This window comes from Coregonus lavaretus (assembly GCF_964263955.1).
Source record: "Coregonus lavaretus genome assembly, chromosome: 8".
Classification (NCBI taxonomy): Eukaryota; Metazoa; Chordata; class Actinopteri; order Salmoniformes; family Salmonidae; genus Coregonus; species Coregonus lavaretus.
This window is the reverse complement of record NC_139995.1, coordinates 58,898,334-59,005,747: the sequence shown is the minus strand read 5'-3', so window position 1 is coordinate 59,005,747 and position 107,414 is coordinate 58,898,334. Positions and strand designations below refer to the sequence as shown.

Here is a 107,414-nt window from a genome sequence, read left to right as displayed (position 1 = left end):
AGTGGTAATGTAGTTACTAGACCTGACTACCACAGTGGTACTGTAGTTACTAGACCTGACTACCACATTGGTAATGTAGTTACTAGACCTGACTACCACAGTGGTACTGTAGTTACTAGACCTGACTACCACAGTGGTACGGTACTGTAGTTACTAGACCTGACTACCACAGTGGTACGGTACTGTAGTTACTAGACCTGACTACCACAGTGGTACGGTACTGTAGTTACTAGACCTGACTACCACAGTGGTACGGTACTGTAGTTACTAGACCTGACTACCACAGTGGTAATGTAGTTACTAGACCTGACTACCACAGTGGTACTGTAGTTACTAGACCCGACTACCACAGTGGTACTGTAGTTACTAGACCTGACTACCACAGTGGTACGGTAATGTAGTTACTAGACCTGACTACCACAGTGGTACTGTAGTTACTAGACCTGACTACCACAGTGGTAATGTAGTTACTAGACCTGACTACCACAGTGGTACTGTAGTTACTAGACCCGACTACCACAGTGGTACTGTAGTTACTAGACCCGACTACCACAGTGGTACTGTAGTTACTAGACCTGACTACCACAGTGGTAATGTAGTTACTAGACCTGACTACCACAGTGGTACTGTAGTTACTAGACCTGACTACCACAGTGGTACTGTAGTTACTAGACCTGACTACCACAGTGGTAATGTAGTTACTAGACCTGACTACCACAGTGGTAATGTAGTTACTAGACCTGACTACCACAGTGGTAATGTAGTTACTAGACCTGACTACCACAGTGGTAATGTAGTTACTAGACCTGACTACCACAGTGGTAATGTAGTTACTAGACCTGACTACCACAGTGGTACTGTAGTTACTAGACCCGACTACCACAGTGGTAATGTAGTTACTAGACCTGACTACCACAGTGGTAATGTAGTTACTAGACCTGACTACCACAGTGGTAATGTAGTTACTAGACCTGACTACCACAGTGGTAATGTAGTTACTAGACCTGACTACCACAGTGGTACTGTAGTTACTAGACCCGACTACCACAGTGGTACTGTAGTTACTAGACCCGACTACCACAGTGGTAATGTACTGTAGTTACTAGACCTGACTACCACAGTGGTACTGTAGTTACTAGACCCGACTACCACAGTGGTACTGTAGTTACTAGACCCGACTACCACAGTGGTAATGTAGTTACTAGACCTGACTACCACAGTGGTACTGTAGTTACTAGACCTGACTACCACAGTGGTACTGTAGTTACTAGACCTGACTACCACAGTGGTAATGTACTGTAGTTACTAGACCCGACTACCACAGTGGTAATGTAGTTACTAGACCTGACTACCACAGTGATACTGTAGTTACTAGACCGGACTACCACAGTGGTAATGTAGTTACTAGACCTGACTACCACAGTGATACTGTAGTTACTAGACCGGACTACCACAGTGGTAATGTAGTTACTAGACCTGACTACCACAGTGGTACTGTAGTTACTAGACCTGACTACCACAGTGGTACTGTAGTTACTAGACCCGACTACCACAGTGGTACTGTAGTTACTAGACCCGACTACCACAGTGGTACTGTAGTTACTAGACCCGACTACCACAGTGGTAATGTAGTTACTAGACCTGACTACCACAGTGGTACTGTAGTTACTAGACCTGACTACCACAGTGGTACTGTAGTTACTAGACCTGACTACCACAGTGGTAATGTACTGTAGTTACTAGACCTGACTACCACAGTGGTAATGTAGTTACTAGACCTGACTACCACAGTGGTACGGTAATGTAGTTACTAGACCTGACTACCACAGTGGTACTGTAGTTACTAGACCTGACTACCACAGTGGTACGGTACTGTAGTTACTAGACCCGACTACCACAGTGGTAATGTAGTTACTAGACCTGACTACCACAGTGATACTGTAGTTACTAGACCGGACTACCACAGTGGTAATGTAGTTACTAGACCTGACTACCACAGTGATACTGTAGTTACTAGACCGGACTACCACAGTGGTAATGTAGTTACTAGACCGGACTACCACAGTGGTAATGTAGTTACTAGACCTGACTACCACAGTGGTAATGTAGTTACTAGACCTGACTACCACAGTGGTAATGTAGTTACTAGACCTGACTACCACAGTGGTACTGTAGTTACTAGACCTGACTACCACAGTGGTAATGTAGTTACTAGACCTGACTACCACAGTGGTACTGTAGTTACTAGACCCGACTACCACAGTGGTAATGTAGTTACTAGACCTGACTACCACAGTGGTACTGTAGTTACTAGACCTGACTACCACAGTGGTAATGTAGTTACTAGACCTGACTACCACAGTGGTACTGTAGCTACTAGACCTGACTACCACAGTGGTACTGTAGTTACTAGACCTGACTACCACAGTGGTACTGTAGTTACTAGACCTGACTACCACAGTGGTAATGTAGTTACTAGACCTGACTACCACAGTGGTACTGTAATGTAGTTACTAGACCTGACTACCACAGTGGTAATGTAGTTACTAGACCTGACTACCACAGTGGTACTGTAGTTACTAGACCTGACTACCACAGTGGTACGGTAATGTAGTTACTAGACCTGACTACCACAGTGGTACTGTAGTTACTAGACCTGACTACCACAGTGGTACTGTAGTTACTAGACCTGACTACCACAGTGGTACGGTACTGTAGTTACTAGACCTGACTACCACAGTGGTAATGTAGTTACTAGACCTGACTACCACAGTGATACTGTAGTTACTAGACCTGACTACCACAGTGGTACTGTAGTTACTAGACCCGACTACCACAGTGGTAATGTACTGTAGTTACTAGACCTGACTACCACAGTGGTAATGTAGTTACTAGACCTGACTACCACAGTGGTAATGTAGTTACTAGACCTGACTACCACAGTGGTACTGTAGTTACTAGACCCGACTACCACAGTGGTACTGTAGTTACTAGACCTGACTACCACAGTGGTAATGTAGTTACTAGACCTGACTACCACAGTGGTACTGTAGTTACTAGACCTGACTACCACAGTGGTACTGTAGTTACTAGACCTGACTACCACAGTGGTACTGTAGTTACTAGACCCGACTACCACAGTGATACTGTAGTTACTAGACCTGACTACCACAGTGGTAATGTACTGTAGTTACTAGACCTGACTACCACAGTGGTAATGTAGTTACTAGACCTGACTACCACAGTGGTAATGTAGTTACTAGACCTGACTACCACAGTGGTACGGTAATGTAGTTACTAGACCTGACTACCACAGTGGTACTGTAGTTACTAGACCGGACTACCACAGTGGTAATGTAGTTACTAGACCGGACTACCACAGTGGTACGGTACTGTAGTTACTAGACCTGACTACCACAGTGGTAATGTAGTTACTAGACCCGACTACCACAGTGGTAATGTACTGTAGTTACTAGAACTGACTACCACAGTGGTAATGTAGTTACTAGACCTGACTACCACAGTGGTACTGTAGTTACTAGACCTGACTACCACAGTGGTACTGTAGTTACTAGACCTGACTACCACAGTGGTAATGTAGTTACTAGACCTGACTACCACAGTGGTACTGTAGTTACTAGACCTGACTACCACAGTGGTACTGTAGTTACTAGACCTGACTACCACAGTGGTAATGTAGTTACTAGACCTGACTACCACAGTGGTACTGTAGTTACTAGACCTGACTACCACAGTGGTACTGTAGTTACTAGACCTGACTACCACAGTGGTAATGTAGTTACTAGACCTGACTACCACAGTGATACTGTAGTTACTAGACCCGACTACCACAGTGATACTGTAGTTACTAGACCTGACTACCACAGTGATACTGTAGTTACTAGACCCGACTACCACAGTGGTACGGTACTGTAGTTACTAGACTTGACTACCACAGTGGTAATGTAGTTACTAGACCCGACTACCACAGTGGTACGGTAATGTAGTTACTAGACCTGACTACCACAGTGGTAATGTAGTTACTAGACCTGACTACCACAGTGGTACTGTAGTTACTAGACCCGACTACCACAGTGGTACGGTAATGTAGTTACTAGACCTGACTACCACAGTGGTACTGTAGTTACTAGACCGGACTACCACAGTGGTAATGTAGTTACTAGACCTGACTACCACAGTGGTACTGTAGTTACTAGACCTGACTACCACAGTGGTACGGTAATGTAGTTACTAGACCTGACTACCACAGTGGTAATGTAGTTACTAGACCTGACTACCACAGTGGTACTGTAGTTACTAGACCTGACTACCACAGTGGTACTGTAGTTACTAGACCCGACTACCACAGTGGTAATGTACTGTAGTTACTAGACCTGACTACCACAGTGGTAATGTAGTTACTAGACCTGACTACCACAGTGGTACGGTACTGTAGTTACTAGACCTGACTACCACAGTGGTAATGTAGTTACTAGACCCGACTACCACAGTGGTAATGTACTGTAGTTACTAGACCTGACTACCACAGTGGTAATGTAGTTACTAGACCTGACTACCACAGTGGTACTGTAGTTACTAGACCTGACTACCACAGTGGTACGGTAATGTAGTTACTAGACCCGACTACCACAGTGGTACGGTACTGTAGTTACTAGACCTGACTACCACAGTGGTAATGTAGTTACTAGACCTGACTACCACAGTGGTAATGTAGTTACTAGACCTGACTACCACAGTGGTACTGCAGTTACTAGACCTGACTACCACAGTGGTAATGTAGTTACTAGACCTGACTACCACAGTGGTAATGTAGTTACTAGACCTGACTACCACAGTGGTACTGTAGTTACTAGACCTGACTACCACAGTGGTACTGTAGTTACTAGACCTGACTACCACAGTGGTACTGTAGTTACTAGACCTGACTACCACAGTGGTAATGTAGTTACTAGACCCGACTACCACAGTGGTAATGTACTGTAGTTACTAGACCTGACTACCACAGTGGTACGGTACTGTAGTTACTAGACCTGACTACCACAGTGGTAATGTAGTTACTAGACCCGACTACCACAGTGGTAATGTACTGTAGTTACTAGACCTGACTACCACAGTGGTAATGTAGTTACTAGACCTGACTACCACAGTGGTACTGTAGTTACTAGACCCGACTACCACAGTGGTACTGTAGTTACTAGACCTGACTACCACAGTGGTAATGTAGTTACTAGACCTGACTACCACAGTGGTAATGTAGTTACTAGACCTGACTACCACAGTGGTAATGTACTGTAGTTACTAGACCTGACTACCACAGTGGTAATGTACTGTAGTTACTAGACCTGACTACCACAGTGGTAATGTAGTTACTAGACCCGACTACCACAGTGGTAATGTAGTTACTAGACCTGACTACCACAGTGGTACTGTAGTTACTAGACCTGACTACCACAGTGGTACGGTACTGTAGTTACTAGACCTGACTACCACAGTGGTAATGTAGTTACTAGACCCGACTACCACAGTGGTACGGTACTGTAGTTACTAGACCTGACTACCACAGTGGTAATGTAGTTACTAGACCCGACTACCACAGTGGTAATGTACTGTAGTTACTAGAACTGACTACCACAGTGGTAATGTAGTTACTAGACCCGACTACCACAGTCTCCTCCCCTTCCTTCTCTGTGTTTTAACAAAGACTCACCGGCAGCGTGGTAGTCTGTCCCTGATCCTACTCAATCACACTATTTATTTTTAACAATAATTTAAATGTTTGTCATTTAGTAGACACTCTTATCCAGAGTTACTTGGAGGAGCAATTAGGGTTAAGTGCCTTGCTCAAGGGCACATCGACAGACTTTTCACCTAGTCTGCCCAGGGATTCGAACCAACGACTTTTCAGTTACTGGCCCAATGCTCTTAACTGCTAGGCTGCCTGCCGCGGATCAACGTTTGTGGTCTCAGGGAATGCATCCCAAATCACTACATAGTGCACTGTATAGGGAATGGAATGCCATTTGGGCCGTGGTCTTAGTGTCCTGGAAGTATTAATCATAACTTTCAGGTTTCTGAAGCTGCACTTTTCTAGATATCTCATGTCACGCATAGTGCCAAATATGATGTGTGAGTGTGTGGTGAGTGAGTGTGTGTGTGTTTTTGTATTGAGTGTCGACTTCGGTAAAAAAAAAACATGTAATGTCTACGTGAGGTTTATTTGATCTAATAGAAGTTTCATAATGTTTAAGTTGTTACAAGTGTACTGATATAAATAGGAACTTGACATCCTGGAAACTTGGAGAAAAAACACTTTATATCAGAGTTGTGCATCACCAATAGTTACCTCAGCCACAAAGTCATACAGCCTGCCTATTTCTAAAATTTCTCGTCTTAAAATGTGATTTTAAACCTAACCCTAACCACACTGCTAACCTTATGCCTAACCCTAACCACACTGCTAACCTTATGCCTAACCCTAACCTTAAATGAAAACCAAAAAGCAAATGTTTGTTGTCATGAATTTTTACAATATAGCCAATTTCGACTTTGTGGCTGTGGTAACTAGGGGAAACAGTTGTACCTGTTGTCCACATGCGTATCTGCCCTCTCATTGGATAGAATGGTCCCACATGAGCTTGCTTCCTCCTGACTGCCATTTTTGAATACATTTATTTTCCTTGTTAGAGAGGCCACTCAGGTCAATGTAATGGATAATCTGGATAATCTGTGGCTACATTCAGGGCGATGGCTTTCTGCAGAGTCTCTTTTTTGAAATGGAAGCAAACCTGTCCTCTTCTCGCTCTCGCCTACATGTGAGCAGTTTATCTGATGTAAAAGCCTCATTGTTATGTTTGTTTTATTGTCTTTTAGATTTGGGACATGAGTGATGATGAGAGCATCTGAGAGGGAGGACGGAATCCGAAACAACAGAGTTCTAGAATGGGAACGCACGAAACGGAACACGGAACACAGTCCCAAAGGGATTCTACTGCGTTCCGACTATAGCCGTCGTCTCTTCTGGTCAGAGTTCAGCTTAGAACATATATGGGCCTTCTTCACTATAATTATTTTCTAAAACCCAGTTGGTGTTTGTTATGTATGCCACTGATAACAGTTTTAATAATGGCTAACAACATTTGAAATGGTAAATTGAACTAAGAATATGGGCCTTCAGTATTTTCTGAAACTATTTGAATTGTCGTTGGGTATCGTCAGAAGGATGAAAAATGTAATCTTTAAAATGCCGCTGATACGGTTTTAGATAAACATCTAATAACATCTGAAATGCAAAGAATGTCTGCAGTGCTTCTGCAATGTTACATCAGTGAACTGATTTGACTTAACAAGGGTAAACCCTACAGGGGAAAATCCCTTGCATTATAAGTGTCACTCTCATGAGAACTAATATGAAGAGACATTATTTCTGTTCTAGTCATTCGATTTCTATGTTCTGAAGGGGAATGTAAGATGACCTATTTTGAGGGTTGTTGAAAATGTTTAAATGATTTCCAGTGTCTCTTGAATCTTTGTATTCATTGTGTTGTTATGTTCCCAGGCAAGCTGTCCTGATACGACCCAAACCAGCTTTACTGTCTGTCAGCTGACTTACCTTGTAATATATGCTCCTTTCCTGTTACCCTTGCAGTTTCTAATTTGTTACCGGGGAACGTATACATCTCCCAATTTGGCCTTTTACTGTAATATACACAATAAATAGTATATATATGTAACATTTACATCAATCTTCTGACCCCTTTACTTTTGCCCTTACAGTCTTAGGGTCTTTTCACACTTTTACACTCAACTAAACGTCTCTTTTGTTCCTCACCATCAGTTATGTCCTTTCAGATTATCACACTGTGGGGGAATATGGCTTGATGTAGACAATATACATACAGTACAACATACGCCGGTAGATTGAAGGAAATGCTTTACAACCCTGAGGGTAGGTACCGCGGTTTGGGAGACACTGAATGATGCCACCATACTCCGTATGTTTTCATATTTTGTCATGTTTTTGTCTTATACTCTCTGTAACGTCTTTGTCAAGTATATATAAAAGCCACGTACATGCGTGTATATCTGACTCTTACATTGGATGACATGTAAATCAAAATTAAATGTTTCCTGTATGGATGTTGTCCTCTGTGCTTTATGTAATCTACATCAACCACCCACTTACACTGAGTGTACAAAACATTAAGAACACCTTACTAATATTGAGTTGCACCCCTTGACTTTTTCCACATTTTGTTACGTTACAGCCTTATTCTAAAATGGATTTTAAAAAATAAAAATGTCCCCTCATCAATCACCACACTATACCCTATAATGACAAAGCAAAAACAGGTTATTACACATTTTGCAAATGTATTAAAAATGTGAAATATCACATTGACATAAGTATTCAGACCCTTTACTCAGTACTTTGTTGAAGCACCTTTGGCAGCGATTACAGCCTCGAGTCTTTTTGGGTATGACACTACAAGCTTGGCACACCTGTATTTGGGGAGTTTGGATGGGGAGCGTCTCTCCTGAGATGTTTGATCGGGTTCAAGTCCGGGCTCTGGCTGGGCCACTCAAGAACATTGAGACTTGTCCCGAAGCCACTCCTGCGTTGTCTTGGTTGTGTGCTTAGGGTCATTGTCCTATTGGAAGGTGAACCTTCGCCCTAGTCTGAGGTCCTGGGCGCTCTGGAGCAGGTTTTCATCAATGATCTCTCTGTACGTTGCGCCGTCCATCTTTGCCTCGATCCTGACTAGTCTCCCAGTCATTGCCACTAAAAAACATCCCCACAGCATGATGCTGCCGCCACCACCATGCTTCACCGTAGGGATGTTGCCAGGTTTCCTCCAGACGTGACGCTTGGCATTCAGGCCAAAGAGTTCAATCTTGGTTTCATCACACCAGAGAATCTTGTTTCTCATGGTCTGAGAGTCTTTAGGTGCCTTTTGGCAAACTCCAGGTGGGCTGTCATGTGCCTTTTACTGAGGAGTGGCTTCCATCTGGCCACTCTACCATAAAGGCCTGATTGGTGGATTGCTGCAGAGTTGTTTGTCCTTCTGGAAGGTTCTCCCATTTCCACAGAGGAACTATGGAATTCTGTTAGAGTGACCATCGGGTTCTTGGTCACCTCCCTGACCAAGGCCCTTCTCCCCCGATTGCTCAGTTTGGCTGGGCGGCCAGCTCTAGGAAGAGTCTTGGTGGTTCCAAACGACACAATCCTGTCTCGGAGCTCTACGGACAATTCCTTCGACCTCATGGCTTGGTTTTTGCTCTAACATTCACTGTCAACTGTGGGACCTTTATATAGACAGGTGTGTGCCTTTCTAAATCATGTCCAATCAATTGAATTGACCACAGGTGGACTCCAATCAAGTTGTAGAAACATCTCAAGGATGATCAATGGAAACAGGATGCACCTGAGCTCAATTTCGAGTCTCATAGCAAAGGGTCTGAATACTTATGTAAATAAGGTATTTCTGTTTTTTAATTTTTATGAATTTGTAAACATTTATAAAAACCTGTTCACTTTTATTATGGGGTATTGTGTGTAGATTGATGAGAAACAATAATTTAATCAATTTTAGAATAAGGCTGTAATGTAACAAAATGTGGAAAACGTCAATGGGTCTGAATACTTTCCAAATGCACTGTAAACCGTGCCTTCAGAAAGTATTCACACCTTGACTTTTTCCACATTTTGTTGTTACAGCTTGAATTTTGTCACTGATCTACACACAATAACCCATAATTTCAAAGTGGAATTATGTATTTAGAATTGCTTACAGATTAATTAAAAATGTAATGCTGAAAAATGTCTTGAGTCAAAACTATTCAACCCTTTTGTTATGGCAAGCCTAAATAAGTTCAGGAGTAAATATGTGCTTAACAAGTCCCATAATAAGTTCCATAGACTCTGTGTGCAATAATAGCGTTGAACACTAAATGGCTACCTCATCTCTGTACCCCACACATACAATTATCTGTAAGGTCCCTCAGTCGAGCAGTGAATTTCAAGCACAGATTCAACCACAAAGGCCAGGGAGGTTTTCCAATGCCTCGCAAAGAAGAGCACCGATTTGGTAGATTTTGAATATCTGTTTGAGCATGTTACAGTTATTACAAAGATACAGGCGTCCTTCCTAACTCAGTTGCCAGAGAGGAAGGAAACCGCTCAGGGATTTCACCATGAGGCCAATGGTGACTTTAAACAGTTACAGAGTTAAATGGCTGTGATAGGAGAACACTGAGAATGGATCAAGAACATTGTAGTTACTCCACAATACTAACCTAATTGACAGAGTGAAAAGAAGGAAGCCTGTACAGAATACAAATATTCCAAAACATGCATCCTGTTCGCAAGGATCTAAAGTAATACTGCTAGAAATGTGGCAAATAAATGAACTTTTTGTCCTGAATACAAAGCGTTATGTTTGGGGCAACTCCAACACATCACTGAGTACAACTCTCCATATTTTCAAGCATAGTGGTGGCTGCATCATGTTATGGGTATGCTTGTAATCGTTAAGGACTGGGGAGTTTTTCAGGATAAAAAATGAACGGAATGGAGCTAAACACAGGCAAAATCCTAGAGGAAAACCTGGTTCAGTCTGCTTTCCAACAGATATTGGGAGACAAATTCACCTTTCAGCAGGACAATAACCTAAAACACAAGGCCAAATCTACACTGGAGTTGCTTACCAAGAAGACAGTGAATGTTCCTGAGTGGCCTAGTTACAGTTTTTACTTAACTTGACAAAACTTGAAAATGGCTGTCCTACCAATGGTCAACAATCAACTTGACAGCTTGAATAATTTTTAAAAGAATGTGCAAATATTGTGCAATCCAGGTGTTCACATTGGCAGTTTTAAGTGACTCAAATCCTATTTATTTGCATATCTGATTTGAATCTGTTATTTTTCCTGCAGTCTGAACAGCCAAAAAGCACATGGAATCGGATTCCTGGCAATGTGACTTGTCTGAACGGTCAAATATGTTTTTGTCCCCCCTCACGCGGTTTTTAGGCTGTTATGCTGCATATCTTGTTGCTTACTAGCTACTCTGTTGACAGTTTGACAAGAACATGTGGTAGCATGTTAATTGTTTACAAACAAATTGGTGAATGTGCTAGAAAGCTAAACAGCTACTTGGCTATGACCCGTTTTGAAAGTTGTATCATCTTATCCTTTGAGGCTTTAAAAGTGTTCTTACACTATGATTTTGAACATTCAAAGCAACTGGGAAACGTCCATGGCAGGCATTGTTGTCACCTCAGCTTGCTACATAACTTCTGAGTGACAGGAAGCACCCCCCCAAGACACAGACGCAAGCGCTTGGAGTTTGCCAAAAATTAATTAATTAATTAAATTATAATGACTGGAAGAATTTGCTCTGGTCAGATGAGACCGAAATTGAACGCTTTGGTCAGATCCAGCATCGGCATGTTTGGCGTCGAAACAGAGATGCATACAAGGAGAGGCACCTCATACCCACGGTGAAATATGGTGGTGGGTCAGTGATGTTTTGGGGCTGTTTTAATTCCAGAGGTCCAGGGGCACTGGTTAAGTATCAGGCAATTTATTAAAATATGTCAATCATCAACAAGTGAAATACCTCCTGTCTGTATGTGGATGACCTCCTGTCTATATGTTGATGACCTCCTGTCTATATGTTGATGACCTCCTGTCTATATGTGGATGACCTCCTGTCTATATGTTGATGACCTCCTGTCTATATGTTGATGACCTCCTGTCTATATGTTGATGACCTCCTGTCTATATGTTGATGACCTCCTGTCTATATGTGGATGACCTCCTGTCTATATGTTGATGACCTCCTGTCTATATGTGGATGACCTCCTGTCTATATGTGGATGACCTCCTGTCTATATGTTGATGACCTCCTGTCTATATGTGGATGACCTCCTGTCTATATGTGGATGACCTCCTGTCTATATGTGGATGACCTCCTGTCTATATGTTGATGACCTCCTGTCTATATGTGGATGACCTCCTGTCTATATGTGGATGACCTCCTGTCTATATGTGGATGACCTCCTGTCTATATGTTGATGACCTCCTGTCTATATGTGGATGACCTCCTGTCTATATGTGGATGACCTCCTGTCTATATGTTGATAACCTCCTGTCTATATGTTGATGACCTCCTGTCTATATGTTGATAACCTCCTGTCTATATGTTGATAACCTCCTGTCTATATGTTGATGACCTCCTGTCTATATGTTGATAACCTCCTGTCTATATGTTGATGACCTCCTGTCTATATGTGGATGACCTCCTGTCTATATGTGGATGACCTCCTGTCTATATGTGGATGACCTCCTGTCTATATGTTGATGACCTCCTGTCTATATGTTGATGACCTCCTGTCTATATGTTGATGACCTCCTGTCTATATGTTGAATACCTCCTGTCTATATGTGGATGACCTCCTGTCTATATGTGGATGACCTCCTGTCTATATGTTGATGACCTCCTGTCTATATGTGGATGACCTCCTGTCTATATGTTGATGACCTCCTGTCTATATGTGGATGACCTCCTGTCTATATGTTGATGACCTCCTGTCTATATGTTGATGACCTCCTGTCTATATGTTGATGACCTCCTGTCTATATGTTGATGACCTCCTGTCTATATGTTGATAACCTCCTGTCTATATGTTGATAACCTCCTGTCTATATGTTGATGACCTCCTGTCTATATGTTGATGACCTCCTGTCTATATGTGGATGACCTCCTGTCTATATGTGGATGACCTCCTGTCTATATGTGGATGACCTCCTGTCTATATGTGGATGACCTCCTGTCTATATGTTGATGACCTCCTGTCTATATGTTGATGACCTCCTGTCTATATGTTGATGACCTCCTGTCTATATGTGGATGACCTCCTGTCTATATGTGGATGACCTCCTGTCTATATGTGGATGACCTCCTGTCTATATGTTGATGACCTCCTGTCTATATGTGGATGACCTCCTGTCTATATGTGGATGACCTCCTGTCTATATGTGGATGACCTCCTGTCTATATGTGGATGACCTCCTGTCTATATGTTGATGACCTCCTGTCTATTTGTTGATGACCTCCTGTCTATATGTGGATGACCTCCTGTCTATATGTGGATGACCTCCTGTCTATGTTGATGACCTCCTGTCTATATGTTGATGACCTCCTGACCTCCTGTCTATATGTGGATGACCTCCTGTCTATATGTTGAATACCTCCTGTCTATATGTTGATGACCTCCTGTCTATATGTGGATGACCTCCTGTCTATATGTGGATGACCTCCTGTCTATATGTGGATGACCTCCTGACCTCCTGTCTATATGTTGATGACCTCCTGTCTATATGTTGATGACCTCCTGTCTATATGTTGATGACCTCCTGTCTATATGTTGAATACCTCCTGTCTATATGTTGATGACCTCCTGTCTATATGTTGATGACCTCCTGTCTATATGTGGATGACCTCCTGTCTATATGTTGATGACCTCCTGTCTTTATGACAGAAAATAAAGACAGAAAGATGCAAAGATCAGAGAGAGATAATTGAGAAGTAAAGATGATCATCAGGAACCAGCAGCTCAAATAAATGTATCTCTATTCTTCTATGTCCAGTACAATGTTTGTAGTTACAATAAATGTACAATATTTGTAGTTACAGTGAGGGAAAAAAGTATTTGATCCCCTGCTGATTTTGTAAGTTTGCCCACTGACAAAGACATGATCAGTCTATAATTTTAATGGTAGGTTTATTTGAACAGTGAGAGACAGAAAAACAACAACAAAATCCAGAAAAACGCATGTCAAAAATTTATAAATTGATTTGCATTTTAATGAGGGAAATAAGTATTTGACCCCTTCTCAATCAGAACGATTTCTGGCTCCCAGGTGTCTTTTATACAGTTAACGAGCTGAGATTAGGAGCACACTCTTAAAGGGAGTGCTCCTAATCTCAGTTTTTTACCTGTATAAAAGACACCTGTCCACAGAAGCAAGCAATCAACAAAAATAAAACAAGAAAATAGCGCCATCTGGTTTGCTTAATATAAGGAATTTGAAGTGATTTTTACTTTTGATACTTTTGCACAGTACCAGTCAAAAGTTTGGACACACCTACTCATTCCAGGGTTTTTCTTAATTTTTACTATTTTCTACATTCTACAATAATAGTGAAGACATCAAAACTTTGAAATAACACATATGGAATCATGTAGTAACCAAAAAAGTGTTAAACAAATCAAACGATATATTATATTTTAGATTCTTCAAAGTAGCCACCCTTTGCCTTGACAGCTTTGCACACTCTTGGCATTCTCTCAACCAGCTTCATGAGGTAGTTACCTGGAATGCATTTCAATTAACAGGTGTGCCTTGTTAAAAGTTAATTTGTCGAATGTCTTTCCTTTTTAATGCATTTGAACCAATCAGTTGTGTTGTGACAAGGTAGGATTGGTATACAGAAGATATCCCTATTTGGTAAAAGACCAAGTCCATATTATGGCAAGAACAGCTCAAATAAGCAAAGAGAAACAACAGTCCATCATTACTTTAAGACATGAAGGTCAGTCAATACGAACATTTCAAGAACTTTGAAAGTTTCTTCAAGTGCAGTCGCAAAAACCATCAAGCGCTATGATGAATCTGGCTCTCATGAGGACCGCCACAGGAAAGGAAGACCCAGAGTTACCTCTACTGCAGAAAATAAGTTCATTAGAGTTACCAGCCTCAGAAATTGCAGAGTTTAAGTAACAGACACATCTCAAAATCAACTGTTCAGAGGAGACTGCGTGATTGTCGAATTACTTTGAAGAATCTAAAATATAATATATAGTTTGATTTGTTTAACACTTTTTTGGTTACTACATGATTCCATATGTGTTATTTCAAAGTTTTGATGTCTTCAATATTATTGTAGAATGTAGAAAATAGTAAAAAAATTAAGAAAAACCCTGGAATGAGTAGGTGTGTCCAAACTTTTGACTGGTACTGTGCTAAAGTGTCAAAAGTAAAAGTATAAATCACTTCAAATTCCTTATATTAAGCAAACCAGACGGCACAATTTTCTTGTTTTATTTATTTTCGGATAGCCAGGGGCAGACAAAGCATGTGTGTTTAGTGAGTCCCCCAGATCAGAAGCAGTAGGATGACCTGGGATGTTCTCTTGATAAGTGTGTGGATTTTTACCTTTTTTCCTGTCCTGCTAAACATTCAAAATGTAACGAGTACTTTTGGGTGTCAGGGAAAATATATGGAGTAAAAAGTACATCATTTTCTTTAGGAATGTAGTGAAGTAAAAGTAAAAGTTGGCAAAAAAATATAAATTGTAAAGTACAGATACCCCCAAAAAGGACTTATGTAGTACTTAAAAGTATTTGTACACCACTGTCTATATATAGATAGCTCAACATACTAATAACCGTTCTAATGTGGTATTAACAAGTGCCCATACGCGGGCTAACTGATCCACAGTGTTCTAGTTTATATTAAATCTAACATATAAAAGACACCATTGATAATAACCAGTGTAGTATTCTTAGTATAAAGAAACTCAAGACTTGGACTCCAATGCTAGGGACTTAGACTCAGAGTTTAGTGACTTGGTAATAACATTAATAAAACAATAATATAACAGAGTAACATAACTAATAACAGTTACTTATAACGTAAGTGACCAGACCGAGACACGACTTGAGGTTTAAAAGCAGTTTATTGTTCATCGAGACTACTTAAGTACAAAAAAGGTGGCCTGCCAAAACCTTTTTAGTTGGAGGAACAAGGCCCCAAAATGAAGGTTTAACACAGATTTACTAACAGCCTGGACAGCACAATACAGAGTACTAGTATGTATTACAATGTTGGCGCAGCTTCCAAGTTAAGGAGCTTGAATATTTTGTGTCTCATTGGAAATGGCACCTAATTCCCTACGTAGCTACTGTTGACTAGTGCACTACATTAGGGAAAAAATGGTGCCATTTCGGAGGCATACCATTGATTTGGAAGCACACAGCCAGTCTTCCTGGGATCTTCCATTAAAATAACACAGCTAATACAGTAGCATCTTTATCCCAACTGGTTGGATGACTAACTGGATTTACCTGTTATTACTGGATCACAAACAAGATGGATGACAAATATATTTTTGTTCAATTGTCTCAAGAGGCAAATGGGTTGAATAAAAAGCATTGTTGGTCTGTGTCATCAATGGCACTATATAGAGAATAAGGTAACCGTTATGTTCAATGGCTTTGTAGACTGTTGAGTAGCCTATATTCAGCATTATAACCGTCATAATGCACAAGTCAACGCAGCGTTTTCATATTATAACTGTGTTCCTGCACTTTAACCTTTTAAAAGAACAAATCTAAAAACAAACAAAAAAGATCAACTTTTTTTTTTTTTTTTTTACACCAAAGAAAAAAAAGAAATAAAATGCATGATTGGACAGAAAGGGAAATTAAATAGCTACATGTCATTAACAGATTAATTGATCCTCCAAAATACCTATGATTTCTATTTTTCTCTGTACATTCGTTACGCACAGCGTAATGATGGTCTTATAGTTACCTATATAAAAAATAATTTTTTATTAAGTGATTTTCCTACAGTGTGTAGGGAAGTGTGTTACCGAAGCAGAACGAGTGAGAGCCTCCAAAATTCCGGTAACTTTCCCAAAACTCCTATATTTTCCAGAAATCCTGTTTGGACGATTCCTGCATTTCCTGCTTGTTCCCTCCCGATTCTGTGAATCTTCCAACCGGGATTTCTTGAAAATCTGGGGAATTTTGGGAAAGTTATTGGGAATTTGCAACCCTAGTGACGGTAGTGAAATGTGTTTTTATAACAAATGACCTCAGGATACTAGGGCCCTTCCCTCTGCCCTCAGGATACTAGGGCCCTTCCCTCTGCCCTCAGGATACTAGGGCCCTTCCCTCTGCCCTCAGGATACTAGGGCCCTTCCCTCTGCCCTCAGGATACTAGGGCCCTTCCCTCTGCCCTCAGGATACTAGGGCCCTTCCCTCTGCCCTCAGGATACTAGGGCCCTTCCCTCTGCCCTCAGGATACTAGGGCCCTTCCCTCTGCCCTCAGGATACTAGGGCCCTTCCCTCTGCCCTCAGGATACTAGGGCCCTTCCCTCTGCCCTCAGGATACTAGGGCCCTTCCCTCTGCCCTCAGGATACTAGGGCCCTTCCCTCTGCCCTCAGGATACTAGGGCCCTTCCCTCTGCCCTCAGGATACTAGGGCCCTTCCCTCTGCCCTCAGGATACTAGGGCCCTTCCCTCTGTGCTCATGCACATTATAAAATGACGGTTCATTTCACCACATTGGCCTAAATAACAGAACGTTTTCTCATAATGTGTCAAGAAACAACATTTACAGAAAGTACAGACCAATCATTCATCTGTTATGACTCTACTATAGATTAGAGGAGTTTGTTTACATCTAAAACTCAGAAACATTAAAAGTCAATAATAATAACAACATCAACTGAGTGGCAGCTGGACCCCGGCTCTGACAGAATGTGGTTTTATCGGATCCGTCCCAAACGGTTCGTTATTCCCTACATGGTGCACTACTTTTGGACAGACAAAATTTGAGAAAAGCACCAAAAAAATAGAATATTGTCGAGAGTCCATTCCCGTGTAGCCCATCTTGCTTTTATTAAAGCTCATCTGAAGAGATGAGGGGCTGGCCAAAAGTAGTGCACTGCCTAGGGGATAGAGTGTCATTAAGGAAGTGTAGCTTTAGTCAATGTAAATATGTTAATGTCCAAGGATATAGTCAATGTAAATATGTTAATGTCCAAGGATATAGTCCATGTAAATATGTTAATGTCCAAGGATATGAGTTGGGATGATGGAATGTAAGGACATGTATAAAAAGGGCTTTAAAGCATTAAAGATGGACAGTGCTTCAAAAAAAAAAAAAAAAAACCTATAGCTTTACCATGTTCTGTCACCTTCAAGTTATCGATTACCACCAGTGTTGTACATTTCCGGTAACTTTTCCAGAAATTCTGGTTGGTTGGAGGATTCCTGGATTTTCCAGAATCTTCCAACCGGAATTTCCAGAAAATCTAGGAATTTTTGGGAACGTTTCTGGAATTTCGCAAACCCCTAATCACCACCTTTTCCGTTAAATATGTTTGTTGCTATACTGACACTGAGAAGAATGCAACACCTGTACTAATCAAATCAAATCAAATCTAGGGTTCCCTATAAATAGGGAGGAATGTATGTTGCCTTGGTACAGGTTATTAAAACAAGTCAGTTTCACAAAGCTGCTGCAGCCTACCTGCCTACTTACCACTAGCAAACATCATATTAACGTTCTAGATTATAATCCAACTGATCAGATAATCCAACTGATCAGATAGAGCATATTAGTATAGAAGGCCCTGTACAGAGACTGTCCTCTGTGTCGCTAGCTGGCTGCTCCCAGAGAGAATATTACTGAAGAAATGCTAAATAATAAAATGGAGTACAACTGTCCCAGCAGTAAGTATAATCTACGACTATTACTGAACAAAAATAAAAATACATCTAGAAGAAAAAGCCTAGTATTAAAGATTGAAATGTCTAATAAACATGAATAGATACCAGCTATTTAAAAACAAACATGCATCGGTCTTATTCTGTACGGTTAACTCTGTTCTAACCTTCACACCAGAGCTCAAATCTACCTACCAACCCACACTGCTGCAGAGAGAGAGGAGCTATCTATTCTAAACCAGAGGAAATACAACAATGCCCAAAAGGAGGAATAGAAAATAGTCCAGTTGTGAGCACCAACAATAGTAAGAAGTGTTTGAATAAAAGAAAGAGATCTTTCCCCAGAAAGAAAAGGATGTTTTGACCACATGATGCAACATCACAGAACCGTCAGCGGTTGTCATCAGTTTCTAAACATATGAAAGTATTGTTATATCGTATGTTATAAGCATGTAGCGTGTCTCATGTGTATCCATCGTGAGGTTGATATGCAAACCCTAGTCCCTCAACATTAGTGCAAATCAGTCGGCCTCTTTTCAAGTACGCACATACAGACATACAGGACAACTGGACAAAGAGGAGAGGAGGGGAGGACATGAGGGTAGAGGAGGAGAGATGGGAGGAGGGGAGAGGAGGAGAGATGGGAGGAGGGGAGAGGAGGAGAAGGGTAGAGGAGGGGAGATGGGAGGAGAGATGGGAGGAGGGTAGAGGAGGAGAGATGGGAGGAGGGGAGATGGGAGGAGGGGAGAGGAGGGGAGATGGGAGGAGGGGAGATGGGAGGAGGGGAGATGGGAGGAGGGGAGATGGGAGGAGGGGAGAGGAGGGGAGATGGGAGGAGGGGAGATGGGAGGAGGGGAGATGGGAGGAGAGATGGGAGGAGGGGAGATGGGAGGAGAAGGGTAGAGGAGGGGAGATGGGAGGAGGAGGGTAGAGGAGGGGAGATGGGAGGAGGGGAGATGGGAGATGGGAGGAGGGGAGATGGGAGGAGGGTAGAGGAGGAGAGATGGGAGGAGGGGAGAGGAGGAGAGATGGGAGGAGGGGAGATGGGAGGAGGAGGGTAGAGGGGAGATGGGAGGAGGGGAGATGGGAGGAGGGTGGAGGAGGGGAGATGGGAGGAGAAGGGTAGAGGAGGGGAGATGGGAGGAGGGTAGAGGAGGAGAGATGGGAGGAGGAGAGATGGGAGGAGGGGAGATGGGAGGAGGGTGGAGGAGGGGAGGAGAAGGGTAGAGGAGGGGAGATGGGAGGAGGGTAGAGGAGGAGAGATGGGAGGAGGAGAGATGGGAGGAGGGGAGATGGGAGGAGAAGGGTAGAGGAGGGGAGATGGGAGGAGGGGAGATGGGAGGAGGAGGGTAGAGGAGGAGAGATGGGAGGAGGGTAGAGGAGGGGAGATGGGAGGAGGAGGAGAGATGATACTCTACAGTGGGGTGCTAGAGAGATGGAAAGGGGAAGTACAATAATGGCCTTTTCATTATTTAAAAAAAGACAGATTTGCACCAGAGTTCTCTTTGGTAACGAAGGCATGTGGTTGGTTGGGATGCTTCTCCATCCAGAATCCATAGGATAGAAACAAAGGCTTCCTCACTTTCAGCTTTTCTTTTCCTTTCAACGTTTTGGGCATCCAATAACGCAAACCTATTTCAAAAAAAGAATACAATTCAAATAAATGAGAAAAGGAAACTCCCTCCATGGTTATGTACATGGCTTTGTAGCTAGCTACTAGCACAGCTCTCAGAGGGGCCAAATCATTCAGGGTAGACTTACACCAGGGACCAAGGCCAACCCTCTTCCTGGCTAGAGAGCTACTGGAGATGCAGTGTTTTGCTCCAGCCCTGTTATAAAGCACACCTGGATTGTACGCATTAGAGCTAAATAACAACAGAAAACTAAAACCAGTTTGGTACCTGGTGAATACGACCCTGATCCTGCTAAATCAGCTGCTCATCAGGACCTCCATTAGCTTGCTCCAGGTGTGTTAGATGGTCTTAGTGCAGGGCTGGAGCAAAACAAAACCACCCTGCCTGCCTACCCAATAGCTCCCCAGGAGGGTGGTTCAACCAGCCCTGTGTTGGGTATAGCTGGCTCTGATTGGCCTACTGTAGCTCATCTGTTCAGGACACAACCGAGGGGGAGTGGTTGTGGTTGACCATGTGACTGTTGGGAGAGGAGTCAGGGGAAGAGGAGGAGCTTCCTTTGGCTTTGATCTGCAGCCAGGTCTCTCCTAAGGCCTTGGTGAAGTGGTCGTCCACAGAGCCGGTGATGGACACAGAGTTAGTGACGGGTTCCGGCTGCTTGTAGTTCCTCCCCAGGCTGCGACGGAAATGCTCCTCGATCACCGGGTCCACACACACCGTGTTGGCTGGAAGAGAGAGGGAGAGAAGAGAGGGGGAGAGAAGAGAGGACATTTCAGTTTTATGTGAGGGGAGAGGAGGAATAAGCAAACTGGACAGACACTAGTTCATTAAAATCTACAGAGAGACAGGGCTATAAATATATTGACACATCAGACAGAATAATAATAATAATAATAATAATAATAATAATAATAATAATAAGCCATTTAGCAGACGCTTTTATCCAAAGCGACTTACAGTCATGCGTGCATACATTTTTTGTGTACGGGTGGTCCCGGGGATCGAACCCACTACCTTGGCGTTACAAGCGCCGTGCTCTACACCAGCTGAGCTACAGTGGACCAGAAGAAGACTGAACACATGATCTCACCAGCTTGAGATGACAGAAGACGGAACACGGTAAACCAGCCTGCTGTCAGAGAGACTCCTGCGTGTTTCATAATGACTGGCCGTGTAACAGTCCAGTCTGGGGGTTTTCCCTGGACGAACCATAAGAGTTAGACAGAGGTGTCCTTTTTGGATCTTTGTGCCGTTTGGCGTCTGACAGCATAGGTAGCGTCATTGAGACTATATCCACTTTAATGTAGTCAATTTTCTTGTTCCTTTGTGTTGTTTGGAAAAAAGCATAAAGCTTATATTGGTGATTTACTGCCACCTGCAGGGCTGGAGCCCTGAAATAAATATTGTGGCCACTAGATGGTGGTGATATAGCTTAAAGCCATTTGCAACCCATTTTGAAGAAGACAATGCTCTGTTCATTGGCAGATCGCTCCCAATACATAGGAATCCCCACCCGGTTGACTACTTTAAAATGGTGGAAGCCCTCGATGGCAATGTCCATGCTAAAACAGGTTATATCTATGATGAGTCCTCTATTTATCGCTACTCTATGTCCATGCTAAAACAGGTTATATCTATGATGAGTCCTCTATTTATCGCTACTCTATGTCCATGCTAAAACAGGATTTTATCCATGATGAGTCCTCTAGTCATCTCTATGTCCATGCTGAAACGGGTTATATCCATGATGAGTCCTCTAGTCATCTCTATGTCCATGCTGAAACGGGTTATATCCATGATGAGTCCTCTAGTCATCTCTATGTCCATTCTAAAATAGGATTTTATCCATGATGAGTCCTCTAGTCATCTCTATGTCCATTCTAAAATAGGATTTTATCCATGATGAGTCCTCTAGTCATCTCTATGTCCATGCTGAAACGGGTTATATCCATGATGAGTCCTCTAGTCATCTCTATGTCCATTCTAAAATAGGATTTTATCCATGATGAGTCCTCTAGTCATCTCTATGTCCATTCTAAAATAGGATTTTATCCATGATGAGTCCTCTAGTCATCTCTATGTCCATGCTGAAACGGGTTATATCCATGATGAGTCCTCTAGTCATCTCTATGTCCATGCTAAAACAGGATTTTATCCATGATGAGTCCTCTATTCGTAGAACAAGACAACGCCCAAGAGGACCTAGCTCCCTCTCTGCAGGAAGTAGTTCCCCGGACCTAGCACTGACCCGTCAATACAGCCTATTCCCTGTGTAGTAGTTTTTCCAACATTCATTTTTCCCATAGGCGAATTTATAAACACTTAAAATAAGGTCTGTGTTTCGTGTAGGCTTACCCTGGCGTGACGTTTTGATAACCGTGTAAATCTCTCTTGGACAAGTTGACTTTTATCAATATATTCGCCTGTACATACCCCCCAAAAATGAAACGCTTATTAGCAGCTAATGTGGCTATCATAAAGAACTACAAATGCCATGATCTGGACGAGACAGAATCTCTGGATTAACTATCTAATGTAAGCAACATTTTGTCTTGAATAAATTGGCAACATTTCTTTAAATTGACAATTCTGTGAAATAGTCCCATTCTACTGGTCTACACTGCAATAGTCCCATTCTACTGGTCTACACTACAATAGTCCCATTATATTGGTCTACATGACAATAGTCCCATTCTACTGGTCTACATGACAATAGTCCCATTCTACTGGTCTACATGACAATAGTCCCATTCTACTGGTCTACACTACAATAGTCCCATTCTACTGGTCTACACTACAATAGTCCCATTCTACTGGTCTACACTACAATAGTCCCATTCTACTGGTCTACATTACAATAGTCCCATTCTACTGGTCTATATTACAATAGTCCCATTCTACTGGTCTACACTACAATAGTCCCATTCTACTGGTCTACATTACAATAGTCCCATTCTACTGGTCTACACTGCAATAGTCCCATTCTATTGGTCTACATGACAATAGTCCCATTCTACTGGTCTACATGACAATAGTCCCATTCTACTGGTCTATATTACAATAGTCCCATTCTACTGGTCTACACTACAATAGTCCCATTCTACTGGTCTACATTACAATAGTCCCATTCTACTGGTCTACACTGCAATAGTCCCATTCTATTGGTCTACATGACAATAGTCCCATTCTACTGGTCTACATGACAATAGTCCCATTCTACTGGTCTATATTACAATAGTCCCATTCTACTGGTCTACATTACAATAGTCCCATTCTACTGGTCTACATGACAATAGTCCCATTCTACTGGTCTACACTACAATAGTCCCATTCTACTGGTCTACACTACAATAGTCCCATTCTACTGGTCTACACTGCAATAGTCCCATTCTACTGGTCTACATTACAATAGTCGCATTCTACTGGTCTACACTAAAATAGTCCCATTCTACTGGTCTACACTACAATAGTCCCATTCTACTGGTCTACATTACAATAGTCCCATTCTACTGGTCTACATGACAATAGTCCCATTCTACTGGTCTACACAACAATAGTCCCATTCTACTGGTCTACACTACAATAGTCCCATTCTACTGGTCTACACTACAATAGTCGCATTCTACAGGTCTACACTACAATAGTCCCATTCTACTGGTCTACATGACAATAGTCCCATTCTACTGGTCTACACTACAATAGTCCCATTCTACTGGTCTACATTACAATAGTCCCATTCTACTGGTCTACATTACAATAGTCCCATTCTACTGGTCTACACTACAATAGTCCCATTCTACTGGTCTACACTGCAATAGTCCCATTCTACTGGTCTACATTACAATAGTCGCATTCTACTGGTCTACACTACAATAGTCCCATTCTACTGGTCTATATTACAATAGTCCCATTCTACTGGTCTACACTACAATAGTCCCATTCTACTGGTCTACACTGCAATAGTCCCATTCTACTGGTCTACATTACAATAGTCGCATTCTACTGGTCTACACTACAATAGTCCCATTCTACTGGTCTACATTACAATAGTCCCATTCTACTGGTCTACACTACAATAGTCCCATTCTACTGGTCTACACTACAATAGTCCCATTCTATTGGTCTAAATTACAATAGTCCCATTCTACATTACAATAGTCCCATTCTACTGGTCTACATTGCAATAGTCCCATTCTACTGGTCTACACTACAATAGTCCCATTCTACATTACAATAGTCCCATTCTACTGGTCTACACTACAATAGTCCCATTCTACTGGTCTACATGACAATTGTCCCATTCTACTGGTCTACACTACAATAGTCCCATTCTACTGGTCTACATTACAATAGTCCCATTCTACTGGTCTACACTACAATAGTCCCATTCTACTGGTCTACACTACAATAGTCCCATTCTACTGGTCTACACTACAATAGTCCCATTCTACTGGTCTACACTACAATAGTCCCATTCTACTGGTCTACATTACAATAGTCCCATTCTACTGGTCTACATGACAATAGTCCCATTCTACTGGTCTACATGACAATAGTCCCATTCTACTGGTCTATATTACAATAGTCCCATTCTACTGGTCTACATTACAATAGTCCCATTCTACTGGTCTACACTACAATAGTCCCATTCTACTGGTCTACACTACAATAGTCCCATTTTACTGGTCTACACTACAATAGTCCCATTCTACTGGTCTACATGACAATAGTCCCATTCTACTGGTCTACATTACAATAGTCCCATTCTACTGGTCTACATTACAATAGTCCCACTCTACTGGTCTACACTAAAATAGTCCCATTCTATTGGTCTACACTACAATAGTCCCATTCTACTGGTCTACATTACAATAGTCCCATTCTACTGGTCTACACCACAATAGTCCCATTCTACTGGTCTACACTACAATAGTCCCATTCTACTGGTCTACACCACAATAGTCCCATTCTACTGGTCTACACTACAATAGTCCCACTCTACCGGTCTACATTACAATAGTCCCATTCTACTGGTCTACACTACAATAGTCCCATTCTACTGGTCTACATTACAATAGTCCCATTCTACTGGTCTACATTACAATAGTCCCATTCTACTGGTCTACATTACAATAGTCCCATTCTACTGGTCTAATTTACAATAGTCCCATTCTACTGTTGTCCATTACAATAGTCCCATTCTACTGGTCTACACTAAAATAGTCCCATTCTACTGGTCTACACTACAATAGTCCCATTCTACTGGTCTACACTACAATAGTCCCATTCTACTGGTCTACACTACAATAGTCCCATTCTACTGGTCTACATTACAATAGTCCCATTCTACTGGTCTACACTACAATAGTCCCATTCTACTGGTCTACACTACAATAGTCCCATTCTACTGGTCTACATTACAATAGTCCCATTCTACTGGTCTACATTACAATAGTCCCATTCTACTGGTCTACATTACAATAGTCCCATTCTACTGGTCTACATTACAATAGTCCCATTCTACTGTTGTCCATTACAATAGTCCCATTCTACTGGTCTACACTACAATAGTCCCATTCTACATTACAATAGTCCCATTCTACTGGTCTACATTGCAATAGTCCCATTCTACTGGTCTACACTACAATAGTCCCATTCTACATTACAATAGTCCCATTCTACTGGTCTACACTACAATAGTCCCATTCTACTGGTCTACATGACAATTGTCCCATTCTACTGGTCTACACTACAATAGTCCCATTCTACTGGTCTACATTACAATAGTCCCATTCTACTGGTCTACACTACAATAGTCCCATTCTACTGGTCTACATTACAATAGTCCCATTCTACTGGTCTACACTACAATAGTCCCATTCTACTGGTCTACACTACAATAGTCCCATTCTACTGGTCTACATTACAATAGTCCCATTCTACTGGTCTACATTACAATAGTCCCATTCTACTGGTCTACACTACAATAGTCCCATTCTACTGGTCTACACGACAATAGTCCCATTCTACTTGTCTACACGACAATAGTCCCATTCTACTGGTCTACACTACAATAGTCCCATTCTACTGGTCTACACTACAATAGTCCCATTCTACTGGTCTACATTACAATAGTCCCATTCTACTGGTCTACACTACAATAGTCCCATTCTACTGGTCTACACTACAATAGTCCCATTCTACTGGTCTACACTACAATAGTCCCATTCTACTGGTCTACATTACAATAGTCCCATTCTACTGGTCTACATTACAATAGTCCCATTCTACTGGTCTACACTACAATAGTCCCATTCTACTGGTCAACATTACAATAGTCCCATTCTACTGGTCTACATGACAATAGTCCCATTCTACTGGTCTACATGACAATAGTCCCATTCTACTGGTCTACACTACAATAGTCCCATTCTACTGGTCTACATGACAATAGTCCCATTCTACTGGTCTACATTACAATAGTCCCACTCTACTGGTCTACACTAAAATAGTCCCATTCTATTGGTCTACACTACAATAGTCCCATTCTACTGGTCTACATTACAATAGTCCCATTCTACTGGTCTACACTACAATAGTCCCATTCTACTGGTCTACATTACAATAGTCCCATTCTACTGGTCTACATTACAATAGTCCCATTCTACTGGTCTACATTACAATAGTCCCATTCTACTGGTCTACATTACAATAGTCCCATTCTACTGGTCTACATTACAATAGTCCCATTCTACTGTTGTCCATTACAATAGTCCCATTCTACTGGTCTACACTACAATAGTCCCATTCTACATTACAATAGTCCCATTCTACTGGTCTACATTGCAATAGTCCCATTCTACTGGTCTACACTACAATTGTCCCATTCTACTGGTCTACACGACAATAGTCCCATTCTACTGGTCTACACTACAATAGTCCCATTCTACTGGTCTACATTACAATAGTCCCATTCTACTGGTCTACACTACAATAGTCCCATTCTACTGGTCTACATTACAATAGTCCCATTCTACTGGTCTACACTACAATAGTCCCATTCTACTGGTCTACACTACAATAGTCCCATTCTACTGGTCTACACTACAATAGTCCCATTCTACTGGTCTACACTACAATAGTCCCATTCTACTGGTCTACATGACAATAGTCCCATTCTACTGGTCTACATTACAATAGTCCCATTCTACAGGTCTACACTACAATAGTCCCATTCTACTGGTCTACATTACAATAGTCCCATTCTACTTGTCTACACTACAATAGTCCCATTCTACTGGTCTACATTACAATAGTCCCATTCTACTGGTCTACACTACAATAGTCCCATTCTACTGGTCTACATTACAATAGTCCCATTCTACTGGTCTACACTACAATAGTCCCATTCTACTGGTCTACATTACAATAGTCCCATTCTACTGGTCTACACTGTAATAGTCCCATTCTACTGGTCTACATTGCAATAGTCCCATTCTACTGGTCTCCACTGCAATATTCCCATTATATTGGTCTACACAACAATAGTCCCATACTGGTCTACATTGCAATAGTCCCATTCTACTGGTCTACACTGCAATATTCCCATTATATAGGTCTACACGACAATAGTCCCATTCTACTGGTCTACATTACAATAGTCCCATTCTACAGGTCTACATTACAATAGTCCCATTCTACTGGTCTACATTACAATAGTCCCATTCTACTGGTCTACACTACAATAGTCCCATTCTACTGGTCTACACAACAATAGTCCCATTCTACTGGTCTACACTACAATAGTCCCATTCTACTTGTCTACACTGCAATATTCCCATTATATAGGTCTACACGACAATAGTCCCATTCTACTGGTCTACATTACAATAGTCCCATTCTACTGGTCTACATTACAATAGTCCCACTCTACTGGTCTACACTACAATAGTCCCATTCTACTGGTCTACATTACATTAGTCCCATTCTACTGGTCTACACTACAATAGTCCCATTCTACTGGTCTACACTACAATAGTCCCATTCTACTGGTCTACATGACAATAGTCACATTCTACTGGTCTACATGACAATAGTCCCATTCTACTGGTCTACACGACAATAGTCCCATTCTACTGGTCTACATTACAATAGTCCCATTCTACTGGTCTACATTACAATAGTCCCATTCTACAGGTCTACATTACAATAGTCCCATTCTACTGGTCTACATTACAATAGTCCCATTCTACTGGTCTACACTACAATAGTCCCATTCTACTGGTCTACACAACAATAGTCCCATTCTACTGGTCTACACTACAATAGTCCCATTCTACTGGTCTACATTGCAATAGTCCCATTCTACTTGTCTACACTGCAATATTCCCATTATATAGGTCTACACGACAATAGTCCCATTCTACTGGTCTACATTACAATAGTCCCATTCTACTGGTATACACTACAATAGTCCCATTCTACTGGTCTACACTACAATAGTCCCACTCTACCGGTCTACATTACAATAGTCCCATTCTACTGGTCTACATGACAATAGTCCCATTCTACTGGTCTACACGACAATAGTCCCATTCTACTGGTCTACATTACAATAGTCCCATTCTACTGGTCTACACTACAATAGTCCCATTCTACTGGTCTACATTACAATAGTCCCATTCTACTGGTCTACATTACAATAGTCCCATTCTACTGGTCTACACTACAATAGTCCCATTCTACTGGTCTACATTGCAATAGTCCCATTCTACTGGTCTACACTACAACAGTCCCATTCTATTGGTCTACACTACAATAGTCCCACTCTACTGGTTTACATTACAATAGTCCCATTCTACTGGTCTACACTACAATAGTCCCATTCTACTGGTCTACATTACAATAGTCCCATTCTACTGGTCTACATTACAATAGTCCCATTCTACTGGTCTACATTACAATAGTCCCATCCTACTGGTCTACACTACAATAGTCCCATTCTACTGGTCTACATTACAATAGTCCCATTCTACTGGTCTACATTACAATAGTCCCATTCTACTGGTCTACACTACAATAGTCCCATTCTACTGGTCTACATTACAATAGTCCCATTCTACTGGTCTACATTACAATAGTCCCATCCTACTGGTCTATACATAATGACTTTCCAACAACTATTAGATCATGTATGTGTACCACTGAGGATAACTTGTTGAGCACATATTGTTGTGTTGAATAATAACGGTATTTTTTGTTGGCAAGGTCTCCTGTAGTACTGTACTGGTAATAGTATGGTATAATATGGAACTATAGTATGCTACTTACAGCATATATGTACATACAATGTGTATAATATAGTATTATATAATATATTGTGGTATAGTACTTACAGCATATATGTACATACAATGTGTATAATATAGTATTATATCATATATTGTGGTATAGTACTTACAGCATATATGTACATACAATGTGTATAATATAGTATTATATCATATATTGTGGTATAGTACTTACAGCATATATGTACATACAATGTGTATAATAAAGTATTATATCATATATTGTGGTATAGTACTTACAGCATATATGTACATACAATGTGTATAATATAGTATTATATCATATATTGTGGTATAGTACTTACAGCATATATGTACATACAATGTGTATACATAGTATTATATCATATATTGTGGTATAGTACTTACAGCATATATGTACATACAATGTGTATAATATAGTATTATATCATATATTGTGGTATAGTACTTACAGTTGCTGGCTGGTCTCCTGCTGTAGTTGCTAGGGAGGTTGCTGGAACAGCCGTTGTGAGACACAGGGCATTGAGACAGGTTACAGTTACGGTTGTTGGCTGGAGCGCACGTTATCACTGACGGACGATTCTAAACACACACACACACACACACACGTTTGGACTTAGCATGTGGTTTGAAGACCACTTTTTACCTGCATGTTCTGAGCTTTGAAAGACTGTGTGTGTGTGTGTGTGTGTGTGTGTATGTGTGTGTCTCTCTCTCTACCTGCTGGCGTTCCACAGGACTGACGGCGGCTGGCGAGATGGGGAGGGTGCGGGCGGCGTCCATGTTGTTTTTAGTCAGGGCGAGGGGCTGGTCCATGGCCAGACTGGGAATGTGGTGGTGGGGGGCGTACAGGTGGTGGTTGCCATGGAGACCCATGGAGGGGGCGGCGGCTCTCTCTATGGGGCTGCGGTCCCTTGGGTCCTTGGAGGTGCGATAGTCTCCGTTGGAAGGCTTGCCTCTGCAAAGAGTAGGAGAAGATTACTTTACTGTCCAATTGTACATGGACGTCCAACGGAAACTTGTCTTCTGCTTCATTCCAACCCCTTTAAGACAAACATGAGAGAAGAAAAGGTCAATCATTAGGCAACGGAAAACCTTTTTAAAAGTTTGGCTACAGAACACAAAAAAATGAACACTTCTTATTGAACGAGCTCAGGTAGTCCCCTCGCTGTTTGAGTGTTTTCTTCTGTTTGGTGCCTGGTGAACAGGACCCAGAAGAACAAGAGGGGGACTGTACTGAGAGGAAGAGGAGGGGGGAGGAGGAGAAGAAGAGGGGGGAGGAGGAGAAGGGGAGGATGAGAAGAGGAGGAGGAGAAGCGGTGGAGGAGGAGAGGGGGAGAAGGAGAAGAGGAGGAGGAGGAGGCGAAGCGGTGGAGGAGGAGAGGTGGAGGAGGAGAAGAAGAGGGGGAGGAGAAGGAAGAGAAGCGGTGGAGGAGGAGAGGGGGAGGAGGAGGGGAGGAGGAGAGGAGGAGGAGAAGAGGAGGAGGAGGAGAGGAGGAGGAGGAGAGGAGGAGGAGAAGAGGAGGAGGAGGAGGAGAGGAGGAGCGATGGAGGAGGAGAGGGGGAGGAGGAGAAGCGATGGAGGAGGAGAGGGGGAGGAGGAGAAGCGGTGGAGGAGGAGAGGGGGAGGAGGAGAGGAGGAGCAGAAGCGATGGAGGAGGAGGAGAAGCGGTGGAGGAGAGGGGGAGGAGGAGGGGGGAGGAGGAGAAGAGGGGGAGGAGGAGGAGAAGGAGAAGTGGTGGAGGAGGAGGAGGAGGGGGAGGAGGAGGAGGAGGAGGAGAAGGAGAGGAGGAGAGGAGGAGGAGGAGGAGAAGGAGAGGAGGAGAGGGGGAGGGGCGGAGGTAGAGAGGGGGAGGACCTACTACCATACCCCGTTCAAAAGGCACTTCAATCTTGTGTCTTGCCCATTCACCCTCTGAATGGCACACATACACAATCCATGTTTAAAAATCCTTCTTGAAGATGTCTCCTCCCCTTCATCTACACTGATTGAAGTGGAAGGTGACATCAATAAGGGATCATAGCATTCTCCTGGAGTCACCTGGTCAGTCTATGTCATGGAAAGAGCATATGTTCCTAATGTTTTGTACACTCAGTGTATGTACACTGAACAAAAATATAAACGCAACATGTAAAGTGTTGGTCCCATGTTTCATGAGCTGAAATAAAAGATCCCAGAAATCTTCCATACGCACAAAAAGCTTATTTCTCAAGTTTTGTGAACAAATTTTGCTTACATCCCTGTTAGTGAGCATTTCTTCTTTGCCAAGATAATCCATCCACCTGACAGGTGTGGCATATCAAAAAGCTGATTAAACAGCATGATTACACCAGTGCACCTTGTGTTGTGGACAATAAAAGGCCACTCTAAAATATGCAGTTTTGTCAACACAACACAATGCCACAGATGTCTAAGGTTTTGAGGGAGCATGCAAATGGCATGCTGACTGAAGGAATGTCTACCAGAACTGTTGCCAGAGAATTGAATGTTAATTTCTCTACCATAAGCCACCTTCAACATCGTTTTAGAGAATTTGGCAGTAGGTCCAACCGTCCTGTTACCACAGACCACATGTATGGCGGCGAGCGGTATGCTGATGTCAATGTTGTGAAAAGAGCGCCCCATTGTGGCGGTGGGGTTATGGTATGGGCAGGCATACCATAATGAACACAATTGCAAATTTGAATGCACAGAGATACCGTGAAGAGATCCTGAGTTCCATTGTCCTGCCATTCATCCGCCGCTATCACCTCATGTCATATCTGTACACAATTCCTGGAAGCTGAACATTTCCCCATTCTTCCATGGCCTGCATACTCACCAGACATGTCACCCATTGAGCATGTTTGGGATGCTCTGGATCAACGTGAGCGAAAGCATGTTCCAGTTCCCGCCAATATCCAGCAACTTAGGAGATGTATCGCGCTGCATGAGGCAAATGGTGGTCACACCAGATACTGACAAATTTTCTGATCCACACCCTACCTTTTTTTAAAGGTATCTGTGACCAGATGCATATCTGTATTCCCAGTCATGTGAAATCCATAGATTAAGGCCTATTTAAACTATTTCAATTGACTGATTTCCTTATATGAACTGTAACTCAGTCAAATCTTTGGAATTGTTGCATGTTGCATTTATAGTTTTGTTCAGTATATGTATTCGGAATGTATTCAGACCTCTTGACTTTTTCCACATTTTGTTACGTTACAGCCTTATTCTAAAATTGTTTAAATAGTTTTTTCCCCTCATCTATCTACACACAATACCCCATAATGACAAAGCAAAAACAGGTTTTTAGAAATGTTTGCTAATTTATTAAAAATAAAAAACTGAAATATCACATTTACATAAGTATTCAGACCCTTTACTCAGTACTTTGCTGAAGCACCTTTCAAGGCTGTAATCACCGCCAGTTTTCTTGGGTATGGCGCTACAAGCTTGGCCAACCTATATTTGGGCAGTTTCTCCCATTCTTCTCTGCAGATCCTCTCAAGCTCTGTCAGGTTGGATGGGGAGCGTCGCTGCACAGCTATTTTCAGGTCTCTCCAGAGTTATTCGATCGGGTTCAAGTCCAGGCTCTGGCTGGGCCACTCAAGGACATTCAGAGACTCCTGCGTTGTCTTGGCTGTGTGCTTTAATACAGTGGTTCTCAAACCTCTCCTCGGGGACCCCCAGATGTTTCACAATAACTCACCTGATTCATCTGATCAAGGGCTTGATGATTAGTTGACAAGTTAAATCAGGTGTGTTAGCTGTGGAATATATCAAATACATGGAACGGCTGGGGGTCCCAGAGGAGAGGTTGGAGAACGGCTGGTGGTCGCCGAGGAGAGGTTGGAGAACGGCTGGTGGTCGCCGAGGAGAGGTTGGAGAACGGCTGGGGGTCGCCGAGGAGAGGTTGGAGAACGGCTGGGGGTCCCAGAGGAGAGGTTGGAGAACGGCTGGGGGTCCCAGAGGAGAGGTTGGAGAACGGCTGGGGGTCCCAGAGGAGAGGTTGGAGAACGGCTGGGGGTCCCAGAGGAGAGGTTGGAGAACGGCTGGGGGTCCCAGAGGAGAGGTTGGAGAACGGCTGGGGGTCCCAGAGGAGAGGTTGGAGAACGGCTGGGGGTCCCAGAGGAGAGGTTGGAGAACCACTGCTTTAATACACACCAGTTCAGTTACACTTCAGAGCAGCAACACAACAATACAAGGGAAGGTTAACATTGGGAAAAACAAAAGAAAACCTTTACCTTGTAAACAATTAGCCTTATTGATACATGTTTGTTGTTTGTTTTTTTCAAATATATTTCCCTTTATCACTTTCCAACCCCACCACTCCTTCCCTAATTGGAGTAAACTCGCGAACAACAATGCTTAGGCCTCTACTTCCAGCTTATTTAAACAGGTAAGCCAGTTGAGAACAAGTTCTCATTTACAACTGCGACCTGGCAGTTATACATACTATATACATTTTATGGACACAGTCAATTTTACAATAATTCTATTTTGTTTGTTTTTACTCATGAACGTCCCTCAACCTCTCCGATCATTTTCATGATGTCCATCCGGTTTGCTTCTATATGCCATATCTTTCTAACTGTGCTCTTTCACAAAAGCTCTCAACCTATAACCTATATACAGTGGGGGAAAAAAGTATTTAGTCAGCCACCAATTGTGCAAGTTCTCCCACTTAAAAAGATGAGAGAGGCCTGTAATTTTCATCATAGGTACACGTCAACTATGAGAGACAAAATGAGAAAAAAAATCCTGAAAATCACATTGTAGGATTTTTAATGAATTTGTTTGCAAATTATGGTGGAAAATAAGTATTTGGTTACCTACAAAAAAGCAAGATTTCTGGCTCTCACAGACCTGTAACTTCTTCTTTAAGAGGCTCCTCTGTCCTCCACTCGTTACCTGTATTAATGGCACCTGTTTGAACTTGTTATCAGTATAAAAGACACCTGTCCACAACCTCAAACAGTCACACTCCAAACTCCACTATGGCCAAGACCAAAGAGCTGTCAAAGGACACCAGAAACAAAATTGTAGACCTGCACCAGGCTGGGAAGACTGAATCTGCAATAGGTAAGCAGCTTGGTTTGAAGAAATCAACTGTGGGAGCAATTATTAGGAAATGGAAGACATACAAGACCACTGATAATCTCCCTCGATCTGGGGCTCCACGCAAGATCTCACCCCGTGGGGTCAAAATGATCACAAGAACGGTGAGCAAAAATCCCAGAACCACACGGGGGGACCTAGTGAATGACCTGCAGAGAGCTGGGACCAAAGTAACAAAGCCTACCATCAGTAACACACTACGCCGCCAGGGACTCAAATCCTGCAGTGCCAGACGTGTCCCCCTGCTTAAGCCAGTACATGTTCAGGCCCGTCTGAAGTTTGCTAGAGTGCATTTGGATGATCCAGAAGAGGATTGGGAGAATGTCATATGGTCAGATGAAACCAAAATATAACTTTTTGGTAAAAACTCAACTCGTCGTGTTTGGAGGACAAAGAATGCTGAGTTGCATCCAAAGAACACCATACCTACTGTGAAGCATGGTGGTGGAAAAATCATGCTTTGGGGCTGTTTTTCTGCAAAGGGACCAGGACGACTGATCCGTGTAAAGGAAAGAATGAATGGGGCCATGTATCGTGAGATTTTGAGTGAAAACCTCCTTCCATCAGCAAGGGCATTGAATATGAAACGTGGCTGGGTCTTTCTGCATGACAATGATCCCAAACACACCGCCCGGGCAACGAAGGAGTGGCTTCGTAAGAAGCATTTCAAGGTCCTGGAGTGGCCTAACCAGTCTCCAGATCTCAACCCCATAGAAAATCTTTGGAGGGAGTTGAAAGTCCGTGTTGCCCAGCGACAGCCCCAAAACATCACTGCTCTAGAGGAGATCTGCATGGAGGAATGGGCCAAAATACCAGCAACAGTGTGTGAAAACCTTGTGAAGACTTACAGAAAACGTTTGACCTGTGTCATTGCCAACAAAGGGTATATAACAAAGTATTGAGAAACTTTTGTTATTGACCAAATACTTATTTTCCACCATAATTTGCAAATAAATTCATAAAAAATCCTACAATGTGATTTTCTGGAGAAAAAAAATCTCATTTTGTCTGTCATAGTTGACGTGCACCTATGATGAAAATTACAGGCCTCTCTCATCTTTTTAAGTGGGAGAACTTGCACAATTGGTGGCTGACTAAATACTTTTTTTCCCCACTGTACTTATTATGGATACATGTTACTACAGATCCATTAGCAGACCAGGAGACAGCTCCATGTGACTAAATTAGGAGGTATATTCTTCCACAAGGCAACAAAACAACTACAGTACTAGGAAAGCAGACTGACGAGGAAAGCATCTGCAGTCAGTCCACTGTTACCTCTACCACCTGCCCAAGCCCACGGACACATCTTTCTTTCACACAATAACAAATCTGGTCAGCTGAGGGTGGGGGGTGGGGGGTGGGAGGGGGGGGGGGGGGGAAGAGAGAGAGAGATGTAGTATATACACGTGACACTAGAAATGAGAGAATGAGCTGCAGTGTTTCTTTCCGCTCTTCCTTCCTCTCCCCCTCCCCCCCTGGTCTCTACTCTTGGCCTTCTCCCCAGTACACCTCCCCAGCACACCTCCCCCAGTACACCTCCCCAGCACACCTCCCCCAGTACACCTCCCCAGTACACCTCCCCAGTACACCTCCCCAGTACACCTCCCCAGCACACCTCCCCAGCACACCTCCCCAGCACACCTCCCCCAGTACACCTCCCCAGCACACCTCCTGTGTCTTTAGGCTGCGTCCCTACAGGCACCCTATTCCCTACAGGCACCCTATTCCCTACAGGCACCCTATTCCCTACAGGCACCCTATTCCCTACAGGCACCCTATTCCCTACAGGCATCCTATTCCCTACAGGCATCCTATTCCCTACAGGCACCCTATTCCCTACAGGCACCCTATTCCCTACAGGCACCCTATTCCCTACAGGCATCCTATTCCCTACAGGCATCCTATTCCCTACAGGCACCCTATTCCCTACAGGCACCCTATTCCCTACAGGCATCCCTACAGGCACCCTATTCCCTACAGGCACCCTATTCCCTACAGGCACCCTATTCCCTACAGGCACCCTATTCCCTACAGGCACCCTATTCCCTACAGGCATCCTATTCCCTACAGGCACCCTATTCCCTACAGGCATCCTATTCCCTACAGGCACCCTATTCCCTACAGGCATCCTATTCCCTACAGGCATCCTATTCCCTACAGGCACCCTATTCCCTACAGGCATCCTATTCCCTACAGGCACCCTATTCCCTACAGGCACCCTATTCCCTACAGGCACCCTATTCCCTACAGGTCCCTATGAGCCAACAGCCACCAACTAGCTTCAGTTTGGTGGAGGAGACGTGACTTTTGTTTGTTCCATCTTTTTTGGTTAGACTAGAGGCTCCAATACAGACCACAGCCTCTCCATGAAAAGATTTCCAACAACTGGAGTTTGTTGCTGTCAATGTTTAGCATTACATTAAATAACATCCCAGTTGTGATTAGTAGAGCAGATTTAAGTAGAGTACTGAAAGTTAAGAAGAGTACTGAGAGTAGAGAGAGTTAAGTAGAGTACTGAGAGTAGAGAGTTAAGTAGAGTACTGAGAGTTAAGTAGAGTACTGAGAGTAGAGAGAGTTAAGTAGAGTACTGAGAGTTAAGTAGAGTACTGAAAGTTAAGAAGAGTACTGAGAGTAGAGATAGTTAAGTAGAGTACTGAGAGTTAAGTAGAGTAGAGAGAGTTAAGTAGAGTACTGAGAGTTAAGTAGAGTACTGAAAGTTAAGAAGAGTACTGAGAGTAGAGATAGTTAAGTAGAGTACTGAGAGTTAAGTAGAGTACTGAAAGTTAAGAAGAGTACTGAGAGTAGAGATAGTTAAGTAGAGTACTGAGAGTTAAGTAGAGTAGAGAGAGTTAAGTAGAGTACTGAGAGTTAAGTAGAGTAGAGAGAGTTAAGTAGAGTACTGAGAGTTAAGTAGAGTACTGAGAGTTAAGTAGAGTACTGAGAGTTAAGTAGAGTACTGAGAGTAGAGAGAGTTAAGTAGAGTACTGAGAGTTAAGTAGAGTACTGAGAGTTAAGTAGAGTACTGAGAGTTAAGTAGAGTACTGAGAGTTAAGTAGAGTACTGAGAGTTAAGTAGAGTACTGAGAGTTAAGTAGAGTACTGAGAGTAGAGAGAGTTAAGTAGAGTACTGAGAGTTAAGTAGAGTACTGAGAGTAGAGAGAGTTAAGTAGAGTACTGAGAGTAGAGAGAGTTAAGTAGAGTACTGAGAGTAGAGAGAGTTAAGTAGAGTACTGAGAGTAGAGAGAGTTAAGTAGAGTACTGAGAGTAGAGAGAGTTAAGTAGAGTACTGAGAGTAGAGAGAGTTAAGTAGAGTACTGAGAGTTAAGTAGAGTACTGAGAGTTAAGTAGAGTACTGAGAGTTAAGTAGAGTACTGAGAGTTAAGTAGAGTACTGAGAGTTAAGTAGAGTACTGAGAGTTAAGTAGAGTACTGAGAGTAGAGAGAGTTAAGTAGAGTACTGAGAGTAGAGAGAGTTAAGTAGAGTACTGAGAGTAGAGAGAGTTAAGTAGAGTCCTGAGAGTTAAGTAGAGTACTGAGAGTAGAGAGAGTTAAGTAGAGTACTGAGAGTTAAGTAGAGTACTGAGAGTTAAGTAGAGTACTGAGAGTTAAGTAGAGTACTGAGAGTTAAGTAGAGTACTGAGAGTTAAGTAGAGTACTGAGAGTTAAGTAGAGCACTGAGAGTTAAGTAGAGTACTGAGAGTTAAGTAGAGTACTGAGAGTAGAGAGAGTTAAGTAGAGTACTGAGAGTTAAGTAGAGTACTGAGAGTTAAGTAGAGTACTGAGAGTAGAGAGAGTTAAGTAGAGCACTGAGAGTTAAGTAGAGTACTGAGAGTTAAGTAGAGTACTGAGAGTTAAGTAGAGTACTGAGAGTTAAGTAGAGTACTGAGAGTTAAGTAGAGTACTGAGAGTTAAGTAGAGTACTGAGAGTTAAGTAGAGTACTGAGAGTTAAGTAGAGTACTGAGAGTAGAGAGAGTTAAGTAGAGTACTGAGAGTTAAGTAGAGTACTGAGAGTTAAGTAGAGTACTGAGAGTTAAGTAGAGTACTGAGAGTTAAGTAGAGTACTGAGAGTAGAGAGAGTTAAGTAGAGTACTGAGAGTAGAGAGAGTTAAGTAGAGTACTGAGAGTAGAGAGAGTTAAGTAGAGTACTGAGAGTTAAGTAGAGTACTGAGAGTTAAGTAGAGTACTGAGAGTTAAGTAGAGTACTGAGAGTTAAGTAGAGTACTGAGAGTTAAGTAGAGTACTGAGAGTTAAGTAGAGTACTGAGAGTTAAGTAGAGTACTGAGAGTTAAGTAGAGTACTGAGAGTTAAGTAGAGTAGAGAGAGTTAAGTAGAGTACTGAGAGTTAAGTAGAGTAGAGAGAGTTAAGTAGAGTACTGAGAGTTAAGTAGAGTACTGAGAGTTAAGTAGAGTACTGAGAGTTAAGTAGAGTACTGAGAGTAGAGAGAGTTAAGTAGAGTACTGAGAGTAGAGAGAGTTAAGTAGAGTACTGAGAGTAGAGAGAGTTAAGTAGAGTACTGAGAGTTAAGTAGAGTACTGAGAGTTAAGTAGAGTACTGAGAGTTAAGTAGAGTACTGAGAGTTAAGTAGAGTACTGAGAGTAGAGAGATTTTGACCAACTTCAACGACAGATTCTAAAGCAGAAGGCTTTATAGTTTGTAGACTTTATAGTTTATAAAGATAAAGTATATCTTACACATAAACAGAGAGAAGTGATGAGACCAGTCACGTATTCCCCTTTTATTTTTTATTTTCTCCCCTTCTTTTCCCTCCCTCCATGTCATTAGTGTTCTCTAGAGAGAGGAGTCTCAACATGTTCTGTCTCGGTTTCTCCCTGGGCTCTTTACCTTCATTCAGCAAGCTGAAACAGCGGACACCAGGAGAGGAGAGAAAGAGGGGAAGAAAGAGGAGAGGAGAGAATAAGGTGTAGAAAGAAAGTAAGGAGGAGCAATAACATGACATGTCCCCTCCCCCTTTCACTCCTACCTTTACAGAAAAGTGATGTTAGAAGTATCTAAAATCAACTTCATGTGAAAACATGAAGCTGCAGCTGTTTTGATAAAGAGGGTTGGGGATGGGGTGGGGACAGGGAGGGATGTGGCTGGCTGGGGTATAGGGAAGGCTGGGAGGTTCTGGGGGGGGGGCTAGCCCAACTTTAATCATCGTCAAGAAGCATGAAGCAAACCCAGCATCCTCCCACTAGAAAGACTGGCTGGGGCCTCCCAAACTTGGCAAGGCGCTGTCTGGGGGAGGGAGGGAAAACAGAGGGTCTAATCTGGGCAAGTTGTAGTAGTCTTTTCACAAGAAATGTTCCCTACTATACCTTTCGCTGCTTGGAGACACAAACCTACTACACCTCAGCAGCAATAGTAAGACATTTTCTGATGTTTATCTTAATTTAATTTCAGAAAAAGAGAGAGACAGAAAAAAAAATACCATACGACAGACCACGTATACACCCTGCACACCCTTATCGACAAACAAACAAAACAAAAGCAAAGTCTTCTCATGTTTGGTTGATTTCAAAAAAGCTACCTTGGCCTAAACATCAACACATTTACATTTTACATTTTAGTCATTTAGCAGACGCTCTTATCCAGAGCGACTTACAGTTAGTAAGTGCATACATTTTTCATACTGACATGAGACATGAGGGGTGGGATGTGTGTTCTGGGTGACGGGTCCACACAGTGTCAGAACAACAGCATCCCCATGCTGACTAGTGGGTTGGCTGGCTGTGGACATCTTTTTTTGTCTTGTTACTGTGCTACATTTGGACATGCTTAATTACCCTCTTTTCCTAGCTGTAGTTAGTTAGTTAGTTAGTTAGTTAGAATATTACCGTAGCTGCATATCAGACGAGGCTAGCTACTCCTGAAACTCACAGCCAGAGCTAAACGCCACCAGCAGCCTAGCCAATGCCGCGCAGCTAGCTAACCGTTTAAACTCACAGCCAGAGCTAAACGCCACCAGCAGCCTAGCCAATGCCGCGCAGCTAGCTAACCGTTTATTCATTAAATCAGACTCAGTCACTCTTCAAACAAGAAACTTTAAAATTACAAAAACTGCCCTAACACTATTATCGTTATACTACCATATGAGAGTAAAAAAAATTCCTTGACGGCTGGTGAAGGAAGGATGAATGGTGGCTTTGAAAGGTGGTTCTGAGGAGTGCAGGGCAAGGTTGGATAACCTTTTCAGCAGGGGAGGCCTGGTTGTCATAGTCCTCAGCTGGAGCAGCAGGTTGCTAGTGGCATAGCTGGGTAGCACAGGGACTGGTAATCATAGATGCATTGTGGGCATGGGGGACAGGGGGACGAGTATTATGGCGGCCAGAGGGTAGATCAGGGGATGGCAAATTGAACCACTAGCTCTTCTTTAGCATCCACCTTGATCTGAGAGATTGCACTGTAAGCATAGGCAGCTATCTTGGACACCTGTTGTACATCCGAGTCTGGCAACAGATCACTAGCGAGCACTTGGTGTGGCTGGCTGGTAAGGGAAGGGAGAGGGAGGGGCTTCTTCTGAGACAGACTGTTACTCAACAAGGCCAGTTTTGTACTGTATTGCCGAGCTTTGTCCATGTACTCATGCTGCTCCATGCCTTGAGAGTCTGCAGCCGAGACGTCGATGATGTTCAGGGCTGTCTTGGTAAGGATGGATGTGAGTAAGGCATGTTCGTCTGTGCGGGCTGAGGGTACACTGGCGGAGCTCCATTCTGTGCCGTTGAGGGGCTTGCTGTCGGGGTTCGGGTGGGGGATCAGCGGCTTACGCTCATCAGGGTCCTGCTCGGTGGTCTCGTTCTCGCTGCTGTAACAACATCCCATGGCGTCCGCTGGGCGTTCGGCGGTCTGCCAATCTCCAACTACTCCACCCCGGAAACTATAGCTATAATAAGAGAAACAGACCCTGTCTCAGTCCAAAGGAAAGGAATCAAACTTCTTTCCTTGTTTCTCGCTGACCGCTTATGTCAGCTAATACTACAAACAAAGCCTATCACATGACACAACAGGTAACTTCCACAAGGCTGTGAACGATCTAAGAGACAAGGTAAAATGGGCCTTCTATGCCATCAAAAGGAACATAAAACTCAACATCCCAATGGGTAAAAATACTTCAATCAGTTGTCGAACCCACTGCCCTCTATGGTTGTGAGGTCTAAGGTCCACTCACCAACCAATAATTCACAAAATGGGACAAACACCCAATTGAGACTCTGCATGCAGAATTCTGTAAAAAATATACTTTGTCTACAATGTAAAACCCCAAACAATGCATGCAGAGCAGAATTAGGACTATACCCGCTAGTTAGCAAAATCCAGAAAAGTTAAATTTGTTAAATTAAAATTGTTAAATTCTACAACCACCTAAAAGGAAGCGATGTCCACACATTACATCACAAAGCCCTCACCTACAGAGAGATTAACCTAAAGAAGAGTCCCCTCAGCCAGCTGGTCCTGGGGCTCTGTTCACAAACACAAACAGACCCCACAGAGCCCCAGGACAGAAACATATTTAGACCAGACCAAACCAAATTATGAGAAAGCAAAAAGATAACTATTTGACACACTGGAAAGAATCAACCAAAAAACGGAGCAAATTGGAACGCTATCTGGCCCTAAACAGAGAGTACACAGTGGCAGAAAACCTGACAAACGTGACTGACCCCAAATTAAGAAAATCATTGACTATGTACAGACTCAGTGAGCATAGCCTTGCTATTGAGAAAGGCCGCCGTATGCAGACCTGGCTCTCAAGAGAAGACAGGCTATGTTCACACTGCCCACAAAATGAGGTGGAAACTGAGCTGCACTTCCTAACCTCCTGCCAAATGTATGACCACATTAGAGCCACATTTCCCACAGATCACACAGACCCACAAAGAATTTGAAAACAAATCAAACATTAGTAAACTCCCATATCTGTAAGGCAATCACAGCAGCAAGATGTGGCCCGTTGCCATGAGAAAAGGGCAACCAGTGGAGTCCAAACATTGTAAATACAATTTCTGTTTATTTATTTTCCCTTTCATACTTCAACTACTTGCATATTCTTACAACACTGTACATAGCCAATAATATAAGATTTGAAATGTCTATTCTTTTAAAACTTTTGTAATGTTTACTAATGTCTCCTTTGTTTAGTTCCCTTTTGTTTATTGTCTTTTCCATTTGGTTTGGCAATGTAAACATATGTTTCCCATGCCAAGAAAGCCCTTTGAATTGAATTGAGAGAGAGAGAGAGAGAGAGAGAGCAAGAGAGAGAGCAGAGAGAGAGAGAGAGAGAGAGAGAGAGAGAGAGAGAGAGAGAGAGAGAGAGAGAGAGAAAGCGAGAGAGAAAGCGAGAGAGCGAGAGAGAGAGAGAGAGAAAACGAGAGAGAAAGCGAGAGAGAGAGAAAGCGAGAGAGAGAGAGAAAGAGAGAGAGAAAGCGAGAGAGAGAGAGAAAGCGAGAGAGAGAGAGAAAGAGAGAGAGAGAAAGCGAGAGAGAGAGAGAAAGAGAGAGAGAGAAAGCGAGAGAGAGAGAGAGCGAGAGAGCGAGAGAGGCCGAGAGAGCGAGAGAGGCAGACAGACCGATAGAGAGAGAAAGCGAGAGGTGGGAGATTACTATAGATCACAGTATGTATGGTCAGTCACTAGCTAAAGTAACAGGTTGTGTAGTCCTATATATGACTTTTATTTAATAGACGTTGGGTTAGATACAGGGTGTTATTAGTGGTGGTGTGGTGGCAGAACCCACAGGTTTTATTCAGTCATCCATTAATAACAGAATCAAAACGAACCCGCAATACATAAATGATTAAGTAATACGTCCTGGTACAATATTAAAACACACTCCGGTCTACAGCTGCAGTCTGCGATTCGGAAAAACACCAAGAGTTCAAAGACCATTAAGCGGCTTCATATGTTAATGTAACTATGATGGGACAGAATACTAACCCATCATATGTTAATGTAACTATGCTGGGACAGAATATTAACCCATATGTTAATGTAACTATGCTGGGACAGAATACTAACCCATATGTTCATGTAACTATGCTGGGACAGAATACTAACCCATATGTTCATGTAACTATGCTGGGACAGAATACTAACCCATATGTTCATGTAACTATGCTGGGACAGAATACTAACCCATCATATGTTAATGTAACTATGCTGGGACAGAATACTAACCCATATGTTCATGTAACTATGCTGGGACAGAATACTAACCCATCATATGTTCATGTAACTATGCTGGGACAGAATACTAACCCATCATATGTTAATGTAACTATGCTGGGACAGAATACTAACCCATATGTTAATGTAACTATGCTGGGACAGAATACTAACCCATATGTTAATGTAACTATGCTGGGACAGAATACTAACCCATCATATGTTAATGTAACTATGCTGGGACAGAATACTAACCCATCATATGTTAATGTAACTATGCTGGGACAGAATACTAACCCATATGTTCATGTAACTATGCTGGGACAGAATGCTAACCCATATGTTAATGTAACTATGCTGGGACAGAATACTAACCCATATGTTAATGTAACTATGCTGGGACAGAATACTAACCCATATGTTCATGTAACTATGCTGGGACAGAATGCTAACCCATATGTTAACGTAACTATGCTGGGACAGAATACTAACCCATATGTTCATGTAACTATGCTGGGACAGAATACTAACCCATATGTTCATGTAACTATGCTGGGACAGAATACTAACCCATATGTTCATGTAACTATGTTGGGACAGAATGCTAACCCATATGTTAATGTAACTATGCTGGGACAGAATACTAACCCATATGTTAATGTAACTATGCTGGGACAGAAAACTAACCTATCATATGTTCATATAACTATGCTGGGACAGAATACTAACCCATCATATGTTAATGTAACTATGCTGGGACAGAATACTAACCCATCATATGTTCATGTAACTATGCTGGGACAGAATACTAACCCATATGTTCATGTAACTATGCTGGGACAGAATACTAACCCATATGTTCATGTAACTATGCTGGGACAGAATACTAACCCATCATATGTTAATGTAACTATGCTGGGACAGAATACTAACCCATATGTTCATGTAACTATGCTGGGACAGAATACTAACCCATATGTTCATATAACTATGCTGGGACAGAATACTAACCCATATGTTAATGTAACTATGCTGGGACAGAATACTAACCCATATGTTCATGTAACTATGCTGGGACAGAATACTAACCCATATGTTCATATAACTATGCTGGGACAGAATACTAACCCATATGTTAATGTAACTATGCTGGGACAGAATACTAACCCATATGTTAATGTAACTATGCTGGGACAGAATACTAACCCATATGTTCATGTAACTATGCTGGGACAGAATACTAACCCATATGTTCATGTAACTATGCTGGGACAGAATACTAACCCATATGTTAATGTAACTATGCTGGGACAGAATACTAACCCATATGTTCATATAACTATGCTGGGACAGAATACTAAACAATCATATGTTCATGTAACTATGCTGGGACAGAATACTAACCCATATGTTCATATAACTATGCTGGGACAGAATACTAACCCATCATATGTTCATGTAACTATGCTGGGACAGAATACTAACCCATATGTTAATGTAACTATGCTGGGACAGAATACTAACCCATATGTTAACGTAACTATGCTGGGACAGAATACTAACCCATATGTTAACGTAACTATGCTGGGACAGAATACTAACCCATCATATGTTAATGTAACTATGCTGGGACAGAATACTAACCCATATGTTAATGTAACTATGCTGGGACAGAATACTAACCCATATGTTAATGTAACTATGCTGGGACAGAATACTAACCCATATGTTAATGCAACTATGCTGGGACAGAATACTAACCCATCATATGTTAATGTAACTATGCTGGGAAGGAATACTAACCCATATGTTAATGTAACTATGCTGGGACAGAATACTAACCCATATGTTAATGTAACTATGCTGGGACAGAATACTAACCCATATGTTAATGTAACTATGCTGGGACAGAATACTAACCCATATGTTCATGTAACTATGCTGGGACAGAATACTAACCCATATGTTAATGTAACTATGCTGGGACAGAATACTAACCCATATGTTAATGTAACTATGCTGGGACAGAATACTAACCCATATGTTAATGTAACTGGTCTGGGGTAGATATCCCTAGTGGTCTGGGGGTAGATATCCCTAGTGGTCTGGGGGTAGATATCCCTAGTGGTCTGGGGTAGATATCCCTAGTGGTCTGGGGTAGATATCCCTAGTGGTCTGGGGGTAGATATCCCTAGTGGTCTGGGGGTAGATATCCCTAGTGGCCTGGGGGTAGATATCCCTAGTGGTCTGGAGGTAGATATCCCTAGTGGTCTGGGGGTAGATATCCCTAGTGGTCTGGGGTAGATATCCCTAGTGGCCTGGGGGTAGATATCCCTAGTGGTCTGGAGGTAGATATCCCTAGTGGTCTGGAGGTAGATATCCCTAGTGGTCTGGAGGTAGATATCCCTAGTGGTCTGGAGGTAGATATCCCTAGTGGTCTGGGGGTAGATATCCCTAGTGGTCTGGAGGTAGATATCCCTAGTGGTCTGGAGGTAGATATCCCTAGTGGTCTGGGGTAGATATCCCTAGTGGTCTGGGGGTAGATATCCCTAGTGGTCTGGGGGTAGATATCCCTAGTGGTCTGGAGGTAGATATCCCTAGTGGTCTGGAGGTAGATATCCCTAGTGGTCTGGAGGTAGATATCCCTAGTGGTCTGGGGGTAGATATCCCTAGTGGTCTGGAGGTAGATATCCCTAGTGGTCTGGAGGTAGATATCCCTAGTGGTCTGGGGTAGATATCCCTAGTGGTCTGGGGTAGATATCCCTAGTGGTCTGGAGGTAGATATCCCTAGTGGTCTGGAGGTAGATATCCCTAGTGGTCTGGGGGTAGATATCCCTAGTGGTCTGGGGGTAGATATCCCTAGTGGTCTGGGGGTAGATATCCCTAGTGGTCTGGGGGTAGATATCCCTAGTGGTCTGGGGGTAGATATCCCTAGTGGCCTGTGGTAGATATCCCTAGTGGTCTGGGGGTAGATATCCCTAGTGGTCTGGGGTAGATATCCCTAGTGGTCTGGGGTAGATATCCCTAGTGGTCTGGAGGTAGATATCCCTAGTGGTCTGGAGGTAGATATCCCTAGTGGCCTGGGGGTAGATATCCCTAGTGGTCTGGAGGTAGATATCCCTAGTCTTCGTAGCTCTTTAGTTATTTATCATGCCTCTCGTAGAACAGCAAAGTGATTAATTTGACAAGTTCCTGTTTGTTCACTCATAGATGATTGACTGTAAAATGTTTTATTTTTAGAATTGTTACCCTCTCTTGGCTCAGTTGTTGAAAGAAATAGGGTTGGATTGTACTTCATAAGAGAACAATGTTAGTTAGCTAGAATACTTTATTCAGAGGCAGAGAGAGTGTCTTGTGTGTGAAAATGGCCTAGAGAGCAATAAAACCCTGGAGCTTTTTCTCACAATTGTGTTTCAGTGTCGTTTGTTTGAGAAGAAACCCCACAACTGTTGATGGGCTGGGTTTATATTTCTGCTTTAACTTACTGAGTTAGTGGAGCCTCTGTGTGTGTGTGTGTGTGTGTGTGTGTGTGTGTGTGTGTGTGTGTGTGTGTGACCTCGCAGTCTCACAGGAAACATCTGGGAAGAATCAGGCTGGAGGAGGGAGGCACAACCACAGGTTCACACACACACACACACACACACACACACACACACAATACACAAACACACTACACGCACACACAGGAGGAGTAGAGGAGGGAGAACCACGGGTTAGGAACATAGCTCCTGATATACTGCCAGTCTCATACAAACCACACAGAGCTCTGCAGGTCCCAAACAGCTCCACTGTATTTAGAAGGTCTTCTGGAACCATCCAATCCCGCTCTGATATAGAGCTACTACTGCATATTCAGACCCACACCAACCCCAGTTGGCCCATCTACATTCAGACCCACAACAACCCCAGTTGGCCCATCTACATTCAGACCCACAACAACCCCAGTTGGCCCATCTACATTCAGACCCACAACAACCCCAGTTGGCCCATCTACATTCAGACCCACAACAACCCCAGTTGGCCCATCTACATTCAGACCCACAACAACCCCAGTTGGCCCATCTACATTCAGACCCACACCAACCCCAGTTGGCCCATCTACATTCAGACCCACAACAACCCCAGTTGGCCCATCTACATTCAGACCCACAACAACCCCAGTTGGCCCATCTACATTCAGACCCACAACAACCCCAGTTGGCCCATCTACATTCAGACCCACAACAACCCCAGTTGGCCCATCTACATTCAGACCCACACCAACCCCAGTTGGCCCATCTACATTCAGACCCACAACAACCCCAGTTGGCCCATCTACATTCAGACCCACACCAACCCCAGTTGGCCCATCTACATTCAGACCCACAACAACCCCAGTTGACCCATCTACATTCAGACCCACAACAACCCCAGTTGGCCCATCTACATTCAGACCCACAACAACCCCAGTTGACCCATCTACATTCAGACCCACAACAACCCCAGTTGGCCCATCTATATTCAGACCCACAACAACCCCAGTTGGCCCATCTACATTCAGACCCACACCAACCATTCAGTTGACCCATCTACATTCAGACCCACACCAACCCCAGTTGACCCATCTACATTCAGACCCACAACAACCATTCAGTTGGCCCATCTACATTCAGACCCACAACAACCCCAGTTGACCCATCTACATTCAGACCCACACCAACCCCAGTTGACCCATCTACATTCAGACCCACAACAACCCCAGTTGACCCATCTACATTCAGACCCACACCAACCCCAGTTGGCCCATCTACATTCAGACCCACACCAACCCCAGTTGGCCCATCTACATTCAGACCCACACCAACCCCAGTTGACCCATCACCTGTAGCCCTGCTCCCATCTCTTGTTTTACGTTGTTTACTATGTAGTGTTTTATGTACAGCGGAGAGGAGATGTTCTCATGGCTCCTCCAGCCAACTGGACAGCGGAGAGGAGATGTTCTCATGGCTCCTCCTGCCCCAGCCAACTGGACAGCAGAGAGGAGATGTTCTCATGGCTCCTCCAGCCAACTGGACAGCAGAGAGGAGATGTTCTCATGGCTCCTCCTGCCAACTGGACAGCAGAGAGGAGATGTTCTCATGGCTCCTCCTGCCCCAGCCAACTGGACAGCAGAGAGGAGATGTTCTCATGGCTCCTCCAGCCAACTGGACAGCAGAGAGGAGATGTTCTCATGGCTCCTCCAGCCAACTGGACAGCAGAGAGGAGATGTTCTCATGGCTCCTCCTGCCAACTGGACAGCAGAGAGGAGATGTTCTCATGGCTCCTCCTGCCAACTGGACAGCAGAGAGGAGATGTTCTCATGGCTCCTCCTGCCCCAGCCAACTGGACAGCAGAGAGGAGATGTTCTCATGGCTCCTCCTGCCAACTGGACAGCAGAGAGGAGATGTTCTCATGGCTCCTCCTGCCCCAGCCAACTGGACAGCAGAGAGGAGATGTTCTCATGGCTCCTCCTGCCAACTGGACAGCAGAGAGGAGATGTTCTCATGGCTCCTCCTGCCACCTGGACAGCAGAGAGGAGATGTTCTCATGGCTCCTCCTGCCAACTGGACAGCAGAGAGGAGATGTTCTCATGGCTCCTCCAGCCCCAGCCAACTGGACAGCAGATATATGTTCTCAGGAGCCATGAGAACATCTCCTCTCTGCTGTCCAGTTGGCTGGAGGAGCCATGAGAACATCTCCTCTCTGCTGTCCAGTTGGCAGGAGGAGCCATGAGAACATCTCCTCTCTGCTGTCCAGGTGGCTGGAGGAGCCATGAGAACATATCCAGCTGTTGCTGCTGGTCCTCAGTAGCTCAGCTGGTAGAGCATGGCGCTTGTAACGCCAGGGTAGTGGGTTCGATCCCTGGGACCACCCTTTCGTAAAAATGTATGCACACATGACTGTAAGTCGCTTTGGATAAAAGCGTCTTCTAAATGGCATATTATCTTATTACAACACAGGCCTGCCTACTCCTTATTGTCAGTACAGTACAGGGGAGAGATCTAACCACAAACCCTGGCACACTGCTGCACAACTCAGCACAGCTCAACCAAGACTGCTAATGTCATGGAGCTAAAGATAAAGTCATCAAATCAAAATGTTATTTGTCACATGCTTGGTAAACAACAGGTGTAGACTAACAGTGAAATGCTGACTGACGGGCCCTTCCCAACAACAGGTGGAGACTAACAGTGAAATGCTGACTGACGGGCCCTTCCCAACAACGCTGAGAGAAGAATAGAGGTCCGCACAAAACGTCAGACGTGACATAATACAGAACATTAACAGACAAAAACAGCTCCAGGACAGAACTACATACATGAGGTAGATATGTTCATATAGGTAGGGGTGAAGTGACTAGGCAACGGGATAGATAATAAACAGTAACAGCAGCGTATGTATGCGATAAATCAAAAGAAATGAGTGCAGAAAGGGTCAATGAAGATATTCCAGGTAGCTATTGGTTAACTATTTAACTAACTATTTAGCAGTCTTCTAGCTTGGGGGTGGAAGCGGATCAGGGTCCTGTTGGTTCCAGGCTGGTGTCATCGGGGGAAGAGGCGTTGCCGTGCCCTCGTCACGACTGTGTTGGTGTGTGTTTGGACTATGATAGTTCCTTGGTGATGTGGACACTGAGGAACCTGAAGCTCTCGACCCGCTCCACAACAACCCCGTCGATGTGGATGGGGGCATACTCGGCCCTCCGTTTCCTGTAGTCATGGAGCTAAAGCTGAAGTCATGGAGCTAAAGCTGTAGTCATGGAGCTAAAGCTGAAGTCATGGAGCTAAAGCTGTAGTCATGGAGCTAAAGCTATAGTCATGGAGCTAAAGCTATAGTCATGGAGCTAAAGCTATAGTCATGGAGCTAAAGCTATAGTCATGGAGCTAAAGCTATAGTCATGGAGCTAAAGCTATAGTCATGGAGCTAAAGCTATAGTCATGGAGCTAAAGCTGTAGTCATGGAGCTAAAGCTGTAGTCATGGAGCTAAAGCTGTAGTCATGGAGCTAAAGCTGTAGTCATGGAGCTAAAGCTGAAGTCATGGAGCTAAAGCTGTAGTCATGGAGCTAAAGCTGTAGTCATGGAGCTAAAGCTGTAGTCATGGAGCTAAAGCTATAGTCATGGAGCTAAAGCTGTAGTCATGGAGCTAAAGCTGTAGTCATGGAGCTAAAGCTGAAGTCATGGAGCTAAAGCTGTAGTCATGGAGCTAAAGCTGTAGTCATGGAGCTAAAGCTGAAGTCATGGAGCTAAAGCTGTAGTCATGGAGCTAAAGCTGAAGTCATGGAGCTAAAGCTGAAGTCATGGAGCACATACATACATACAGACAGACAGACAGGGACAGCTAACAGGAGAGTAACTGCAGCAGGGAACAGACAGAGGGAGAGAGACGGGCCGTTGCAGTAGCAGGCTTCCAGCCCACAGCCGTCTGACGGACAGGATAAGGGATCTTTGTTTTGAGAAAGAGAAAATGGCCCCCGCTGCCTGTCGTCTGAACTCCAGTCTGTTTTACAATTCAACATGTCTCAATTTGCAGTCGATATCTAATGGTTTTTGCTGCAGAACTGACCAGGGAGGTGAAATATTACCCTTGTTTCCACGTGAAAGGGTTTTGTGACAAAAGTTGCATGTTTTCCTGTGTCCCTCGCCATTATAGAAACCAGAGAAAGAACTAGGTGCAGCCCAGCCTCAGAATGAGGGATCAGGTATCAGTTAACACACACAGAGCTCCAGGACACTGCCACGTCAATAACACACACACACACACGTTACAACATCCCTAGATGTTGCCCTCCGTCCGTCACCATTGTTCATTCACACCTTTACTCCACACACAGAGACACATACAAAGCTCTCCCTCGCCCTCCATTTGGCAAATCTGACCATGAGACCATCCTGATTCCTGCTTACAAGCAAAAATTCAAACAGGAAGTATCAGTGACGATCTCAATAGAGATGTGGTAAGCTACAGGACTGTTTCGCTAGCAGACTGGAATATGTTCTGGGATTCATCCGATGGTATTGAGGAGTTTACCACATCAGTCACCGGCTTCATTAATAAGTGCATCGACGGTGTCGTCTCCACAGTGACCGTACGTACAAACCCCAACCAGAAGCCATGGATTACAGGCAACATCCGCACTGAGGTAAAGGCTAGAGCTGCCGCTTTCAAGGACGGGACACTAACCAGGACGCTTATAAAAAAATCCTGCTACGCCATCAAACAGGCAAAGCGTCAATAACAAGACTAAGATCAAATCCTACTACACTGGCTCTGACACTCATCGGATGTGGCAGGGCTTGCAAACTATCATGGATTACATAGGGAAACCAAGCTGCAAGCTGCCCAGTGACGCGAGCCTAGCAGAGGAGCTAAATGCCTTCTATGCTCGCTTCGAGGCAATCAACACTGAACCATGCTTGAGAGCACCAGCTGTTCTGGACGACTGTGATCACGCTCTCCGTAGCTAATGTGAATAAGACCTTTAAACAGGTTAACATTCACAAGACCACGGGGCCAGATAGATTACCGGGACGCGTACTCAGAGCATGCGCTGATCAACTGGCAAGTGTCTTCACTGACATTTTCAACCTCTCCCTGACCTAGTCTGTAATACCTACATGTTTCAAGCAGACCACCAAGGTAACTCGTCTAGCATTCACACATGTAGCCACAAAATGCTTTGAAAGGCTGGTCATGGCTCACATCAACACCATCATCCCAGACACCCTGGACCCACTCCAATTCGCATGAGCAGTCTACCATCCAGGACTTCTATACCAGGCGGTGTCAGAGGAAGGCTCTAAAAATGTCAGACTCCAGCCACCCAAGTGATAGACTGTTCTCTCTGCTACCGCACGGCAAACGGTACCGATGCACCAAGTCTGGAACTAGCAGGACCCTGAACAGCTTCTACCCCTAAGCAATAATACTGCTAAATAGTTAAACAGTTAACCAAATAGCTACCTGGACTATCAGCATTGACCCTTTTGCACTAACTTTCTTGACTCATCACTGCTGCTGTTACTGTTTATCATCTGTTACTTTATTCCTAGTTATATGTACATACTGTATCTACCTCAATTACCTCGTACCCCTGCACATCGACTCGGTACTGGAACCCCTTGTATACAGAGTACAAAAAATTAGGAACACCTTCCTAATATTGAGTTGCACCCCATTTTGCCCTCGGAACAGCCTCAATTCGTTGGGCCGTGGACTCTACAAGGTGTCGAAAGCGTTCCACAGGGATCCTGGCCCCATGTTGACTCCAATGCTTCCCACAGTTGTGTCAAGTTGGCTGGATGTCCTTTGGGTGATGGGCCATTCTTGATACACATGGGAAACTGTTGAGCGTGAAAAACCCTGCAGCGTTGTGAGACCCAACAAAGTTGCAGTTCTTGACACACTCAAACCGGTGCGCCTGGCACCTACTACCATACCCCGTTCAAAAGGCACAAATCTTTTGTCTTGCCCATTCACCCTCTGAATGACACACAATCCATGTCAGGCTTAAAAATCCTTCTTTAACTTGTCTCCTCCCCTTCATCTACACTGATTGAAGTGGATTTAACAAGTGACATCAATAAGGGATCATAGCTTTCACCTACATTCACCTGGTCAGTCTATGTCATGGAAAGAGCAGGTGTTCCTAATGTTTTGTCCACTCAGTGCCAAGTTATCGTTACTGTGTATCTATTATTACATGTTTTACTTTTCTATTATTAATCAATTTTCTTTCTCTCTGCATTGTGGGGAACGGCCCGTAAGTAACATTTCACTGTTAGTCCACGCCTGTATTGACGAATAAAATCACATTTGAATTGAGAGAGAGAGAAAGAGAACAGCCCCCTAACACACACCACACACAGGCTCCAGGGTAATGCCACGTCAATCACAGAAATGAAAATATACCTAATCAGTAACAAAACACTTGTTCAATAAGAGCAGCAGTCTGGAGCTGACATCGTTAACCAGAGTTAAACTGGGCATCTGAAGAACAACAGACTAGATGTTGCCCTCTGTCTGTCACCAATGAGGCGTTAAACTATTATCTGGAAGATGCAATAAACCAGACCATCACCATGCCCTATAGACAGTACCATCCTTTGTTGAGACAAACCGCTCACAAGGTTAAAAAAAAAAAAGGACCATTGTCATGTCCAAAGAATCACAGAATCTCTACAAAACTGCACAAAATATTTTCAGATCTAATATTATCCAAATCACGTCTGCCTGTCTGTGGTGACGGCGCGCTGTCATTGTTTGGTCTCTCTTATGGAGGGCTCCTAATTATCTCCACACATTCCCAGGTCGTAGGCTTGGCGGTATACCGTATACCGGGGTATTTGGATGATTTTTCAATACAGTCAAAACTTTTTATTTTTTTCCAATACATTTTAATATTTGTAGCAATTTTTATTATTATTTTAAACTATAAAGATTACCGTAGTTCCCCAGAAAAGTTGAGCCAGTCACGTTTGTTTGTAAATAGCACAACGGGAGAAAGCGAGCTGGTTAGTTCATAACATTCTATATCTATCGGCGAGTCTCTGTTGTTGCAATTAGTTTGTTTTCGCTCATTAGCATTTAATTAACTATGTGATTTGGGTATTAGTTTGTGCTAATTTTGTTAGCATTCTGGTAATAGCGGCTCAATGGGCTTTTCTTGCGTTTTTAGCACCCCCTTGCGGTATTTCGTTTTTTATGTATTATTTTTTTCATTATTAGCTCAGAAAATGTTTTGTATCATTACATACAGCCGGGAAAAACTATTGGATATCAGAGCACCGATAACTCACCAGAACTACCAGCATTACGACCAGGAATACGACTTTCCCGAAGCAGATCCTTTGTTCGCTCTCCCCAGGAGCCAAAACATCGGCGGCAGAAGAGAGGCACTCGGAGCGGCCTGCTGTTTCGACTTCCGAGTATATTACTCACAAATGTTCAGTCATTGGATAACAAAGTCGACGAGCTCAGGGCAAGGGTTTCTTCCAGAGAGACATCAGGGCCTGTAACATACTTCGTTTCACGGAAACATGGCTCTCTCGGGATATTCTGTCGAAATCGGTCCAGCCAGATGGGTTCTCAGTTCATCGCACAGACAGAAATAAATATCTCTCCGGGAAGCAGAAGGGCAGAGGTGTTTGTTTCATGATCAACGACTCATGGTGTAATTGTAGTAACATACAGGAACTCAAGTCCTTTTGTTCACCCGACCTTTAATACCTCAATCAAATGCCGACCGTATTATCACCCAATATACTTTATGCAAACTGGAAACCACATATCCTGAGGCTGCATTTATTGTAGCTGGGGATTTTAACAAAGCAAATTTGAGGACTAAGCTGCCGAAGTTCTATCAACATATCGACTGTTGTACTCGCGCGGCAAAAACCCTCGACCATTGCTATTCGAACTTCTGGGACGCTTACAATCCAGAAAAACACATGTCAAAAATGTTATAAATTGATTTGCATTTTTTTAAAATTCCAAGTTAAACAATTTAAAGGCAATGCTACCAAATACTAATTGAGTGTATGTAAACTTCTGACCCACTGGGAATGTGATGAAAGAAATAAAAGCTGAAATAAATAATTCTCTACTATTATTCTGACATTTCACATTCTTAAAATAAAGTGGTGATCCTAACTGACCTAAGACAGGGAATTTTTACTAGGATTAAATGTCAGGAATTGTGAAAAACTGAGTTTAAATGTATTTGGCTAAGGTGTATGTAAACTTCCGACTTCAACTGTATTCTTTATTCCATTCCTTACTTAGATTGTGTGTATTGGGTATATGTTGTTAAATTGTTAGACATTACTTGTTAGATATTACTGCACTGTCGGAGCTAGAAGCAAACACGTGTATGTGACTTGATTTACATAACAAAAGTTATTTGTCGATATCACGAGATCCTCTAAAGTACCAAGCGTCATACATTCATTTGTTCAGATGTACGATAACCACCTCATCAAGGAGCCCCGTGGCTGCATTGATCTGATAACCACCTCATCAAGGAGCCCTGTGATCACAATATAGTCGTGGGGCATACTGCCGGCTTGCCTCTGAAGCTGAGCAGGGTTGGTCCTGGTTGGTCCCTGGATTGGAGACCAGATGCTCCTGGAAGTGGTGTTAGAGGGCCAGTAGGAGGCACTTTTTCCTCTGGTCAAAAAATATATTCCAATGCCCCAGGGTAGTGATTGGGGACATTGCCCTGTTTCGGATGGGATGTTAAAAACGGGTGTCCTTACTCTCTGTGGTCACTAAAGATCCCAGGCTGGCCATCATGCCACCTAATTAGCTTCCAATTGGCTCATTCCTCTCCCCTGTAACTATTCCCCAGGTCGTTGCTGTAAATGAGAACGTGTTCAGTCAACTTACCTGGTAAAAAAAATAAAGTCCTGAATGATGCCCGATAGGCAGCACTGTGTCCCAGGCTGCGTGCAGACCACAGCCAATTGCATGCAAGGAACGCTCGATTCCTGGCAGGCTGATCAGATTCAACAGCAGCCTCAGAGGCTGATAAATCAGGATGCTGCCTTTTAAGCTGTTTCATATGTAAGGCTCTTTGCAGACTGCCTACAAGGCAGCATCCTGATTTATCAGCCTCTGAGGCTGCTGTTGAATCTGATCAGCCTGCCAGGAAATCGAGCTCACCCCCTGGATCAGATATGCTTCTGCATATAAAGCACTTTGACTGCTAATCTGCCTTCAAGGAGCTTTACCTATGAAACTGCTTACAAGGCACAATCCTGATTTATCAGCCTCTGAGGCTGAAATTGAATCTGATCAGCCTGTCAGGAATGGAGCTCACCCACTCTGTAAATGTAAATACTATCCATAAAACATGAAGTATCCCTTACAATTACATACATATCAGTTATGCAAGCTAACGACCAGCATAGATAGCTAGCTAATAAGACTACCTAACTAACTAGTTCACTCACAAGACTAGCTGCGTTGTTGCTTGCATGCAATTGGCTGTGGTCTTGGGGGGCGGCACACATCCTTGGAGACAGTGCTGCCCGTCAGGCATCGTTCAGGGCTTAAATCCCCCACGAGCTCTTAGCTCAAGGTAACGGACATTTAACTTGCTAACATTCTAACTTATAAACTGATAATGAGCTCCCAACACAAATGAACGCATGACGTTAGCATGAAATGTACCATCCCTTAGTGTATCAATCAATAAAAACATATGCGCTGATCCACCGTGGGCTCTGCTGCCTCAGCCATACAGGCAATCTACCATCAATACTTCCACTCCTATTTATAGAGTTTCTCGTGATCGACAAAGGCAGAGAGAGGGTAGTGGAGGAGAAGAGGACAAGCAGGGGAGAGAGGGGAGGGAGGACAAGCAGGGGAGAGAGGGGAGGGAGGACAAGCAGGGGAGAGGAGGAGAAGAGGACAAGCAGGGGAGAGGAGGAGAAGAGGACAAGCAGGGGAGAGGAGGAGAAGAGGACAAGCAGGGGAGAGGAGGAGAAGAGGACAAGCAGGGGAGGGAGGAGAAGAGGACAAGCAGGGGAGGGAGGAGAAGAGGACAAGCAGGGGAGGGAGGAGAAGAGGACAAGCAGGGGAGAGGAGGAGAAGAGGACAAGCAGGGGAGAGGAGGAGAAGAGGACAAGCAGGGGAGAGGAGGAGAAGAGGACAAGCAGGGGAGGGAGGAGAAGAGGACAAGCAGGGGAGGGAGGGGAGGGAAGAGAAGAGGACAAGCAGGGGAGGGAGGAGAAGAGGACAAGCAGGGGAGGGAGGAGAAGAGGACAAGCAGGGGAGAGGAGGAGAAGAGGACAAGCAGGGGAGAGGAGGAGAAGAGGACAAGCAGGGGAGGGAGGAGAAGAGGACAAGCAGGGGAGGGAGGGGAGGGAGGAGAAGAGGACAAGCAGGGGAGGGAGGGGAGCAGAGGAGGAAGGATGAAGGCAGGAACGTGAGCAGCAGCCTCGACCACCAGGCCTGCATCCTCAAATGGCACCCTGTTCCCTATATAGTGCAAAACTTTTTGACCTTTTTGTGCCATTTGAGAAACAGCCCGGAAACATAGGGGAGGGCATGGCCAGCTTCCACCAGCTCCACCAGCTCCACAGCCCAGCCATGTGCTCCAATCACAGGCATGGTATGTGAGGAATTCTGTGCCTCAGAGAGCAGTAGAACCATGCCAACCTCTCTCTGTGCCTCAGAGAGCAGTAGAACCATGCCAACCTCTCTCTGTGCCTCAGAGAGCAGTAGAACCATGCCAACCTCTCTCTGTGCCTCAGAGAGCAGTAGAACCATGCCAACCTCTCTCTGTGCCTCAGAGAGCAGTAGAACCATGCCAACCTCTCTCTGTGCCTCAGAGAGCAGTAGAACCATGCCAACCTCTCTCTGTGCCTCAGAGAGCAGTAGAACCATGCCAACCTCTCTCTGTGCCTCAGAGATCAGTAGAACCATGCCAACCTCTCTCTGTGCCTCAGAGAGCAGTAGAACCATGCCAACCTCTCTCTGTGCCTCAGAGAGCAGTAGAACCATGCCAACCTCTCTGTGCATCAGAGAGCAGTAGAACCATGCCAACCTCTCTCTGTGCCTCAGAGAGCAGTAGAACCATGCCAACCTCTCTCTGTGCCTCAGAGAGCAGTAGAACCATGCCAACCTCTCTCTGTGCCTCAGAGAGCAGTAGAACCATGCCAACCTCTCTCTGTGCATCACGGATTACTAGAGCAGTGTCAGGGGGGCGTGGCAGGGGGCGTGGCAGGGGGGCGTGGCAATGGGCGCGGTCGGCACGACTGAATTTCAGAGGCCCTACATCTTGGAGGTGTACAGAAATCTTTGCATTTAAGCCAATTTCCAAAAATTTCTAGAAATGTGTCTGGGTAGGCATTTGATTAGCTATTTAGCCATTTTGTTTAAAGTTTACACTGAAAGCATTTTTTCCATCCCAAAAAACGTACACTGTTTGGACTTAGGCGTCCCGAAGGAGCGGTCCGCCAAAAGATTTCAATGGCAAAAAAAGCCCTGAGCATGGTGGGGTGTTCGCTAACTAACTCCTGTTTATGGCTACCTGTACAGGCCTCACATGGGCCCCGGCATGGGACTGCCCTCTGACAACAGTGGACATCTGCAAAACACTTCCCTGTGAAGTTGAATAGCTTTGGAAAACATTCCATTAAGATGTCAGAAATGTGTGTGGAGAAAACTAATGTCACTTTGTGTGTGTGCGTGCGTGCGTGCGTGCGTGCGTGCGCGTGCGTGTGTGTGTGTGTCTACTTACAGCTGTGCAGCAAACAGCCGGCTCATCTTGGCATGTTGGTTGTCACAGTCTTGGTCATCATTGCCCTGTTGGTCCTGTGCTGTACTGTGGCTGAGGCTGAGCTTCCTCTTAACGGGGCTGATGGGAGGAGGGCCTGTCCGGTGGCTGTGGTTGGTGATGCCAGGTGATGACAGGGACATGGACTGGTGCATCCTGGGGTCACCTCGCAGCGCTGCCTCGCCTGGATGGGGAGGGGGAGAGAGAGAGAGAGAGAACATTTAGAACGCCTTGTTATCAACGGGGAGGGAGGGAGAGAGAGAGAGCGAGAGAGAGAGAAGAGAGAGAGAGACAACATTTAGAATGTCTTGTTATCAACGGGGAGAGAGAGAGAGAGAGAGAGAGAGAGAGAGAGAGAGAGAGAGAGAGAGAGAGAGAGAGAGAGAGGAGACAACATTTAGAACGCCTTCTTATCAACGGGGAGGGAGAGTAGGAAAGAGAGCTATCTATCCAAAACAGAGATGTATGGGTAAACCACTTCTCCAATCTTTTTGGCCCTATAACAAAGAACAAACAGCAAAAAAATATACATGATCAAATGCAAATCTTAGAATCAACTATTAAAGACTACCAGAACCCACTGGATTCTCCAATTACATTGAATGAACTACAGGACAAAATACAAACCCTCCAACCCAAAAAGGCCTGTGGTGTTGATGGTATCTTCAATGAAATGATAAAATATACAGACCACAAATTCCAATTAGCTATACTTAAACTATTTAACATCATCCTTAGCTCTGGCATCTTCCCCAATACAGTGAGGAATAAAAGTATTTGATCCCCTGCTGATTTTGTACGTTTGCCCACTGACAAAGACATGATCAGTCTATAATTTTAATGGTAGGTTTATTTGAACAGTGAGAGACAGAATAACAACAAAAAAATCCAGAAAAACGCATGTCAAAAATGTTATAAATTGATTTGCATTTTAATGAGGGAAATAAGTATTTGACCCCTCTGCAAAAAATGACTTAGTACTTGGTGGCAAAACCCTTGTTGGCAATCACAGAGGTCAGACGTTTCTTGTAGTTGGCCACCAGGTTTGCACACATCTCAGGAGGGATTTTGTCCCACTCCTCTTTGCAGATCTTCTCCAAGTCATTAAGGTTTCGAGGCTGACGTGTGGCAACTCGAACCTTCAGCTCCCTCCACAGATTTTCTATGGGATTAAGGTCTGGAGACTGGCTTGGCCACTCCAGGACCTTAATGTGCTTGTTCTTGAGCCACTCCTTTGTTGCCTTGGCCGTGTGTTTTGGGTCATTGTCATGCTGGAATACCCATCCACGACACCGCGATATGCAACTTTTCAGGGAAGTTAGGAACCAATATACACAAGCAGTCAGGAAAGCAAAGGCTAACTTTTTCAAACAGAAATTTCTGTAGCATCCTGTAGCACTAACTCCAAAAAGTTTTGGAACACTGTAAAGTCCATGGAGAATAAGAGCACCTCCTCCCAGCTGCCCACTGCACTGAGGCTAGGAAACACTATCACCACCGATAAATCTACAATAATCGAGAATTTCAACAAGCATTTTGCTACGGCTGGCCATGCTTTCCACCTGGCTACCACTACCCCGGCCACCAGCTCTGCACCCTCCGCTGCAACTTGCCCATGCCCCCCGCCCCCCCAGCTTCTCCTTCACACAAATTCAGACAGCTGATGTTCTGAAAGAGCTGCAAAATCTGGACCCTTACAAATCAGCTGGGCTAGACAATCTGGACCCTTTCTTTCTAAAACTAGCGGCCAAAATTGTCGCAACCCCTATTACTAGCTTGTTCAACCTCTCTTTCGTAACGTCTGAGATCCCCAGAGATTGGAAAGCTGCCGCGGTCATCCCCCTCTTCAAAGTGGGTGACACTCTAGATCCAAACTGTTACAGACCTATATCCATCCTGCCCTGCCTTTTGAAAGTTTTTGAAAGCCAAGTTAACAAACAGATCACCGACCATTTCGAATTCCACCGTACCTTCTCCGCTATGCAATCCGGTTTCCGAGCTGGTCATGGGTGCACTTCAGCCACGCTCAAGGTCCTAAACGATATTATAACCGCGATCGATAATAGACAGTACTGTGCAGCCGTCTTCCTCGACCTAGCCAAGGCTTTCGACTCTGTCAACCACCGCATTCTTATTGGCAGACTAAATAGCCTTGGTTTCTCAAATGACTGCCTCGCCTGGTTCACCAACTACTTCTCAGATAGAGTTCAATGTGTCAAATTGGAGGGCCTGTTGTATGGACCTATGGCAGTCTCTATGGGGGTGCCACAGGGTTCAATTCTTGGGCCGACTCTTTTCTCCGTGTATATCAATGATGTCGCTCTTGCTGCTGGTGACTCTCAGATCCACCTCTACGCAGACGACACCATTTTGTATACATCTGTTAACAAACCTCCAAACGAGCTTCAATGCCATACAACACTCCTTCAGTAGCCTCCAACTGCTCTTAAACACTAGTAAAACTAAAAATGCATGCTCTTCAATCAAACGCTGCTGGCACCCGCCCACCTGACTAGAATTACTACTCTCGACGGGTCTGACCTAGAGTATGTGGACAACTACAAATACCTAGGTGTCTGGTTAGACTGTAAACTCTCCTTCCAGACTCACATTAAGAATCTCCAATCCAAAGTTAAATCTAGAATCGGCTTCCTATTTCGCAACAAAGCCTCCTTCACTCATGCTGCCAAACATGCCCTCGTAAAACTGACTATCCTACCAATTCTTGACTTCGGTGATGTCATTTACAAAATAGCCTCCAACACTACTCAGCAAATTGGATGTAGTCTATCACAGTGCCGTCCGTTTTGTCTCCAAAGCCCCATACACTACCCACCACTGTGACCTGTACGCTCTTGTTGGCTGGTCCTCACTACATGTTCGTCGTCAAACCCACTGGCTCCAGGCCATCTATAAATCACTGCTAGGCAAATCCCTGCCTTATCTTAGCTCATTGGTCACCATAGCAGCACCCACTCGTAGTCTGCGCACCAGCAGGTATATCTCACTGGTCATCCCCAAAGCCAACACCTCCTTTGGCCGCCATTCCTTCCAGTTCTCTGCTGCCAATGACTGGAACGAATTGCAAAAATCTCTGAAGCTGGAGACTCTTATCTCACTCACTAACTTTAAGCATCAGTTGTCAGAGTACCTTACCGATCACTGCACCTGTACACAGCCCATCTGAAATTAGCCCACCCAACTACCTCATCCCTATATTGTTATTTATTTTGCTCTTTTGCACCCCAGTATCTCTATTTGCACATCATCTTCTGCACATCTATCATTCCAGTGTTAATACTAATTGTAATTATTTTGCACTATGGCCTATTTATTGCCTTACCTCCATAACTTGCTACATTTGCACACACTGTATATATATTTTCTGTTGTATTTTTTGACTTTGTTATTTTTTTTTACCCCATATGTAACACTGTGTTGTTGTTTTTATCGCACTGCTTTGCTTTATCTTGGCCAGGTCGCAGTTGTAAATAAGAACTTGTTCTCAACTGGCTTACCTGGTTAAATAAAGGTGAAACAAAAAAAAACAAAAAAAAATGTCAATGCCTTGGCTGAGGGAAGGAGGTTCTCACCCAAGATTTGACGGTACATGGCCCCGTCCATCGTCCCTTTGATGCGGTGAAGTTGTCCTGTCCCATTAGCAGAAAAACACCCCCAAAGCATAATGTTTCCACCTCCATGTTTGACGGTGGGGATGGTGTTCTTGGGGTCATAGGCAGCATTCCTCCTCCTCCAAACACGGCGAGTTGAGTTGATGCCAAAGAGCTCGATTTTGGTCTCATCTGACCACAACACTTTCACCCAGTTCTCCTCTGAACCATTCAGATGTTCATTGGCAAATTTCAGACGGGCCTGTATATGTGCTTTCTTGAGCAGGGGGACCTTGCGGGCGCTGCAGGATTTCAGTCCTTCACGGCGTAGTGTGTTACCAATTGTTTTCTTGGTGACTATGGTCCCAGCTGCCTTGAGATCATTGACAAGATCCTCCCGTGTAGTTCTGGGCTGATTCCTCACCGTTCTCATGATCATTGCAACTCCACGAGGTGAGATCTTGCATGGAGCCCCAGGCCGAGGGAGATTGACAGTTATTTTGTGTTTCTTCCATTTGCGAATAATCGCACTAACTGTTGTCACCTCACCAAGCTGCTTGGCGATGGTCTTGTAGTCCATTCCAGCCTTGTGTAGGTGTACAATCTTGTCCCTGACATCCTTGGAGAGCTCTTTGGTCTTGGCCATGGTGGAGAGTTTGGAATCTGATTGATTGATTGCTTCTGTGGACAGGTATCTTTTATACAGGTAACAAGCTGAGATTAGGAGCACTCCCTTTAAGAGTGTGCTCCTAATCTCAGCTCGTTACCTGTATAAAAGACACCTGGGAGCCAGAAATCTTTCTGATTGAGAGGGGGTCAAATACTTATTTCCCTCATTAAAATGCAAATCAATTTATAACATTTTTGACATGCGTTTTTCTGGATTTTTTTGTTGTTATTCTGTCTCTCACTGTTCAAATAAACCTACCATTAAAATTATACACTGATCATTTCTTTGTCAGTGGGCAAAAGTACAAAATCAGCAGGGGATCAAATACTTTTTTCCCTCACTGTATTTGGAACCAAGGACTGATCACCCCAATCCACAAAAGTGGAGACAAATTTGCCCCCAATAACTACCGTGGGATATGCGTCAACAGCAACCTTGGGAAAATCCTCTGCATTATCATTAACAGCAGAATAGTTCATTTCCTAAGTGAAAACAATGTACTGAGCAAATGTCAAGTTGTTTTTTTACCAAATTACCATACGACAGACCACATATTCACCCTGCACACCCTAATGGACAAACAAACAAAACAAAGGCAAAGTCTTCTCATGCTTTGTTGATTTCAAAAAAGCTTTTGACTCAATTTGGCATGAGGGTTTGCTATACAAATTGATGGAAAGTGGGGTTGGGGGAAAAATATACGACATTATAAAATCCATGTACACAAACAACAAGTGTGCGGTTAAAATTGGCAAAGAACACACACATTTCTTTCCACAGGGCCGTGGTGTGAGACAGGGATGCAGTTTAAGCCCCACCCTCTTCAACATATATATCAACGAATTGGTGAGGGCACTAGAACAGTCTGCAGCACCCGGCCTCACCCTACTAGAATCTGAAGTCAAATGTCTACTGATGATCTGGTGCTTCTGTCACCAACCAAGGAGGGCCTACAGCAGCACCTAGATCTTCTGCACAGATTCTGACAGTAAATCTCAGTAAGACAAAAATAATGGTGTTCCAAAAAAGGTCCAGTTGCCAGGACCACAAATACAAATTCCATCTAGACACCGTTGCCCTAGAGCACACAAAAAACTATACATACCTCGGCCTAAACATCAGCGCCATAGGTAACTTCCACAAAGCTGTGAACGATCTGAGAGACAAGGCAAGAAGGGCCTTCTATGCCATCAAAAGGAACATAAAATTTGACATCACAATTAGGATCTGGCTAAAAATACTTGAATCAGTTATAGAACCCATTGCCCTTTATGGTTGTGAGGTTTGGGGTCCGCTGACCAACCAAGAATTTACAAAATGGGACAAACTCCAAATTGAGACTCTGCATGCAGAATTCTGCAAAAATATCCTCAGTGTACAACGAAAAACACCAAATAATGGATGCAGAGCAGAATTAGGCTGATACCCGCTAATTATCAAAATCCAGAAAAGAGCTGTTAAATTCTATAACCACTTAAAGGAAGCGATGCCCAAACCTTCCATAGCAAAGCCATCACCTACAGAGAGATGAACTTGGAGAAGAGTCCCCCAAGTAAGCTGGTCCTGGGGCTCTGTTCACAAAACACAAACAGACCCCACAGAGCCCCAGGACAACAACAACACAATTAGACCCAACCAAATCATGAGAAAACAAAAAGAGAATTACTTGACACATTGGAAAGAACAAGCAAAAAAACAGAGCAAACTAGAATGCTATTTGGCCCTAAACAGAGAGTACACAGTGGCAGAATACCTGACCACTGTGACTGACCCAACTTAAGGAAAGCTTTGACTATGTACAGACTCAGTGAGCATAGCCTTGCTATTGAGAAAGGCCGCCGTAGGCAGACCTGGCTCTCAAGAGAAGACAGGCTATGTGCACACTGCCCACAAAATGAGGTGGAAACTGAACTGCACTTCCTAACCTCCTGCCAAATGATTACAGAGATCCACAAAGAATCCGAAAACAAACCCAATTTTGATAAACTCCCATATCTATTGGGTGAAAAACCACAGTGTGCCATCACAGCAGCAAGATTTGTGACCTGTTGCCACAAGAAAAGGGCAACCAGTGAAGAACAAACACCATTGTAAATACAACCCATATTTATGTTTATTTATTTTCCCATTTGTACATGAACTATTTTGCACATCATTACAACACTGTATATATACATAATATGACATTTGAAATGTCTTTATTCTTTTGGAACTTCTGAGTGTAATGTTTACTGTTAATATTTATTGTTTATTTCACTTTTGTTTACCATCTACTTCACTTGCTTTGGCAATGTTAACATACGTTTCCCATGCCAATAAAGCCCTTAAATTGAAATTGAATTGAATGAGAGAGAGAGAGAGAGAGACCATTTAGAACACCTTGTTATCAATGGGGAGGAAGCTGTACTGATGACATTTCTATCTCTAACATTATCACCAGCATCAAAATAAAAACATAACTGCCTTATCCAGAGCGATTTCCAGGTAGGTAATACAGCTAACACAATCATAGCAAGTAAAGCCTTCTACAACAACACTTGGGAGCTTTCCACACACTGCAGACGGTCAGAACACAAAACACGCTGGCTCCAGACGGTCAGAACACAAAACACGCTGGCTCCAGACGGTCAGAACACAAAACACGCTGGCTCCAGACGGTCAGAACACAAAACACGCTGGCTCCAGACGGTCAGAACACAAAACACGCTGGCTCCAGACGGTCAGAACACAAAACACGCTGGCTCCAGACGGTCAGAACACAAAACACGCTGGCTCCAGACGGTCAGAACACAAAACACGCTGGCTCCAGACGGTCAGAACACAAAACACGCTGGCTCCAGACGGTCAGAACACAAAACACGCTGGCTCCAGACGGTCAGAACACAAAACACGCTGGCTCCAGACGGTCAGAACACAAAACACGCTGGCTCCAGACGGTCAGAACACAAAACACGCTGGCTACAGGGATTTAATGACACAATGCAATGAACTGTGTAAGCTCTTTCAACCTAATTTCACTTGGATTCGAGGAATGTTTCTTTATTTTTGGGGGGGGGTAATTTAGCAGACGCTCTTATCCAGAGCAACTTACAGGCGCAATTAGGGTTAAGTGCCTTGCTCAAGGGCACATCGACAGATTTGTCACCTAGTCGGCTCTGGGATTAGAACCAGCGACCTTTTCGGTTACTGGCACAACGCTCTTAAACCACTAAGCTACCTGCCGCCCCTTGGTTTATATGAACCAAGTAACTGATGTGGACGGACAGTGAGTCTCTCACTCTGTTCTGGTTACGTGTCTACATGGCTGTTAAACGTTAGAGTAGTTAGATTACAGTACCGTGGAACAGCAGGGAAGGGTCCTTTACTACGGTGTTAAAATGTGTACACCACACAGCTATTATTTAATATCAAACGTCCAGTAAACACTGTAAAACGCAACACGTTGCTGAATGTTGAATGTCCTAGCATGGTAGGTCTGCAGGAAACTGGTTGAAATGTTTGAATAACAAAACATGTTAAAATACATGTTGTATGCTGTTCCTTCTTGGTCCCAGAGAATAGCAAAGCATAGCAGAGAGTTCAGTGTGTGTGTGTGTGTGTGTGTGTGTGTGGGGGGAGGGGAGGGGGGAGGGGGGCAGGAAAAGTACTACTGGCAATATGTACCCATGGGGACTTTCCACTAGAAGAGTTTAGGCCAATGTTACACTCACTCAACTCTGAGAAGCATTTTACTGAGCCGAGTTTACGTGTGAAACATTTCAAAGCAGATAATTACAACATACACATCTTCTGTGCCTTAACAATGTACAGCATTGTTCACCTAACTAATGCACAGTAGTCACATTGTCAAGCTAGGCCTAGGGTCATACAACTCAATGCACCGTATTGTTCACAGAAATACAATAAAACTAAATACTGTGAAAACAATCCAGTCCATTCTTATTCGGAACAATTCAAACAACGAGTATTGAAATGGAATGAACTAAGAGCATTTAGAATGTGTAGAACAGTAGAATGTGCAGAGGGAGCCTTCTAAACAAGCCACCCATTTTCCTGACTGCCGTGATTCTGCTCGTCAGAGCGCTCCATGGCAACAAAGATGACATCATTGTTTTTGGCAGGAGAGAGAAAGCGAGAGAGAGTAAGCTACAGCCTACAGCCTACAGGCTACAAGCTACAGCCTACAGCCTACAAGCTACAGCCTCCAAGCTACAGCCTCCAAGCTACAGCCTACAGGCTACAGACTACAAGCTACAGCCTACAGCCTACAAGCTACAGCCTACAGGCTACAGCCTACAGCCTACAGGCTACAAGCTACAGGCTACAAGCTACAGGCTACAGCCTACAGCCTACAAGCTACAGCCTACAGCCTACAGGCTACAGCCTACAGGCTACAAGCTACAGGCTACAAGCTACAGGCTACAGCCTACAGGCTACAAGCTACAGGCTACAAGCTACAGGCTACAGCCTACAAGCTAAAGCCTACAAGCTACAGCCTACAAGCTACAGGCTACAGACTACAAGCTACAGCCTACAAGCTACAGGCTACAAGCTACAGGCTACAGCCTACAGGCTACAAGCTACAGGCTACAAGCTACAGGCTACAGCCTACAAGCTAAAGCCTACAAGCTACAGGCTACAGGCTACAAGCTACAGCCTACAGGCTACAAGCTACAGCCTACAAGCTACAGCCTACAGCCTACAGGCTACAGCCTACAAGCTACAGCCTACAAGCTACAGCCTACAAGCTACAGCCTACAAGCTAAAGCCTACAAGCTACAGCCTTACTATCCAGCCAAGCACTCATAACAAAACACAGCCACTCACAGCACAGCCACTAAAACCACAACAATGCAGCCACTCACAACACAACCACTAACAAAGCACAGCACAGCCACTCACACACAACCAACAACTCACAACAACACACACCACAACACAGTCAGCTCCAGCCTGACTAACCATCCAACAACAGTCCGCTCCAGCCTGACTAACCATCCAACAACAGTCAGCTCCAGCCTGACTAACCATCCAACAACAGTCAGCTCCAGCCTGACTAACCACCCAACAACAGTCAGCTCCAGCCTGACTAACCATCCAACAACAGTCAGCTCCAGCCTGACTAACCACCCAACAACAGTCAGCTCCAGCCTGACTAACCACCCAACAACAGTCAGCTCCAGCCTGACTAACCATCCAACAACAGTCAGCTCCAGCCTGACTAACCATCCAACAGTCAGCTCCAGCCTGACTAACCATCCAACAACAGTCAGCTCCAGCCTGACTAACCATCCAACAACAGTCAGCTCCAGCCTGACTAACCATCCAACAACAGTCAGCTCCAGCCTGACTAACCATCCAACAACAGTCAGCTCCAGCCTGACTAACCATCCAACAACAGTCAGCTCCAGCCTGACTAACCATCCAACAGTCAGCTCCAGCCTGACTAACCATCCAACAACAGTCAGCTCCAGCCTGACTAACCATCCAACAACAGTCAGCTCCAGCCTGACTAACCATCCAACAACAGTCAGCTCCAGCCTGACTAACCATCCAACAACAGTCAGCTCCAGCCTGACTAACCATCCAACAACAGTCAGCTCCAGCCTGACTAACCATCCAACAACAGTCAGCTCCAGCCTGACTAACCATCCAACAACAGTCAGCTCCAGCCTGACTAACCATCCAACAACAGTCCGCTCCAGCCTGACTAACCATCCAACAACAGTCAGCTCCAGCCTGACTAACCATCCAACAGTCAGCTCCAGCCTGACTAACCATCCAACAACAGTCCGCTCCAGCCTGACTAACCATCCAACAACAGTCAGCTCCAGCCTGACTAACCATCCAACAACAGTCAGCTCCAGCCTGACTAACCATCCAACAACAGTCAGCTCCAGCCTGACTAACCATCCAACAGTCAGCTCCAGCCTGACTAACCATCCAACAACAGTCCGCTCCAGCCTGACTAACCATCCAACAACAGTCAGCTCCAGCCTGACTAACCATCCAACAACAGTCCGCTCCAGCCTGACTAACCATCCAACAACAGAGCTCCAGCCTGACTAACCATCCAACAGTCAGCTCCAGCCTGACTAACCATCCAACAACAGAGCTCCAGCCTGACTAACCATCCAACAGTCAGCTCCAGCCTGACTAACCATCCAACAACAGTCAGCTCCAGCCTGACTAACCACCCAACAACAGTCAGCTCCAGCCTGACTAACCATCCAACAACAGTCAGCTACAGCCTGACTAACCATCCAACAACAGTCAGCTCCAGCCTGACTAACCATCCAACAACAGAGCTCCAGCCTGACTAACCATCCAACAGTCAGCTCCAGCCTGACTAACCACCCAACAACAGTCCGCTCCAGCCTGACTAACCATCCAACAACAGTCAGCTCCAGCCTGACTAACCATCCAACAACAGTCCGCTCCAGCCTGACTAACCATCCAACAACAGTCAGCTCCAGCCTGACTAACCATCCAACAACAGTCAGCTCCAGCCTGACTAACCATCCAACAGTCAGCTCCAGCCAGACTAACCACCCAACAACAGTCCGCTCCAGCCTGACTAACCATCCAACAACAGTCAGCTCCAGCCTGACTAACCATCCAACAACAGTCCGCTCCAGCCTGACTAACCATCCAACAACAGTCAGCTCCAGCCTGACTAACCATCCAACAACAGTCAGCTCCAGCCTGACTAACCATCCAACAGTCAGCTCCAGCCTGACTAACCATCCAACAGTCAGCTCCAGCCTGACTAACCATCCAACAACAGTCCGCTCCAGCCTGACTAACCATCCAACAGTCCGCTCCAGCCTGACTAACCATCCAACAGTCAGCTCCAGCCTGACTAACCATCCAACAACAGTCAGCTCCAGCCTGACTAACCATCCAACAACAGTCCGCTCCAGCCTGACTAACCATCCAACAGTCCGCTCCAGCCTGACTAACCATCCAACAACAGTCAGCTCCAGCCTGACTAACCATCCAACAACAGTCAGCTCCAGCCTGACTAACCATCCAACAACAGTCAGCTCCAGCCTGACTAACCACCCAACAACAGTCAGCTCCAGCCTGACTAACCATCCAACAGTCAGCTCCAGCCTGACTAACCATCCAACAACAGTCCGCTCCAGCCTGACTAACCATCCAACAGTCAGCTCCAGCCTGACTAACCATCCAACAACAGTCAGCTCTAGCCTGACTAACCATCCAACAACAGTCAGCTCCAGCCTGACTAACCATCCAACAACAGTCAGCTCCAGCCTGACTAACCATCCAACAACAGTCAGCTCCAGCCTGACTAACCATCCAACAACAGTCCGCTACAGCCTGACTAACCATCCAACAGCAGTCAGCTCCAGCCTGACTAACCATCCAACAACAGTCAGCTCCAGCCTGACTAACCATCCAACAACAGTCAGCTCCAGCCTGACTAACCATCCAACAACAGTCAGCTCCAGCCTGACTAACCATCCAACAGCAGTCAGCTCCAGCCTGACTAACCATCCAACAACAGTCAGCTCCAGCCTGACTAACCATCCAACAACAGTCAGCTCCAGCCTGACTAACCATCCAACAACAGTCAGCTCCAGCCTGACTAACCATCCAACAACAGTCAGCTCCAGCCTGACTAACCATCCAACAACAGTCAGCTCCAGCCTGACTAACCATCCAACAACAGTCAGCTCCAGCCTGACTAACCACCCAACAACAGTCAGCTACAGCCTGACTAACCACCCAACAACAGTCAGCTCCAGCCTGACTAACCATCCAACAACAGTCAGCTCCAGTCTGACTAACCATCCAACAACAGTCAGCTCCAGCCTGACTAACCATCCAACAACAGTCAGCTCCAGCCTGACTAACCATCCAACAACAGTCAGCTCCAGCCTGACTAACCATCCAACAACAGTCAGCTCCAGCCTGACTAACCACCCAACAACAGTCAGCTCCAGCCTGACTAACCATCCAACAACAGTCAGCTCCAGCCTGACTAACCACCCAACAACAGTCAGCTCCAGCCTGACTAACCATCCAACAGTCAGCTCCAGCCTGACTAACCATCCAACAACAGTCAGCTCCAGCCTGACTAACCATCCAACAGTCAGCTCCAGCCTGACTAACCATCCAACAACAGTCAGCTCCAGCCTGACTAACCACCCAACAACAGTCCGCTCCAGCCTGACTAACCATCCAACAGTCAGCTCCAGCCTGACTAACCATCCAACAACAGTCAGCTCCAGCCTGACTAACCATCCAACAACAGTCCGCTCCAGCCTGACTAACCACCCAACAACAGTCAGCTCCAGCCTGACTAACCACCCAACAACAGTCAGCTCCAGCCTGACTAACCATCCAACAACAGTCCGCTACAGCCTGACTAACCATCCAACAACAGTCAGCTCCAGCCTGACTAACCATCCAACAGTCAGCTACAGCCTGACTAACCATCCAACAACAGTCAGCTCCAGCCTGACTAACCATCCAACAGTCAGCTCCAGCCTGACTAACCACCCAACAACAGTCAGCTCCAGCCTGACTAACCATCCAACAACAGTCCGCTCCAGCCTGACTAACCATCCAACAACAGTCAGCTCCAGCCTGACTAACCATCCAACAACAGTCAGCTCCAGCCTGACTAACCATCCAACAACAGTCCGCTCCAGCCTGACTAACCACCCAACAACAGTCAGCTCCAGCCTGACTAACCACCCAACAACAGTCAGCTCCAGCCTGACTAACCATCCAACAACAGTCAGCTCCAGCCTGACTAACCATCCAACAACAGTCAGCTCCAGCCTGACTAACCATCCAACAGTCAGCTCCAGCCTGACTAACCACCCAACAACAGTCAGCTCCAGCCTGACTAACCATCCAACAACAGTCCGCTACAGCCTGACTAACCATCCAACAACAGTCAGCTCCAGCCTGACTAACCATCCAACAACAGTCAGCTCCAGCCTGACTAACCATCCAACAACAGTCAGCTCCAGCCTGACTAACCATCCAACAACAGTCAGCTCCAGCCTGACTAACCATCCAACAACAGTCAGCTCCAGCCTGACTAACCATCCAACAACAGTCAGCTCCAGCCTGACTAACCATCCAACAACAGTCCGCTACAGCCTGACTAACCATCCAACAACAGTCAGCTCCAGCCTGACTAACCATCCAACAACAGTCAGCTCCAGCCTGACTAACCATCCAACAACAGTCAGCTCCAGTCTGACTAACCATCCAACAACAGTCAGCTCCAGCCTGACTAACCATCCAACAGTCAGCTCCAGCCTGACTAACCATCCAACAACAGTCAGCTCCAGCCTGACTAACCATCCAACAGTCAGCTCCAGCCTGACTAACCATCCAACAACAGTCAGCTCCAGCCTGACTAACCATCCAACAGTCAGCTCCAGCCTGACTAACCATCCAACAGTCAGCTACAGCCTGACTAACCATCCAACAACAGTCAGCTCCAGCCTGACTAACCATCCAACAACAGTCCGCTCCAGCCTGACTAACCATCCAACAACAGTCAGCTCCAGCCTGACTAACCATCCAACAACAGTCAGCTCCAGCCTGACTAACCATCCAACAACAGTCAGCTCCAGCCTGACTAACCATCCAACAACAGTCAGCTCCAGCCTGACTAACCATCCAACAACAGTCAGCTCCAGCCTGACTAACCATCCAACAACAGTCCGCTCCAGCCTGACTAACCATCCAACAACAGTCCGCTCCAGCCTGACTAACCATCCAACAACAGTCAGCTCCAGCCTGACTAACCATCCAACAGTCAGCTCCAGCCTGACTAACCATCCAACAACAGTCAGCTCCAGCCTGACTAACCATCCAACAACAGTCAGCTCCAGCCTGACTAACCATCCAACAGTCAGCTCCAGCCTGACTAACCATCCAACAACAGTCAGCTCCAGCCTGACTAACCACCCAACAACAGTCAGCTCCAGCCTGACTAACCACCCAACAACAGTCAGCTCCAGCCTGACTAACCATCCAACAACAGTCAGCTCCAGCCTGACTAACCACCCAACAACAGTCAGCTCCAGCCTGACTAACCATCCAACAACAGTCAGCTCCAGCCTGACTAACCACCCAACAACAGTCAGCTCCAGCCTGACTAACCATCCAACAACAGTCAGCTCCAGCCTGACTAACCACCCAACAACAGTCAGCTCCAGCCTGACTAACCATCCAACAACAGTCAGCTCCAGCCTGACTAACCACCCAACAACAGTCCGCTCCAGCCTGACTAACCATCCAACAACAGTCCGCTCCAGCCTGACTAACCATCCAACAACAGTCAGCTCCAGCCTGACTAACCATCCAACAACAGTCAGCTCCAGCCTGACTAACCATCCAACAACAGTCAGCTCCAGCCTGACTAACCATCCAACAGTCAGCTCCAGCCTGACTAACCATCCAACAACAGTCAGCTCCAGCCTGACTAACCATCCAACAACAGTCAGCTCCAGCCTGACTAACCATCCAACAACAGTCCGCTCCAGCCTGACTAACCATCCAACAACAGTCAGCTCCAGCCTGACTAACCATCCAACAACAGTCAGCTCCAGCCTGACTAACCATCCAACAACAGTCAGTTCCAGCCTGACTAACCATCCAACAACAGTCCGCTCCAGCCTGACTATCCTGCCATGTAAACATTGACATGTAAAACAATGAGCATGCATGTCAACATTGTACACTGAAACGGGACTCCATAAACTCAAACACGTTTATTAACAGGATGACTAGTAGTGATGTAAGAACTCACCAACACGCCTAGATAAGAACCGCAGAACCCAAACGTTCCAAATGTAGCATGCGTTGGTCAGAAAACTGGTTCAAACCGATTCAAATTGATCCAAATGTAGCATGCATCGGTCAGAAAACTGATTCAAAATGTTACAAGACGGTTTAGAAAATGTTTTTTTTGCTCATAATTACATTATTTCTACCTTCCGAAAATACCTTATATTTTGTGACAACTGATGCGTCCTCTCTTTCAGTGTCGAACTAAGCATGTAACTGTGTTGACAGTCATTGATCTACAAGTCAAGTCATGCCAAACAACCCTAGGGAATATCAGTAGCCTAGTCAAAATGCGCACTGTGCCCAGTTTCGCACGCTGACCAATGAGAGGTAGGCAGCCTGTTCCTGATCTTGTACATCTGCGCGGCACCTTCAGCACTCAGATACTAATATGGCTTGCGTGATATTGGGTTTTATTAGTTGACAACCTATGTAATTTGCTAGGTTATTGTTATCTATGTGCTGTTTGAACATGGTGTTTTACCAGAATAAAAGTTAGCTACTGGAGACAACTCACCTGTCTATACCTGCTGAACGGGGTTTACAATAGAATATATTTTGATTGTTCAGGTCCAGCATCAGTTTTGGTAGTTCTGCTTTAATCCTTAAGAGTCACCTGTGCGTCAATCTAAGTTTTAAAAAAAAAATCACCATCAAAATCCATCAGTTTAAGCTAGAGATATCTGCATGGGCTGCTTCTCAATCCACCGCATCCTGTTATGTCGGCTTCCGCATCTGCGGTGGAAGGTGGCCGAGCTACAGCGGCGTTTGTCAGACCATGAGACATCACGAAAATCGGTCTTCTCACGAAAACGTCTTTGCCATTTATTCAATGCGTTTCTATTGGCTATACTAGTAAAGGCCAAATTCAATATTTTAACTCCTTCAAGACTGTTGGAAAATAATTCCAGGTGAAGCTGGTTGAGAGAATGCCAAGAGTGTGCAAAGCTGTCATCAAGACAAAGGGTGGCTATTTGAAGAAACTCAAATACATAATATATTTTGATTTGTTTAACACTTTTTTGGTTACTACGTGATTCCATATGTGTTATTTCATAGTTTTGATGTCTTCACTATTATTCTACAATGTAGAAAATAGTAAAAATAATGAAAAACCCTTGAATGAGTAGGTGTATATAGTACCAGTCAAAAGTTTGGACACACCTACTCATTCAAGGGTTTTTCTTTATTTTTACTATGACAGACAGAGACACAGACACAGACTGAGACAGACTGAGACAGACAGACAGGCAGGCAGACAAAAATATGTGGACACCCCTTCAAATTAGTGGATTCTGCTATTTTAGCCACATCCGTTGCTGACAGGTGTATAAAACCGAGCACACAGCCATGCAATCTCCATAGACCAACATTGGCAGTAGAATGACCTTACTGAAGAGCTAAATGACTTTCAACGTGGCACGGTCATAGGATGCCACCTTTCCAACAAGTCAGTTCGCCTCATTTCTGACCTGCTAGAGCTGCCCCGGGTCAACTGTAAGTGCTGTTATTGTGAAGTGGAAACGTCTAGGAGCAACAACAGCTCAGCCGCGAAGTGATAGGCCACACAAGCGCTCAGAACGGGACCGCCGAATGCTGAAGCGCGTAAAATCGTCTGTCCTCTGTTGCAACACTCACTACTGAGTTCCAAACTGCCTCTGGAAGCAACATCAGCACAAGAACAGTTCGTCGGGAGCTTCATGAAATGGGTTTCCATGGCCGAGCAGCCGCACACAAGCCTAAGATCACCATGAGCAATGCCAAGCATCGGCTGGAGTGGTATGAAGCTCGCCGCCATTGGACTCTGGAGTAGTGGAGTGATGAATCACGCTTCACCATCTGGCAGTCCGACAGATGAATCTGGGTTTGGTGGATGCCAGAAGAACGCTACCTGCCCAAATGCAAAGCGCCAACTGTAAAGTTTGGTGGAGGAGGAATAATGGTCTGGGATTGTTTTCCATGGTTCGGGCTGGGCCCCTTAGTTCCAGTGAAGGGAAATCTTAACTCTACAGCATACTACAGCACACAATGACATTCTAGATGATTCTGTGCTTCATCTTTGTGGCAACAGTTTGGGGAAGGCCCGTTCCTGTTTGAGCATGACAATGCCCCCGTGCACAAAGCGAAGCCCAACAACAGAATCCTTCTTCCTCCTGAGTCAACCTTTATGGTACAGTAGTAGGTAAGGTAACCTGTCCTCTGAACAGAGCAGAGCGGTATGAAACATAAAGATGTATATCTGTGTCAGGGGAGACGCTTCGTGTTTGATCTACTCAAAGACGCTTATTAAGTTCTACACGATCAAAGGGGAGAGGGAGAGAGACAGAGCCCCCTCAGAGGACTTCAAACATGTCAGGACGGGATGGCTCGAGTTACAGAGGCTCAGAGAGAGGTGAACCTCAAACCCCCCCCCCCCAACCCTCTCCTAGCAGAAACTAAGCATTGCCCCCATGTCTCCGTCTCTGCTAAATGATATTTCTGGCCGACTAAACTGAGTCCCTGGCATGGGATGCCTTTTATTCGTTTTTATAATGCATGAAAGTCAGTTACATAAAACAACACGATACAATGGCCATGTCTTGTTCCTCTGTGTTCCCCTATGCTAGCTAGCTCTAAAATATTAGAATCATTGGTCAACAAACCGCTATGTTATTTTCTATCTGTAAATGGTATTCTTAATGTTAATCCATCCGGATTCAGACCTAAACATTGCACCACTGCGGCTACCATGCTTGTTGTAAATAATATTTCAAATGACTTAGATGATAGAAAGAATTGCGCTGCCATGTTTGTAGACTAGTCAAAAGCTTTTGATACTGTAGACCAGGGCTGCCCAACCCTTTTCCTGGAGATCTACTGTCCTGAAGGTTTTCAGTCCAACCCTCTTCCTGGAGATCTACTGTCCTGAAGGTTTTCAGCCCAACCCTTTTCCTGGAGATCTACTGTCCTGAAGGTTTTCAGCCCAACCCTTTTCCTGGAGATCTACTGTCCTGAAGGTTTTCAGTCCAACCCTTTTCCTGGAGATCTACTGTCTTGAAGGTTTTCAGTCCAACCCTTTTCCTGGAGATCTACTGTCCTGAAGGTTTTCAGTCCAACCCTTTTCCTGGAGATCTACTGTCCTGAAGGTTTTCACTCCAACCCTAACTTTGCATATCTGATTCAGCTAGTTAAGGTCTTGTTGAGCAGCTAATAAGTAGAATCAGGTGTGTTAAATTACGGTTGGACTGAAAACCCACAGGACGGTAGCTCTCCAGGAAGAGGGTTGGGCAGCCCTGGTCTAACCAAACCATAATTTCCAGCTAGCGCTAAACTAACTCCTCTCCAGCTAGCGCTAACCAAACCGTCATCTCCAGATAGCACTAACCAAGCAATAATCTCCAGCTAGCGCTAACCAAACCGTCATCTCCAGATAGCACTAACCAAGCAATAATCTCCAGCTAGCGCTAACCAAACCGTCATCTCCAGATAGCACTAACCAAGCAATAATCTCCAGCTAGCGCTAACCAAACCGTCATCTCCAGCTAGCACTAACCAAGCAATAATCTCCAGCTAGCGCTAACCAAACCGTCATCTCCAGATAGCACTAACCAAGCAATAATCTCCAGCTAGCGCTAACCAAACCGTCATCTCCAGATAGCACTAACCAAGCAATAATCTCCAGCTAGCGCTAACCAAACCGTCATCTCCAGATAGCACTAACCAAGCAATAATCTCCAGCTAGCGCTAACCAAACCGTCATCTCCAGATAGCACTAACCAAGCAATAATCTCCAGCTAGCGCTAACCAAACCGTCATCTCCAGCTAGCACTAACCAAGCAATAATCTCCAGCTAGCGCTAACCAAACCGTCATCTCCAGATAGATAGCACTAACCAAGCAATAATCTCCAGCTAGCGCTAACCAAACCGTCATCTCCAGATAGCACTAACCAAGCAATAATCTCCAGCTAGCGCTAACCAAACCGTCATCTCCAGATAGCACTAACCAAGCAATAATCTCCAGCTAGCGCTAACCAAACCGTCATCTCCAGATAGCACTAAGCAAGCAATAATCTCCAGCTAGCGCTAACCAAACCGTCATCTCCAGATAGCACTAACTAAAAAAAATAATAATAACAAAAAAAAATAAAAAATTGCACTAACCAAAACATCATCTCCATTTCATTTCCATTTTTTTAAAATTAGTGTACTGGAGCGCCAAGTCTAGGTCCAAAAGGCTTCTTAACCTGTAGCTCAGTTGGTAGAGCATGGCGCTTGCAACGCCAGGGTTGTGGGTTCGATTCCCACGGAGGGGCCAGTATGAAAAATGTATGCACTCATTAACTGTAAGTTGCTCTGGATAAGAGCGTCTGCTAAGTGACTAAAATGTAAATGTAAAATGTTAACAGCTTCTACCCTCAAGCCATAAGACTCCTGAACAGCTAATCATGGCTACCCGGACTATTTGCATTGCCCCCCCACCCCATCCCCCTCTTTTACACTGCTGCTACTCTATTTATTATTTATGCATAGTCACTTTAACTCTACCCACATGTACATATTACCTCAATTACCTCGTCTAACCTGTGCCCCTGCACATTGACTCTGTACCGGTACCCCCTGTACAGTGGGGGAAAAAAGTATTTAGTCAGCCAACAATTGTGCAAGTTCTCCCACTTAAAAAGATGAGAGAGGCCTGTAATTTTCATCATAGGTACACGTCAACTATGACAGTCAAAATGAGGAAAAAAAATCCAGAAAATCACATTGTAGGATTTTTAATGAATTTATTTGCAAATTATGGTGGAAAATAAGTATTTGGTCAATAACAAAAGTTTCTCAATACTTTGTTATATACCCTTTGTTGGCAATGACACAGGTCAAACGTTTTCTGTAAGTCTTCACAAGGTTTTCACACACTGTTGCTGGTATTTTGGCCCATTCCTCCATGCAGATCTCCTCTAGAGCAGTGATGTTTTGGGGCTGTCGCTGGGCAACACGGACTTTCAACTCCCTCCAAAGATTTTCTATGGGGTTGAGATCTGGAGACTGGCTAGGCCACTCCAGGACCTTGAAATGCTTCTTACGAAGCCACTCCTTCGTTGCCCGGGCGGTGTGTTTGGGATCATTGTCATGCTGAAAGACCCAGCCACATTTCATCTTCAATGCCCTTGCTGATGGAAGGAGGTTTTCACTCAAAATCTCACAATACATGGCCCCATTCATTCTTTCCTTTACGCGGATCAGTCGTCCTGGTCCCTTTGCAGAAAAACAGCCCCAAAGCATGATGTTTCCACCCCCATGCTTCACAGTAGGTATGGTGTTCTTTGGATGCAACTCAGCATTCTTTGTCCTCCAAACACGACGAGTTGAGTTTTTACCAAAAAGTTCTATTTTGGTTTCATCTGACCATATGACATTCTCCCAATCCTCTTCTGGATCATCCAAATGCACTCTAGCAAACTTCAGACGGGCCTGGACATGTACTGGCTTAAGCAGGGGGACACGTCTGGCACTGCAGGATTTGAGTCCCTGGCGGCGTAGTGTGTTACTGATGGTAGGCTTTGTTACTTTGGTCCCAGCTCTCTGCAGGTCATTCACTAGGTCCCCCCGTGTGGTTCTGGGATTTTTGCTCACCGTTCTTGTGATCATTTTGACCCCACTGGGTGAGATCTTGCGTGGAGCCCCAGATCGAGGGAGATTATCAGTGGTCTTGTATGTCTTCCATTTCCTAATAATTGCTCCCACAGTTGATTTCTTCAAACCAAGCTGCTTACCTATTGCAGATTCAGTCTTCCCAGCCTGGTGCAGGTCTACAATTTTGTTTCTGGTGTCCTTTGACAGCTCTTTGGTCTTGGCCATAGTGCAGTTTGGAGTGTGACTGTTTGAGGTTGTGGACAGGTGTCTTTTATACTGATAACAAGTTCAAACAGGTGCCATTAATACAGGTAACGAGTGGAGGACAGAGGAGCCTCTTAAAGAAGAAGTTACAGTTCTGTGAGAGCCAGAAATCTTGCTTGTTTGTAGGTGACCAAATATTTATTTTCCACCATAATTTGCAAATAAATTCATTAAAAATCCTACAATGTGATTTTCTGGATTTTTTTTTCTCAATTTGTCTGTCATAGTTGACGTGTACCTATGATGAAAATTACAGGCCTCTCTCATCTTTTTAAGTGGGAGAACTTGCACAATTGGTGGCTGACTAAATACTTTTTTTCCCCACTGTATATAGCCTCGCTACTGTTATTTTATTTTACTGCTGCTCTTTAATTATTTGCTATTTTAATTTTTTTCTTAAAACTGCACTGTTGGTTAAGGGCTTGTAAGTAAGCATTTCACTGTAATGTCTACACCTGTTGAATTCGGCGCATGTGGCAAATACAATTTGATTTGATTAAGTAAAGCTACATGGTCCCAGACCTGTTTGTGCTGTTTTCCAAAAAGAGTTAGCATGACAGATCTGGGAGCAGGCAGGCTATGAAAACGCTACCCACCAAATCACACGTATATCAACAGAAAAAGAACAGGCAGCCGTTGGGACAACAAAGGCCCATAGCTCGAGGGGTCCTCACCTCACCTCTCTCCACAGAGCATGCACGAACGCACACGCCAGCGTTTTTCTCCTGTTCAGCAGGAAAAGTGACAGTCAGCATTCCCCCCCCCCCCCCCCCCTTTCCCCAATGCAGGCTGGGGCTGGCTCAGAGAGAGCTGAGAGACTAAACTGAGCTAGCAGGGGCAGGGAGTGAAGCCAGTTCAGCCCAGCAGAGCCACAGCAGACGACACCGACCGGATGGAGCCAATGACAGCCCAGCCAGGGTAAGAGGCCCAGGACACAGGACTCCGGTGGTCAAAGAGGTAGGTTTGGACTGACTGAACCAAACAAGGCCTTAGGGTCATAAAAGATGTTATAACAAAGTAGTTATCAATTAAAGACAGAGAGAGAGGGGCCGCCATCGGCAGACCTGGCTCTCAAGAGAAGACAGGCTATGTGCACACTGCCCACAAAATGAGGTGGAAACTGAGCTGCACTTCCTAACCTCCTGCCAAATGTACGACCATATTAAAAATACACATTTCCCTCAGAATACACAGACCCACAATGAATTCGAAAACATACCCAATTTTGACCAACTCCCATATCTACTGGGTGAAATAGCACAGTGTGCCATCACAGCTGCAAGATTTGTGACCTGTTGCCACAAGAAAAGGGCAACCAGTGAAGAACAAACACCATTGTAAATACAAACTATATTTATCTGTTTATTTTCTCTTTCATACTTCAGCTATTTGCATATTGTTACAACATTACCATTAATATAAAATCTGAAATATCTATATTATTTTAAAACTTTTGTGAGAGTGTAATGTTTACTGGTCATGTTTCATTGTTTATTTCCCTTTTGTTTCCTGTCTATTGAAATTGAATTGAAAGAAGAGAGAAACCAAGAGAGGGAGAGAGAGACAGTAGTGCAGGAGCTGCTCTGTCCCATCTATCTAAACCCCTTTTAGTTAAACATCTATATTTACTCAGGATGATGTACTACTCCATGTCCACAGTCAGCCAGGATCTCTACCCTGTCCACAGTCCCACACCGCCAGGATCTCTACCCTGTCCACAGTCCCAGAAAGCCAGGATCTCTACCCTGTCCACAGTCCCACACCGCCAGGATCTCTACCCTGTCCACAGTCCCAGACAGCCAGGATCTCTACCCTGTCCATAGCCCCAGACAGCCAGGATCTCTACCCTGTCCACAGCCCCAGACAGCCAGGATCTCTACCCTGTCCACAGCCCCAGACAGCCAGGATCTCTACCCTGTCCACAGCCCCAGACAGCCAGGATCTCTACCCTGTCCACAGTCCCAGACAGCCAGGATCTCTACCCTGTCCACAGTCCCAGACAGCCAGGATCTCTACTCTCTACACAGTCCCAGACAGCCAGGATCTCTACTCTCTACACAGTCCCAGACAGCCAGGATCTCTACCCTGTCCACAGTCCCAGACAGCCAGGATCTCTACCCTGTCCACAGTCAGCCAGGATCTCTACCCTGTCCACAGTCCCAGACAGCCAGGATCTCTACCCTGTCCACAGTCCCAGACAGCCAGGATCTCTACCCTGTCCACAGTCCCAGACAGCCAGGATCTCTACCCTGTCCACAGTCCCAGACAGCCAGGATCTCTACTCTCTACACAGTCCCAGACAGCCAGGATCTCTACTCTCTACACAGTCCCAGACAGCCAGGATCTCTACCCTGTCCACAGTCCCAGACAGCCAGGATCTCTACTCTCTACACAGTCCCAGACAGCCAGGATCTCTACCCTGTCCACAGTCCCAGACAGCCAGGATCTCTACTCTCTACACAGTCCCAGGCAGCCAGGCTGGAATAGACTACTGGACATGCGCTCCCTCTTCTTCAGAGCTGCATACCAAAAATAACTCTGCGGCCTTGTTGCCCTGGTCCGGAGTGACTGGGACAGACCAAACAGATACAGTACTGGTCCGGAGTGACTGGGACAGACCAAACAGATACAGTACTGTTCCGGAGTGACTGGGACAGACCAAACAGATACAGTACTGGTCCGGAGTGACTGGGACAGACCAAACAGATACAGTACTGGTCCGGAGTGACTGGGACAGACCAAATCAGGTCACGTGACTAGCTGGGCGGCAGAGAGGACAGAGATAGAGGCAGCAGACATTCTGCTGGACCCAGTAGTGGCCAGGCCGGTAGTGCGGACAGTGGCCAGGCCGGTAGTGCGGACAGTGGCCAGGCCAGGGCACAAGTAGGAATGCTGATCTGGGATCATTTTGGGATTTTAGATAGAGTGAGAAAGAGTGAAAAAGAGAAAGGGAAGAGAGAGAGAGAGAGTAGGAGAGAGTAGGAGAGAGAGAGAGAGAGAGAGAGAGAGAGAGAGAGAGAGAGAGAGAGAGAGAGAGAGAGAGAGAGAGAGAGAGAGAGAGAGAGAGAGAGAGAGAGAGAGAGAGAGAGAAGAGAGAAAGAGAGAAAGAGAGAAAGAAAGAAAGAAAGAAAGAAAGAGAGAGAGAGAGAGAGTAGGAGAGAGAGAGAGAGAGAGAGAGAGATGTAAACATATGTTTCCCATGCCAATAAATCCTTTTGAATTGCCAGCCATTCTGAATGACCAAGGAGAGAACAGGTACTGGGGAGAGATAAGTAACTGATAATTGACATCAGCAGTGAAAAATCTACAGTCACTTGATTGTCTGCATCAAGAGGTAATCACAGTTCGCATCCCAAATGGCACCCTATTCCCTACATAGTGCACTACTTTTGACCAGGGCCCATAGACCTATGGTCAAAATTAGTGCACTATATAGGGAATAGGGTGCCATTTGGGCTAAACTACAGTAAATGGGCTTGGAATGAATTGGAACAGTCAGAGCCCATCATCACAGCCACTGATTTAGTCTATAGTACAACTTGTCCTTTCCCTGTCTGTTCAATACATACAAATCAAAGCAAAATCAAATGTTATTGTTCACATACACATATTTAGCAGATGTTATTGTGGGTGTAGCGAAATGCTTGTGTTCCTAGCTCCAACAGTGCAGTAGTATCTAACAATTCACAACTACACAAACAAATCTAAAAGTAAAAGAATGGAATAAAGAAATATATAAATATTAGACGAGCAATGTCGGAGTGTATATATATATATATATATATATATATATATATATATATATATATATATATATATATACAGTGCCTTCGGAAAGTATTCAGACCCCTTGACTTTTTCCACATTTAGTTACATTAGAGCCTTATTCTAAAATTGATTAAATGTTATTTTTTTCAGCAGTCTACACACAATACCCCATAATGACAAAGGGAAAACAAGTTTTTAGAAATCTTTGCACATTTGTAAAAAAATATTTACATAAGTATTCAGACCCTTTGCTATGAGACTCGAAAATTGAGCTCAGGTGCCTCCTGTTTCCATTGATCATTGTTGATATGTTTCTACAACTTGATTGGAGTCCACCTGTGGTAAATTCAATTGATTGGAGCGACCTGAAAATAGCTGTGCAGCGACGCTCCCCATTCAACCTGACAGAGCTTGAGAGAATCTGCAGAGAAGAATGGGAGAAACTCCCCAAATATAGGTGTGCCAAGCTTGTAGCGTCATACCCAAGAAGACTCAAGGCTGTAATCGCTGCCAAAGTTGCTTCAACAAAGTACTGAGTTAAGGGTCTGAATACTTAGGTAAATGTCATATTTCTGGTTTTTACAAACATTTCTGAAACCCTGCTTTAGCTTTGTCATTATGGGGTATTGTGTGTAGATTGATGAGAAAAAAGGAAAACAAATTAACCCATTTTGGAATAAGGCTGTAACGTAACAAAAATGCGGAAAAAGTCAATGGGTCTGAATAATTTCCGAATGCACTGTACGTCTCGTGTCTGAGCCGTTTAATTGCCACTCCACTTTGTCTCTGTGCTGACGTTTTGCCTGTTTGATTGCCTTACAGAGGGCATAACTGCACTGTTTCTATTCAACCATCTTTCCAGTCACCTTGCCGTGGTTAAATGCAGTGGTTTGCACTTTCATGCTGCCATCTATCCACAGCTTTTAGTTTGGGTAGGTTTTAATAATCACAGTGGGAACAACATCCCCTATACACTTTCTGATTAACTCAGCCACTATGTCAGTGAATACGTCAATGTTTTTCTCAGAGGCAACCCGGAACATATCGCAGTCCATGTGATCAAAATGTTGAATAGACCTTAGCACGGGTACTTCCTGTTTGAGTTTCTGCCTATAGGAAGGGAGGAGCAGAATGGAGTCGTGATCTGATTTGCCAAAGGGAGAGAGGGGAAGGGCCTTGCAGCCATCACGGAAGGGAGAGTAACAATGGTCGAGAGTTTTTGAAGCGCGAGTACTACAGGTAATGCGTTGATAGAATTTCTGTAATGTTTTCCTCATATTTGCTTTGTTAAAGTCTCCAGCTACAATAAATGCGGTTTCCAGTTTGCACAAAGTACAGTTCCTTGAGGGCTGTCGTGGTATCAGCTTGATTGGGAATATACACGGCTGTGACGATAACTGAAGAGAATTATCTTGGGAGGTAATACGGTCTGCATTTGATTGTGAGGTATTCTAGGTCGGGTGAACAAAAGGACTTGAGTTCCTGTACATTATCACAATCACACCATGAGTAGTTAATCATGAAACATACACCACCGCTTTTCTACTTCCCCGAGAGTTTTTATTCCGGTCTGCGTGATGTACTGAGAACCCAGCTGGCTGTAAGGACGGGGACAGTATATCCGGAGAGAGCCATAAGAGTCCCTGATGAGAGATCCTCGTCTAATTAATTGTCCAGGGACTGAATATTAGCGAGTAATCTACTCGGAAGAGGTGGATGGTGTGCACGCCTCCTGAGTCGGACTAGAAGTCCACTCCGAATACCTCTTCCCCGCACACGGTGTCTTGGAGCAGCCTCTGGGATAAGTTGAATTGCCTTGGGGGGTACGAACAAAGGATCCAACTCGGGAAAGTCGTATTTCTGGTCAGAATGCTGGTGAGTTACCGCCGCTCTGATATACACAAGTTATTTCCGACTATGTAATAACACAAAAAACGTTCTGGGTTAATAAAGTAAGAACTAACACAACAAAATACTGCAAAGTACCATTTATTTTTCAACAGGACAATGACCCAACACACCTCCAGGCTGTGTAAGGGCTATTTGACCAAGAAGGAGAGTGATGGAGGGCTGCATCAGATGACCTGGCCTCCACAATCTCCCGACCTCAACCCAATTGAGATGGTTTGGGATGAAAAGCCATATCTCAGACTGGCCAATAAAAATAAAAGATTAAGATGGCCAGTGCTGTGCTTCCCTTTGTAGTCTAATAGTTTTCAAGCCCTGCCACATCCGACGAGCGTCAGACCCGGTGTAGTACGATTCAATCTTAGTCCTGTATTGACTCTTTGCCTGTTTGATGGTTCGTCGGAGGGCATAGCGGGATTTCTTATAAGCGTCCGGGTTAGAGTCCCGCTCCTTGAAAGCGGCAGCTCTACCCTTTAGCTCAGTGCGGATGTTTCCTGTAATCCATGGCTTCTGGTTGGGGTATGTACATACGTTCACTGTGGGGACGACGTCATCGATGCACTTATTGATGAAGCCAGTGACTGATGTGGTGTACTCCTCAATGCTATCTGAAGAATCCCGGAACATGTTCCAGTCTGTGCTAGCAAAACAGTCCTGTAGCTTAGCATCTGCGTCATCTGACCACTTTTTTATTTACCGAGTCACTGGAGCTTCCTGCTTTAGTTTTTGCTTATAAGCAGGAATCAGGAGGATAGAGTTATGGTCAGATTTGCCAAATGGAGGGCGAGGGAGAGCTTTGTATGCGTCTCTGTGTGTGGAGTAAAGGTGGTCTAGAGTTTTTTTCCTCTGGTTGCACATTTAACATGCTGGTAGAAATTAGGTAGAACTGATTTAAGTTTCCCTGCATTAAAGTCCCAGGCCACTAGGAGCGCTGCCTCTGGATGAGCGTTTTGCTGTTTACTTATGGCCTTATACAGCTCATTGAGTGCAATCTTAATGCCAGCATTGGTTTGTGGTGGTAGATAGACAGCTATGAAAAATATAGATGAAAACAGCATGATGCTGCCACCACCATGCTTCACTGTGGGGATGGTGTTCTCAGGGTGATGAGAGGTGTTGGGTTTGCGCCAGACATTTTCTTTGATGGCCAAAAAGCTCAATTTTAGTCTCATCTGACCAGAGTACCTTCTTCCATATATTTGGGGAGTCTCCCACATGCCTTTTGGTGAACACCAAACGTGTTTGCTTATTCTTTAAGCAATGGCTTTTTTCTGGCCACTCTTCCGTAAAGCCCAGCTCTGTGGAGTGTACGGCTTAAAGTGGTCCTATGGACAGATACTCCAATCTCCGCTGTGGAGCTTTGCAGCTCCTTCAGGGTTATCTTTGGTCTCTTTGTTGCCTGTCTGATTAATTCCCTCCTTGCCTGGTCTGTGAGTTTTGGTGGGCGGCCCTCTCTTGGCAGGTTTGTTGTGGTGCCATATTCTTTCAATTTTTTAATAATGGATTTAAATGGTGCTCCGTGGGATGTTCAAAGTTTCTGATATTTTTTTATAAACCAACCCTGATCTGTACTTCTCCACAACTTTGTCCCTGACCTGTTTGGAGAGCTCCTTGGTCTTCATGGTGCCCCTTGCTTAGTGGTGTTGCAGACTCTGGGGCCTTTCAGAACAGGTGTATATATACTGAGATCATGTGACAGATCGTGTGACACTAAGATTGCACACAAGTGGACTTTATTTAACTAATTATGTGACTTCTGAAGGTAATTGGTTGCACCAGATCTTATTTAGGGGCTTCATAGCAACGTGGGTAAATACATATGCGCACGCACCAGTTTTCCGTTATTTATTTTTTAGAATTGTTTGAAACAAGTTATTTTTTTCCATTTCACTTCACCAATTTGGACTATTTTGTGTATGTCCATTACATGAAATCCAAATAAAAATCAATTTAAATTACAGGTTGTAATGCAACAAAATAGGAAAAACGCCAAGGGGGATGAATACTTTTGCAAGGCACTGTCCTGCCAAATTCTCTAAAACGACGTTGGAGGCGGCTTATGGTAGTGAAATGAACATTAAATTATCTGCCAACAGCTCTGGTGGATACTCTTGCAGTCAGCATGCCAATTGCACACTCCCTCAAAACCTGAGACATCTGTGGCATTGTGTTGTGTGACAAAACTGCACATTTTAGAGTGGCCTTTTATTGTCCCCAGCACAAGGTGCACCTGTGTAACGATCATGCTGTTTAAAATCAGCTTCTCACTAACATGGATGTAAACAAATTTCTGCACAAAATTTGAGATTAATAAGCTTTTTGTGCCTATGGAACATTTCTGGGATCTTTTATTTCATCTCATGAAACATGGGACCAACGCTTTACATGTTGCGTTTATATTTTTGTTCAGTGTACATTCCAACAGGACAATGACCCCAAGCATACATCCAAAACAACGCTGGAATGGCTTCAGAACAAGACTGTGAAAGTCCTTTAGGCCCCCATCCAAAGCCCAGACTTGAATCCCATTGAAAATCTGTGGAAAGACTTGAAGATTGTGAGCATCAGTGAACAGCAATCTAACTTAAAAGAGTTGAGAAAATCTGCAAGGAAGAAAATCCCCAAATCCAGATGTGCAAAGCTGATACAGACATACACAAGACGACTCAAAGATGTAAATCGCCGCCAAAAGGTGCTTCTACAAAGTGTTGACTCAGGTGTGTAAATACTTATGTAAATGAATATATTTCTGTATTTCATTTTCAATACATTTGATACAATTTCTAAAAACATGTTTTCACTTTGTCATTATGGGGTATTGTGTGTAGATGGGTGAGAAACAAATCAATTGAATCCATTTTGAATTCAGGCTGTAACACAACAACATGTGGAATAAGTCAAGGGGTATGAATACTTTCTGAAGGAACTGTATTTCCCCACAGATCACACAGGCCCACAAAGAATTTGAAAACAAATCCAACATTAATAAAAACTCCCATATCTGTTAGGCGAAATCCTGCAGTGTGCAATCACAGCAGCAAGATTTGTGGCCCGTTGCCATGAAAACAGCGGCAACCAGTGAAGCATAATTCAGTGAACCAATATTTATCTGTTTAATTATCTTCCCCTTACCATTTGTACTAGAACTATTTGCACATTGTTAAAAACACTGTACATAGCAGATATAAAACATTTGAAATGTCTATCCTTCTGAAACCTTTATGAGTTCACGCATGGTATGTCTGTCTACCCCTCCGACAGCCAGCAACAGGAGGGTTAGGGCAGGGGGATTCAACTCTTGATTCAACACAGCTGATTCAAATGATCAAAGCTTGATGATTAGTTGATTATTTGAAATCAGCTGTGTAGTGTTAGGTCAAAAAAACAAAACAAAAACGTGCACCCCTTGGGGTCCCGAGGACCAAGTTTAGGAAACCCTGCCCTACGAGGTCCGGAGCCGCCCGGGTTTCCGTTCTACCTGATAATTAATTGCGCCCAGCTGGTGTCCCAGATCTAAAATCAGTCCCTGATTAGAAGGGAACAAGGGGGGGGGGAAATGCAGTGGAACTGGCTTTGAAGTCCAGAGTTGAGTGTGAGGGTGCTAGGGGCTGGTGACCCTTCATCACTATTCCCCCTATACTACACCACACTACACTATGTCACCCTCTACAGCACACCTGTCTGGGTTCAAATAATATTTCAAATGCTTTTTAGCCTGCCTGGAGTGCCATATGGGCAGGGTTTGTACTTTAGGTACTTTTCTATTGGTTTGATTGCAACAGGCAAGCTAAATCAAGCATAGCTAGAGCGGCTAAGTATTTGAAACGACTTGAAACTAGTAATTGAACCCCTAGAGCCATTACCCAACCCCTACAGACCCTTGCATACTGGGCCATGTGACATGGTCCACCGAGTGGCGCAGTGGTGAGGCTGTGCCACTAGAGATCCTGGTTCGAATCCAGGCTCTGTCGTAGCCGGCCGCGACCGGGAGACCCATGGGGCGGCGCACAATTGACTCAGCGTCGTCCAGGGTAGGGGAGGGAATGGCCGGCAGGTGATAGAGCATGGCGTTTGCAACGCCAGGGTTGTGGGTTCGATTCCCATGGGGGGGTATGAAAAAAAATAATATGTATGCACTGGATAAGAGCGTCTGCTAAAATGAACAAAAAAAATAATAACGACTCAAATGTAAAATGGTCACAAAGTCACACAGAGACCCTCTACTCATGGTGATTGGCTGTTGGAAAACAAGAAGCAATGACATCACTTAGCTTATAGTGAATATCCACAATGATCCTCCTCCTCCACAAAAGCCCCATGATTTCATCAACCACCCATGCTGGAGTGAAATATGTAAATAAAAATGTGACTACGGTCCACAATGGAGGAGAATTCACCACAGATAGGCCTAACCAACGATAGTCGAAACAGAGTATGTAATGTCATCTCTGGCTGGAGCAGCCTACTACTACTAACGATCTAATACAAGCACAGAGACACTGATTCTGTCTGTGATACATCTAATGGTGAGAGAGTCTGTCGGACTAATTACGCAACTGGTACGATTCCTGTGAGTCAACCTGAACCTAGGTCAGTGGAGGGGATTTAGTGTTTTGATATTCACACACACACACACACACACACACACACACACACACACACACACACACACACACAATGGACGACCAATTGTCCACAGGTAGATAACAACAGTCAAATCCAAATCCAATATTGACCAAATCAGACATATTCTGCAAACTCCTATCATTCCTGTGAGTCAATGTGGGTCAATAATACTTGGGTCAGTGCGAGCTGATATTCACACAAGACTGAACAATAACAATTACACTAGGATCATGGACCCTCTGATGTTCAATAAGAGACATGTTTCTTTAAATCTTAGTTTCAATAGTACAACCTTGGTGTAGTGAAGGCCAGAAAAAGACACCAACAGAATGGAAGCGACGTCATTTCTAGAGAAAATATCCCTTAGCATGAAACTGTATTTTAGCGACTACAATTCGTAAGGTTTCAGTTAAACTGTTGCTGCTATACCACTTCTACGATAGAAAACACATTATTCGATGAGTATCGAACACATCTACAGCAGTATAGTGCAAAAAAAATAAAATATTTCCGATTTATTTTAAACACAATCATGCTACTCTGAAACTTTTATGAACTAATAATCATTTCAGCTTTAAAAACAAATGCGACAAGTTATAGGCAACAAATTAACCAGCGATTTTATGTCATGTTTTATGTCAATGTATTTAGTATATTGTTACAATTTCGCGTGTAAAACAAAGTTTTCCAAATCAACCAAATAACGGAGGCGATTAAAGTCATTTGCGTACCTTGGTAGCAGAGTATGCCGATGTTGTTGTTCATCTTGTCCAGGTACTGATAGTTCAGCAGATCCATTTTCGTAACAAGCATTTAACGGTTTAGCAAAAAGACCAGCTTTTTTGCTTCCAACCGAGTCGAGAGGAAAAACGACGCGACGGCAGTCAGTCTAAATGTACGTGGACTAGTCGATCGACACAGAGCAGCTAAAAGCCCAGCCTTCAGCTCAAGTTTTCTTCGCGCAAAATGATCTCATCGAATCAAGGTTAAACGCTTTAAAATAGTTACGGACAAAATTCAAAAAAGGAGTTTTTATAATACTTGTAAAGATTGTATAAAAGTATTTGTTCAGACAAAAAGGGTAGCACCAGTTCTTCCTAACCTTACAGCCAGCTGTAAAGTCGACCGCACTGACACGCAGGCTTTGCTCGGTATGACTCGAATGTCCACCCGTTTCCTCAGAGTAGGCTGCGACCACTGGGCATGCTTGCTAAATCCCGGGAGCTCCTCAAATGTCAGGGATTTTTTTTTTCACAAGATCAACCTTCCAAATGCAGAGCCAGCCAGGCCCTGTGAGGAGAGGGAAAAGAAGCCATGCCGGATTACCAACACAGGGCACTCCAGGGGGCCACCAACCCCCCCACCAAAACATTTGCATATGATAGCAAAAAGTGTAGAATTGGGCCTCCCGAGTGGCGCAGTGGTCTAAGGCACTGCATCGCAGTGCTAACTGTGCCACTAGAGATCCTGGTTCGAATCCAGGCTCTGTCGCAGCCGGCCTCGACCGGGAGACTCATGGGCGGCGCACAATTGGCCCAGCGTCGTCCAGGGTAGGGGAAGGAATGGCCGGCAGGGATGTAGCTCAGTTGATAGAGCATGGCGTTTGCAACGCCAGGGTTGTGGGTTCGATTCCCACGGGGGGCCAGTATAAAAAATAAAATAAAAAAACATGTATTCACTAACTGTATGTCGCTCTGGATAAGAGCGTCTGCTAAATGACTAAAATGTAATCCCCGGGCTGTATCACAACCGGCCATGATCGGGAGACAAATTGGCCAAGCGTCGTCCGGGTTTGGCCAGTTGTGACTCCTTGTGGGGGGCCGGGCGCCTGCAGGCTGACCTCGGTTGTCAGTTGAACGGTGTTTCCTCCGACACGTTGGTGCGGCTGGCTTCCGGGTTAAGCAGGCGGGTGTTAAGAAGCGCGGTTTAGTGGGTCATGTTTCGGAAACGCATGACTCGACCTTCGAAATGTGTAGAATTGCAGGAAATTAGCTTTAAAACTGCAAAAATTCTCTCAGTCCCATGTCAAAATGTAAACAAAAGCATGAAATAAGCTATAAAAACAGCTCATTTTCCACCCTGCCCCATGGCAAAAAGTGTAGAATTGCAGGAAATTAGCTTTAAAACGGCAACATTTCCCCTTAGCCTCATGACAAAATGTGTAGAACATCATTATAAAACAGTCAATTTTTTCTCTACACCATGGTAAAATGTGATGAAATGCTGGAAGTTAGCAGAATGTTTTATTTCTGTGTGTGTGTGTGTTGGGGGGGGGGTGGTACTCTAGCCCTGAAGAGGAGGGGGGAGCGAGTGAGTGTGGTAGAGAAGGGGGAGAAAGAGACCCAAAACAAGGAGAGGGCTAGTAGCCCATGTAGAATTTGGCAGACAGGAAACAGTGCAGTCTTGGCCAAAACAACATACAAAGAGAGCTCTATTCAGAATTCATTCAACCTGGTTCCTGCTTACAAACAGATGGATATTCACCGTGTCCTTCGGGAACTATTGTTTTCTTGAAGACAAAAAGTTTTGGCTACTATAATTAAAATGTATAATTCTGTATTGTAGAACTGTTCCTCAAAATCCACTACTCAATCTTCAAATGCAACATTATTTATTGTTTTGATAGGAGAAAAAGCAATGCCCTGGTATTGACCAAATATCTTACCGTATCTTATTATACCTTATTTACAAAGTGAATTAATGTAGAAATCAGTTGCAGAGCTTCCAAAGTTATTCCAGGGCCCAGTTGATGTTCTACTGCCCTCTAGTGGTACAAAACCACTACCCAACAGACTGCTTCACGGCCAACATGTCAACAAAACAGACATTTCCTTCAAATCTATAGCTTGTCACAGTTCTTGATTTCACAAGTATATATACACACACACACGGGCATATGATAGTCCAATGATATGAGCCGTTAGTAAATTATGTTTACTAATGGCAGCATACCACCCTGCATCCCACTGCTGGCTTGCCTCTGAAACTGAGCAAGGTTGGTCCTGGTCGGGAGACTGGATGTGCTGTTGGAGGGTCAGTCGGGGGCACTCTTCCCTCTGGTCTGAAATAAAATATCCTGATGCCCCAGGGCAGTGATTGGGGACAAATATCCCAATGCCCTGTGTAGGGAGACGTTAAACGGGTGTCCTGACTCTCTGTGGTCACTAAAAGATCCCATGGCACTTATCATAAGAGTAGGGGTGAAAACCCCGGTGTCCTGGCTAAACTCCCTACCTGGCCCTATTCCATCATGGCCACCTAATCATCCCCAGCTTCCAATTGGCTCATTCATCTCCCCTGTAACTATTCCCCAGGTCGTTGCTGTAAATGAGAATGTGTAAAAAAAAAAAATTTTTTAAACATTGAAGCAAATTCTTTGATAACCGGGACCTGAACCCGGATCCAGCGACTGTCAAACCAAGAACTTAACCATTAAGTTGAACCTCGTGGTTAGGCTGTGTTTGAGCCTGGGGCTGTGGTAATAACTGACAATACTGAGAAGAGAATATCAGATAGGGAGGTGGGAACAGCAAGACCAGTGAAACTACACCATCCTCCTCTGGCTATACCTGCTGCACAGGGTTTACAATACATTTTAGCAGACGCTCTTATCCAGAACGACTTACAGGAGCAATTAGGGTTAAGTGCCTTGCTCAAGGGCACAGACAGATTTTTCACCTAGTCGGCTCGGGAATTAGAACCAGCGACCTTTCGGTTACTGGCACAGCGCTCTTAACCACTAAGCTACCTGCCATCAATAGATTGTATTTTGATTGTTCAGTGGTAATGCCTAGTCTACTTTATGGCTCTAATCTGATAGTGGTAGTGGGGTGGTAGATGTCTAGTCTCCTTTATGGCTCTAATCTGATAGTGGTAGTGGGGTGGTAGATGTCTAGTCTCCTTTATGGCTCTAATCTGATAGTGGTAGTGGGGTGGTAGATGTCTAGTCTCCTTTATGGTTCTAATCTGATAGTGGTAGTGGGGTGGTAGATGTCTAGTCTCCTTTATGGCTCTAATCTGATAGTGGTAGTAGGGTGGTAGATGTCTAGTCTCCTTTATGGCTCTAATCTGATAGTGGTAGTGGGGTGGTAGATGTCTAGTCTCCTTTATGGCTCTAATCTGATAGTGGTAGTGGGGTGGTAGATGTCTAGTCTCCTTTATGGCTCTAATCTGATAGTGGGGTGGTAGATGTCTAGTCTCCTTTATTGCTCTAATCTGATAGTGGTAGTGGGGTGGTAGATGTCTAGTCTCCATTATGGTTCTAATCTGATAGTGGTAGTGGGGGGGTAGTTGTCTAGTCTCCTTTATGGCTCTAATCTGATAGTGGTAGTGGGGTGGTAGATGTCTAGTCTCCTTTATGGCTCTAATCTGATAGTGGTAGTGGGGTGGTAGATGTCTAGTCTCCTTTATGGCTCTAATCTGATAGTGGTAGTGGGGTGGTAGATGTCTAGTCTCCTTTATGGCTCTAATCTGATAGTGGTAGTGGGGTGGTAGATTCTCCTTTATGGCTCTAATCTGATAGTGGTAGTGGGGTGGTAGATGTCTAGTCTCCCTTATGGCTCTAATCTGATAGTGGTAGTGGGGTGGTAGATGTCTAGTCTCCATTATGGCTCTAATCTGATAGTGGTAGTGGGGTGGTAGATGTCTAGTCTCCTTTATGGCTCTAATCTGATAGTGGTAGTGGGGTGGTAGATGTCTAGTCTCCTTTATGGCTCTAATCTGATAGTGGTAGTGGGGTGGTAGATGTCTAGTCTCCATTATGGTTCTAATCTGATAGTGGTAGTGGGGGGGTAGATGTCTAGTCTCCATTATGGCTCTAATCTGATAGTGGTAGTGGGGTGGTAGATGTCTCCCTTATGGCTCTAATCTGATAGTGGTAGTGGGGTGGTAGATGTCTAGTCTACTTTATGGCTCTAATCTGATAGTGGTAGTGGGGTGGGAGATGTCTAGTCTCCTTTATGGCTCTAATCTGATAGTGGTAGTGGGGTGGTAGTTGCCTAGTCTACTTTATGGCTCTAATCTGATAGTGGTAGTGGGGTGGGAGATGTCTAGTCTCCTTTATGGCTCTAATCTGATAGTGGTAGTGGGGTGGTAGATGTCTCCTTTATGGCTCTAATCTGATAGTGGTAGTGGGGTGGTAGATGTCTAGTCTCTTTTATGGCTCTAATCTGATAGTGGTAGTGGGGTGGTAGATGTCTCCTTTATGGCTCTAATCTGATAGTGGTAGTGGGGTGGTAGATGTCTAGTGTCCTTTATGGCTCTAATCTGATAGTGGTAGTGGGGTGGTAGATGTCTAGTCTCCATTATGGCTCTAATCTGATAGTGGTAGTGGGGTGGTAGATGTCTAGTCTCCTTTATGGCTCTAATCTGATAGTGGTAGTGGGGTGGTAGATGTCTCCTTTATGGCTCTAATCTGATAGTGGTAGTGGGGTGGTAGATGTCTAGTCTCCTTTATGGCTCTAATCTGATAGTGGTAGTAGATGTCTAGTCTACCTTATGGCTCTAATCTGATAGTGGTAGTGGGGTGGTAGATGTCTAGTCTCCATTATGGCTCTAATCTGATAGTGGTAGTGGGGTGGTAGATGTCTAGTCTCCATTATGGCTCTAATCTGATAGTGGTAGTGGGGGGGTAGATGTCTAGTCTCCCTTATGGCTCTAATCTGATAGTGGTAGTGGGGTGGTAGATGTCTAGTCTCCCTTATGGCTCTAATCTGATAGTGGTAGTGGGGTGGTAGATGTCTAGTCTCCATTATGGTTCTAATCTGATAGTGGTAGTGGGGTGGTAGATGTCTAGTCTCCATTATGGCTCTAATCTGATAGTGGTAGTAGCGTGGTAGATGTCTAGTCTCCATTATGGCTCTAATCTGATAGTGGTAGTGGGGTGGTAGATGTCTAGTCTCCATTATGGCTCTAATCTGATAGTGGTAGTGGGGGGGTAGATGTCTAGTCTCCCTTATGGCTCTAATCTGATAGTGGTAGTGGGGTGGTAGATGTCTAGTTTCCCTTATGGCTCTAATCTGATAGTGGTAGTGGGGTGGTAGATGTCTAGTCTCCATTATGGTTCTAATCTGATAGTGGTAGTGGGGTGGTAGATGTCTAGTCTCCATTATGGCTCTAATCTGATAGTGGTAGTGGGGTGGTAGATGTCTAGTCTCCTTTATGGCTCTAATCTGATAGTGGTAGTGGGGTGGTAGATGTCTAGTCTCCTTTATGGCTCTAATCTGATAGTGGTAGTGGGGTGGTAGATGTCTAGTCTCCATTATGGCTCTAATCTGATAGTGGTAGTGGGGTGGTAGATGTCTAGTCTCCTTTATGGCTCTAATCTGATAGTGGGGTGGTAGATGTCTAGTCTCCTTTATTGCTCTAATCTGATAGTGGTAGTGGGGTGGTAGATGTCTAGTCTCCATTATGGTTCTAATCTGATAGTGGTAGTGGGGGGGTAGTTGTCTAGTCTCCTTTATGGCTCTAATCTGATAGTGGTAGTGGGGTGGTAGATGTCTAGTCTCCTTTATGGCTCTAATCTGATAGTGGTAGTGGGGTGGTAGATGTCTAGTCTCCTTTATGGCTCTAATCTGATAGTGGTAGTGGGGTGGTAGATGTCTAGTCTCCATTATGGTTCTAATCTGATAGTGGTAGTGGGGGGGTAGATGTCTAGTCTCCATTATGGCTCTAATCTGATAGTGGTAGTGGGGTGGTAGATGTCTCCCTTATGGCTCTAATCTGATAGTGGTAGTGGGGTGGTAGTTGCCTAGTCTACTTTATGGCTCTAATCTGATAGTGGTAGTGGGGTGGGAGATGTCTAGTCTCCTTTATGGCTCTAATCTGATAGTGGTAGTGGGGTGGTAGTTGCCTAGTCTACTTTATGGCTCTAATCTGATAGTGGTAGTGGGGTGGGAGATGTCTAGTCTCCTTTATGGCTCTAATCTGATAGTGGTAGTGGGGTGGTAGATGTCTCCTTTATGGCTCTAATCTGATAGTGGTAGTGGGGTGGTAGATGTCTAGTCTCTTTTATGGCTCTAATCTGATAGTGGTAGTGGGGTGGTAGATGTCTCCTTTATGGCTCTAATCTGATAGTGGTAGTGGGGTGGTAGATGTCTAGTGTCCTTTATGGCTCTAATCTGATAGTGGTAGTGGGGTGGTAGATGTCTAGTCTCCATTATGGCTCTAATCTGATAGTGGTAGTGGGGTGGTAGATGTCTAGTCTCCTTTATGGCTCTAATCTGATAGTGGTAGTGGGGTGGTAGATGTCTCCTTTATGGCTCTAATCTGATAGTGGTAGTGGGGTGGTAGATGTCTAGTCTCCTTTATGGCTCTAATCTGATAGTGGTAGTAGATGTCTAGTCTACCTTATGGCTCTAATCTGATAGTGGTAGTGGGGTGGTAGATGTCTAGTCTCCATTATGGCTCTAATCTGATAGTGGTAGTGGGGTGGTAGATGTCTAGTCTCCATTATGGCTCTAATCTGATAGTGGTAGTGGGGGGGTAGATGTCTAGTCTCCCTTATGGCTCTAATCTGATAGTGGTAGTGGGGTGGTAGATGTCTAGTCTCCCTTATGGCTCTAATCTGATAGTGGTAGTGGGGTGGTAGATGTCTAGTCTCCATTATGGTTCTAATCTGATAGTGGTAGTGGGGTGGTAGATGTCTAGTCTCCATTATGGCTCTAATCTGATAGTGGTAGTAGCGTGGTAGATGTCTAGTCTCCATTATGGCTCTAATCTGATAGTGGTAGTGGGGTGGTAGATGTCTAGTCTCCATTATGGCTCTAATCTGATAGTGGTAGTGGGGGGGTAGATGTCTAGTCTCCCTTATGGCTCTAATCTGATAGTGGTAGTGGGGTGGTAGATGTCTAGTTTCCCTTATGGCTCTAATCTGATAGTGGTAGTGGGGTGGTAGATGTCTAGTCTCCATTATGGTTCTAATCTGATAGTGGTAGTGGGGTGGTAGATGTCTAGTCTCCATTATGGCTCTAATCTGATAGTGGTAGTGGGGTGGTAGATGTCTAGTCTCCTTTATGGCTCTAATCTGATAGTGGTAGTGGGGTGGTAGATGTCTAGTCTCCTTTATGGCTCTAATCTGATAGTGGTAGTGGGGTGGTAGATGTCTAGTCTCCATTATGGCTCTAATCTGATAGTGGTAGTGGGGTGGTAGATGTCTAGTCTCCTTTATGGCTCTAATCTGATAGTGGTAGTGGGGTGGTAGATGTCTAGTCTCCTTTATGGCTCTAATCTGATAGTGGTAGTGGGGTGGTAGATGTCTAGTCTCCATTATGGTTCTAATCTGATAGTGGTAGTGGGGGGGTAGATGTCTAGTCTCCATTATGGCTCTAATCTGATAGTGGTAGTGGGGTGGTAGATGTCTAGTCTCCTTTATGGCTCTAATCTGATAGTGGTAGTGGGGTGGTAGATGTCTAGTCTGCCTTATGGCTCTAATCTGATAGTGGTAGTGGGGTGGTAGATGTCTAGTCTCCTTTATGGCTCTAATCTGATAGTGGTAGTGGGGTGGTAGATGTCTAGTCTCCTTTATGGCTCTAATCTGATAGTGGTAGTGGGGTGGTAGATGTCTCCCTTATGGCTCTAATCTGATAGTGGTAGTGGGGTGGTAGTTGCCTAGTCTACTTTATGGCTCTAATCTGATAGTGGTAGTGGGGTGGGAGATGTCTAGTCTCCTTTATGGCTCTAATCTGATAGTGGTAGTGGGGTGGTAGTTGTCTAGTCTCCTTTATGGCTCTAATCTGATAGTGGTAGTGGGGTGGTAGATGTCTAGTCTCCTTTATGGCTCTAATCTGATAGTGGTAGTGGGGTGGTAGATGTCTCCTTTATGGCTCTAATCTGATAGTGGTAGTGGGGTGGTAGATGTCTAGTCTCTTTTATGGCTCTAATCTGATAGTGGTAGTGGGGTGGTAGATGTCTCCTTTATGGCTCTAATCTGATAGTGGTAGTGGGGTGGTAGATGTCTAGTGTCCTTTATGGCTCTAATCTGATAGTGGTAGTGGGGTGGTAGATGTCTAGTCTCCATTATGGCTCTAATCTGATAGTGGTAGTGGGGTGGTAGATGTCTAGTCTCCTTTATGGCTCTAATCTGATAGTGGTAGTGGGGTGGTAGATGTCTCCTTTATGGCTCTAATCTGATAGTGGTAGTGGGGTGGTAGATGTCTAGTCTCCTTTATGGCTCTAATCTGATAGTGGTAGTAGATGTCTAGTCTACCTTATGGCTCTAATCTGATAGTGGTAGTGGGGTGGTAGATGTCTAGTCTCCATTATGGCTCTAATCTGATAGTGGTAGTGGGGTGGTAGATGTCTAGTCTCCATTATGGCTCTAATCTGATAGTGGTAGTGGGGGGGTAGATGTCTAGTCTCCCTTATGGCTCTAATCTGATAGTGGTAGTGGGGTGGTAGATGTCTAGTCTCCCTTATGGCTCTAATCTGATAGTGGTAGTGGGGTGGTAGATGTCTAGTCTCCATTATGGTTCTAATCTGATAGTGGTAGTGGGGTGGTAGATGTCTAGTCTCCATTATGGCTCTAATCTGATAGTGGTAGTAGCGTGGTAGATGTCTAGTCTCCATTATGGCTCTAATCTGATAGTGGTAGTGGGGTGGTAGATGTCTAGTCTCCATTATGGCTCTAATCTGATAGTGGTAGTGGGGTGGTAGATGTCTAGTCTCCATTATGGTTCTAATCTGATAGTGGTAGTGGGGGGGTAGTTGTCTAGTCTCCTTTATGGCTCTAATCTGATAGTGGTAGTGGGGTGGTAGATGTCTAGTCTCCTTTATGGCTCTAATCTGATAGTGGTAGTGGGGTGGTAGATGTCTAGTCTCCTTTATGGCTCTAATCTGATAGTGGTAGTGGGGTGGTAGATTCTCCTTTATGGCTCTAATCTGATAGTGGTAGTGGGGTGGTAGATGTCTAGTCTCCCTTATGGCTCTAATCTGATAGTGGTAGTGGGGTGGTAGATGTCTAGTCTCCATTATGGCTCTAATCTGATAGTGGTAGTGGGGTGGTAGATGTCTAGTCTCCTTTATGGCTCTAATCTGATAGTGGTAGTGGGGTGGTAGATGTCTAGTCTCCATTATGGTTCTAATCTGATAGTGGTAGTGGGGGGGTAGATGTGTAGTCTACATTATGGCTCTAATCTGATAGTGGTAGTGGGGTGGTAGATGTCTAGTCTCCTTTATGGCTCTAATCTGATAGTGGTAGTGGGGTGGTAGATGTCTAGTCTGCCTTATGGCTCTAATCTGATAGTGGTAGTGGGGTGGTAGATGTCTCCCTTATGGCTCTAATCTGATAGTGGTAGTGGGGTGGTAGTTGCCTAGTCTACTTTATGGCTCTAATCTGATAGTGGTAGTGGGGTGGGAGATGTCTAGTCTCCTTTATGGCTCTAATCTGATAGTGGTAGTGGGGTGGTAGTTGCCTAGTCTACTTTATGGCTCTAATCTGATAGTGGTAGTGGGGTGGGAGATGTCTAGTCTCCTTTATGGCTCTAATCTGATAGTGGTAGTGGGGTGGTAGATGTCTCCTTTATGGCTCTAATCTGATAGTGGTAGTGGGGTGGTAGATGTCTAGTCTCTTTTATGGCTCTAATCTGATAGTGGTAGTGGGGTGGTAGATGTCTCCTTTATGGCTCTAATCTGATAGTGGTAGTGGGGTGGTAGATGTCTAGTGTCCTTTATGGCTCTAATCTGATAGTGGTAGTGGGGTGGTAGATGTCTAGTCTCCATTATGGCTCTAATCTGATAGTGGTAGTGGGGTGGTAGATGTCTAGTCTCCTTTATGGCTCTAATCTGATAGTGGTAGTGGGGTGGTAGATGTCTCCTTTATGGCTCTAATCTGATAGTGGTAGTGGGGTGGTAGATGTCTAGTCTCCTTTATGGCTCTAATCTGATAGTGGTAGTAGATGTCTAGTCTACCTTATGGCTCTAATCTGATAGTGGTAGTGGGGTGGTAGATGTCTAGTCTCCATTATGGCTCTAATCTGATAGTGGTAGTGGGGTGGTAGATGTCTAGTCTCCATTATGGCTCTAATCTGATAGTGGTAGTGGGGGGGTAGATGTCTAGTCTCCCTTATGGCTCTAATCTGATAGTGGTAGTGGGGTGGTAGATGTCTAGTCTCCCTTATGGCTCTAATCTGATAGTGGTAGTGGGGTGGTAGATGTCTAGTCTCCATTATGGTTCTAATCTGATAGTGGTAGTGGGGTGGTAGATGTCTAGTCTCCATTATGGCTCTAATCTGATAGTGGTAGTAGCGTGGTAGATGTCTAGTCTCCATTATGGCTCTAATCTGATAGTGGTAGTGGGGTGGTAGATGTCTAGTCTCCATTATGGCTCTAATCTGATAGTGGTAGTGGGGGGGTAGATGTCTAGTCTCCCTTATGGCTCTAATCTGATAGTGGTAGTGGGGTGGTAGATGTCTAGTTTCCCTTATGGCTCTAATCTGATAGTGGTAGTGGGGTGGTAGATGTCTAGTCTCCATTATGGTTCTAATCTGATAGTGGTAGTGGGGTGGTAGATGTCTAGTCTCCATTATGGCTCTAATCTGATAGTGGTAGTGGGGTGGTAGATGTCTAGTCTCCTTTATGGCTCTAATCTGATAGTGGTAGTGGGGTGGTAGATGTCTAGTCTCCTTTATGGCTCTAATCTGATAGTGGTAGTGGGGTGGTAGATGTCTAGTCTCCATTATGGCTCTAATCTGATAGTGGTAGTGGGGTGGTAGATGTCTAGTCTCCTTTATGGCTCTAATCTGATAGTGGTAGTGGGGTGGTAGATGTCTAGTCTCCTTTATGGCTCTAATCTGATAGTGGTAGTGGGGTGGTAGATGTCTAGTCTCCTTTATGGCTCTAATCTGATAGTGGTAGTAGATGTCTAGTCTACCTTATGGCTCTAATCTGATAGTGGTAGTGGGGTGGTAGATGTCTAGTCTCCATTATGGCTCTAATCTGATAGTGGTAGTGGGGTGGTAGATGTCTAGTCTCCATTATGGCTCTAATCTGATAGTGGTAGTGGGGGGGTAGATGTCTAGTCTCCCTTATGGCTCTAATCTGATAGTGGTAGTGGGGTGGTAGATGTCTAGTCTCCCTTATGGCTCTAATCTGATAGTGGTAGTGGGGTGGTAGATGTCTAGTCTCCATTATGGTTCTAATCTGATAGTGGTAGTGGGGTGGTAGATGTCTAGTCTCCATTATGGCTCTAATCTGATAGTGGTAGTAGCGTGGTAGATGTCTAGTCTCCATTATGGCTCTAATCTGATAGTGGTAGTGGGGTGGTAGATGTCTAGTCTCCATTATGGCTCTAATCTGATAGTGGTAGTGGGGGGGTAGATGTCTAGTCTCCCTTATGGCTCTAATCTGATAGTGGTAGTGGGGTGGTAGATGTCTAGTCTCCCTTATGGCTCTAATCTGATAGTGGTAGTGGGGTGGTAGATGTCTAGTCTCCATTATGGTTCTAATCTGATAGTGGTAGTGGGGTGGTAGATGTCTAGTCTCCATTATGGCTCTAATCTGATAGTGGTAGTGGGGTGGTAGATGTCTAGTCTCCTTTATGGCTCTAATCTGATAGTGGTAGTGGGGTGGTAGATGTCTAGTCTCCATTATGGCTCTAATCTGATAGTGGTAGTGGGGTGGTAGATGTCTAGTCTCCTTTATGGCTCTAATCTGATAGTGGTAGATGTCTAGTCTCCTTTATGGCTCTAATCTGATAGTGGTAGTGGGGTGGTAGATGTCTAGTCTCCATTATGGCTCTAATCTGATAGTGGTAGTGGGGTGGTAGATGTCTAGTCTCCATTATGGCTCTAATCTGATAGTGGTAGTGGGGTGGTAGATGTCTATTCTCCATTATGGCTCTAATCTGATAGTGGTAGTGGGGTGGTAGATGTCTAGTCTCCTTTATGGCTCTAATCTGATAGTGGTAGTGGGGTGGTAGATGTCTAGTCTCCTTTATGGCTCTAATCTGATAGTGGTAGTGGGGTGGTAGATGTCTAGTCTCCATTATGGCTCTAATCTGATAGTGGTAGTGGGGTGGTAGATGTCTATTCTCCATTATGGCTCTAATCTGATAGTGGTAGTGGGGTGGTAGATGTCTAGTCTCCTTTATGGCTCTAATCTGATAGTGGTAGTGGGGTGGTAGATGTCTAGTCTCCATTATGGCTCTAATCTGATAGTGGTAGTGGGGTGGTAGATGTCTAGTCTCCATTATGGCTCTAATCTGATAGTGGTAGTGGGGTGGTAGATGCCTAGTCTGCTTTATGGCTCAGATCAGGTGCCTACATAGTCTACAACATAAACATAGAAAAGCACATTTTTACTCTTGAACTTATTTAGGCTTGCCATAACAAAGGGGTTGAATAGTTATTGACAGAAGACATTTCAGCTTTTCATTTTTTATTTAATTTGAAAAGCATGATTCAACTTTGACATTATGGGGAATTGTGTGTAGGCCAGTGACACAAAATCTAAATGTAATCAATTTTAGGCTGTAACACAATAAAATGTGGAAAAAGTCTAGGGGTGTGAATACTTTCTGAAGGCACTGTATGTTTATGTTGTAGAGGAGACTCGAGATCTACCACTAGGCATCTATTGAAAAAAAAAGCTGACACTGAATATCCCTTTGAGCAAGGCGAAGTAAAAAATGAAGTTATTAATTATACTTTGGATAGTGTATCAATACACCCTAACCACATCACTACAAAGATACAGGCGCCGGAGAGGAAGGAAACCGCTCAGGGATTTCACCATGAGGCCAATGGTGACTTTAAAACAGTTACAGAGTTTAATGGCTGTGACAGGAGAAAACTGAGGATGGATCAACATTGTAGTTACTCCACAATACTAACCTAACTGACAAAGTGAAAAGGAAGCCTGTACAGAATACAAATATTCCAAAACACGCATCCTGTTTGCAACGAGGCACTGAAGTAAAACTGCAAAACATTTGGCAAAGCGAATAACTTTTTGTCCTGAATACAAAGCGTTATTTGGGGCAAATCCAATTATGTAATTGTGGTGACTGCATCATGTTATGGGTATGCTTGAAATCGTTAAGGACTGAAAAAAGAAATGAACAGAATGGAGCTAAGCACAGGCAAAATCCTAGAGGAAAACCTGGTTCAGTCTGCTTTCCAACAGACACTGGGAGATAAATTCACCTTTCAGCAGGACAATAACCTAAAAACACAAGGCCAAATATACACTGGAGTTGCTTACCAAGAAGACAGTGAATGTTCCTGAGTGGCCTAGTTACAGTTTAGACTTAAATCTACTTGAAAATCTATGGCAAGACCTGAAAATGGTTGTCTAGCAATAATCAACAACCAATTTGACAGAGCTTGAATAATTGTTTAATTAAACAATAATCTCTTAATGTAGCATTAGGTCTATATAATAAACTATCATGGTGGAACATAAGTGGCACTGCTTCATAAATAGAGTCTCCCCTGCAGAGATACAAGTCAATGTGAGACCAGGTAGGGTGCACTGACTGTTTGCTAGCAGCATGAGAGACAGACAGAGAGAGCGAGACCCAGAGAGCGAGACCGAGACAGACAACAGAGAGACACAGAGACAGAGACACAGACAGACAAAGAGGAGCGCCTATGTGGTCACTGCACGACAGGGGAGGTAGAGACAGAGATGCACTTTTTCCCTCTACTGTGAGAAATACCCCCAAATAAGATAATATTTTTTCTAGAAAATATCTCAATCAATTCCCAACTTCTGTGCATTTACTAATGACATAAAGCTAGGAATTATCGGTATTCTGGGGTGAGGGAGAAAACGCAAATATTACTGCCAGATATGTATATGATTGCCATAGCCTGAGGGGACACCCCATGACCATTAATTTCCTGAAGTATTTATAACTTAAAAGTAATAAGTGTAACCATCATCCATGTACCTTTTGTTTATTTATTAGCCATTCTTATTTTTATAAAATTAAATGTTTCGGCCGAAGATTCCACAATACAACAGCAGTAGTGTTGTACCTGTATACATGATTATATGTATTATTATTACTACTACTGAAATGAACTGGATTTCATTATCCTCATTGTATTATATTGGATTTACTGAAATGCTGGACCACTATACTGCTTTGGCAATATCTACAAATTGTATTTTGAGAGAGCGAGAGAGAAGCGGGAGGGTTGGTTTCATAGACCAGCTAGCATCATGAGAGGTCAGCGTGAGGGTAATGTAGCTAGCATCATGAGAGGTCAGCGTGAGGGTAATGTAGCTAGCATCATGAGAGGTCAGCGTGAGGGTAGTTCAGCTAGCAGCATGAGAGGTCAGCGTGAGGGTAGTTCAGCTAGCAGCATGAGAGGTCAGCGTGAGGGTAATGCAGCTAGCATCATGAGAGGTCAGCGTGAGGGTAGTTCAGCTAGCATCATGAGAGGTCAGTGTGAGGGTAATGTAGCTAGCAGCATGAGAGGTCAGCGTGAGGGTAATGTAGCTAGCAGCATGAGAGGTCAGCGTGAGGGTAGGTCAGCTAGCAGCATGAGAGGTCAGCGTGAGGGTAGTTCAGCTAGCAGCATGAGAGGTCAGCGTGAGGGTAATGTAGCTAGCATCATGAGAGGTCAGCGTGAGGGTAATGTAGCTAGCAGCATGAAAGGTCAGTGTGAGGGTAATGTAGCTAGCATCATGAGAGGTCAGCGTGAGGGTAATGTAGCTAGCAGCATGAAAGGTCAGTGTGAGGGTAATGTAGCTAGCATCATGAGAGGTCAGAGTGAGGGTAATGTAGCTAGCATCATGAGAGGTCAGCGTGAGGGTAATGTAGCTAGCATCATGAGAGGTCAGCGTGAGGGTAGTTCAGCTAGCAGCATGAGAGGTCAGCGTGAGGGTAATGTAGCTAGCAGCATGAGAGGTCAGCGTGAGGGTAATGTAGCTAGCAGCATGAGAGGTCAGCGTGAGGGTCATGTAGCTAGCAGCATGAGAGGTCAGCGTGAGGGTAATGTAGCTAGCAGCATGAGAGGTCAGCGTGAGGGTAATGTAGCTAGCATCATGAGAGGTCAGAGTGAGGGTAATGTAGCTAGCAGCATGAGAGGTCAGCGTGAGGGTAATGTAGCTAGCATCATGAGAGGTCAGCGTGAGGGTAGTTCAGCTAGCATCATGAGAGGTCAGCGTGAGGGTAATGTAGCTAGCAGCATGAGAGGTCAGCGTGAGGGTAATGTAGCTAGCAGCATGAGAGGTCAGCGTGAGGGTAATGTAGCTAGCAGCATGAGAGGTCAGCGTGAGGGTAATGCAGCTAGCATCATGAGAGGTCAGCGTGAGGGTAATGTAGCTAGCAGCATGAGAGGTCAGCGTGAGGGTAATGTAGCTAGCAGCATGAGAGGTCAGCGTGAGGGTAATGTAGCTAGCAGCATGAGAGGTCAGCGTGAGGGTAATGCAGCTAGCATCATGAGAGGTCAGCGTGAGGGTAATGTAGCTAGCAGCATGAGAGGTCAGCGTGAGGGTAATGTAGCTAGCAGCATGAGAGGTCAGCGTGAGGGTAATGCAGCTAGCATCATGAGAGGTCAGCGTGAGGGTAGTTCAGCTAGCATCATGAGAGGTCAGCGTGAGGGTAATGCAGCTAGCATCATGAGAGGTCAGCGTGAGGGTAATGTAGCTAGCAGCATGAGAGGTCAGCGTGAGGGTAATGTAGCTAGCAGCATGAGAGGTCAGCGTGAGGGTAATGTAGCTAGCAGCATGAGAGGTCAGCGTGAGGGTAATGTAGCTAGCAGCATGAGAGGTCAGCGTGAGGGTAATGTAGCTAGCAGCATGAGAGGTCAGCGTGAGGGTATGTAGCTAGCAGCATGAGAGGTCAGCGTGAGGGTAATGTAGCTAGCAGCATGAGAGGTCAGCGTGAGGGTAATGTAGCTAGCAGCATGAGAGGTCAGCGTGAGGGTAATGTAGCTAGCATCATGAGAGGTCAGCGTGAGGGTAATGTAGCTAGCAGCATGAGAGGTCAGCGTGAGGGTAATGTAGCTAGCAGCATGAGAGGTCAGCGTGAGGGTAATGTAGCTAGCAGCATGAGAGTTCAGCGTGAGGGTAATGTAGCTAGCAGCA

The 107,414-nt window shown here is 44.4% G+C and overlaps 2 protein-coding genes across 2 annotated transcripts; both read right to left on the bottom strand.

Moving 5' to 3' along the window:
• Positions 1–20,561: 20,561 nt before the first annotated feature.
• On the bottom strand, positions 20,562–91,284 carry vgll4b (vestigial-like family member 4b). The gene is made up of 5 exons (XM_084167898.1): positions 91,112–91,284; positions 59,042–59,261; positions 30,229–30,466; positions 29,961–30,090; positions 20,562–20,901 (listed from the first exon to the last, which is right to left on the bottom strand). The coding sequence occupies exons 1-5, from the start codon at positions 91,191–91,193 to the stop codon at positions 20,654–20,656; spliced, it is 918 nt and encodes a 305-aa protein (XP_084024024.1). The 5' UTR covers positions 91,194–91,284; the 3' UTR covers positions 20,562–20,653.
• On the bottom strand, positions 40,948–41,440 carry LOC311134276 (ragulator complex protein LAMTOR1-like; the record flags this gene model as incomplete). Its single annotated transcript, XM_084167899.1, has 1 exon — positions 40,948–41,440. The coding sequence occupies one exon, from the start codon at positions 41,438–41,440 to the stop codon at positions 40,958–40,960; it is 483 nt and encodes a 160-aa protein (XP_084024025.1). The 3' UTR covers positions 40,948–40,957.
• Positions 91,285–107,414: the final 16,130 nt, after the last annotated feature.

Excerpts from the sequence above, each read along its gene's own strand:
- vgll4b (XM_084167898.1), bottom strand. The coding sequence starts at position 91,193 with ATGCTTGTTACGAAAATGGATCTGCTGAACTATCAGTACCTGGACAAG. Across the intron at positions 59,262-91,111 it reads CGGCATACTCTGCTACCAAG|GCGAGGCAGCGCTGCGAGGT; the intron begins GTACGCAAATGA and ends CTCCCCATCCAG. Across the intron at positions 20,902-29,960 it reads CAGGAGACCAGCCAGCAACT|CCAACACGGTGTGTGTGGAC; the intron begins GTAAGTACTATA and ends TCTCTCTTCCAG.